Source organism: Solanum lycopersicum, chromosome 1, assembly GCF_036512215.1.
Source record: "Solanum lycopersicum chromosome 1, SLM_r2.1".
In the NCBI taxonomy this organism is placed as follows: Eukaryota; Viridiplantae; Streptophyta; class Magnoliopsida; order Solanales; family Solanaceae; genus Solanum; species Solanum lycopersicum.
The window spans coordinates 3,752,324-3,896,502 of NC_090800.1; the positions used below are offsets into that span (position 1 = coordinate 3,752,324).

At 35.6% G+C, this 144,179-nt stretch overlaps 3 protein-coding genes, 3 long non-coding RNA genes and 1 other non-coding gene across 12 annotated transcripts; 2 read left to right on the top strand and 5 right to left on the bottom strand.

Moving 5' to 3' along the window:
* Positions 1-2,189: 2,189 nt before the first annotated feature.
* Positions 2,190-68,595, bottom strand: LOC138347865 (uncharacterized). Of its 3 annotated transcripts, none has more exons than XR_011220415.1 (3): positions 65,265-68,595; positions 64,267-64,363; positions 2,190-2,477 (listed from the first exon to the last, which is right to left on the bottom strand). It is a non-coding gene; the product is annotated as an uncharacterized lncRNA (long non-coding RNA). The 3 variants fall into 3 exon arrangements; XR_011220417.1 differs by having other exon boundaries at positions 64,900-68,595; XR_011220414.1 differs by having other exon boundaries at positions 64,267-68,595.
* Positions 68,596-75,463: 6,868 nt separating this feature from the next.
* On the bottom strand, positions 75,464-86,851 carry LOC104644356 (uncharacterized). The gene is made up of 3 exons (XR_003244977.2): positions 85,928-86,851; positions 84,873-85,392; positions 75,464-76,938 (listed from the first exon to the last, which is right to left on the bottom strand). It is a non-coding gene; the product is annotated as an uncharacterized lncRNA (long non-coding RNA).
* Positions 86,852-89,568: 2,717 nt separating this feature from the next.
* LOC104644363 (uncharacterized) lies at positions 89,569-97,023 on the bottom strand. Of its 3 annotated transcripts, none has more exons than XR_003245725.2 (5): positions 96,797-97,023; positions 96,639-96,705; positions 96,439-96,563; positions 95,783-95,903; positions 89,569-90,003 (listed from the first exon to the last, which is right to left on the bottom strand). It is a non-coding gene; the product is annotated as an uncharacterized lncRNA (long non-coding RNA). The 3 variants fall into 3 exon arrangements; XR_011220418.1 differs by having other exon boundaries at positions 95,783-95,900; positions 96,650-96,705; positions 96,797-97,022; XR_738236.4 differs by having other exon boundaries at positions 96,650-96,705; positions 96,797-97,019.
* A 5,664-nt stretch (positions 97,024-102,687) lies between these two features.
* TRNAN-GUU (transfer RNA asparagine (anticodon GUU)) lies at positions 102,688-102,761 on the top strand. Its single transcript has one exon. It is a non-coding gene; the product is annotated as a tRNA-Asn (tRNA).
* A 3,181-nt stretch (positions 102,762-105,942) lies between these two features.
* On the top strand, positions 105,943-115,237 carry LOC101248602 (7-dehydrocholesterol reductase). 2 transcript variants are annotated; one of them, NM_001366115.1, is made up of 13 exons: positions 105,958-106,269; positions 107,310-107,532; positions 107,710-107,765; positions 108,598-108,700; positions 108,800-108,865; positions 109,045-109,158; positions 109,842-109,968; positions 110,109-110,209; positions 112,687-112,812; positions 112,900-112,964; positions 114,098-114,179; positions 114,339-114,421; positions 115,023-115,237. In NM_001366115.1, the coding sequence occupies exons 1-13, from the start codon at positions 106,178-106,180 to the stop codon at positions 115,087-115,089; spliced, it is 1,305 nt and encodes a 434-aa protein (NP_001353044.1). In that variant the 5' UTR covers positions 105,958-106,177; the 3' UTR covers positions 115,090-115,237. The 2 variants fall into 2 exon arrangements, with proteins under 2 accessions (XP_069151320.1, NP_001353044.1); XM_069295219.1 differs by lacking the exon at positions 107,710-107,765 and having other exon boundaries at positions 105,943-106,269; positions 107,310-107,558; positions 108,571-108,700.
* A 5,313-nt stretch (positions 115,238-120,550) lies between these two features.
* On the bottom strand, positions 120,551-122,430 carry LOC101249004 (E3 ubiquitin-protein ligase PUB23-like). The gene is made up of 2 exons (XM_004228823.5): positions 122,038-122,430; positions 120,551-121,783 (listed from the first exon to the last, which is right to left on the bottom strand). Exons 1-2 carry the CDS (start codon positions 122,362-122,364, stop codon positions 120,854-120,856), a joined length of 1,257 nt encoding a protein of 418 aa, XP_004228871.1. The 5' UTR covers positions 122,365-122,430; the 3' UTR covers positions 120,551-120,853.
* A 12,209-nt stretch (positions 122,431-134,639) lies between these two features.
* LOC101248322 (E3 ubiquitin-protein ligase PUB23-like) lies at positions 134,640-136,455 on the bottom strand. The gene has a single exon (XM_004228413.5). It carries the CDS (start codon positions 136,011-136,013, stop codon positions 134,733-134,735), a length of 1,281 nt encoding a protein of 426 aa, XP_004228461.2. The 5' UTR covers positions 136,014-136,455; the 3' UTR covers positions 134,640-134,732.
* Positions 136,456-144,179: the final 7,724 nt, after the last annotated feature.

The following is a 144,179-nucleotide window of genomic DNA, read 5'->3' on the forward strand; positions in this document are numbered from 1 at the left end:
GATACACAGGCACTTCATATGTTTATAATATTATATCTGGCTTGTAAAAGTCTGAAGAATGTTTTTTTGTTCAACACCCTCCAAACGCATGTGCGCACAATATTCCGTCAACTTGAAACCAGTTGCAATTGTAAGTCTTCTTTTCCAAGAATACAATATAGGTCTTCCCTTCATCACTTATTGAATAAATGTAATCACTTGACAGGAAAACCTAAAATCAACAAGTAATTTCATTTAGATATTCTATGCGAAAATATACATACATCAAATACTTAAATAAATGATTACATAATCAATTGAATACAAGAAATATTATTTTTCTCACAAAAAATAACCTTTCATTAATATATATACCGTCATAAATCAGAATACGAAGCGCATTCATTCAACACTATTCCATCAATACTATATTCTACATACCAATTCTCTTTACTCTATTTTTTGAAATAATAGATCAAAATTGTGATGGTAACCATTGAATTGTATTTTTCTTAGGCTTAGAAAGAGCAAACATAATTTTTATTTTTAAACAGATAATAATTCTAAAAGGTAGTGGTCAATTACATATTTAAAGTGCCAAATTAGTGGGTTTAAGGGCTACAAAAAAGCATTGTTAATTACATTAACTAATTAACCTTATATAGCAGGAAATTAATTAAATTGTATTTTTGTATTAAAAAAATGACATATGTATGGATATAGCCATTTTGTAACACAAAGTGTAGCTATTATTTGTAAATATGAAATTTATAACTATTTCAATTCGCAACTACTTTTCCATATAATTTGCTATCTATAGCAATTTCTCCGAGCGACATTTCTACTTAATCGAATTACATGTTCCTTTAAAGGACAAGAAAATGGCGGTCTGCTTCTTCGGCTGTTGTTACTGAGCTCTTGTTTCTTATTTGTATAAAGATACATACAAATCAAAGCATATATTTTCTATCCCCATTTACACTATTTTTTCTTAAAATCTCTCACCCGAATCAGTTTCCTTTCACCCACATTATTTTTGAATTTTTAATTTTTTTCTCTCCCCAATATACACAATTTTCTCCTAAATTGTCTCACCCAAATTAGTTTCCTCTCACCAACATTATTTTTGAATTTTGAATTGTCGCAATTACCCTCCCCAATGTGCTATTAAAATTTCAGGTAACCACCAAGAACATGTCGAGAACAATTTTATATGTTTTTTCTTTGAATTCTGTATAATTTTTTTTAAAAAGATCATGAGTTTTCATATATATATATATATATATATAGATTCAACTAACACGAATTTTATTTATATACATATTACACGTATTTACATATACAATTGAACAACACAACAAAAAAACGTATACTTATAGAAATTACAGCTAATACTATTCCTTATTTGCATATAGTTTTCACATATACACTTAAACAAAGAACACGTACATATACAAATTACAGCTATATGCACATATACAATGGACTAGCCTAACAAAAAACACATATGCATATAAAAATAACATTTAATATACAAACCTAGTCATCATAATTAAAGACGAACATGGTTGTCTACATATAAACATACAGAAAAAATTGAAACGTTTTATATACAATTTAGCCAATTGAATAAATAAATTTATACAAAACTGAACAATTTGTATTTAAATTGAATGTATGTAGCGAATTATACAAATCAAAAGCTCCATAGCAAACATAAAATTTGCCATGAGGCGCAATTAGGCAAACTATAACTATAACGATGCCTTTAGCAAGGCACACCATTAGTAAATTTTAGTTTTTAATTTTTGTATCAAGATTCATGATGAAAATAGTATTCAAATTGTTTCACGAGAAAATTGCATCGTGAACAAATTTTGTGAGATATTCAGAAAAGGAACAAGTATCATAATATTGTCATAAAATTTGTCATGGAAAAGACATATGATATAGAGTCTTGGATTTTTCTAATAAAGTTCTACCAAAGTTTGGTTTCTTAGAGTTTATATTGACATGATTTGGAGGCTTTAGCAAACGAAAATCGTCAAAATGAGAGTTATGCTCGCTTCGGGGTTTGTTTGACCTTCAAAATGGGTCAGAAGTGTCACGACCCAAACAGTGGCACCCACATTTATCCTCCTATGTGAGCGAACCAACCAATCCAAACCCCAACATTTTAACCATAGTAAACAGAATACAATGCGGAAGACTTAAAACTCATTAATAAAAATAGATTAATAACTTCTAAAACTCAAACACTTATTGTTATACCCAAAATCTAGAAGTCATCATCACAAGAACATCTATCCTCAAATTACTAAAGCTAAGAGTATCTAAGAAACTAAACATAAATAATAGCTAGTCTATGCCAGAACTTCAAGGCATCAAGACATGAAGAAGAAGATCCAGTCCAAGCTAGAAGCTTTAGCTCACCCTGAAATCTGGTGTGACGAAGACTGGCTAGAGTTGCGGTTGGGTTGAAGACGACGGTGCGTTTGCTGCACTCCACAATGAACAAGAAGAAAACATACAAGTTGGGGTCAGTACAAAACACAGGTACTGAGTAGATATCATCGGCCAACTCAAAATAGAGAACAGTATATATCAGATAATATCATAAAATCAACTACAATACTCAACAGGTAGCAACAACAAGTACTATAATCATTAATAAGTACACCAAGTACACCCATGAGGATGCAAGCCTCCATACCATACTCATTTGGGAAATAGGTTCATTAAATCTGAGTATATTACCGTAAATTAAGATTCACTCTCTTTATTCCTCTTGTATCGGAACGTGACACTCCGATCCCCTAATACTACGTGTCGGTTTGTGACACCCGATCCCCCTATTACTACGTGTCGATTCGTGACACCCGATCCCCTTAATACTACGTGTCGATTCATGACACCCGATCCCCTAACCTCATTCTTTTAGTTCATCAAGCCTTCTTTTATACCAAGGCATCATCATTAACAAGAGGTTTTCAAGATTTAGGATTCAATAGCTTCATCAAGCTTATTTCATCACAATTATATCATCACATCCATGCAAGCATACAATTAAGCATATAGAAGGGTTTACAACACTACCCAATACATATCATTCGCTATTAAGAGTTTACTACGAATAGCATAAAAAACCATAACCTACCTCCACCAAAGATTAGTGATCAAGCAAGCAGATTCCCCAAAGCTTTGTTTTCCTCTTCGTTTCTCCTCTCTCTCGATAGTTCTTTTCTCCCTTTCTCTCTCTGTTCTTTCTATTTTTCTTATTCAAACCCTTTTTATTTTACCCTAATTAGCATATAATTAAGTATAAAAGATGACAAAAGTAACCCACTAATTAATTTAAGGTTATCTCCTTTAACCCTCAAGAAATTGGATTATTAAGATTCAACCACTAACTTTATAATTATAAGCAGGAATAGTCCAAAACGCCCCTTAAAATATTAAACAGAAATCCGACCCAGTCAGGGTTACGCAGACTGTGACGGCTTGTCGTGCCTGCGACGGTCCGTCCTGCTGCTTCCGTCACAAGGTTCAGAGACTTGATTTATTAAAGAGTCTATGACGGCCTGTCATGCCTGTGACGGTCCGTCCTGCCACTTCGTCATGAAGTTCAGAGAGTCGATTTCAGTACCCAAATTTCAGAATTCTAAGTGTTTTGGAACGAGACCCCCTCGACATTCCGTCGTGCCCATGATGGTCCGTCGTGGGATCCGTCGTCTCAGCCAATTTTTCCATAAATAAAATCTGCTGCTCAAAACGACTAAACAGGTCGTTACAAGAAGGGCCGGGAGGGCCAACCGGATGCATAGACAAGGTCTTGACGGACGTCCACAAAATTTTTTGGCATTTTTGACGTCGGAATCCGGATCATCCAAAAAATGGTTTGCTATAGCACACGAAAATCGTCGAAATAAGAGGTATGCTCACTTCGGGGCTCGTTTCACCTTCAAAATGAGTCGGAAGGGCCGTGAGGGCCAACCAAATGCATAGAAAAGGTCTTGACGGACGTCCAAAAAAAATTTGGAATTTTTGACGTCGGAATCCGGATCACCCAAAGAATGGTTTCCCATAGCACACGAAAATCGTCGAAATGAGGGGTATGCTCGCTTCGGGACTCGTTTGACCTTCAAAATGGGTCGGAAGGGCCATGAGGGCCAACCGAATATATAGACAAGATCTTGACGGACGTCCACAAAAAAATATGGCATTTTTGACGTCAGAATCCGGATCACCCAAAAAATGGTTTGCTATAGCACACGAAAATCGTTGAAATTAGGGGTATGCTCGCTTCGGGGCTCGTTTGACCTTCAAAATGGATCGGAAGGGCCGTGAGGGCCAACCATATACATAGACAAGGTCCTGACCGGCGTCCACAAAAAATTTGGCATTTTTGACATCGGAATCCGGATCACCCAAAAAATGGTTTGCTATAGCACACGAAAATCGTCGAAATGAGCGGTATGCTCGCTTCGGGGCTTGTTTGACCTTCAAAATGGGTCGGAAGGGCCGTGAGGGCCAACTAGATGCATAGAAAAGGTCTTGAAGGACGTCCACAAAAAAATTTGGCATTTTTGACTTCGTAATCCGGATCACCAAAAAAATGGTTTGCTATAGCACACGAAAATCATCGAAATAAGGGGTATGCTCGCTTCGGGGCTCGTTTGACCTTCAAAATGGGTCGGAAGGGCCGTGAGAGACAACCGGATGCATAGACAAGGTCTTGACGGATGTCCACAAAAAAAATTTGCATTTTTAACGTCGAAATCTGGATCACCCAAAAAATAGTTTGCTATAGTACACGAAAATCGTCGAAATGAGGGGTAGGCTCGCTTCGGGGCTCGTTTGACCTTCAAAATGGGTCAGAAGGGCCGTGAGGGCCAACCGGATGCATAAAAAAGGTTTTAACGGACGTCCACAAAAAAATTTGACATTTTTGACGTCGGAATCTGGATAACCCAAAAAATGGTTTGTTATAGCACACGAAAATCGTCGAAATGAGGGGTATGCTCGGTTCAGTGCTCGTTTGACCTTTAAAATGGGTCGGAAGGGCTGTGAGGGCCAACCGGATGCATCGACAAGGTCATGACGGACATCCAAAAAAAAATTGGCATTTTTGACATCGGAATCAAGATCACCCAAAAAATGGTTTGCTATGGCACACGAAAATCGTCAAAATGAGGGGTATGCTCGCTTCGAGGCTCGTTTGACCTTCAAAATGGGTCGGAAGGGCCGTGAGGGCCAACTGGATGCATAGACAAGGTCTTGACGGACGTCCACAAAAAAATTTGGCATTTTTGACGTCGAAATCCGGATCACCCAAAAAATGGTTTGCTATAGCACACGAAAATCGTCGAAATGAGGGGTATGCTCGCTTCGGGGCTCGTTTGACTTTCAAAATGGATTGGAAGGTCCGTGAGGGCCAACTGGATGCATAGACAAGGTATTGACGGATGTCCACAAAAAAATTTGGCATTTTTGACGCTGGAATCCGATCACCCAAAAAATGGTTTGCTATAGCACACGAAAATTGTCGAAATGAGCGTATGCTCGCTTCGGGGCTCGTTTGACCTTCAAAATGGGTCGGAAGGTCCATAAAGGCAAACCGGATGCATCGACAAGGTCTTGAAGGACGTCCACAAAAACAATTGGCATTTTTGACGTCGGAATCCGGATCACCCGAAAATGGTTTGCTATAGCACACGAAAATCGTCGAAATAAGGGTTATGCTCGCTTCGGGGCTTGTTTGACCTTCAAAATGGATGGAAAGGGACGTGAGGAAAACCTAATGCATAGACAAGGTCTTGAGGGACGTCCACAAAAAATTTGGCATTTTTGACGTCAGAATCCGAATAACCCAAAAAATGGTTTGCTATAGCACACGAAAATTGTCGAAATGAGGGGTATGCTCGCTTCGGGGCTCATTTGACGTCAAAATGGGTAGGAAGGGCCGTGAGGGCTAACCTGATGCATAGACAAGGTCTTGACGGATGTCCACAAAATTTTTTAGCATTTTCGATGTAAGAATCCGAATCACTCAAAAAATGGTTTGCTATAGCACACGAAAATCGTCGAAATGAGGGGTATGCTCGATTCGGTGCTCATATGACCTTCAAAAAGGGTCGAAAGGGCCGTGAGGGCCAACCTGATGCATAGACAAGGTCTTGACGGACGTCCACAAAAAAATTTGACATTTTTGACGTCGGAATCCGAATCACCCAAAAAATGATTTGCTATAGCACACAAAAATTGTCAAAATTAGGGGTATGCTCGCTTTGGAGCTCGTTTGAACTTCAAAATGGGTCGGAAAGGACGTGAGGGCCAAGCGGATGCATAGACAAGGTCTTGACGGACGTCCACAAAAAAATTTGGCATTTTTGACGTCGGAATCTGGATCACACAAAAAATGGTTTGCGATAGCACACGAAAATCGTCGAAATGAGGGGTATGCTTGCTTCGGGGCTCGTTTGACCTTAAAAATGGATCGGAAGGTCCGTGAGGTCCAACTGGATTCATCGACAAGGTCTTGACGGACGTCCACAAAAAAATTTGGCATTTTGACGCTGGAATCCGGATCACCCAAAATGGGTTTGCTGTAGCACACGAAAATCGTCGAAATGAGGGGTATGCTCGCTTCAGGGCTCGTGTGACCTTCAAAATGGTTCAGAAGGTCCGTAAGGGAAAACCGGATGCATAAACAATGTCTTGACGGACGTCCACAAAAAAATTGGCATTTTTGACGTCGGAATCTGGATCACCCAAAAAATGGTTTGCTATAGTACACGAAAATCGTTGATATGAGGGATATACTCGCTTCGGGACTCGTTTGACCTTCAAAATCGGTCGGAATGTCCGTGAGGGCCAACCGAATGCATCGACAAGGTTTTGACGGACGTCCACAAAAAAATTTCTTGCCGCTGGAATCCGGATCACCCAAAAAACAGTTTGCTATAGCACATGAAAATCATCGAAATAAGGGGTGTGCTCGCTTCACGGCTCGTTTGACATTCAAAATGGGTCGGAAGGTCCGTATGGGCAAACTGGATGCATAGACAAGGTCTTGACGGACGTCCACAAAAAAATTGGCATTTTTGACGTCAGAATCGGGATCACCCAAAAAATGGTTTGCTATAGCACACGAAAATCGTCAAAATAAGGAGTATGCTCGCTTCGGGGCTCGTTTGACCTTCAAAATGGGTCGGAAGGGCCGTGATGGCCAACCATATCCATAGAAAAGGTCTTGAAGGACGTCCACAAAAAAATTTGGCATTTTTGACGTCGGAATCTGGATCACCCAAAAAATGGTTTGCTATAGCACACGAAAATCGTCAAAATGAGGGGTATGCTCGCTTCAGGGCTCGTTTGACCTTCAAAATGTATGGAAAGGGACGTGAGGCCAACCTGATGCATAGACAAGGACTTGACGGACGTCCACAAAAAAAATTGGCATTTTTGACGTCGGAATCTGGATCACCCAAAAAATGGTTTGCTATAGCACACGAATATCGTCAAAATGAGGGGTATGCTCGCTTCGGGGCTCGTTTGACCTTCAAAATGGGTCGGAAGGGCCGTGATGGCCAACCGTTTGCATAAAAAAGGTCTTGAAGGACGTCCACAAAAAAATTTTGGCATTTTTTATGTCGGAATCTGGATCACCCAAAAAATGCTTTGCTATAGCACACGAAAATCATCGAAAGGAGGGGTATGCTCGCTTCGGGGCTCATTTGACCTTTAAAATGGATGTAAAGGTACGTGAGGCCAACCTGATGCATAGACAAGGTCTTGACGGACGTCCACAAAAAATTTGGCATTTTTGACGTCGGAATCTGGATCACCCAAAAAATGGTTTGCTATAGTGCACGAAAATCGTTGAAATGAGGGATATGCTCGCTTAAGGACTCGTTTGACCTTTAAAATGGGTCGGAAGTTACGTGAGGGACAACCGGATGCATAGACAAGGTCTTGACAGACGTCCAAAAAAAATGGCATTTTTGACGTCGGAATCCGAATCACCCAAAAAATGGTTTTCTATAGCACACGAAAATCGTCGAAATGAGGGGTATGCTCGCTTCGGGGCTCGTTTAACCTTCAAAATAGGTTGGAAGGGATGTAAGGGCCAACCAGATGCATAGACAAGGTCTTGACAGACGTCCACACAAAATTTGACATTTTTGATTTCGGAATCTGGATCACCCAAAAAATGGTTTGCTATTGTACACGAAAATTGTTGAAATGAGGGATATGCTCGCTTCGGGACTTGTTTGACCTTCAAAATGGGTCAGAAGGGCCGTGAGGGCCAACCGGATACATAGATAAGGTCTTGACGGACGTCCACAAAAAAATTTGGCATTTTTGACGTCGGAATCTGGATCACCCAAAAAATGGTTTGCTATAGTACACGAAAATCTTTGAAATGAGGGATATGCTCGCTTCAGGACTCGTTTGACCTTCAAAATGGGTCGGAAGTGCCGTGAGGGACAACCGGATGCATAGACAAGGTCTTGACAGACGTCCAAAAAAATTGGCATTTTTGACGTCGGAATCTGAATCACCCAAAAAATGGTTTGATGTAGCACACGAAAATCGTCGAATTAAGGGGTATGCTCGCTTCGAGGCTCGTTTGACCTTCAAAATGGGTCGGAAGGTCCGTGAGGGCCAAGCGGATGCATAGACAAGGTCTTGACGGACGTCCACAAAAAAATTTGGCATTTTTGACGTCGGAAGCCGAATCACCCAAAAAATGGTTTGCTATAGCACACAAAAATCGTCGAAATGAGGGGTATGCTCGCTTTGGTGCTCGTTTGACCTTCAGAATGGGTCGGAAGGGCGTGAGGTCCAACCAGATGCATAAATAAAGTTGTTGACAGACGTCCACAAAAAAATTTGGCATTTTTGACGTCGAAATACGGATCACCCAAAAAATGGTTTGTAAAGCATACGAAAATCATCGAAATGAGAGCTAATGCTCCCTTCGGGGCTCATTTGACATCAAAATGGGTCGGAAGGGCCGTGAGGTCCAAAGGGATGCATAGACAAGGTCTTGACGGACGTCTACAGACATATTTTGCATTTTTTATGTCAGAATCAGGATCACCCAAAAAATGGTTTGCTATAGCACACGAAAATCGTCGAAATGAGGGGTATGCTCGCTTCGAGGCTCATTTGACCTTCAAAATTGATCGAAAGAGCCGTGAGGGCTAACCGGATGCATAAAAAAGGTTTTAACAGACGTCCACAAAAAAATTTGGCATTTTTGACGTCGGAATCCGGATAAAATGGTTTGTTATAGCACACAAAAATCGTTGAAATGAGGGCTATGCTCGCTTCAGGGCTCGTTTGACCTTCAAAATGGGTCGGAAGGGCCGTGAGGGCCAACCGAATGCATAGACAAGGTCTTGACGAACGTCCACAAAAAAAATTGGCATTTTTGACGTCGAAATTAAGATCAGCCAAAAAATGGTTTGCTATGGCACACGAAAATCGTCAAAATGAGGGGTTTTCTCGCTTCGGGGCTCGTTTGACCTTCAAAATGGGTCGGAAGGGCCCTGACGGCCAACTGGATGCATAGACAAGGTCTTGACGGACGTCCAAAAAAAATTTGGCGTTTTTGACGTCGGAATCCGGATCACCCAAAAAAATGGTTTGCTATAGCACACGAAAATCATCGAAATGAGGGGTATGCTCGCTTCGGGGCTCGTTTAACCTTCAAAATGGATCGGAAGGTCTGCGAGGGCCAACCGGATGCATAGACAAGGTCTTGACGAATGCCCACAAAAAAATTTTGCATTTTTGACGCTGGAATCCGGATCACCCAAAAAATGGTTTGCTATAGCACACGAAAATCGTCGAAATGAAGGGTATGCTCGCTTCGGGGCTCGTTTGACCTTCAAAATGGGTTGGAAGGGCCGTGATGGCCAACCCTATGCATAGAAAAGGTCTTGAAGGACGTCCACAAAAAAATTTGGCATTTTTGACATCGTAATCTGGATCACCTTAAAAATGGTTTGCTATAGCACACGAAAATCGTCGAAAGGAGGGGTATGCTCGCTTCGGGGCTCGTTTGACCTTCAAAATGGATGGAAAGAGACGTGAGGCCAACCTGATGCATACACAAGGTCTTGACGGATGTCCACAAAAAAGTTGGCATTTTTTACGTCGGAATCTGGATCACCCAAAAAATGGTTTGCTATAGTACACAAAAATCGTTGAAATGAGGGATATGCTCGCTTCAGGACTCGTTTGACATTCAAAATTGGTCGGAAGGGCCGTGAGGGCCAACCGGATGCATAGAAAAGGTCTTGACGTATGTCCACAAAAAAATTTGGCATTTTCTACGTCGGAATCCAAATCACCTAAAAAATGGTTTGCTATAGCACACGAAAATCGTCGAAATGAGGGGTATGCTCGCTTCCGGGCTCGTTTGACATTCAAAATGGGTCGGAAGGTCCGTAAGGGAAAACCGGATGCATAGACAAGGTCTTGACGGACGTCCACAAAAAAAATTGGCATTTTTGACGACGGAATCTGGATCACCCAAAAAATGATTTGCTATAGCACACGAAAATCATCGAAATGAGGGGTATGCTCGCTTCGGGGCTCGTTTGACCTTCAAAATGGGTCGGAAGGGCCGTGATGGCCAACCATATTCATAGGAAAGTTCTTAAAGGACGTCCACAAAAAAATTTGGCATTTTTTACGTCGAAATCTGGATCACCCAAAAAATGGTTTGCTATAGCGCACGAAAATCGTCGAAAAGAGGGGTATGCTCGCTTCGGGGCTCGTTTGACCTTCAAAATAGATGGAAAGGGACGTGAGGCCAACCTGATGCATAGACAAGGTCTTGACGGACGTCCACAAAAAAATTGGCATTTTTTACGTCAAAATCTGCATCACCCAAAAAATGATTTGCTATAGTACACGAAAATCGTTGAAATGAGGGATATGCTTGCATCATGACTCGTTTGACCTTCAAAATGGGTCGGAAGGGCCGTGAGGGCCAACCGGATGCATAGAAAAGTTCTTGACGTACGTCCACAAAACAATTTGGCATTTTTGACATCGGAATCCGAATCACCCAAAAAATGGTTTGCTATAGCACACGAAAATTGTTGAAATGAGGGGTATGCTCGCTTTGGGGCTCGCTTCACATTCAAAATGGGTGGGAAGGGCTGTGAGGGCCAACCAGATGCATAGACAAGGTCTTGACGTACGTCCGCACAAAATTTGGCATTTTTGACGTCAGAATCTGGATCACCCAAAAAATGGTTTGCTATTGTACACGAAAATTATTGAAATGAGGGATATGGTCGCTTCGGGACTTGTTTGACCTTCAAAATGGGTCGGAAGAGCCGTGAGGGCCAACCGGATACATAGATAAGGTCTTGACGGACGTCCACAAAAAAATTTGGCATTTTTGACCTCGGAATCTAGATCAACCAAAAAATGGTTTGCTAACGCACACGAAAATCGTCGAAAGGAGGGATATGCTCGCTTTGGGGCTCGTTTGACCTTCAAAATGAATGGAAAGGGACGTGAGGCCAACCTGATGCATCGACAAGGTGTTGACGGACGTCCACAAAAAAATTGGCATTTTTACGTCGGAATCTGGATCACCCAAAATATGGTTTGCTATAGTACACGAAAATCGTTGAAATGAGGGATATGCTCGCTTCGGGACTCGTTTGATCTTCAAAATAGGTCGGAAGGGCCGTGGGGCCAACCGGATGCATAGAAAAGGTCTTGAGGTACGTCCACAAAAAAATTTGGCATTTTTGACGTCGGAATCCGGATCACACAAAAAATGGTTTGTGATAGCATACGAAAATCGTCGAAATGAGGGGTATGCTCGCTTCGGGGTCGTTTGACCTTAATAATGGATCGGAAGGTCTGTGAAGGCCAACCGGATGCATCGACAAGGTCTTGACGGACGTCCACAAAAAAATTTGGCATTTTTGACGCTGGAATCTGGATCATCCAAAAAAGGGTTTGCTATAGCACACGAAAATCGTCGAAATGAGGGGTATGCTCGCTTCAGGGCTCGTTTGACCTTCAGAATGAGTCGGAAGGTCCATAAGGGCAAACCGGATGCATAGACAAGGTCTTGACGGACTCACAAAAAAAATTGGCATTTTTGACATCGGAATCTGGATCACCCAAAAATGCTTTGCTATAGCACACGAAAATCGTCGGAAGGAGGGGTATGCTCGTTTCGGGGCTCGTTTGACCTTCAAAATGGCTGGAAAGGGACGTGAGGCCAACCTGATGCATAGACAAGGTCTTGACGGACGTCCACAAAAAAATTGGCATTTTTTACATCAGAATGTGGATCACCCAAAATATGGTTTGCTATAGTACACGAAAATCGTTGAAATGAGGGATATGATCGCTTCGGGACTCGTTTGACCTTCAAAATAGGTCGGAAGGGCCGTGAGGGCCAACCGGATGCATAGAAAAGGTCTTGATGTACGTCCACACAAAATTTGGCATTTTTGACGTCGGAATCCGAATCACCCAAAAAATGATTTGCTATAGCACACGAAAATCGTCGAAATGAGGGGTATGCTCTCTTCAAGGCTTGTTTCATTTTCAAAATGGGTTGGAAGGGCTGTGAGGGCCAACCAGATGCATAGACAAGGTCTTGACGTACGTCCACACAAAATTTGACATTTTTGACGTCGGAATCTGGATCACCCAAAAAATGGTTTGCTATTGTACACGAAAATTGTTGAATTGAGGGATATGCTTGCTTCGGGACTTGTTTGACCTTCAAAATGGGTCGGAAGGGCCGTGAGGGCCAACCGGATACATAGATAATGTCTTGACGGACGTCCACAAAAAAATTTGACATTTTTGGCGTCGGAATCTAGATCACCTAAAAAATTGTATGCTAAAGCACACGAAAATCGTCGAAATGAGGGGTATGCTCGCTTCGAGGCTCGTTTGACCTTCAAAATGGGTTGGAAGGGCCGTGATGGCCAACAGTATGCATAGAAAAGGTCTTGAAGGACGTCCACAAAAAAATTTGGCATTTTTTACGTCGGAATCTGGATCACTAAAAAAATGATTTGCTATAGCACATGAAAATCGTCGAAAGGAGGGGTATGCTCGCTTCGGGGATCGTTTGACCTTCAAAATGGATGGAAAAGGACGTGAGGCCAACCAGATGCATAGACAAGGTCTTCACAGACGTCCACATAAAATATGGTATTTTTGACGTCGGAATCCGAATCACCCAAAAAATGGTTTGCTATAGCACACGAAAATCGTTGAAATGAGGGGTATGCTCACTTCGGGGCTTGTTTGACCTTTAAAATGGGTCGGAAGGGACGTGAGTGCCAAGCGGATACATAGACAAGGTCTTGACGGACGTCCACAAATTTTTTTTGGCATTTTTGACGTCTGAATTCGGATCACTCAAAAAATGGTGTGCTATAGAACACGAAAATCGTCGAAATGGGGGGTATGCTCGCTTCGGGGCTCGTTTGACCTTCAAAATGGGAAAGAAGGGCCGTGAGGTCCAACCGGATGCATAGACAAGGTCGTGATGGACGTCCACAAAAAAATTTGGCATTTTTGACGTCGGAATCTGGATCACCCAAAAAATGGTTTGCTATAGCACACGAAAATCGTTGAAATGAGGGGTATGCTCGATTCGGGGCTCGTTTGACCTTTAAAATGGGTCGTAAGGGCCGTAAGGGACGTGCGGATGCATAGACAAGGTCTTGACGGACATCCACAAAAAAATACAGTATTTTTGACGTCGGAATCCGGATCAACCAAAAAATGGTTTCCTATAGCACACGGAAATCGTTGAAATGAGGGGTATGCTCGCTTCGACGCTCGTTTGACCTTCAAAATGGGTCAGAAGGGCCGTGAGGGCCAACCGAATACATAGACAAGGTCCTGACAGACGTCTACAAAAATATTTGGCATTTTTGACGTCAGAATTTGGATCACCCAAAAAATGGTTTGCTATAGCACACGAAAATCGTCAAAATGAGGGGTATGCTCGCTTCAGGGCTTGTTTAACCTTCAAAATGGGTCGGAAGGGCTGTGAGGGCAACCCGGATGCATACACAAGGTCTTGATGGACGTCCACAAAAAAATATGGCATTTTTGACGTCGGAATCTGAATCACCCAAAAAATGGTTTGCTATTGCACACGAAAATCGGTGGGGTATGCTCGCTTCGGGGCTCGTTTGACCTTCAAAATGGATTGACACGGCCGTGAGGGCTAACCGCGTGCATAGATAAGGTCTTGACGGATGTCCACAGAAAAAATTGGCATTTTTGACATCGGGATCCAGATCACCACAAAAAATTGTTTGCTAGCACTCGAAAATTGTCAAAATCAGGGGTATGCTCGCTTCAGGACTCGTTTGACCTTCAAAATAGGTCGGAAAGGGCTGTGAGGGAAACCTGGATGCATACACAAAGTCTAGACGAACGTCTCGAAAAAAATTGGCATTTTTGACGTCGAAATCCGAATCACCCAAAACATGGTTTGCTATATCACACAAAAATCGTCGAAATGAGGGTTATGCTCGCTTTGGAGCTCGTTTGACCTTCAAAATGGGTCAGAAGGGTCGTGAGGGACAACCGAATATATACACAAGGTCTTGAAGGACGTCCACAAAAAAATTTGGCATTTTTTACATCGGAATCTAGATCACCCAAAAAATGGTTTGTATAGCACATGAAAGAAGTCGAAGTGAGGGGTATGCTTGCTTTGGGGCTCGTTTGACCTTCCATATGGATTGGAAGGGCCGTGAGGTCTAACCGGATGCATAGAATAGGTCTTGACGGACGTCCACTAAAAAGATTGACATTTTTTACGTCAGAATCCGGATCACCCAAAAAATTGTTTGCTATAGCACATGAAAATCGTCGAAATGAGGGGTATGCTCGTTTCAGGGATCATTTAACCTTCAAAATTGGTCGAAAGGGCTGTGAGGGCAACCCGGATGCACACAAAAGGTCTTGAATGACGTCCACAAAAAAATGGCATTTTTAACGTCGGAATCCGAATCACCCAAAAAATGGTTTGCTATAGCACACGAAAATCATCGAAATGAGGGGTATGCTCGATTCGGGGATCGTATGACATTCAAAATGGGTCGTAAGGGCCTTGAGGGACAACCGGATGAATAGACAAGGCCTTGAAGGACATCCACACAAAAAATTGGCATCTTTACATCAAAATCCGGATCACCGAAAAAATGGTTTGATATATTGCACAAAAATCGTCGAAATGAGGGGAATGCTTGCTTCGAGGCTCGTTTGACCTTTAAACTGGATCGAAAGGGCCGTGAGGGCCAACTGTATGCATAAACAAGGTCTTGACGGACGTCCACAAAAAAATTTGGAATTTTTGACGTCAGAATCCGGGTCACTCGAAAAATTGTATGCTATAGCACACGAAAATTGTCGAAATAAAGGGTATGCTCGCTTCGGGCTCGTTTGACCTTCAAAATGGATCGGAAGGTCCGTGATGGCTAAGCGGATGCATAGATAAGGTCTTGACAGACGTCCACAAAAAAATTTGGCATTTTTGACGTTAGAAGTTGGATCACCCAAAAAATGGTTTACTATAGCACACGAAAATCATCGAAATGAAGGGTATGCTCACTTCGGGGCTCGTTTGACCTTCAAAATAGGTCGTAAGGGCGTGAGGGTCAACCATATGCATAGACAAGGTCTTGACAGACGTCCTAAAAAAATTTGGTATTTTTGACGTTGGAATCCGGATCACCCAAAAAATGGTTTGCTATAGCACACGAAAATCGTCGAAATGAGGGGTATGCTCGTTTCAGGGCTCGTTTGACCTTAAAAATGGTTCGGAAGGGACGTGAGGGTCAAACGGATGCATAGAGAAGGTCTTGACGGACGTCCACAAAAAAATTTGGCATTTTTTACATCGGAATCCGGATCACCCAAAAAATGGTTTGCTATCGCACACTATAATCGTCGAAATGAGGGGTATGCTCGCTTCGGAGCTCGTTTGACCTTCAAAATGGATCAGAAGGGCCGTGAGGGACAACTGGATGCATAAACAAGGTCTTGACAGACGTCCACAAAAAAATTTCGCATTTTTGACGTCGGAATCTGGATCACCCAAAAAATGGTTTGCTATAGCACACGAAAATCGTCGAAATGAGGGGTATGCTCGGTTCGGGTCTCGTTTGGCCTTCAAAATGGGTCGGAAGGGCCGTGAGGGACAATCGAATGCATAGAAAAGGTCTTGACGGACGTTCACAAAAAAATTTGGCATTTTTGACGGCAGAATCCGGATCACCCAAAAAATGGTTTGCTATAGCGCACGAAAATCGCTGAAATGAGGGGTTTGCTCGCTTCGGGGCTCGTTTGACCTTTTAAATGGGTCGGAAGGGTCGTGAGGGCCCACCCGATGCATAGACAAGGTCTTGACGGACGTCCACAAAAAAATTTGGCATTTTAGACGTCGGAATCCGTATCATTTAAAAAATTGTTTACTATAGTATACGAAAATCGTTGAAATAAGGGGTATGCTCGCTTCGGGGCTCGTTTGACCTTCAAAATGGGTCGGAAGGGTCTCAGGGGTATACTCGTTTCGGGCTCGTTAGACCTTCAAAATAGGTCAATAGGGCAATGAGGGCCAACTGGATGCATAGACAAGGTCTTGACGGACATCCATAAAATTTTTTGTTATTTTTGACGTCAGAATCCAGATCACCCAAAAAATGGTTTGCTATAGCACACGAAAATCCTCGAAACTAGGGGTATGCTCGCTTTGGGGCTCGTTTGACCTTCAAATGGGTCAGAAGGGCCGTGAGGGCCAACAAAACGCATAGACAAGGTCTTGACGGACATCCACAAAAAAATTTGGCATTTTTGACGTCGGAATCTGGATTACCCAAAAAATGGTTTGCTAAAGCAAACGAATATTGTCAAAATGAGGGCTAATGCTCGCTTCGGGGCTCATTTGACATAAAAATGTGTCGAAAGGGCCTTGAGGGCCAACCGGATGCATAGACAAGGTCTTGACGGACGTCCACAAAAACATTTGGTATTTTTGACGTCGGAATCCAGATCACCCAAAAAATGGTTTGCAGCATACAAAAATCGTCGAAATGAGGGGTATGCTCGCTTCGAGGCTCGTTTGACCTTCAAAAAGGGTCTGAAGAACCGTGAGGACCAACCGGATGCATAGACAAGGTCTTGACGGATGTCCACAAAAACGTTTGGCATTTTTAACGTCAGAATCCGGATCACCCAAAAATTGGTTTTCTAAAGCACACGAAAATCGTCGAAATGAGGGCTAATGCTCGCTTCGGGGCTCATTTGACATCAAAATTGGTCGGAAGGGCCGTGAGGGCCAACCAAATGCATAGACAAGGTCTTCACGGATGTCCACAAAAAAATTTGGCATTTTTGACATCGAAATCCGGATCTCCTAAAAAATGGTTTGCTATTGCACACGAAAATCATCAAAATGAGGGGTATGCTCGCTTCGGGGCTCGTTTGGCCTTAAAAATGGGTCGAAAAAACTGTGAGGGCCAACAGGATGCATAGACAAGGTCTTGACGGATGTCCACAAAAAAATTTGGCATTTTTGACGTCGGAATCCGGATCACCCAAAAAATGGTTTGCTATAGCACACGAAAATCGTCGAAATGAGGGCTATGCTCACTTCGGGGCTCGTTTGACCTTCAAAATAGATCGGAAGGGCCATGAGCGACAATCGGATGCATAGAGAAGGTCTTGACGGACGTCCACAAAAAATTGGCATTTTTATCTTCGGAATCTGGATCACCCAAAAAAGGGTTTGCTATAGCACACGAAAATCGTCGAAATAAGGGATATGCTCGCTTCACGGCTCATTTGACCTTCAAAATGGATCGGAAGGGCTGTGAGGGTTATCTGGATGCATAGAAAAGGTCTTGTCGGATGTCCCAAATTTTTTTTGGCATTTGTGACGTCTGAATCCTTATCACCCAAAAAATAGTTTGCTATAGCACACGAAAATCGTTGAAATGAGGGGTATGTTCGCTTCAGGGCTCGTTTGACCTTCAAAATGGGTCAGAAGGGTCGTGAGTGCCAACAGGATGCATATAAAAGGTCATGAAGGACGTCCACAAAAAAATTTGGCATTTTTGACGTCAGAATCCAGATCACCCAAAACATGGTTTGCTATAGCAAACGAAAATCGTCGAAATAAGGGGTATGCTCGCTTCGGGGCTCATTGGACCTTCAAAATGGGTCAGAAGGACCATGAGGGACAACCGAATGCATAGACAAGGTCTTGACGGACGCCCACAAAAACATTTGGCATTTTTGACGCTGGAATCCGGATCACCCAAAAAATGGTTTGCTTTAGCACACAAAAATCGTCGAAATGAGGGGTATGCTGGCTTCGGGGCTCGTTTGACCTTCAAAATGGGTCGGAAGGGCCATGAGGGCCAACCGAATGTATACACAAGGTCTTGATAGACGTCTACAAAAACATTTGGCATTTTTGATGTTCGAATCTGGATCACCGAAAAAATTGTTTGCTATAGCACACGAAAATCGTCGAAATGAGGGGTATGCTCGCTTCAGAGCTCGTTTGACTTTTAAAATGGGTTTGAAGGGCCGTGAGGGCCAACTGGGTGCATAGACAAGGTCTTGACAGACGTCCACAAAAAAGTTTAGCATCTTTGACGTCAGAATCCGGATCACCCAAAACATGGTTTGCTATAGCAAACGAAAATCGTTGGAATGAGGGGTATGCTCGCTTCGAGCTCGTTGGACCTTCAAAATGGGTCAGAAGGGCCGTGAGGGACAACCAGATGCATAGACAAGGTCTTGAGGGATGTCCACAAAAAATTTGGCATTTTTGACGTCGGAATTCGAATCACCCAAAAAATGGTTTGCGATAACACACGAAAATCGTCGAAATGAGGGGTATGCTTGCTTCGGGGATACTTTGAACGTCAAAATGGGTCGAAAGGGCCGTGTGGTCCAATCGGATGCATAGACAATGTCTTGAAGAACGTCCACAAAAAAATTTAGCATTTTTGACGTCAGAATCCGGATCACCCAAAACATGTTTTTCTATAGCAAACGAAAATCGTCAAAATGAGGGGTATGCTTGCTTCGGGACTCGTTTGACCTTCAAAATGGGTCAGAAGGGCCGTGAGGGACAACCGGATGCATAGACAAGGTCTTGACGGACGTCCACAAAAAAATTTGGCATTTTTGACGTCGAAATCCGAATCACCCAAAAAATGGTTTGATATAGCACACGAAAATCGTCGAAATGAGGGGTAAGCTCGCTTCGGGGCTCTTTTGAACTTCAAAATGGGTGGAAAGGGCAATGAGGGCCAACTGAATGCATAGACAAGGTCTTGACGGACGTCCACAAAAAAAATTGGCATTTCTGACATCGGAATCCGGATCAACCAAAAAATGCTTAAGCACACGAAAATCACCGAAAAGAGGGGTATGCATGCTTCGGGGCTCAATTGACCTTCAAAATGGGTCGGAAGGGCCATGAGGGCTAACCCGATGCACATACAAGGTCTTGACGGACGTCCACAAAAACATTTGGCATTTTTGAGGTCGGAATCCGCATCACCCAAGAAATGGTTTGCTATAGCACACGAAAATTGTCGAAATGAGGGGTATGCTTGTTCGGGGCTCGTTTGACCTTCAAAATGGATCGGAAGGACCGTGAGGGCCAATCCGATGCATAGATAAGGCCTAGATGGATGTCCACAAAAACTTTTGGCATTTTTTTGTCAGAATCCGGATCATCCAAAAAATGATTTGCTATAGGACACGAAAAACGTCGAAATGAGGGGTATGCTCGCTTCAGGACTCGTTTGACCTTCAAAATGGGTCAGAAGTGCCGTGAGGAACAACCGGATGCATAGACAAGGTCTTGATAGACGTCCACAAAAACATTTGGCACTTTTGACGTCGGAATCCGGATCACCCAAAAAATGGTTTGCTATAGCAAACGAAAATCGTCGAAATGAGAGGTGTGCTCGCCTCCGGGCTCGTTCGACCTTCAAAAAGGATCGAAAAGGACGTGAGGGCCAACCGGATGCAAAGACAAGGTCTTGAAGGACGTCCAAATTTTTTTTTGTCATTTTTGACGTTGGAATCCGGATCACCCAAAAAATGGTTTGCTATAGCACATGAAAATCGTCGAAATGAGGGTTATGCTCGCTTTGGGCTTGTTTAAACTTCAAAATGGGTCGTAATGGCCGTGAGGGCCAACCGGATGCATAGAAAATGTCTTGACGGACGTCCACAAAAAAATTTGGCATTTTTGACGTCGGAATCCGGATCACCCAAAAAATGCTTTAGCACACGAAAATCGTCGAAATGAGAGGTATGCTCGCTTCGGGGATCGTTTGACCTTCAAAATGGGTCAGAAGGGCTGTGAGGGACAACCGGATGCATTGACAAGGTCTTGACTTGCGTCCACAAAATTTTTTTGCATTTTTGACGTCGGAATCCGGATCACCCAAAAAATTGTTTGCTATAGCAAACGAAAATCGCCGAAATGAGGGGTGTGCTCGCTTCGAGGGTCGTTTGACCTTCAAAAAGGATCGAAAAGGCCATGAGGGCCAACCAGATGCAAAGACAAGGTCTTGACGGACGTCCAAAATTTTTTTGTCATTTTTGACGTTGGAATCTGGATCACCCAAAAACTTGTTTGCTATAGCACACGAAAATCGTCGAAATGATGGGTATGCTCGCTTCGGGGCTCGTTTGAACTTCAAAATGGGTCAGAAGGGCCGTGAGGGCCAACTGGATGCATAGACAAGGTCTTGATAGACGTCCACAAAAAAATTGGCATTTCTGACGTCGGAATCCGGATCACCCAAAAAATGCTAAAGCACACGAAAATCGTCGAAATGAGGGGTATGCTGGCTTTAGGGCTCATTTGACCTTCAAAATGGGTCGGAAGGGCCGTGAGAGAAACTTGGGTGCAAAGAAAAGGTCTTGACAGACGTCCACAAAAAAATTTGGCATTTTTGACGTCGGAATCTGGATCACCCAAAAAATGGTTTGCTATAGCACACGAAAATCGGCAAAATGAGGGGTATGCTCGCTTCGGGGCTCGTTTGACCTTAAAAATGGATCGGAAAGGCCATGAGGGCTAACCCGATGCACAAACAAGGTCTTCAAGGACGTCCACAAAAACATTTTGCATTTTTGAGGTCGGAATCCGGATCACCCAAGAAATGGTTTACTATAGCACACGAAAATTGTCGAAATGAGGGGTATGCTCGTTTCGGGGCTCGTTTGACCTTCAAAATGGATTGGAAGGGTCGTGAGGGCCAATCGGATGCATAGATAAGGCCTTGATGCATGTCCATAAAAACATTTGGCATTTTTTTATCGGAATCCGGATCACCCAAAAAATGGTTTGCTATAGTACACGAAAAACGTCAAAATGAGGGGTATGCTCGCTTTAGGGCTCGTTTGACCTTCAAAATGGGTCGGAAGGGCCGTGAGGTTCAACCGGATGCATAGACAAGGTCTTGACAGACGTCCACAAAAAAATTTGGCATTTTTACGTCGGAATCCGGATCACCCCAAAAATGGTTTGTATAGCACACGAAAATCATCGAAATGAGGGCATGCTGGCTTCGGGGCTCATTTGACCCTCAAAATGGATCGGAAGGGCTGTGAGGGCCAACCTGATGCATATACAAGGTATTGACGGACGTCCACAAAAAAATTTGACATTTTTGACGTCGTAATCCGGATCACCCAAAAATGGTTTGCTTTAGCATACGAAAATCGTCAAATAAGGGGTATGCTGGCTTCGGGGCTCGTTTCACCTTAAAAATAAGTTGGAAGGGACGTGAGGGCCATCCGAATGCATAGATAAGGTCTAGACGGACGTCCACAAAAATATTTGGCATTTTTTACGTCATAATCCGGATCACCCAAAAACTGGTTTGCTATGGCACACGATAATCGTCGAAATGAGGGGCATGCTCGCTTCGGGGCTCGTTTGACCTTCAAAATTGATCGAAAGGTCCTTGAGGGACAACCGAATAAATAGACAAGGTATTGACGGACATCCACTAAAAAGTTTGGCATTTTTGACATCGGAATCTTGATCACCCAATAAATGGTTTGCTTTAGCACACAAAAATCGTCGAAATGAGGGTATGTTGGCTTCGGGGCTCCTTTAACCTTCAAAATGGGTCGGAAGGGCCGTGAGGGCCAACCGGATGCATAGACAAGGTATTGACGGACGTCCATAAAAAAAATTTGGCATTTTTGACGTCTGAATCGGGATCACCCAAAAAAATGGTTTGCTGTAGCACACGAAAATTGTGGAAATAAGGGTATGCTAGCTTCGGGGCTTGTTTGACCTTCAAAATGGGTTGGAAGGGTCGTGAGGGACAACCGGATGCATAGACAAGGTCTTGACGGACGTCCACAAAAAATTTGGCATTTTTGACGTCGGAATCGGGATCACCCAAAAATGATTTTCTATAGCACATGAAAATCGTCGAAATGAGGGGTATGCTCGCTTCGAGGCTTGTTTGACCTTCAAAATGGATCAGAAGGGCCGTGAGGGCCAACCGGATGCATAGATAAGGCCTTGACGGATGACCACAAAAACATTTGGCATTTTTTTGTCGGAATCCGGATCACCCAAAAAATGGTTTGCTATAGCACACGAAAAACGTCGAAATGAGGGGTATGTTCACTTCGGGGCTTGTTTGATCTTCAAAATGGGTCGGAAGTGCCGTGAGGTCCAACCGGATGCATAGACAAGGTCTTGACAAATGTCCACAAAAAAATTTGGCTTTTTTGACGTCGGAATCCGGAACACCCCAAAAATGGTTTCGTATAGCACACAAAAATCAGCGAAATGAGGGGTATGCTCGTTTCGGGGTCGTTTGACCTACAAAATGGATTGGAAGGTCCGTGAGGGCCAACCGGATGCATAGACAAGGTCTTGACGGACGTCCACAAAAAAATTTGGCCTTTTTGACGTCGGAATACGGATCACCCAAAAAATGGTTTGCTATAGCACACGAAAATCGTCAAAATAAGGGGTATGCTCGCTTCGGGGCTCGTTTAACATTCAAAATTGGTCGGAAGGGCTGTGAGGGCCGACCGGATGCATAGACAAGGTCTTGACGGACGTCCACAAAAAAATTTGGCATTCCTAATCTGGATCACCCAAAAAATGGTTTGCTTTAGAAAATGAAAATCGTCGAAATGAGGGGTATGCTAGCTTCGAGGCTCGTTTGAGCTTAAAAATGGGTTGGAAGGGCCGTGAGGGCAATCCGGATGCATAGATAAGGTCTAGACGGACGTCCACAAAAACAATTGGCATTTTTGACGTCAGAATCAGAATCACCCAAAAAATGGATTGCTATAAGACATGAAAAATCGTCGAAATGAGTGGTATGCTCGCTTCAGGGCTCGTTTGACCTTCAAAATGGATCAGAAGGGCCGTGAAAGCCAACCAGATGCATCGACAAGGTCTTGATGGACTCATTTGACCTTCAAAATTGGTCGGAAGGGACGTGCGGGCCAATTGGATGCATAGACAAGGTCTTGAAAGATGTCCACAAAAAAATTTGGCATTTTTGACGTCGGAATCCCGATCACCCAAAAAAAGGTTTGCTATAGCACACGAAAATCGTCGAAATGAGGGGTATGCTCGCTTCGGCGCTCGTTTGACCTTCAAAATGGGTCGCAAGGGCCGTGAGGGCCAATGGATGCATAGACAAGTTCTTGATGGACGGCCACAACAAAATTTGGCATTTTTGACGTCGAAATCCGAATCATTAAAAAAATGGTTTTCTATAGCACATGAAAATCGTCGAAATGAGGGGTATGCTCGCTTCGGGGCTCGTTTGACCTTCAAAATGGGTCGAAAGGGCCGCGAGGGCCAACCAAATACATAGAAAAGGTCTTGACGGACGTCCACAAAAAAATTTGGCATTTTTGACGTCGGAATCCCGATCACCCAAAAAGGGTTTGCTAGCTTCGGGGCTCGTTTGACCTTCAAAATGATTTGGAAGGGCCGTGAGGGCCAACCGAATGTATAAACAAGGTCTTGATGGACGTCGACAAAAACATTTGGCATTTTTTACGTCGGAATCCGGATCACCCAAAAAATGTTTTGCTATAGAACACGAATATCGTCGAAATGAGGGGTATGCTTGCTTCGGGGCTCGTTTGACCTTCGAAATGGGTCGGAAGGGCCGCGAGGGCCAACCAAATACATAGAAAAGGTCTTGACTGACATCCACAAAAAAATTAGGCATTTTTTACTTCCGAATCTGGATCACCCAAAAAATGGTTTGCTATAGCACACGAAAATCGTCGAAAGGAGGGGTATGCTTGCTTCGAGGCTCGTTTGACCTTAAAAATGGGTCGGAAGGGTCGTGAGGTCCAACCAGATGCATAGACAAGGTGTTGACGGACGTTCACAAAAAAATTTGGCATTTTTGATGTCGGAATCCAGATCAACCAAAAAATGGTTTGCTATAGCATACGAAAAATCATTGAAATGAGGGGTATGCTTGCTTCGGGGCTCGTTTGACCTTAAAAATGGGTCAGAAGGGCCGACCGGATGCATAGACAATGTCTTGACAGACGTCCACAAATTTTTTTTTGCATTTTTGACTTCGGAATCCAAATCACCCAAAAATGGTTTGCTATTGCACACGAAAATAAAGGGTATGCTCGCTACAGGGCTCGTTTGACCTTCAAAATAGGTCGGAAGGGCCGTGAGGGCGAACCAGATGCATAGATAAGTTCTTGACTGATGTCCACAAAAAAATTTGGCATTTTTGACTTCGGAATCCGGATCACCCAAAAAATGGTTTGCTATAGCACACGAAAATAATCGAAATGAGGGGTATGCTCGCTTCGGGGGATTGTTTGACCTTCAAAATGGATCGAAAGGGCCGTTAGGGCCAACCAGATGCATGGAAAAGGTCTTGACGGACGTCCACAAAAAATTTTGGCATTTTTTACTTGGGAATCCGGATCACCCAAAAAATGGTTTGCTATAGCACACGAAAATCGTTGAAATAAGGGGTATGCTCGCTTCGGGGCTCGTTTGACCTTCAAAATGGGTCAGAAGGGCCGTGACGGCCAACTGAATGCATAGACAAGGTCTTGATAGACGTCTACAAAAAAATTTGGCATTTTTAACGTAGGAATCTGGATCACCCAAAAAATTGTTTGCTATAGCACACGAAAATCGTCGAAATGAGGGGTATGCTCGTTTCGGGGCTCGTTTGACCTACAAAATGGATTGGAAGGGCCGTGAGGGCCAACCGGATGCATTGACAAGGTCTTGAAGGATGTCCACAAAAAATTTTGGCATTTTTGACATCGGAATACGGATCACCCAAAAAATGGTTTGCTATAGCACACGGAAATCGTCAAAATAAGGGGTATGCTCGCTTCGGGGATCGTGTGACATTGAAAATGGATCGGAATAGCCGTGAGGGACAACCGGATGCATAGACAAGGTCTTGACTAACTTCCACAAAAAAAATTTGGCATTTTTGACTTCAGAATCCGGATCACCTAAAAAATAGTTTTCTATAGCACACGAAAATAATCGAAATGAGGGGTATGCTCGCTTCGGGGATCGTTTGACCTTCAAAATGGATCGAAAGGGCCGTTAGGGCCAACCGGATGCATAGAAAAGGTCTTGACGGACGTCCACAAAAAAATTTGGCATTTTTGACGTTGGAATCCGGATCACCCTAAAAATTGTTTGCTATAGCACACGAAAATCATCGAAATGAGGGGTATGCTTGGTTCAAGGTTCGTTTGACTTTCAAAATGAGTTTGAAGGGCCGTGAGGGACAAATGGTTGCATAGATAAGTTCTTGAAGGAAGACACAAAAAAATTTGACATTTTTGACGTCAGAATCGGGATATGCCGAAAAATGGTTTGCTATAGCACACGAAAATCGTCGAATGAGGGGTATGCTAGTTTTGGGGCTCGTTTAACCTTCAAAATGGGTCAAAAGGGCCTTGACGGCCAATCGGATGCATAGAAAAGGTCTTGACGGACGTCCACAAAAAAATTTGGCATTTTTGACGTCGGAATTGGGATCACCCAAAAAATGGTTTACTATAGCACACAAAAATCATCGAACTAAGGGGTATGCTGGATTCGGGGCTCGTTTGACCTTCAAAATGAATCGGAAGGGCCGTGAGGGACAACCGGATGCATAGACAAGGTCTTGACTGACGTCCACAAAAAGATTTGGCATTTTTGACATCAGAATCCGGATCACCCAAAAAATGATTTGTTATAGCACACGCAAATTGTCTAAATGAGGGGTACGCTCGCTTCGGGGCTCGTTTAACCTTTCAAAATGGGTCGGAAGGGCCGTGAGGGACAACCGGATGCATATAAATTGTCTTGATGACGTCCACAAAAAAATTTGGCATATTTGACGTCAGAATCGGGATCACCCAAAAAATGGTTTGCTATAGCACACGAAAATCGTTTAAATGAGGGGTATGCTGGCTTCGGGGCTCGTTTGACCATCAAAATGGATCGGAAGGGCCCAAGGGCCAAGTGGATGCATAGACAAGATCTTGAGGGACGTCCAAAAATTTTTTAGCATTTTTGACGTCGGAATCCAGATAAGTAAAAAAAAGGTTTGCTATAGCACACGAAAATCATCGAAAAGAAGGGTACGCTCGCTTCGAGGCTCGTTTTACCTTCAAAATGGTTCGGAAGGTCCGTTAGGTCTAACTGGATGCGTAGACAAGGTCTTGGCAGACCTCCACAAAAAAATTTGGCATTTTTGACGTCGTAATCCGGATCACCCAAAAAATGGTTTGCTATAGCACACGAAAATCGTCGAAAAGAGGGGTATGCTCGCTTCGGTGCTCGTTTGACCTTCAAAATGGGTTAGAAGGGCCGTGAGGATCAACCAGATGCATAGACAAGCTCTTTCCAGACGTACACAAAATTTTTTGGCATTTTTGACTTCGGAATCTGGATTACCCAAAAAATGGTTTGCTATAGCACACAAAAATCATTGAAATGAGGGGTATGATCGCTTCGGGGCTCGTTTGACTTTCAAAATGGGTTGAAAGGGCCGTGAGGGCCAACCGGATATATAGACAAGGTCTTGAAGGACGTCCACAAAAAAATTTGGCATTTTCGACATCGGAATCTGGATCACGCAAAAAATGGTTTACTATTGCACACGAAAATCAGTGAAATAAGGGGTATGCTCGCTTCGGGGCTCGTTTGACCTTCCAAATGGGTCGGAAGGGCCGTGAGGTCCAACCGGATGCATAGACAAGGTCTTGACTGACGTCAACAAAAACATTTGGCATTTTTGACGTCGAAATCCGGATCACCAAAAAAATGGTTTGCATTAGGACACAAAAATCATCAAAATGAGGGGTATGGTTGCTTCGGGGCTCGTTTGACCTTCAAAATGGTTCGGAAGGCCGTGAGGGCCAACCGAATTCATAGACAAGGTCTTGACAGACGTCCACAAAAAAATTTGGCATTTTTGACGTCGGAATCCGGATCACCTAAAAAATGATTTGCTATAGTACACGAAAATCATCGAAATGAGGGGTATGCTCGCTTCGGGGCTTGTTTGACCTTCAAAATAGGTTGGAAGGGCCGTGATGGCCAACCATGTGCATAGACAAGGTCTTGACAGACGTCCACGAAAAAATTTGGCATTTTTTACGTCGGAATCCGGATCACCCAAAAAATTGTGTACTATAGAACACGAAAATCATCGAAATAAGGGGTATGCTCTCTTCGGGGCTCGTTTGAACTTCCAAATGGGTCGGACAAGTCGTGATGGCCAACCATATGCATAGACAAGGTCTTGACGGATGTCCACAAAAACATTTGGCATTTTTGATGTCGGAATCCGAATCACCCAAAAATTGTGTGCTACAGCACACGAAAATCATCGAAATGAGTGGTATGCTCGCTTTGGGGCTCGTTTGACCTTCAAAATGGTTCGGACAACCCGTGATGGCCAACCGTATGGATAAACAAGGTCTTGACGGACGTCCATAAAAAAATTGGCATTTTTGACGTCGGAATTCGGATCACCCAAAAAATAGCGTGCTACAGCACACGAAAATCATCGAAATGAGGGGTATGCTCGCTTCGGGGCTCGTTTGACCTTCCAAATGGGTCGGACAAGCCGTGATGGCCAACCATGTGCATAGACAAGGTCTTGACAGACGTCCATGAAAAAATTTGGCATTTTTAACGTCGGAATCCGGATCACCCAAAAAATTGTGTACTATAGAACACGAAAATCATCGAAATGAGGGGTATGCTCGCTTCGGGGTTCGTTTGACCTTCCAAATGGGTCGGAAAAGCCGTGATGGTCAACCGTATGCATAGACAAGGTCTTGATAGACGTCAACAAAAAAATTTGGTATTTTTGACGTCGGAATCTGGATCACCCAAAAAATGGTGTGCTATAGCACACGAAAATCGTCGAAATGAGGGGTATGCTCGCTTCGGGGCTCGTTTGACCTTCCAAATGGGTCGGACGAGCCATGATGGCCAACCGTATGCACAGAGAAGGTCTTGACGGACGTCCACAAAAATATTTGGCATTTTTGATGTCGGAATCCGGATCACCCAAAAAATGGTGTGCTATAGTAGATGAAAATCATCAAAATGAGGGGTATGCTCGCTTCGGGGCTTGTTTTACCTTCCAAATCGGTCGGACAAGCCGTGATGGCCAACCGTATGCATAGAGAAGGTCTTGAAAGACGTCCACAAAAAAATTTGCATTTTTGACGTCGATATCCGAATCACCCAAAAAATGGTGTGCTATCGCAAACGAAAATCATCGAAATGAAGGGTATGCTCGCTTCGGGGCTCGTTTGACCTTCCAAATGGGTCGGACAAGGAGTGATGGCCAATTGTATGCATAGACAAGGTCTTGACGGACGTCCACTAAAAAATTTGGCATTTTTGACATCGGAATCCGGATCACCAAAAAATGGTGTGCTATCGCAAACGAAAATCATCGAAATGAAGGGTATGCTCGCTTCGGGGCTCGTTTGACCTTCCAAATGGGTCGGACAAGGCGTGATGGCCAATTGTATGCATAGACAAGGTCTTGACGGACGTCCACTAAAAAATTTGGCATTTTTGACATCGGAATCCGGATCACCCAAAAATGGTGTGCTATAGCACACGAAAATCGTCGAAATGAGGGGTATGTCTCTTCGGGGCTCGTTTGACCTTCCAAATGGGTCGGACAAGACATGATGGCCAACCGTATGCATAGACAAGGTCTTGACGGACATCCACGAAAAAAATTTGCATTTTTGCCGTCGAAATTCGGATCACCCAAAAAATGGTGTGCTATAGCACACGAAAATTATCGAAATGAGGGGTATGCTCGCTTCGGGACTTGTTTGACCTTCCAAATGGGTCGGAAAAGCCGTGATGGACAACCGTATGCATAGACAAGGTCTTGACGGACGTCCACAAAAAAATTTGGTATTTTTAACGTCGGAATCCGGATCACCCAAAAATGGTGTGCTATCGCACACGAAAATCGTTGAAATGAGGGGTATGCTCGCTTCGGTGCTCGTTTGACCTTCCAAATGGGTCGGACAAGGCGTGATGGACAACTGTATGCACAGACAAGGTCTTGACGGACGTCCATGAAAAAATTTGGCATTTTTGACGTCGCAATCCGGACCACCCAAAAAATGGTGTGCTATGGCACACAAAAATCGTCGAAATGAGGGGAATGCTCGCTTCGGGCTAGTTTTACCTTCCAAATGGGTTGGACTAGCCGTGATGGCCAACCGTATGCATAGACAAGTTCTTGACGGACGTCTATGAAAAAATTTGGCATTTTTGACATCGGAATCCGGATCAACCAAAAAATGGTGTGCTATATCACACGAAAATCATCGAAATGAGGGGTATGCTCGCTTCGGAGCTCGTTTGACCTTCCAAATGGGTCGGACAAGCCGTGATGCCAAACCGTATGCAAAGACAAGGTCTTGGCGGACGACCACGAAAAATTTTTGCATTTTTGACGTCGGAATCCAGATCACCCAAAAAATGGTGTGCTATAGCATACAAAAATCGTCGAAATAAGGGGTATGCTCGCTTCAGGGCTCGTTTGACCTTCCAAATGGGTCGCACAAGCCGTGATGGCCAACCTTATTCATAGACAAGGTCTTGACGGATGTCCACGAAAAAAATGTGCATTTTTGACGTCGGAATCCGCATCACCCAAAAATTAGTGTGCTATAGCACACGAAAATTGTCGAAATGAGGGGTATGCTCGCTTCGGGGCTCGTTTGACCTTCCAAATAGGTCGGACAAGCCGTGATGGCCAACCATAAGCATAGACAAGGTCTTGATGGACGTCCACGAAATAAATTGGCATTTTTGACGTCGGAATCCGGATCACCCAAAAAATGGTGTGATATAGAACACGAAAATCATCGAAATATGGGGTATGCTCGTTTCGAGGCTCGTTTGACCTTCCAAATGGGTCAGAAAAGCCGTGATGGCCAAACGTATGCATAGACATGGTCTTGACGGACGTCAACGAAAACATTTGGCATTTTTTACGTTGAAATCCGGATCACCCAAAAAATGGTGTGCTATAGAAAACGAAAATCATCAAAATGAGGGGTATGCTCGCTTCGGGGCTCGTTTGACCTTCCAAATGGGTCGGACAAGTCGTGATGGCCAACCGTATGCATAGACAAGGTCTTTACAGACTTCCATAAAAAATTTGGCATTTTTGACGTCGGAATCTGGATCACCCAAAAAATGGTGTGCTATAGCACACGAAAATCGTCGAAATGAGGGGTATGCTTGCTTCGGTGCTCGTTTTACCTTCCAAATAGGTCGAAAAAGCCGTGATGGCCAACCGTAAGCATAGACAAGGTCTTCACTTACGTCTACGAAAAAAAATTGGAATTTTTGACGTCAGAATCTGAATCACCCAAAAAATGGTGTGCTATAGCACACGAAAATCGTCGAAATGAGAGGTATGCTCGCTTCAGGTCTTGTTTGACCTTCCAAATGGGTCGTACAAGCCGTGATGGCCAACCGTATGAATAGACAAGGTCTGAATGGACGTCTACGAAAAAAATTGGCATTTTTGACATCGGAATCCGGATCACCCAAAAAATGGTGTGCTATAGCACACGAAAATCATCGAAATGAGGGGTATGCTCGCTTTGGGGCTCGTTTGACCTTCCAAATAGGTCGAACAAGACGTGATGGCTTACCGTATGCATAGAAAAGATCTTGACGGACGTCCACGAAAAAATTTGGCATTTTTAACGTCGGAATTTGGATCACCCAAAAAATGGTGTGCTATGCACATGAAAATCATCGAAATGAAGGGTATGCTCGCTTCGGGGATCGTTTGACCTTCCAAATGGATCATACAAGCCGTGATGGCCAACCGTATGCATACACAAGGTCTTGACGGACGTGGACGAAAAAATTTGGCATTTTTGACGTCGGAATCGGATCACCCAAAAAATGGTATGCTATAGCGCACGAAAATCGTCGAAATAAGGGGTATGCTCACTTCGGGGATCGTTTGACCTTCCAAATGGGTCGGACAAGCCGTGATGGACAACCGTATGCATAGACAAGGTCTTGACGGACGTCCACGAAAAAATTTGGCATTTTTGACGTTGGAATCCGGATCACCCAAAAAAATGGTGTGCTATAGCGAACGAAAATCGTCGAAATGAGGGGTATGCTAGCTTCGGGGCTTGTTTGACCTTCCAAATGGGTCGGAAAAGCCGTGATGGACAACCGTATGCATAGACAAGGTCTTGACAGATGTCCACGAAAACATTTGGCATTTTTGACGTCGGAATCCGGATCACCCAAAAAATGGTGTGCTATCGCACACGAAAATTGTCGAAATGAGGGGTATGCTCGCTTCGGGGCTCGTTTGACCTTCCAAATGGGTCGGACAAGCCGTGATGGCCAATCGTATGCATAAAAAAGGTTTTGACGGACGTCCACGAAAAAATTTGGCATTTTTGACGTTGGAATCCGGATCACCTAAAAAATGGTTTGCTATAGCACAAGAAAATCTTCGAAATGAGGGGTATGCTCGCTTCGAAGCTTGTTTGACCTTCAAAATGGATCGGAAGGGCCGTGAGGTCCAACCAGATGCTTAGACAAGGTCTTGACGGACGTCCAGAAAAAAAAATTGCATTTCTAACGTCGGAATCCAGATCAGCCAAAAAATTGTTTGCAATAGCACACAAAAATCGTCGAAAGAAGGGGTATGCTCACTCGGGGCTCGTTTGACCTTCAAAATGGATCAGAAGGGCCGTGAGGGCAACCGGATGTAGAGACAAGGTCTTGAAGGACGTCCACAAAAACATTTGGCAATTTTGACATCGGAATCCGGATCACCCAAAAAATGGTTTGCTATAGCACACGAAAATCGTCGAAATGAGGGGTATGCTCGCTTCGGGGCTCATTTGACCTTCAAAATGGGTCAGAAGGACCGTGAGGGCCAACCGGATGCATAAAAAAGGTCTTGACGGACGTCCATAAAAAAATTTGGCATTTTTGACGTTGGAATCCGGATCACCAAAAAAATGGTTTGCTATAGCACACGAAAATCGTCGAAATGCGGGGTATGCTCGCTTTGGGGCTTGTTTGACCTTCAAAATGGATCGGAAGGGCCGTGAGGACCAATCACATTCATAGACAAGGTCTTGACGGACGTCCACAAAAACATTTGGCATTTTTGACGTCGTAATCCGGTTCACCCAAAAAATGGTTTGCTATAGCATACGAAAATCGTCAAAATGAGGGGTATGCTCGCTTCGGGGCTTGTTTGACCTTCAAAATGGGTCGAAAGGGCGGTGAGGGCCAACCGGAGACATAGAAAAGGTCTTGATGGACGTCCACAAAAAAATTTGGCATTTTTTACGTCGGAATCTGGATCACCCAAAAAATTGTTTGCTATAGCACACGAAAAGTGTCGAAATGAGGGGTATGCTCTCTTCGAAGCTTGTTTGACTTTCAAAATGGGTCGGAAGGGCCGTTAGGGCTAACCAGATGCATATACAAGGTCTTGATGGACGTCCACAAAAATATTTGGCATTAGTGGCGTCGGAATTTAGATCACCCAAAAAATAGTTTGCTATACGAAAATCGTCGAAATGAGGGGTATGCTCGCTTCGGGGCTCGTTTGACCTTCAAAATGGATCGGAAGTGCCGTGAGGGCCAACTGGATGCAAAGACAAGGTATTGACGGACGTCCAAAATGAAATTTGGCATTTTTGTCGTCAGTATCGGGATCACCCAAAATATGGTTCGATATAGCACATAAAAATCATCGAAATGACGGGTATGCTCGCTTTGGGTCTCATTTGACCTTCAAAATGGGTCGGAACGGCTGTGAGGGCCAACCAGATGCATAGACAAGGTCTTGCCGTCGTCAAAAAATAAAAATTGGCATTTTTGACGTCAGAATCCGGATCATCCAAAAATGGTTTGCTATAGCATACGAAAATCGTCGAAATGAGGGGTACGCTCGCTTCTGGCTCGTTTGACCTTCAAAATGGGTCGGAAGGGCCGTGAGGGCCAACCAGATGCATAGACAAGGTCTTGACAGACGTCCACAAAAAAATTTGGCATTTTTGACGTCGCAATTCGTATCACCCAAGAAATGGTTTGTATAGCACACGAAAATCTTCAAAATGAGAGGTATGCTCGCTTCGGGGCTTGTTTGACCTTCAAAATGGATTGGAAGGGCCGTGAGGTCCAACTAGATGCATAGACAAGGTCTTGACGGACGTCCACAAACAAATTTGCATTTCTAACGTCGGAATCCGGATCAGCCATAAAATGGTTTGTTATAGCACACAAAAATCGTCGAAATCAGGGGTATGCTCGCTCGGGGCTCGTTTGACCTTCAAAATGGATCAGAAGGGCCGTGAGGGCAAACTGGATGCATAGAAAAGGTCTTGACTGATGTCCACAAAAAAATTTGGCATTTTTTACGTTGTAATCCGTATAACCCAAAAAATGGTTTGCTATAGCCTATGAAAATCGTTGAAATGAGGGGTATGTTCGCATTGGGGCTCGTTTGACCTTCAAAATGGGTCGAAAGGGCTGTGAGGGCCAACCAGATGCATAGACAAGGTCTTGACGGACGTACACAAAAAAATTTGGCATTAGTGACGTCGGAATGTGGATCACCCAATAAATGGTTTGCTATAGCACACGAAAATCGTCGATATGAGGGGTATGCTCTCTTCAGGGCTCATTTGACCTTCAAAATGGATCAGAAGGGCCGTGAGGGACAACCGGATGCATAGTCAAGGTCTTGACGGATGTCCACAAAAAAATTTGGCATTTTTTACGTCGGAATCCGTATCACCCAAAAAATGGTTTGCTATAGCACATGAAAATCATTGAAATGAGAGGTATGCTCGCTTCGGGGCTCGTTTGACCTTCAAAATGGGTCCGAAGGGCTGTGAGGGACAACCGGATGCATATACAAGGTCTTGATGGACGTCCACAAAAAATTTGGCATTAGTGACGTCGAAATGTGGATCATTCAAAAAATGGTATGCTATAGCACACGAAATCGTCGAAATGAGGGGTATGCTCGCTTTGGGGCTCGTTTGACCTTCAAAATGGATCGAAAGGGCTGTGAGGGACAACCGGATGCATAGTCAAGGTCTTGACGGACGTCCACAAAAAAATTTGGCATTTTTGACGTCGGAATCTGGATCACCCAATAAATGGTTTGCTATAGCACACGAAAATCATCGAAATGATGGGTATACTCGCTTCGGGGCTCGTTTGACCTTCAAAATGGGTCGGAAGGGCCGTGAGGGCCAATCGGATATATAGACAAGGTCTTGACGGACGTCCACAAAAAAATATGGCATTTTTATGTCGGAATTCTGTTAACCTAAAAAATGGTTTGCTATAGCACACGAAAATCATCGAAAGGAAGGGTATGCTCGCTTCAGGGCTCATTTCACCTTCAAAATGGGTCGAAAGGGACGTGAGGGCCAACCGGAAGCGTATACAAGGTCTTGACAGACGTCCACAAAAAAATTTGGAATTTTTGACTTTGTAATCCGACCCAAAAAATAATTTGCTATAGCACACGAATATCGTCGAAATATGGGGTATGCTCGCATCAGGGCTCGTTTGACCTTCAAAATGGGTCGGAAGTTCTGTGAGGGCCAACCGGATGCATAGACAAGGTCTTGAAGGACGTCCACAAAAAAATTTGGCATTATTGACATCGGAATCCAGATCAATCAAAAAATGGTTTTTCTATTGCACACGAAAATTGTCGAAATGAGGGGTATGCTCGCTTTGGGGCTCGTTTGACCTTCAAAATGGGTCGTAAGGGCCGTGAGGGCCAACCAGATGCATAGACAAGGTCTTGACGGTCGTCCAAAATAAAAATTAGGTTTTTTGTCGTCAGAATCCGGATCACCCAAAAAATAGTTTGATATAGCACACGAAAATCATTGAAATAAGGGGTATGCTCGCTTCGGGTCTCGTTTGACCTTCAGAATGGGTTAGAAGGGTCGTGAGAGACAACCAGATGCATAGACAAGGTCTTGACGGACGTCCACAAAAAAATTTTGCATTTCTAACGTCGGAATCCGGATCACCCAAAAAAATGTTTGCTATAGCATATGAAAATCGTTGAAATGAGGCGTATGCTCACTTCGAAGCTCGTTTGACCTTTTAAATAGGTCAGAAGGGCCATGAGGGCCAACCGGATGTATAGAAAAGGTCTTGACGGACGTCCACAAAAAAATATGGCATTTTTTACGTCGGAATTCGGATCACCCAAAAAATGGTTTGCTATAGCACACAAAAATCATCGAAATGATGGGATGCTCGCTTCGGGGCTCGTTTGACCTTCAAAATGGATCGGAAGGTCCTTGAGGGCCAACTGGATGCATAGAAAAGATCACGGACGTCCACAAAAAAATTTGGTATTTTTGACATCGGAATCTGGATCACCCAAAAAATGGTTTTTCTATGGAAAACGAAAATCATCGAAATGAGGGGTATGCTCGCTTCAGGGCTTGTTTGACCTTCAAAATTGGTCGGAAGAGCCGTGAGGGCCAACAAGATGCATAGACAAGGTCTTGACGGACGTCCACAAAAAAAATTTGCATTTTTGACATCCGAATCTGGATCACCCAAAAAATGGTTTTTTAATAGCAAACGAAAATCATCGAAATGAGGGGTATACCCGCTTCGAGGCTCGTTTGACCTTCAAAATGGATCAGAAGGGCCGTGGGGGACAAACGGATGCATAGACAAGGTCTTGACGGACGTCCACAAAAACAATTGGCATTTTTGACGTCGAAATCCGGATCACCCAAAAAATGGTTTGTTATAGCACACAAAAATCGTCGAAATGAGGGTTATGCTCGCTTTGGGGCTCTTTTGACCTTCACAATGGGTCGGAAGGGCCGTGAGGGCGAACCAGATGCATTGACAAGGTCTTGACGGACGTCCACAAAAAAAATTGGCATTTTTGACGTCGGAATCCGGATCACCTAAAAAATGGTTTGTTATAGCACACAAAAATCGTCGAAATGAGGGTTATGCTCGCTTTGGGGCTCGTTTAACCTTCAAAATGGGTCGGAAGGGCCGTGAGGGCCAACTGGATGCATAGACAAGGTCTTGATGGACGTCCAAAAAAAAAATTTGGCATGTTTGACGTCAGAATCCGGTTCACCCAAAAAATAGTTTGCTATAGCACACGAAAATCGTCGAAATGAGGGGTGTGCTCGCTCGGGGCTCGTTTGACCTTCAAAATGGATCGGACGGGCCGTGAGGGCCAACCAGATGCATAGACAAGGTCTTGACGGACGTCCACAAAAATATTTGTGATTTTTGACGTCAGAATCCGGATCACCTAAAAAATGGTTTTCTATAGCACACAAAAATCGTCAAAATGAGGGGCATACTCGCTTCGGGGCTCGTTTAACCTTCAAAATGCGTCGGAAGGGCCGTAAGGGCCAACCAGATGCATTGACAAGGTCTTGACGGACGTCCACAAACAAATTTAGCATTTTTGACATCGGAATCTGGATCACCCAAAAAATGGTTTGTTATAGCACACGAAAATCATCGAAATGAGGGGTATGCTCGCTTCAAAGCTCGTTTGACCTTCAAAATGGGTCGGAAGGGCCGTGAGGGTCAATCAGATGCATAGAAAGGTCTTGACGGATGTCCACAAAATTTTTTTGCATTTTTGACGTCGGAATCCGGATCATCCAAAAAATGTTTTGCTATAGCACACGAAAGTCGTCGAAATAAGGGGTATGCTTGTTTCGGGCTCGTTTGACCTTCAAAATGGGTCGGAAGGGCCGTGAGGGCCAACCTGATGCATAGACAAGGTGTTGACGGACGTCCACAATAAAATTTGGAATTTTTGACGTCACAATTCGGATCACCCAAGTAATGGTTTGCTATAGCACACGAAAGTCGTCAAAATGAGGGGTATGCTTGCTTCGGGGCTCGTTTGACCTTCAAAATGGATCGGAAGGGCCGTGAGGTCCAACCAGATGCATTGAAAAGTTCTTAACGGATGTCCACAAAAAAATTTGGCATTTTTGATGTTGGAATCCTGATCACCCAAAAAATGGTTTCCTATACCACACGAAAATCGTCCAAATGAGGGGTATGCTCGTTTCGGGGCTCGTTTGACCTTCAAAATGGGTCGGAAGGGCCGTGAGGGACAAACGGATTCATAGACAAGGTCTTGAGGGACGTCCACAAAAAAATTTGGCATTTCTAACGTTGGAATACGGATCACCCAAAAAATGGTTTGCTACAGCATACGAAAATCGTCGAAATGAGGGGTATGCTCGCTTCGGGGCTCGTTTGACTTACAAAATGGGTCGGAAAGGCCGTGAGGTTAAACCGGATGCATAGACAAGGTCTTCACGTGCGTCCACAAAAAATTTTGGCATTTTTGATATCAGAATCCGGATCACCCAAAAAATGGTGTGCTATAGCACACGAAAATCGTCGAAATGAGGGGTATGCTCGCTTCGGGGCTCGTTTGACCTTCAAAATGGATCGAAAGGTCCGTGAGGGCCAATCGGATGCATAGACAAGGTCTTGACGGACGTCCACAAAAAAATGTGACATTTTTGATATCGAAATCTGGATCACCCAAAAAATGGTTTGCTATAGCACCCAAAAATCATCGAAATGAGGGGTATGCTCGCCTCGAGGCTCATTTGACCTTCAAAATGGGTCGTAAGGGCCGTGAGGCCTAACCAAATCCATAGAAAAGGTCTTAATGGACGCCCACAAAATTTTTTTGCATTTTTGACGTCAAAATCCGGATCACTCAAAAAATGGTTTGCTATAGCAAACGAAAATCATCGAAATAAGAGGTATGCTTGCTTCGGGGCTCGTTTAAACTTCATAATGGGTTGGAAGGTCCGTGAGGGCCAACCGGATTCATAGACAAGGTCTTGAAGGACGTCCACAAAAATATTTGGCATTTTTGGCGTCGGAATCTGGATCACCCAAAAAATGGTTTGCTATAGCACACGAAAATCATCGAAATGAGGGAAATGCTCGCTTCGGGGCTCGTTTGAACTTCAAAATGGGTGGGAAGGGCCGGGAGGGCCAACCCGATGTATAGAAAAGGTCTTGACGGACGTCCACAAAAAATTCTGCATTTTTGACGTTGGAATCTGGAACACCCAAAAAATGGCTTGCTATAGCACACGAATATCGTCGAAATGAGGGGTATGCTCGTTTCGGGCTTCGTTTGACCTTCAAAATAGGTCGGAAGGGCCGTAATGGCCAACCGGATGCATTGACAAGGTCTTGACGGACATCCACAAAAAAAATTTGGCATTTTTGACATCGGAATCTGCATCACCCAAAAATAGTTTGTTATAGCACACGAAAATCATCGAAATGAGGGGTATGCTCGCTTCAGGGCTCGTTTGACCTTCAAAATGGGTCGGAAGGGCCTTGAGGGCCAATCGGATTCATAGACAAGGTCTTGACAGACGTCCACAAAAATATTTGGCATTTTTGATGTCGGAATCCGGATCACCCAAAAAATGGTTTGCTATAGCACACGAAAATCGTCAAAATGAGGGTTATGCTCGCTTCGGGGCTCGTTTGACTTTCAAAATGGGTCGGAAGGGCCATGAGGGCCAACCGGATGCATAGAAAAGGTCTTGACGGACGTCCACAAAAAAATTTGACTTTTTTGACGTCAGAATCAGGATCACCCAAAAAATGGTTTGCTATAGCACACAAAAATCATCGAAATGAGGGGTGTGCTCGCTTTGGGGCTCGTTTGACATTCAAAAGGGTTGGAAGGGCCGTGAGGGACAATCGGATGCATATACAAGGTCTTGATCGACGCCCACAAAAACATTTGGCATTTTTACGTCAGAATCCGGATCACCCAAAAAATGGTGTGCTATAGCACACGAAAATCGTCGAAATGAGGGGTATGTCGCTTTGGGGCTTGTTTGACCTTCCAAATGGGTCGGACAAGATGTGATAGCCAACCGTATGCATAGACAAGGTCTTGACGGACGTCCATAAAAAAATTTTGCATTTTTGACGTCGGAATCCAGATCACCCAAAAAATGGTGTGTTATGCACACGAAAATCGTCGAAATGAGGGGTATGCTCGCTTCAGGGCTCGTTTGACCTTCAAAATGGGTCAGACAAGCCGTGATGGCCAACCGTATACATAGACAGGGTCTTGACGGACGTCTACGAAAAAATTGGCATTTTTAACTTCAGAATCCGGATCACCCAAAAAATGATGTGCTACAGCACACGAAAATCGTCGAAATGAGGGGTATGCTCGCTTCGGGGCTCGTTTGACCTTCCAAATGGGTCGGACAAGCCGTGATGTCCAACCTTATGCATAGACAAGGTCTTGAAGGACTTCCACGAAAAAATTTGGCATTTTTGACATCGGAATCTGGATCACCCAAAAAATGGTGTGCTATAGCACACAAAAATCGTCGAAATAAGGGGTATGCTCGCTTTGGGGATCGTTTGACCTTCCAAATGGATCGGACAAGCCATGATGGCCAATCGTATGCAAAGACAAGGTCTTGACGGACGTTCAAGAAAAAATTTGGCATTTTTCACGTCGAAATCCAGATCACCCAAAAAATGGTGTGCTATAGCACACGAAAATCGTCGAAATGAGGGGTATGTCGCTTTGGGGCTTGTTTGACCTTCCAAATGGGTCGGACAAGATGTGATAGCCAACCGTATGCATAGACAAGGTATTGACGGACATCCACAAAAAAAATTTTCTTTTTTGACGTCGAAATCCGGATCACCCAAAAAATGGTGTGCTATAGCACACGAAAATCGTCGAAATGAGGGCTATGCTCGCTTCAGGGCTCGTTTGACCTTCCAAATGGGTCGCACAAGCCGTGATGGCCAACCGTATGCATAGAAAAGGTCTTGACGGACGTCCACAAAAAAATTTGGCATTTTTTGCGTCGGAATCTGGATCACCCAAAAAATGGTGTGCTATAGCATACGAAAATCGTCAAAATTAGGCGTATGCTCGCTTCGGGGCTCGTTTGACCTTCCAAATGGGTCGGACAAGCCGTATAGGCCAACCGTATGCATAGACAAGGTCTTGACGGACGTCTATGAAAAAATTTGGCATTTTTGACGTCGGAATTCGGATAACCCAAAAAATGGTGTGCTATAGCACAAAAAAATCGTCGAAATGAGGGTATGCTCGCTTTGGGGCTCGTTTGACCTTCCAAATGGGTCGTACAATCCGTGATGGCCAACCGTATGCATAGACAAGGTCTTGACGGACGTCCATAAAAACATTTGGCATTTTTGACATTGGAATCCGGATCACCCAAAAAAGGTGTGCTATAGCACACGAAAATCGTCGTAATGAGGGGTATGCTCGCTTCGGGGCTCGTTTGACCTTCCAAATGGGTCGGAGGAGTCGTGATGGCCAACCGTATGCATAGACAAGGTCTTGACGGACGTCCACGAAAAAATTTGGCATTTTTGACGTCGGAATCCGGATCACCCAAAAAATGATGTGCTATAGCACACGAAAATCATCTAAATAAGGGGTATGCTAGCTTCATGGCTTTTTTGACCTTTTAAATGGGTCGTACAAGCCGTGATGGACAACCGTATGCATAGACAAGGTCTTGACGGACGTCTATGAAAAAAATTGGCATTTTTGACATCGGAATCCGGATCACCCAAAAAATGGTGTGCTATAGCACACGAAAAACGTCGAAATGAGGGGTATGCTCGCTTCGGGGCTCGTTTGACCTTCCAAATAGGTCGCACAAGCCGTGATGGCCAATCATATGCATAGACAAGGTCTTGACGGACGTCCACGAAAAAATTTGGCATTTTTGACATCGTAATCTGGATCACCCAAAGAATGGTGTGCTATAGCACAAAAAATCATCGAAATGAGGGGTATGCTCGCTTCGGGGATCGTTTGACCTTCCAAAGGGATCGGACAAGCCGTGATGGCCAATCGTATGCATAGACAAGGTCTTGATGGACGTCCATGAAAAAATTTGGCATTTTTCACGTCGGAATCAAGATCACCCAAAAATGGTATGCTATAGCACACGAAAATCGTCGAAATGAGGGGTATGTCGCTTTAGAGCTCGTTTGACCTTCCAAATGGATCGGACAAGACGTGATGGCCAACCGTATGGATAGACAAGGTATTGACGGACATCCACAAAAAAATTTGTCTTTTTTGATGTCGGAATCCGGATCACCCAAAAAATGGTGTGCTATAGCGCACGAAAATCATCGAAATGAGGGTTATGCTCGCTTCGGGGCTTGTTTGACCTTCCAAATGGGTCGGACAAGCCATGATGGCCAACCGTATGCATGGAAAAGGTCTTGAAAGACGTCCACGATAAAATTTGGCATTTTTGACGTCGGAATCTGGATCACCCAAAAAATGGTGTGCTATAGCACACGAAAATCATCAAAATTAGGGGTATGCTTGCTTCGGGGCTCGTTTGACCTTTCGAATGGGTCGGACAAGCCGTGATGGCCAACCTTATGCATAGACAAGGTCTTCACGGATGTCCATGAAAAAATTTGGCATTTTTGACGTCGGAATTCGGATCACCCAAAAAATGGTGTCCTATAGAACACAAAAAACGTCGAAATGAGGGGTATGCTTGCTTCGGGGCTCGTTTGACCTTCCAAATGGGTCGTACAAGCCGTGATGGCCAACGGTATGCATAGACAAGGTCTTGACGGACGTTCACAAAAAAAATTGGCATTTTTGACGTCGAAATCTGGATCACCCAAAAAATGGTGTGCTATAGCACACGAAAATGGTCGAAATGAGGGGTATGCTCGCTTCGGGGCTTGTTTGACTTTCCAAATGGGTCGGACAAGCTGTGATGCCCAACCGTATGCATAGACAAGGTCTTGACTGATGTCTACGAAAAAAAATTGGCATTTTTGACGTCGAAATCTGGATCACCCAAAAAATGGTGTGCTAAAGCATACGAAAATCGTCGAAATGAGGGGTATGCAAGCTTCGGGGCTTGTTTGACCTTTCAAATAGGTCGTACAAGCCCTGATGGCCAACCGTATGCATAGACAAGGTCTTGACGGACGTCTACGGAAAAAATTTGCATTTTTGACATCGGAATCCAGATCACCCAAAATCGTCGAAATGAGGGGTATGCTCGCTTCGGGGCTTGTTTGACCTTACAAATAGGTCGTACAAGCCGTGATGGCCAATCATATGCATAGACAAGGTCTTGACGGACGTCCACAAAAAAATTTGGCATTTTTGACATCGGAATCTGGATCACACAAAAAATGGTGTGCTATAGCACAAAAAATCATCAAAATGAGGGGTATGCTCGCTTCGGGGATCGTTTGACCTTCCAAAGGGATCGGACAAGCCGTGATGGACAATCGTATGCATAGACAAGGTCTTGACGGATGTCCATGAAAAAATTTGGCATTTTTCACGTCGGAATCAAGATCACCCAAAAATGATATGCTATAGCACACGAAAATCGTCGAAATGAGGGGTATGTCGCTTTAGAGCTCGTTTGACCTTCCAAATGGATCGGACAAGACGTGATGGCCAACCGTATGCATAGACAAGGTATTGACGGACATCCACAAAAAAATTTGTCTTTTTTGACGTCGGAATCCGGATCACCCAAAAAATGGTGTGCTATAGCGCACGAAAATCATCGAAATGAGGGTTATGCTCGCTTCGGGGCTTGTTTGACCTTCCAAATGGGTCGGACAAGCCATGATGGCCAACCGTATGCTTGGAAAAGGTCTTGACAGACGTCCACGATAAAATTTGGCATTTTTGACGTCGGAATCTGGATCACCCAAAAAATGGTGTGTTATAGCACACGAAAATCATCAAAATTAGGGGTATGCTTGCTTCGGGGCTCGTTTGACCTTCCGAATGGGTCGGACAAGCCGTGATGGCCAACCTTATGCATAGACAAGGTCTTGACGGACGTCCATGAAAAAATTTGGAATTTTTGACGTCGGAATTCGGATCACCCAAAAAATGGTGTCCTATAGAACACAAAAAACGTCGAAATGAGGGGTATGCTTGCTTTGGGGCTCGTTTGACCTTCCAAATGGGTCGTACAAGCCGTGATGGCCAGCGGTATGCATAGACAAGGTGTTGACGGACGTCCACAAAAAAAATTGGCATTTTTGACGTCGAAATCTGGATCACCCAAAAAAGGTGTGCTATAGCACACGAAAATGGTCGAAATGAGGGGTATGCTCGCTTCGGGGCTTGTTTGACTTTCCAAATGGGTCGGACAAGCTGTGATGCCCAACCGTATGCATAGACAAGGTCTTGACTGATGTCTACAAAAAAAAATTGGCATTTTTGACGTCGGAATCTGGATCACCCAAAAAATGGTGTGCTAAAGCATACGAAAATCGTCGAAATGAGGGGTATGCAAGCTTCGGGGCTTGTTTGACCTTTCAAATGGGTCGTACAAGCCCTGATGGCAAACCGTATGCATAGACAAGGTCTTGACGGACGTCTACGGAAAAAATTGGCATTTTTGACATCGGAATCCAGATCACCCAAAATCGTCGAAATGAGGGGTATGCTCGCTTCGGGGCTCGTTTGACCTTACAAATAGGTCGTACAAGCCGTGATGGCCAATCATATGCATAGACAAGGTCTTGACGGACGTCCACAAAAAAATTTGGCATTTTTGACATCGGAATCTGGATCACCCAAAAAATGGTGTGCTATAGCACACAAAAATCGTCGAAATGAGGGGTATGCTCGCTTCGGAGATCGTTTGACCTTCCAAATGGATCGTACAGGCTGTGATGGCCAATCGTATGCATAGACAAAGTCTTGACGGACGTCCATGAAAAAATTTGGCATTTTCACGTCGGAATCAAGATCACACAAAAAATGGTGTGCTATAGCACACGAAAATCATCGAAATGAGGGGTATGTCGCTTTGGGGCTCGTTTGACCTTCCAAATGGGTCGGAAAAGATGTGATGGCCAACCGTATGCATAGACAAGGTATTGACGGACATCCATGAAAATATTTGTCTTTTTTGACGTCGGAATCCGGATCACCCAAAAAATGGTGTGCTATAGCACACGAAAATCGTCGAAATGAGGGTTATGCTCGTTTCGGGGCTCGTTTGACCTTCCAATTGGGTCGTACAAGCCGTGATGGCCAACCGTATGCATAGACAAGGTCTTGACGAACGTCCACAAAAAAATTTGGAATTTTTGACGTCGGAATCCGGATCACCCGAAAAAAGGTGTGCTATAGCACCCGAAAATTATCGTAATGAGGGGTATGCTCGCTTCAAGGCTCGTTTGATCTTCTAAATGGGTCGGACAAGTCGTGATGGCCAAACGTATGCATGGACAAGGTCTTGACGGACGTCCACGAAAAAATTTGGCATTTTTTACGTCGAAATCCGGATCACCCAAAAAATGGTGTGCTATAGCACACGAAAATCATTGAAATGAGGGGTATGTTCGCTTCGGGGATCGTTTGACCTTCCAATTGGATCGTACAAGCTGTGATGGCCAACCGTATTCATAGACAAGGTCTTGACGGACGTCCACAAAAAAACTTGGCATTTTTGACGTCGAAATACGGATCACCCAAAAAAAGGTGTGCTATAGCACATAAAAATCATCGTATTGAGGGGTATGCTCGCTTCGGGGCTCGTTTGACCTTCCAAATTGGTCGGACAAGCCGTGATGGCCAACAATATGCATAGACAAGGTCTTGATGGACGTCCACGAAAAAATTTGGCATTTTTGACGTCTGGATCTGGATCCCCCAAAAAATGGTCTGCTATAGCACACGAAAATCATCGAAATGAGGGGTATGCTCACTTCGGGGCTCGTTTTACCTTCCAAATGGGTCGGACAAGCCGTGATGGCAAACCGTATGCATAGACAAGGTCTTGACGACCGTCCACGAAAAAATTTAGCATTTTTGACGTCGAAATCTGGATCACCCAAAAAATGGTGTGTTATAGCACACGAAAATTATCGAAATAAGGGGTATGCTCGCTTCGGGGCTCGTTTGACCTTCAAAATGGGTCGGAAGGGCCGTGAGAGCCAACCGGATATATAGAGAAGGTCTTGACGGACGTCTACAAAAAAATTTGGCATTTTTGACGTCGGAATCCGGATCACCTAAAATGGTTTCTTCTAGCACACGAAAATCATCGAAATGAGGATTATGCTCGTTTCGGGGCTCGTTTGACCTTCAAAATGGGTTGAAAGGGCCGTGACAACCAACCGGATGCATAGACAAGGTCTTGATAGACGCCCACAAAAAAATTTGGAATTTTTGACGTTAAAATACGGATCACCAAAAAATAGTTTATTATAGCACACGAAAATCGTCGAATTGAGAGGTATGCTCACTTCGGGGCTCGTTTGAACTTCAAAATGGGTTTGAAGGGCCGTGAGGGCCAACCGGATGCAGAGACAAGGTCTTGACGGACGTCCACAAAAAAATTTGGCATTTTTGACGTCGATATCCAGGGCACCAAAAAAATTGTTTGCTATAGCACACAAAAATCATCGAAATGATGGGTATGCTCACTTTGGGGCTCGTTTGACCTTCAAAATGGGTTGGAAGGGCCGTGAGGGCCAACCGGATGCATAGACAAGGTCTGGAAAGACGTCCACTAAAAAACTTGGCATTTTTTACGTCGAAATTCGGATCAACCAAAAAATTGTTTTCTATAGATCACGAAAATCGTCGAAATGAGGGGTATGCTCTCTTCGAGGCTCGTTTGACCTTTAAAAATAATCGGAAGGGCCATGAGGGCCAACCGGATGCATAGACAAGGTCTTGAAGGACATCCGCAAAAAAAATTGGCATTTTTGACGTTGGAATCCAGATCAGCTACAAAATGATTTGCTATAACACACGAAAATCATCGAAATGAGGGGTATGCTCGCTTCGGGGCTCGTTTGACCTACAAAATGGATCGGAAGGTCCGTGAGGGCCAAACGGATGCATAGACAAAGTCTTGACAGACGTCCACAAAAACATTTGGCATTTTTGACATCGGAATCCGGATCATCCGAAAAATGGTTTGCTATAGCACACGAAAATCGTCGAAATGAGGGATATGCTTGCTTCGGGGCTCGTTTGACCTTCAAAATGGGTCATAAGGTCCGTGAGGGCCAACCGGATGCATAAAAAAGGTCTTGACAGACGTCCACAAAAATTTTTGGCATTTTTGACGTTGGAATCCGGATCACCCAAAGAATAATTTGCTATAGCATACAAATATCATCGAAATGAGGGCTACGCTCGCTTCAGGGATCGTTTGACATACAAAATGGGTCGGAAGGTCTGTGAGGGCCAACCGGATACATAGACAAGGTCTTGACGGACGTCCACAAAAAAAATTTGCATTATTGACATCGGAATCCGGATCAACCAAAAAATTGTTTTTCTATAGCACACGAAAAAATTTTGAAATGAGGGGTATGCTCGCTTCGGGGCTCGTTTGACCTTCAAAATGGGTCGTAAGGACCGTGAGGGCCAACCAGATGCATAGACAAGGTCTTGACGGTCGTCCAAAATAAAAATTGGATTTTTTGTCGTCAGAATCCGGATCACCCAAAAAATGGTTTGATATAGCACACGAAAATCATCGAAATGAGGGGTATGCTCGCTTCGGGTCTCGTTTGACCTTCAAAATGGGTTAGAAGGGCCGTGAGGGACAACCAGATGCATAGACAAGGTCTTGACAGACGTCCACAAAAAATTTTGCATTTCTAACGTCAGAATCTGGATCACCCAAAAAATGGTTTGCTATAGCATACGAAAATCGTTGAAATGAGGGATATGCTCGCTTCGGGGCTCGTTTGACCTTTAAAATGGGTCGGAAGGGCCGCGAGGGCCAACCGGATGCATAGACAAGGTCTTGACGGACGTCCACAAAAAAATTTGGCATTTTTGACGTCGGAATCCGGATCACCCAAAAAATGGTTTGCAATAGCACACGAAAATTGTCGAAATGAGGGGATGCTCGCTTAGGGGCTCGTTTGACCTTCAAAATGGATCGGAAGGGCCGTGAGGGCCAACCGGATGCATAGACAAGATCACGGACGTCCACAAAAAAATTTGGCATTTTTGACATCGGAATTTGGATCACCCAAAAAATGGTTTTCTATAGCAAACGAAAATTATCGAAATGAGAGGTATGCTCGCTTCAGGACTCGTTTCGCCTTCGAAATGGGTCGGAAGGGCCGTGAGGGCAAACCAGATACATAGACAAGGTCTTGACGGACGTCCACAAAAAAAATTGGCATTTTTGACATCGGAATCTTGATCACTCAAAAAATGGTTTTTTTATAGCAAACGAAAATCATCGAAATGAGGGGTATGCTCGCTTCGGGGCTCGTTTGACCTTAAAAATGGATCAGAGAGGCCGTGAGGGCCAACAGGATGCATAGACAAGGTCTTCACGGACGTCCATAAAAAAAGTTGGCATTTTTTACGTCGGAATTTGGATCATCCAAAAAATTGTTTGCTATAGTACACGAAAATCGTTGAAATGAGGGGTATGCTCGCTTCGGGCTCGTTTTACCTTCAAAATGGGTCTGAAGGGCCGTCAGGGCCAACCAGATGCATAGACAAGGTATTGACGGACGTCCACAAAAACATTTGGCATTTTTGACGTCGCAATTCGGATCACCCAAGAAATGGTTTGCTATAGCACACGAAAATCATCGAAATGAGGGTTATGCTCGCTTCGGGCCTCGTTTGACCTTCAAAATGGATCGGAAGGGCCCTAAGGTCCAACCGGATGCATAGACAAGGTCTTAACGGATGTCCAAAAAAAATTTGGCATTTTTGACCTCGGAATCCTGATCACCCAAAAAATGGTTTGCTATAGCACACGACAATCATCGAAATGAGGAAAATGCTCGCTTTGGGGCTCGTTTGACCTTCAAAATAGGTCAGAAGGGCCGTTAGGGCCAATCGGATGCGTAGAAAAAGTCTTGACGGACGTCCACAAAAAATTTTGCATTTTTTTACATCGGAATCTGGATCACCCAAAAATGTTTTGCTATAGCACACGAAAATCGTCGAAATGAGGGAAATGCTCGCTTCGGGTCTCGTTTGACCTTCAAAATAGGTCGGAAGGGCCATGAGGGCCAATCGGATGCATAGAAAAGGTCTTGACGGACGTCCACAAAAAAATTTTGCATTTTTTAACGTCAGAATATGGATCACCCAAAAATGGTTTGCTATAGCACACCAAAATTGTTGAAATGAGGTGTATGCGCGCTTCGGGGCTCGTTTGAACTTCAAAATGGATTGGAAGGGCCGTGAGGGACAACCGGATGCATAGACAAGGTCTTGAAGGACGTCCACAAAAAAATTTGGCATTTCTAACGTCGAAATCCGGATCACCCAAAAAATGGTTTGGTATACAAACACGAAAATCGTCGAAATAAGGGGTATGCTCTCTTCGGTGCTCGTTTAACCTTCAAAATTGGTCGTAAGGGCTGTGAGGGCCAACCGGATGCAGAGAAAAGGTCTTGACGGACGTCCACAAAAACATTTGACGTTTTTTACATCAGAATCCGGATCACCCAAAAAATTGTTTGCTATAGCACACGAAAAATCGTAAAAATGAAGGGTATGCTCGCCTCGGGGCTCATTTGACCTTCAAAATGGGTCTTAAGGGCCGTGAGGACCTACCAGATGCATAGACAAGGTCTTAACGGATGTCCACAAAAACATTTGGCATTTTTGACGTCGAAATCTGGATCACTCAAAAAATGGTTTGCTATAGCAAACGAAAAACATCGAAATAAGGGGTATGCTTGCTTCGGGGCTCGTTTAACCTTCATAATGGGTTTGAAGAGCCGTGAGGGCCAACCGGATTCATAGACAAGGTCTTGACGGACTTCCACAAAAATATTTTGCATTTTTGACGTCGGAATCCGGATCACCCAAAAAATGGTTTGCTATAGCACACGAAAATCATCGAAATGAGGGGTATGCTCGCTTCAGGGCTCCTTTGACCTTCAAAATGGGTCGAAAGGGCCGTCAGGGCCAACCAGATGCATAGACAAGGTATTGACGGATGTCTACAAAGAAATTCAGCATTTTTGACGTCTCAATTAGGATCACCCAAGAAATGGTTTGCTATAGCACACGAAAATCGTTGAAATGAGGGGTATGCTCGCTTCGGGGCTCGTTTGACCTTCAAAATGGATCGGAAAAGCCCTGAGGTCCAACCGGATGCATAGACAAGGTCTTGACGGATGTCCACAAAAAAATTTGGCATCTTTGACGTCGGAATCCTGATCACCCAAAAAATGGTTTGCAATAGCACACGAAAATCGTCGAAATGAGGAAAATGCTCAATTTGGGGCTCGTTTGACCTTCAAAATAGGTCGGAAGGGCCGTGAGGGCCAATCGGATGCATAGAAAAGGTCTTGACAGACGTCCACAAATTTTTTTTTGCATTTTTTGACGTCGGAATCTGGATCAACCAAAAATGGTTTGCTATAGCACACCAATATTGTTGAAATGAGGGGTATGCTCGCTTCGGGGCTCGTTTGACCTTCAAAATGGATTGGAAGGGCCGTGAGGGACAACCGGATGCATAGATAAGGTCTTGAAGGACGTCCACAAAAAAATTTGATATTTTTAACGTCGAAATTCGGATCACCCAAAAATGGTTTGTTATAGCACACGAAAATCGTCGAAATGAGGGTTATGCTCGCTTTGGGGCTCGTTTGACCTTCAAAATGGGTCGGAAGGGCCGTGAGGGCCAACCGAATGCATAGACAAGGTCTTGATGGACGTCCACAAAAAAATTTGGCACGTATGACGTCAGAATCCGGATCACCCAATAAATGGTTTGCTATAGCACACGAAAATCATCGAAATGAGGGGTACGCTCGCTCGGGTCTCGTTTGACCTTCAAAATGGATCGGAAGGGCCGTGAGGGCCAATCGGATGCATAGACAAGGTCTTGACGGACGTCGACAAAAACATTTGTGATTTTTGACGTCAGAATCCGGATCACCTAAAAAATGGTTTGCTATGCACACAAAAATCATCGAAATGAGGGGCATGCTCGCTTCGGGGCTCGTTTGACCTTCAAAATGGGTTAGAAGGGCCGTAAGGGCCAACCGGATGCATTGACAAGGTCATGACGGACGTCCACAAAAAAATTGGCATTTTTGACATCGGAATTTGGATCACCAAAAGAATGGTTTGTTATAGCACACGACAATCGTCGAAATGAGGGGTATGCTCGGTTCAGGGCTCGTTTTACCTTTAAAATGGGTCAGAAGGGCCATAAGGGCCAATCGTATGCATAGAAAAGGTCTTGACGGACGTTCACAAAAATTATTTGGCATTTTGACGTCAAAATCTGGATCACCCAAAAAATGGTTTGCTATAGCACACGAAAATCGTCAAAATGAGGGGTATGCTCGCTTCGGGGCTCATTTGACCTGCAAAATGGGTCGGAAGGGCCATGAGGGCAAATCGGATGCATAGACAAGGTCTTGACGGACGTCCACAAAAAAATTTGACTTTTTTGACGTCAAAATCTGGAATACCCAAAAAATGGTTTGCTATAGCACACGAAAATCGTCGAAATAAGGGGTATGCTCGCTTTGAGGCTCGTTTGACCTTCAAAAAGGGTCGGAAGGGCCGTGAGGGACAATCGGATGCATAGACAATGTCTTGATGGACGTACACAAAAACATTTGGCATTTTTTACATAAGAATCCGGATCACCCAGAAAATGGTTTGTTATAGCACACGAAAATCGTCAAAATGAGGGGTATGCTCGCTTCGGGGCTCGTTTGACCTGCAAAATGGGTCGGAAGGGCCATGAGGGCAAATCAGATGCATATACAAGGTCTTGACGGATGTCCACAAAAATATTTGACATTTTTTACATCGGAATCTGGATCACCCAAAAAATGGTTTGTTATAGCACACGAAAATCGTCGAAATGAGGGGTATGCTCGCTTCGGGGCTTATTTGACCTTCAAAATGGGTCGGAAGGGCCGTGAGGGCCAACCGAATGCATAGACAAGGTCTTGATGGACGTCCACAAAAAAATTTGGCACGTATGACGTCAGAATCCGGATCACCCAATAAATGGTTTGCTATAGCACACGAAAATCGTCGAAATGAGGGGTATGCTCGCTCGGGTCTCGTTTGACCTTCAAAATGGATCGGAAGGGCCGTGAGGGCCAACCAGATACATAGACAAGGTCTTGACGGACGTCCACAAAAATATTTGGCATTTTTGACGTCGAAATCCGGATCACCCAAAAAATGATTTGCTAAAGCATACGAAAATCGTCGCAATGAGGGGTATGCTCGCATCGGGGCTCGTTTGACCTTCAAAATGGATCGGAAGGGCCGTGAGGGCCAACTGGATACATAGACAAGGTCTTGACGGACGTCCACAAAAATATTTGGCATTTTTGACGTCGAAATCCGGATCACCCAAAAAATGATTTGCTAAAGCACACGAAAATCGTCGCAATGAGGGGTATGCTCGCTTCGGGGCTCGTTTGACCTTCAAAATGGGTCGGAAAGGCCGTGAGGGCCAACTGGATGCATAGACAAGGTCTTGACGGATGTCCAAAAAAACATTTGGCATTTTTGACGTCGGAGTCCGGATCACCTAAAAAATGGTTTGCTATAGCACACGAAAATCGTCGTAATGAAGGGTATGCTCGCTTTGGGGTTTGTTTGACCTTCAAAATGGGCCGGAAGGGCCATGAGGGACAACCGGATGCTTAGACAATGTCTTAACAGACATCCACAAAAAAATGGCTTTTTTGACGTCGGAATTCGGATCACCCAAAAAATGGTTTGCTATAGCACACGAAAATCGTCGAAATGAGTGGTATGCTCACTTCGGGGCTCATTTGACCTTCAAAATAGGCCGGAAGGGCCATGAGAGCCAACCGGATGCATAGACAAGGTCTATACAGACGTCCACAAATAAATTTGGCATTTTTGACGTCGGAATTCAGATCACCCAAAAAATGGTTTGCTATAGCACACAAAAATCGTCGAAATGAGGGGTATGCTCGCTTCGGGGCTCGTTTGACCTTCAAAATAGGTCGTAAGGGCCGTGAGGGCCAACCGGATGCATATTCAAGGTCTTGACAATCGTCCACAAAAAAAATTGGCTTTTTGACGTCGGAATCCGGATCACCCAAAAAATGGTTTGCTATAGCACACGAAAATCATCGAAATGAGGGGTATGCTTGCTTCAGGGCTCATTTGACCTTCAAAATTGATCGGAAGGGCCGTGAGGTCAAAACAGATGCATAGACAAGGTCTTGATGGACATCCACAAAAATATTTGAAATTTTTTAAGACGGAATCCGGATCACCCTAAAAATTGTTTGCTATAACACATGAAAATCGTCAAAATGAGGGGTATGCTCGCTTCGGGGCTCGTTTGCCTTCAAAATGGGTTGCAAGGGCCGTGAAGGCCAACCGGATGCATAGATAAGTTCTTGACGGACGTCCACAAAAAAATTTGGCATTTTTGACGTCGGAATCCGGATCACCAAAAAAATGGTTTGCTATAGCACACGAAAATCGTCGAAATGATATGCTCGCTTCATGGCTCGTTTGACCTTCAAAATGGATCGGAAGGGCCATGAGGACCAACCGGATGCATAAACAAGGTCTTGACGGACGTCCACAATAAAATTTGGCATTTTTTACGTCGGAATCTGGATCACCCAAAAAATGGTTTGCTATATCACACGAAAATCGTCGAAATAAGGGGTATACTCGCTTTGGGGCTCGTTTGACCTTCAAAATGGGTCGGATGGGCCGTGAGGAACAACCGGATGCATAGACAAGGTCTTGACGGACGACCACAAAAAAATTTGGCATTTTTGACGTCAGAATCCGGATCACCCAAAAAATGGTTTGCTATAGCACACGAAAATCGTCGAAATGAGGGGTATGCTTGCTTCGGGGCTCGTTTGACCTTCAAAATGGGTCGGAAGCGCCGTGAGGGCTAACCGAATGCATAGACAAGGTCTTGACGGACGTCCAAAAAGAATTGGCATTTTTGACGTCGGAGTCCGGATCACCCAAAAAATGATTTGCTATAGCACACGAAAATCATCGAAATAAGGGGTATGCTCTCTTTAGGGCTCGTTTGACCTTCAAAATAGAGGGCCAACCGGATGCATTGACAATGTATTGACGGACGTCCACAAAAAAATTTTGTATTTTTGACGTCAGAATGTAGATCACCCAAAAAATGGTTTGCTATAGCACACGAAAATTGTCGAAATGAAGGGTATGGTAACTTCGGGGCTCGTTTGAGCTTCAAAATTGGTCGGAAGGGCCGTGAGGGCCAACCGGATGCATAGACAAGGTATTGACGGACATCCACAAAAATATTTGGCATTTTTGACGTCTTTATCCGGATCACCCAAAAAATGGTTTGCTACAGCACACAAAAATCATCGAAATGAGGGGTATGCTCGCTTCGGGGCTCGTTTGACCTTCAAAATGGATCGTATGGGCCATGAGGGCCAACCGAATGCATAGACAAGCTCTTGAAGGAAGTCCACAAAAAAATTTGGTATGTTTGACGTCGGAATCCGGATCACCCAAAAAATGGTTTGCTATAGCACACGAAAATCATCAAAATGAGGAGTATGCTCGCTTCGGGGCTCGTTTGACCTGCAAAATGGGTCGGAAGGGCCATGAGGGCAAATCGGATGCATATACAAGGTCTTGACGGATGTCCACAAAAATATTTGACATTTTTTACATCGGAATCTGGATCACCCAAAAAATGGTTTGTTATAGCACACGAAAATCGTCGAAATGAGGGGTATGCTCGCTTCGGGGCTTATTTGACCTTCAAAATGGGTCGGAAGGGCCGTGAGGGCCAACCGAATGCATAGACAAGGTCTTGATGGAGGTCCACAAAAAAATTTGGCACGTATTACGTCAGAATCCGGATCACCCAATAAATGGTTTGCTATAGCACACGAAAATCGTCGAAATGAGGGGTATGCTCGCTCGGGTCTCGTTTGACCTTCAAAATGGATCGGAAGGGCCGTGAGGGCCAACCGGATACATAGACAAGGTCTTGACGGACGTCCACAAAAACATTTGGCATTTTTGACGTCGAAATCCGGATCACCCAAAAAATGATTTGCTAAAGCATACGAAAATCGTCGCAATGAGGGGTATGCTCGCATCGGGGCTCGTTTGACCTTCAAAATGGGTCGGAAAGGCCGTGCGGGCCAACTGGATGCATAGACAAGGTCTTGACGGATGTCCAAAAAAACATTTGGCATTTTTGACGTCGGAGTCCGGATCACCTAAAAAATGGTTTGCTATAGCACACGTAAATCATCGTAATGAGGGGTATGCTCGCTTTGGGGTTTGTTTGACCTTCAAAATGGGCCGGAAAGGCCATGAGGGAGAACCGGATGCTTAGACAATGTCTTGACGGACATCCACAAAAAAAATGGCTTTTTTGACGTCGGAATCCGGATCACCCAAAAAATGGTTTGCTATAGCACACGAAAATCGTCGAAATGAGTGGTATGCTCACTTCGGGGCTCATTTGACCTTCAAAATAGGCCGGAAGGGCCATGAGGGCCAACCGGATGCATAGACAAGGTCTTGACAGACGTCCACAAATAAATTTGGCATTTTTGACGTCGGAATTCAGATCACCCAAAAAATGGTTTGCTATAGCACACAAAAATCGTCGAAATGAGGGGTATGCTCGCTTCGGGGCTCGTTTGACCTTCAAAATAGGTCGTAAGGGCCGTGAGGTCCAACCGGATGCATATTCAAGGTCTTGACAATCGTCCACAAAAAAAATTGGCTTTTTGACGTCGGAATCCGGATCACCCAAAAAATGGTTTGCTATAGCACACGAAAATCATCGAAATGAGGGGTATGCTCGCTTCGGGGCTCATTTGACCTTCAAAATTGATCGGAAGGGTCGTGAGGTCAAAACAGATGCATAGACAAGGTCTTGATGGACGTCCACAAAAATATTTGAAATTTTTTAAGACGGAATCCGGATCACCCTAAAAATTGTTTGCTATAACACACGAAAATCGTCAAAATGAGGGGTATGCTCGCTTCGGGGCTCGTTTGCCTTCAAAATGGGTTGCAAGGGTCGTGAGGGCTAACCGGATGCATAGATAAGTTCTTGACGGACGTCCACAAAAAAATTTGGCATTTTTGACGTCGGAATCCAGATCACCAAAAAAATGGTTTGCTATAGCACACGAAAATCGTCGAAATGAGGGGTATGCTCGCTTCATGGCTCGTTTGACCTTCAAAATGGATCGGAAGAGCCATGAGGACCAACCAGATGCATAGACAAGGTCTTGAAGGACGTCCACAATAAAATTTGGCATTTTTTACGTCGGAATCTGGATCACCCAAAAAATGGTTTGCTATATCACACGAAAATCGTCGAAATAAGGGGTATGCTCGCTTTGGGGCTCGTTTGACCTTCAAAATGGGTCGGATGGGCCGTGAGGACCAACCGGATGCATAGACAAGGTCTTGACGGACGACCACAAAAAAATTTGGCATTTTTGACGTCAGAATCTGGATCACCCAAAAAATGGTTTGCTATAGCACACGAAAATCGTCGAAATGAGGGGTATGCTTGCTTCGGGGCTCGTTTGACCTTCAAAATGGGTCGGAAGCGCCGTGAGGGCCAACCGAATGCATAGACAAGGTCTTGACAGACGTCCAAAAAGAATTGGTATTTTTGACGTCGGAATCCGGATCACCCAAAAAATGATTTGCTATAGCACACGAAAATCATCGAAATGAGGGGTATGCTTGCTTCAGGGCTCGTTTGACCTTCAAAATAGAGGGCCAACCGGATGCATTGACAAGGTCTTGACGGACGTCCACAAAAAATTTTTGTATTTTTGACGTCAGAATCCAGATCACCCAAAAAATGGTTTGCTATAGCACACGAAAATTGTCGAAATGAAGGGTATGGTCACTTCGGGGCTCGTTTGAGCTTCAAAATGGGTCGGAAGGGCCGTGAGGGCCAACCGGATGCATAGACAAGGTATTGACGGACATCCACAAAAATATTTGGCATTTTTGACGTCTTTATCTGGATCACCCAAAAAATGGTTTGCTACAGCACACAAAAATCATCGAAATGAGGGGTATGCTCGCTTCGGGGCTCGTTTGACCTTCAAAATGGATCGTATGGGCCGTGAGGGCCAACCGAATGCATAGACAAGGTCTTGAAGGAAGTCCACAAAAAAATTTGGTATGTTTGACGTCGGAATCCGGATCACCCAAAAAATGGTTTGCTATAGCACACGAAAATCGTCAAAATGAGAGGTATGCTCGCTTCGGGGCTCGTTTGACCTTCAAAATAAATTGGAAGGGCCCTGAGGGCCAACTGGTTGCATAGACAAGGTCTTGACGGACGTCCACAAAAAAATTTGGCATTTTTGACGTCGGAATCCAGATCACCCAAAAAATGGTTTGCTATAGCACACGAAAATTGTCGAAATGAGAGGTATGCTCGCTTCGAGGCTCGTTTAACCTTCAAAATGGGTCGGAAGGGCCGTGAGGGCCAACCGCATGCATATAAAAGGTCTTGATGGACGTCCACAAAAAAATTTGGCATTATTGACGACATAATCCAGATCACCTGAAAAATGGTTTGCTATAGCACACGAAAATCGTTGAAATGAGGGGAATGCTCGCTTCGTGGCTCGTTTGACCTTCAAAATAGGTCGTTTGGGCCGTGAGGGCAAACCAGATGCATGGACAAGTCTTGACGGACGTCCACAAAAAAATTTGGCATATTTGACGTCGGAATACGGATCACCCAAAAAATTGTTTGCTATAGCACACGAAAATCATCGAAATGAGGGGTATGCTCGCTTTGGGGCTCGTTTGACCTTCAAAATGGGTCGGAAGGGCCGGGAGGGCCAACCAGATGCATAGACAAGGTCTTGACAGATGTCCACAAAAAATTTGGCATTTTTGACGTCGAAATCCGGATCACCCAAAAAGTGGTTTGCTATAGCACACGAAAATCGTCTAAATGAGGGGTATGCTCGCTTCGGAGCTCGTTTGACCTTCAAAATGGATTGGAAGGGCCGTGAGGACCAACCGGATGCATAGAGAAGGTCTGGACGGACATCCACAATAAAATTTGGCATTTTTTACGTCAGAATCCGGATCACCCAAAAAATGGTTTTCTATAGCACACGAAAATCGTAAAAATGAGGGGTATGCTCGCTTCGGAGCTCGTTTGACCTTTAAAATGGGTCGGAAGGGCCGTGAGGGCCAACCGGATGCGTAGAAAAGGTCTTGAAAAATGTCCAAAAAAAATTTGGCATTTTTGACGTCGGAATCTGGATCACCCAAAAAATGATTTGCTATAGCACATGAAAATCGTCGAAATGAGGGGTATGCTCGCTTCGGGGCTCGTTTGACCTTCAAAATGGGTCAGAAGGGCCGAGAGGGCCAACTGGTTGCATAGACAAGGTCTTGACGGACGTCCACAAAAAAATTTGCATTTTTGACGTCGGAATCCAGATCACCCAAAAAATGGTTTGCTATAGCACACGAAAAATCATCGAAATGAGGGGTATGCTCGCTTCGGGGCTCGTTTTACCTTCAAAATGGATTGGAAGGGCCGTGATATCCAACCGGATGCATAGACAAGGTCTTGACGGACGTACACAAAAAAATTTGGCATTTTTGACGTCGAAATCCGGATCACCCAAAAAATGGTTAGTTATAGCACACGAAAATCGTCGAAATGAGGGGTATGCTTGCTTCGGGGATCGTTTGACCTTCAAAATGGGTCGGAATGTCCGTGAAGTCCAACCGGATACATAGACAAGGTATGGCATTTTTGACGTCGGAATCCGGATCTCCCAAAAAATGGTTTGCTATAGCACACGAAAATCGTCAAAATAAGGGGTATGCTCACTTCGGGGCTCGTTTGACCTTCAAAATGGATCGGAAGGGCAGTGAGGGCCAACCGGATGCATAGACAAGGTCTTGACGGACGTTCACAAAAAAATTTGGCATTTTTACGTAGGAATCCGAATCACCCAGAAAATGGTTTGCTATAGTACACAAAAATCGTCGAAATGAGGGGTATACTCGCTTCGGGGCTCGTTTGACCTTCAAAATGGGTCGGAAGGGCCGTGAGGGCCAACCGGATGCATAGACAAGGTCTTGACGGATGTCCACAAAAAATGTTGACATTTTTTACGTCGGAATCCGGATCATCCAAAAAATGGTTTGCTATAGCAAACGAAAATCGTCGAAATGAGGGGTATGCTCGCTTCGGGGCTCGTTTGACCTTCAAAATGGGTCGGAAGGTCCATGAGGGCTAACCGGATGCATATGTATGTTTCATTTGTATATATTACAATAATGAATGAACAACCCTATTTATAGAGTGAGAAATCACTCCAAAGGTCACCATATTAAGTATCATAATAAATAGATACATTCTTATCCAAAAAGATTCATGTAAACTAGTGAATATGAATGGTTGTTCATGTACTAACTTTATGAACTATCCACTTATTTATTGGATTTATAATAGAATATACAATGTATAATTATAATTAAATATGTGTCTGGCTTTACATGATACTTATTATATAATTATATTTTATTTACTATTATACCCTTGAGATTCTTGTAATAACATTTATTTGGACCAAAACAACTAATTAATTATCCATGTAAAGCATTTCGAATTGTCTCATTTTAATTGTACATTTAATTTTTTCACATCTAATAAGAAAAATAATAAATACTCTTTTGATCTTTTTAAGTTGTCATATTGCATTTTTCGAAAGTTAATTTGATTAATTTTTAAAGTTAAATTAGATTATGTTAACTTGATATTTTTAAATAAAAAATTTTGGATATTAATAATCTATATGAAACGTACTATGAATTATAAATTTTTGCATTTAAATATGATAAAAATAAATATCTTAAAATATCAATCAAAATTCTTATTATTTGACTCTAAAAAAAGAAAATCATGACAACTAAAAGTAGATAAAGGAAATAGTTTACTAAATTATTTCAAATACTCCCTCCATCCACAATTTGTCATGATTTTCTTTTTTAGAGTCAAATTATAAGAACTTTGACCAATATTTTACGATAGATATTTTGATCATATTGATCAATATGCAAAAAGATGCAATTTATACTACTTTTCGTATAATTTTTGAATATCTATTTTTAAAAAAAAAATATCGAATTAACATAATCTAATTTAACTTTAAAATTAGTCAAATTGATTTTTGAAAAGCGCAACATGACAAACAACCGAAGGAGTAAATGTGTTTTAAGAATTGAGCACTATAAGAAATTATTACTTCTTTAATATTAAGAGTACTGAGGTATAATTGAAAACAATTACTCCCTCTGTCCGAATTGATATGACACTATTTTTTTAGAGTCAAGCAATTTAGGTTTGACTGGAAATTTATGTATAGGATCTTCAATTTTTAAAAAATGAAATTTATATATTACTAGTAAACAAAGTAAAAAGTACTATGTGTCACAATAATTGATTATTCAAAATGTTTAAAAGATCTATAAAAAATTTATGATAAAAAATAAACTTGTTTATGAAAAACAACATATAATTTAAAAAGTCTAATTTATATGTTCAAATAAAACTTTAACGTTATTTCATAAATTTATATTATAATTTCATATCGTATTGGACCAATGAGAACATGCCAACTGTTTTGTTGTCAAGCAGCCGAACTGCCAATCATTTATATACTAGGATACTGGTGAAGTTTGTTTTAATATGTGCATATGCCAATTTAACTATATTTAAATATTTATTTATCTGTTTCAAAATAAGTATTATTTTAGCAAAAAAATATGTTTGTTAAAATAAGTACAATCCTAATGAATGGAGTACTTATTAGTCATTTCATGTATGATTTATATATGTATACTTTTAAGTATCATAAATAAAAATAATCTTTTTATTAATTTACATTTTAAGAAATCTTTTATAAACTTCACAGACTTGTTTATATTCAAAAGAATTAGTTATAAGCGTAAAATGAAAATTTTATAAATTGTCAATTAATTAAAGTAATTATTTTTAATAATATGAACAATCGGTATGAGATCGGTGTTTATTTTCTAAAATATTTAGGTCATTGACCAAATCATGTTTGACATAATAATGTGAAGTTGCTTGTAATTTGTGCACATGGTGATTTCACTAAATGACACACATTATCTATCTGTGTTTTTGAGTTGGCTACTTCATTGTTACTACTATTTGGACCCAATTTTCTATATGTGCTAACGTGGTATGTTCATTTTTGAAAATATTGTATAATTTGACTAATTTAATTTTTTCAAAGATACACTAGTCTAGTACTAGTATAGTAGGAGTACTATTTGCTATCTTTTAATTGTGGACAAAAATGATCCAATAAGTTTGGAATAAGTTTAAAATAGTTTTTTTTCAAAATATGTATTTTATAATAATTTAATTTTATATGTTTGTTATAAGTGATATTTTTTTATCTTTGTTAAATATATTACTTGAACTATATCTATTTGTGAGAACTGTGTAAATATATTTAATCTGAAATATTAGACAATTTATCAAACTTAAAAAATCGAAATGAAGATGAGAGTTACAGAGGATATGGAATGTCAAGGTGGAATCTAGAAAATTGTTGATGATACAGTCTTGTTAAGTCTGGTACTAAAAGGGCAAAAATATTGAGCATAATTTTCAAAAGGGCAAAAATATTGAGCATAATTTCCAAAAGGGCAATTAAAATAAGATCGAAATCAAAAGGATAACAATTAGACGGAAGGGTGACTCGTCGAAGTTTTTATCGAGTAAAATACAGCTTGACATATGCCTTACAAGGTGTGAGTTGACATGATACCTATAGGTCCAGGTGCTTGCACCTTGTAAGATGCATGGGAGTCTGTGCCTTGCTCCTTACCAATTTTATGAGAGTCATACAAAGGGTTAACACAATCTAAAATCTTCATTTTTTCTTTTTCTTTACCAAATTCTTCTATTTCTTTTGTTTTATTCTTCATGGCAACACTTTAATTTCTTTTAAGAGAGTTTTTTCGTTATCACTTGTCATGTTCACTAATAATTTATTAAATTGTGTAACAAAAAGAAATGAACTTTGGTCATATATATATAGGCAAGCCATTGTTTGAATTTTAATTAAGAGTTATTATTTGTCTTAACTTGGAGATTACATACTTAAATTGGTCAAACACAATATTAAGGTATATTAATGGAATATCTGCTAACTTTTACTTCCTTCCAAAAAGTTGTCTTATACCATTTTTAAGACAGTCTTACTAACTTTATTTCAAAGTTAAATTAGATTACAGTAATTCAATATAATAATAAAAAATTTAATTAAAAAACTATATGACTATGTTTTTTTACATTTTAATAAGAAATAAAATGCAATTTATAGTACTCTCATATAGTTTTTTTATATTAAAATTTTTATTTTTAAAATATTGAATCAATATAATTTAATTTAACTTTGAAATTAAGTTATTTAAATTGACCCTTAAAAACAAAATAAAATAAGTATTTCGGAAGGGAATAAACTTAGCAGATATTTCATTAATATAATTTAATATTAGGAATTTAATATCCTACTTTATATGCACAATATGAAGCATGGTAGTTTGACCAATTTAAGTAGGCAATCTCCTAATTAAGACAGTAATAACTCAAAATTCAAATCCAAACAATGCACTACCTATATAAATATATGACAAAAGTTTATTCTTTTTGCACACAATCTAACAAATTATTAATGAATATGCAGGTGATGATAACGAAAAAGATCTCTCAGAAATAAAAATAAGTGTTGCCACCAAGAAAAAAGCAAAAGAAATAGAAGTATTAGGTGAATAAAAAGAAAAAAGTGAAGATTTGAGATTATGGTAGCCCATTATATGACTCACGAATTAGTAAGGAATAAAGTACATACACAACTCCCATGCGCCTTACAAGGTGCAAGTCGACCTGCGACTTCCAAGTATCATGTCACCTTGCGCCTTGTAAGACACATGTTAGGCTGCATATAAAATTTCAAGAGTCATCCTTCTATCTTAATGTTTTGCTTTTGGTTTCAAACTTTTTTTGGTTGCCTTTTCGAAATTTATTCTCAATCTTTTTTTCCTTCTGGATCTGGACTCTAATTTTATTTGCGTTTTTGAGATAAATATTTAGTAATAAAAATGATGTGGGTACTTAAGAGGTATGAAGAGGTGTCTGGCCAAATTATAAATAAGGACAAAATTTTCTTTTATCTGCATGAAGAAACACCTCCTTGGTGGGAATGAGATCGAAAAAACTCACGCGTATAAAAAAAAACTTTCCCTTTTAAATACCTAGAATGTACTATTTATTATGGAAAGAAGACCAAGGTACACTATAAAGATATACTAAGGGAAATGACAAAAATGATCACGGACTGGCAGAATGAGTGCTTATTCTATGGAGGATGACATGTGTTGATCGCACACGCTCTACAATATATGCCAGTGTATCTTCTATCAACCATGAACCCTACTAGAGGAATCATAAAACAAGTGCACCAAGTTTTTGCTAAGTTTTTTTGGTACAAAACAGGGGGAGAAAGGGGAAAACATTGGATTGCGTGGAAGGATTTATGTTTTCCTAAGATAGAACGAGGAGTGGGGTTTGAGATCACTCCATGAAGTAACTAAGCCCTATTTAAGAGGCTATGGTAGAGATTTAGGGTCTCGATAGGATCTTATGGAGTATATTTATGTGGAACAAATAATGTAAGTATCAACACTTGGTTGTTGCGAGAGCTAGATGAGCTTCACGTGCATGGAAAAAATAATAGAGGTAAGAGATGAGACTGAACATTAGATAAAATGAAAAATTAAATCATGAAACTTCAAGTTTTGATTTGATAACTAGACCAAGTAAGGAGCATTATACTTCATTGAAAATGTTATGGTGATGAAATATATTGAAGCGAAAAGTCACACCAGAAATGGAGAAAGGAATAAGAAAAATGGTTGGCATGATATCATAAGATCAAGATTAACATTAGCGTGGAACCTCGAGAAAGTGATACACCATGCTAGATGCCTAATAATAGTGACAATTTCTCAATAAAATCTGCATATGAACTAATGATAAAAAGAAGACTACAACAAGAATGGTTGGACAACCTAAGTTGTTTCCCATGGAGGGTAATGCAAGGGAGGATTGCCACCGAAGACAACCTAAGGAAGATGACGATTTCTTTGGTCTCAAGATGCTACTGTTGTGAATGCTACGTACAAAAGACTATGTTTCACCTATTTCTAACAACTTCACTAGCTCAAAAGTTATGTATATAGTTGATATAGAGGCAGTGGAATGAACCATCCCTAAAAAAATTAAGGTACATATACAAAGCCATTCTTTCTCTGTTAATTTGGGAGTTATGAAAAAAAGGACATGACAATGAAGTGGAATGCAAATATCTACTCCAGCAGACCATGATATACATGCATTGCTTGGTCAAAATTAAAATACTCATGAATTGGGGTACCAACAGAGTGGAGGAAATAATAGCCAAGCTACAGAAATACAAACCAAAGAATCATTGGTTGATAGTAAGAGGGGAATTACCAGAGCAAGGATGAATGAAATTACTAGAGCAAGGATGGATGAAGTGCAACATAGATGAATTTGGTAGAGGAAATCTGAGAGAAAGTTCATACGCCTCCTGCAACAGAAATAAATATGGAGATCTTATTAGTGCAAAGGTTCGATGCATGAGAATACTACAAGCATGAAGGCAGAGGCTACTACAATCCTAATGGAATTAAGGAGATGTCAAAATCTCAATTTACATGATATAATTCTTGAAAATGACTCACTCGATTTAAGAAAGATTAATACGGATAAATGGAAGATACCATGGCAATTAACAATTTAGATTGAAGAAATAAAACAGCTCATAAGACAACTACAAATTATGAATAAGTATCTATTTAGAGAAGCAAATCAACTTGTAGACAAGCTAGCAAATGTGGTATTGGATCAACCGATTACCTTAGTTGTTGATAATTTTTCACAACTTCCAATAAAATGTAGAAAATTACTAAATAGTGACACTGCACAAATCTCTAATCTAAGAATTAGAGCCAGGTGAATAAACAATATTCAATGATGTATAGATTACCTCAGCCAGTTTTATCAATCTACAAGGCTTAGAAAATGTGAGAAATTTAAGCTACCTAACAAATGTTATGTGCTTACCAAAAGGAGTCACCAAAAGAATTCGAGGGCCAGAGGGACAGATGTGAATTGGGAGAACTAATCTTGAGGAGGAGTTGTAAAAAAAGAAGCATCTGAGCATCGCGGATATCTCCAACACTATTTACCTCATCAGCAAAAGAACGATATAGTGGATGAAGTTTCAAGAGGAACAACACAATAGAATGAAAAAGTGAAGATGAAGGCTTACAAAGAGCTCACTCAACTAAGAGTCATGACTAGACACCTCAGTCGAATCCAAAAAATCCCACGATATCCACCGGATAACAACTCTACTACTTAAGAGAGAAAGAAACAGGAGAAGAAGAGCCCAACTAGAAAGAAGGGATGAGAGGAAAGGCACATACCTTTGTGAGTTGATTCTCTGCTCATTAATAGACCACTACCCAAAAGGGGAATTGATGATCCTCAGATGAAGAAGACAGACGGCTTAGTTGATAAACTCTCTCAGAGGATATATGGAGGCGAAAATGAGGAGAATGTCGAATTAGAAAACCCTACCTGAAGGGTCTTTTAAAAGAGGTTTCTAGAATTGGGCTGGGCTGAATTTCACTTTTATGTGAATTTTTTTGGACTCAGTTGAGTCCAATGTTGTACAAATTCATTCATCAATAAAATGTTCATGACCGAAAATTGACCAAAAAAGGAGCAATAGCCAATAGGAATTTAAGGTAGAACTTAAATAGAAATTAAACATATCTGTAATGAACTTTCAAAACACAATTAAAGTAGAAATAAATAGATACAATAATACAAACATTCATTATATATATTACTCCAAGCATGTTATCCATTATAAGATTTTTTTTGTGTGTGCGTGCGTGCGTGTGTGCGTGCGTGCGCGCGTGCGTGCGTGTGTGTGTGTGTGAACACCTAATTTTTTACCAAAATATAAAGAGTCAAACACCAATAAGATAAATTATAGTTTAATAATAAAAAAAGAATTGATAAATAGAAGTTGGGAATTTAAGTTATTTGTTAATTATCTAGTTTAAAAATAATAATAATATAGAAAATATTATGAAAATGTATAGAAAAAGAAAAGAAAAGAGGAGTCCTAAATATTATCTAAGTAGAATTCTCATTTAAAGGAGAAATAAATTTTATTTAGAAATTGTAAATTAATAAAACTAATAAAATAAAATAAACTAATAATAATAATAATAAAAAAAGAAAAAGAAGTAAAATTGAGAAATTATATAAAGATAACAAAAGAATAAAAGAAAAAACAAAACAAAAAAAAGAGCATAAAACAACGAAAGAAAAAAAAAGCAGAACTTTTTAAAACAAAAACAGAAACAGAAAATAAAAAAAACGTGAAAAATTGAAAAATCAAAAAAAAAAAAAGAAGAGAGAGAAGCACAAAGAAAAATAAATAAATAAAACAAAAGTGGAATAAGAAACTTATAAAAATATACAATTATTAAAGAAAGGATAAAATAAAAATAAAAAATAAAAACAAAACGTAAAAAGAAAGATTTATATAAACTTTCTAAAAGAAAGTAAAACAAATATTATAAAAAAACAAAAAAAAACAAAAGAAAAACAGAGCTAATTAAAAAATAGAAAAAAAAATTAAAAAATAGAAAAAAAAATAAAAAAGAAACAGTATGTTGTTGAAAAAAATAAAAAGAAAAAAGAAAAGAAGGGGTAACTAAAAACGTACAAAAAGGAAAAATGAAAAAAAAAATTAAAAGAAAAGAAAAAACCTTTTTTAAAGAGAAATTGTCTTTAATCTCTTTAGATTTTTTTTTGGCTAGAATTAATTATAAATTTCATAAATTTATCTCTTATTTTGAATCTAATTTTTTTAAAAAACAAAATATACAAGAAACAGAAAATAATAAAACAAAAAGAAAAAAAATGAAAAAAAAAAGAAAAAAAATAAGAAGAGAGAAGCAAAAAAAAATAAATATAGAGAACAAGAAATTAAAAAAAAAGAATGAAAAAAACGTAAAAAAAAAAAAGAGTAACAAAAATTATTAAAAAAATAAAAAAAGGAGAAGAAGACAAATTTTAGAAAATAATCATAAAATAAAAAAAATTAATAAAACAGAAAGTTAATTTTTAAAAAAAAAAAAAGAAAGAAAGGAAACTAGGAATAAAATAATAATAATTAAAAAAAACAAAAACCTAAGTTTTTTTATAAAAAATAAAATAAAAAAAGAAAGATAAAGAGTGAGTTTAGAAGAATGTCAACCAAAATTAAAAATTATTACTTTATTATAAAAAAAATTAAAAAAAAAATACCAAAGATAATCAAAAAAGAACGTGCAGCATTAAATAAATTAAAATTTTTCTTCGTAAAATTAATAGTAAATCTCTTAAAATTTTACCTCTTGTTTTAAAATGTAACTAAAAAAAAATAATCTTAAAATTACTCAAACACTAAAATCTCTTTCCTATATAAATTCTACTTTCAAAATATTAGATATTTAAAAATAAATGGACATACCCTGAAAAAAAAATAAGATCATTTTAAATAAATTAGTCAGTTCAAATAAATTAAACAATAAATTTGAGTAAAAAAAAATATAAATATTTTTATTATTATGCTAGAACCACGGGACTCGAGGGGTGCCTCACACCTTCCCCTCGGTCAACAGAATTCCTTACCCGGATTTTTGGTTCGCAGACCAATAAAAAATAGAGTCAAATTTACTTTTGATTAAGGATTTAAATAAGGTGACTTGGAACACTAAAATTCAATTCCAAGTGGCGACTCTGAATAATAATTATCCCTTTTCAAAATGTCACTTTAATTGGAAAAACTCTTCTTTCTTTTCGAAACAATAAAAATCAAAAAAATATGTTGAGGGAAAAAAAAGGGGTGTGACAGATGGCGAATCCGCTGGGGATTAACTAGAATTCGAGCTTTCAATATTGATTTATGTATGACTATGATTTATTTATTTACATTTTGGGATATTGTATTTATTTGTCTTAATGTGTAAATTGTCTACTTATTTAATGTATGATATTATTTGATCTGCATATAAATTGTGATCTCTCGCGAATTTTACTTAGTCTTCAATAATAATATGATGGGAATTGCAACTATGCACCCCATTTCTGTCAAGATAGTCAGTGGATCTTCGGTCCATGGTGAAGGATTTTTAATCACACATATTTAGGATAGGGAGCACCCATGCACAAAGCCGGAAAGCGCTGCTACCGGTACGTTGCTACTCCCTAACTCGAGTTGTCAGCTCGTTTTACAGCCAGTCTAGATACTTTTCTCCACGAGTTTAAACATGATAACTAAAACCAAATGTAATAGTTCCTAATAGATTTCATTATTTGAATCATTTACATATGATTTAATGAAAGACTCTACATATGATCGGATCTATCTAGATAAATAACTCAATTTACCATTTTAAATTAAAATCAGAATAATAGAAATTTTTTTTTTCTTTTACAATGTAAAGTTCACAAAAAGAAATTTTAAAAGTTTTCTTATATCACTTTAAACGATGAAAAAAGTTGCATTTGTCAATAAATTTCTAACAAAAAATATTTAAGTGTTCAATCTGAACGAAAATGAAATAATATGCGTATATATTAAAAAGGAAATTTTTCCTTAAGAAAACATATTTTTACTTATATTTTGGAACTACGTTAGACCTGATTCTTGTTTTAACAAGATACGTAGGCAACCTTATTGTGAGGTTTGGTCCAACCGAGAAAAAAAATCCTAAAAATTCTAGTCACATGAACTGGGGCAAAAAAAAAGATTTTTTTTCTTTGACTTGATTGGTAACAACATGCTTAGTATTATGCATAAGAAAAAAGTGTTAAACTATTTGGTAAGACATATCAACTTTGTTGTGAACTATAGACTTCTATTGACATCTCTTAATACATTTATGTCATACTTGAGAAATTATCTTGTTTAAAGTTATTGATAAAATAAATTTGACCTCATTGTTTCAAATGCATTGTGTGGTGAACTTTACGACGTAAAATTCAAAGTCATGATTTTGCTGATCTAGAACTTGGCCCGAATGTTGGTTGAGACGAAATTTTAAACAACATTTAACTTGAGAAAGGATTATAGGCTTTCTTTGAATCGATTGTGCCTTTCAAGCCTACCGAATGACATTTATCTACAGAACTCCCATTTCGACCCTGAAAGCTTTTTATTTGAATAACCATATCTTAGCATATACCTTTTGAGTGTAAAAATGCACTAATCCCTTTATCTCACATCCTTGAGCGCACTATGAAATATCTATATAACATCAAAGACCTAAGTTGGGTAACAAAGTGAAAAAACCCAAATATGTCCAAAAAAAAAAGATAGAATGAAAAATGAAAAAAAAATCTCCAACAAAAAGGAGAGAAGATCAAAAAAATGAAAAAGACCTTACAAGAAAACAAAGGTTAAATGCAAAAACGAAAAAAAATATCAAAAGCGTCGTGCGAATTATAAGGAGGAAGTAGTGACTTTATCTCAAATGAATATCCTACCTTTCCCTAAGACTACATTACAAGCCAATGACAAGTCCTATTTGATCTCATTTTTTATGTTCTCATATTAGTAGATGCTTACATGAGGGCCAAGCATATGGTATCTTAATCTCATTCATTGAATATCTTTCTGAGTGGGAGTGACTTTAAAAAATGTCCTATGATCTAAATTATTATATTGTGTGAAGTAGGACTTTCATATATTGAGAGTGCATTTGAAACATGAGGATACGAATAATTCTATCCCTTAATTTTGACAAGATAAATTGATCTTGTAACTACTTAAATATATTTGAGATACAATTTGAAACTATATAAATTACTCAAAGTTGACCTCAAATTTATTTGAAAGTCGTTGAATGTAGTTCATATGCATAATACTAATTGTTGGTACCAACTAAAGTCAAAGCATTATCAAACATGAACTAATTCTTTTTTCATTTTTCCATTATATTTCTAAAAATAAATCAAAAAAAATACTTTTATTGAACTACGTTCGACCTGATTCCTAAGAGGATACGTAGGCAGCCCTTCATTGAGGTTTGGTCTAATCACTCAATAAAATAATGATCATAATATTTTAAATCTCCAAGGGTTGAAACATGACACTGTAGCCCATGTATGTTATAAAAAAAATAAAAAATTAAAAAAATAAGAGAGCCTTATGAGTGAAAACTCTCGAGAGAAACATAAGACGACAGTAAAAAAATAAGAATGTCTACTTGGTAAAAAATCACGAGTGACACCATTTATCAAATGATGACATTCCGTCTTAGCATTAGCACAATAAAGATAGAAATAAAGTTAGAGGCTGAAAGAGCTATAAAGACAAATCATGCAAGTAATTCGCTAGAGACAAACGTCGCGATGGAAAGTTTTTGAATCCTTGTCTCTCATATAATATGCAAAAAAAAAGAATTTTTTTTTCTTGATAAAATCTGGGGCATTTTATTTTATTTTTAAATTGGTCAATGTACCAATAAAAATAAAATAAAATAAACTAATGTTAAATAATAATGATAATAAAAGTAAAAAAAATTAACCCCTATCCTATTTTCATGTCTTCACATGGCACAATAACCCATGGTTGCATATAGGGCACAATAACCCCTATCATCATTTTTATGTCTTCACAGGGCACAATAACCCCTGGATTGCATATAGGGCACAATAACCCCTATCATTTTTTTTTCTTCACAGGGCACAATAACCCCTGGTTGCATATAGGGCACAATAACCCCTATTTTATTTTTCATGTCTTCACAGGGCACAATAACCCCTGGTTGCATATAGGGCACAATAACCCCTATTTTTATTTTTCATGTCTTCATAGGGCACAATAACCCCTGGTTGCATATAGGGCACAATAACCCCTATTTTATTTTTCATGTCTTACAGGGCACAATAATCCCGGGTTGCATATAGGGCACAACAACCCCTATTTTATTTTTCATGTCTTCACAGGGCACAATAACCCCTGGTTGCATATAGGGCACAATAACCCCTATAATTTTTTTTCTTCACAGGGCACAATAACCCCTGGATTGCATATAGGGCACAATAACCCCTATCATTTTTTTTCTTCACATGGCACAATAACCCCTGGATTACGTATAGGGCATAATAACCCCTATCTTTTTTTTCTTCACAGGGCACAATAACCCCTAAATTGCATATAGGGCACAATAACCCCTATCATTTTTTTCTTCACAGGGCACAATAACCTCTGGATTGCATATAGGGCACAATAACCCCTATCATTTTTTTTTCACAGGGCACAATAACCCCCGGATTGCATATAGGGCACAATAACCCCTATCATTTTTTTTCTTCACAGGGCACAATAACCCCTGGATTGCGTATAGGGCACAATAACCCCTATCTTTTTTTTTCTTCACAGAGCACAATAACCCCTTGATTTCATATAGGGCACAATAACCCCTTGATTTCATATAGGGCACAATAACCCCTATCATTTTTTTTCTTCACGGGGCACAATAACCCCTGGTTGCATATAAGGAACAATAACCCCCTATCAATTTTTTCCACAGGGCACAATAACCCCTGGATTGCATATAACGCACAATAACCTCTGGATTTCATATAGGGCACAATAACCCCTATCATTTTTTTTCTTCACAGGGCACAATAACCCCTATCATTTTTTTTTTCTTCAGATGGCACAATAACCTCTGGATTGCACATAGGGCACAATAACCCCTGTCATTTTTTTTCTTCACAGGGCACAATAACCCCTGGATTGCATATAGGGCACAATAACCCCTATCATTTTTTATGTCTTCACATGGCACAATAACCCATGGTTGCATATAGGGCACAATAACCCCTATCATCATTTTTATGTCTTCACAGGGCACAATAACCCCTGGATTGCATATAGGGCACAATAACCCCTATCATTTTTTTTCTTCACAGGGCACAATAACCCCTGGTTGCATATAGGGCACAATAACCCCTATTTTATTTTTCATGTCTTCACAGGACACAATAAGCCCTGATTGCAATTTGGGTACAAAACTCCCTTTTGTCTTAATTTTTTTTATATTCTGTTATAGGTTGTAAAAACATTATTTTTTTATTACTAGTATAGACTTTCATAGCTTTCATCAATAACTCACAAAATTTCCTAGTGCAAACTAGGTAGAAATTTTATTTTGTGTGCAGATTTCTACATAGTACACAAATTTGCAGTTCAAAATAATAGAATTCATCTTTTCAAGAAAATAAGTTTTCAAGAATATCATGCGGAAGAACGTCAGTAGCTGAAGTCAAGTCATGAAGTTTCAAGTCTTAAACTCAGAAGTCCAGAGCAAAGTTCGGAATAGATGAACCTACCCAAAGAGGGTGAAGCGATATCTGAGAATTCAAAATGAAGACTTAGCACTATCGAAATAGATAGGATTTCATATCTTTCCTTCTGCATCTTGTTTTTTTATGTAATAGCTGGAGCTACGAACCGGAATCTCGACAAAACCTCACTCATTGGAACTACGCCTGACTCCTTATCATCTCAACATAGGATAGGTAGTTTTTAAAAGTTAGGACACAGTCAAACCTCTTCTCTACTATAAATTTTTCGCATAAATATTTTAGTGAAAAATTAGTCACATTGTTCACGTCTTTGCATGAAAACTCTTCATGTTTTCAAGCAAAGAGAGGCATACTGTGAACACCTAATTTTTTACCAAAATATAAAGAGTCAAACACCAATTTTTTTTTAAAAAAAGGTTATATTTAAAATAAAATAAAATAATAATAATAAATTGTAAATTAATAAAACTAATTAGATCAATTATAGTTTAATAATAAAAAAAGAATTTGATAAATAGAAGTTGGGAATTTAAGTTATTTGTTAATTATCTAGTTTAAAAATAATAATAATATAGAAAATATTATGAAAATGTATAGAAAAAGAAAAGAAAAGAGGAGTCCTAAAGATTTCAAATTTGTTTACCTTATCCTAATTATTCCCAACTTTCTAACTTATTTTACTAAAAAGTCTCATCCCATTAATTTTGATTTTTTTTTCTTCTTTTGGACGTTCCTTTTGATTTTTTTTAAACATTTTTTTTGTTAATTTTCTATTATTATTATTTATTTATTTTAAATCCTTATCTCAACCCCAATTCCCTCAACAATATTTCAAACTAAATCCTAATCCAACTCTATTACTATCCTTTTAATTAGCATCAAACTCTCAGCCAAATTATTATAAAACCGCGTTCAGTTGAGAAGAAAAAGACAGAGAGATGTAAACACACATAGACAAATACACAGATACACAAATACAAATACACAGATACACAAATACAGAGAAATAGAGAGAGATGTAAAAAAAAATATACAGAGAAAAATATAGAGAATGCACAGAAACTAAGATTGATAGAAACAACCAAACACAACGAAAAAAACAAGTTATTTCTTTTGAGAATTAGGTTAGAGTTAGAGATTTGATCGTGATTCCGAATTCGTGGATAACAGCTCGCTCGCTTTTGTGGTATCAATTTTTGCGGCGAGGTAACTATAACTTCTCGCATGATTTAAATAATATTACTTCTATGAAAAGTTGATTTCGATAGCATGAAATACTTCAAATCACATGTATTATATTGATTATTGTTACGTTGTTATTATTATTATGTTTTTTTAGATACATTTTTCAATTTATATCGCTTCATGATATTGAATTGTTGAATTTGAATACATTAATATATCTTTCCGTCTATTTTCACTTTAGAAGTTTTTTATTGAATTTATTGTAGACTTGTTAGATTAGGATATAAAAATAATAATTAATAAATAATTTTTTAAAATAAATAAATTATCTAAGTAGAATTCTCATTTAAAGGAGAAATAAATTTTATTTAGAAATTATTATTATAAACTAATAATAATAATAATAATAAAAGAAGAAGAACTAAAATTGAGAAATTATATAAAGATAACAAAAGAATAAAAGAAAAAACAAAAAAAAAAAAAGAGCATAAAACAACGAAAGAAAAAAAAAAGCAGAACTTTTTAAAACAGAAACAGAAACAGAAAATAAAAAAAAGCGTGAAAAATTGAAAAATCAAAAAAAAAAAAGAAGAGAGAGAAGCACAAAGAAAAATAAATAAATAAAACAAAAGTGGAATAAGAAACTTATAAAAATATACAATTATTAAAGAAAGGATAAAATAAAAATAAAAAATAAAAACAAAACGTAAAAAGAAAGATTTATATAAACTTTCTAAAAGAAAGTAAAACAAATATTATAAATAAACAAAAAACAAAAACAAAAACAGAGCTAATTAAAAAATAAAAACAAAAATTAAAAAATAGAAAAAAAAATAAAAAAGAAACAGTGTTGTTGAAAAAAAAAAGAAAAAAAGAAGAAGAAGGGGTAACTAAAAACGTACAAAAAGGAAAAATGAAAAAAAAAATTAAAAGAAAAGAAAAGACCTTTTTTAAAAAGAAATTGTCTTAATCTCTTTAGATTTTTTTTTTTGCTAGAATTAATTATAAATTTCATAAATTTATCTCTTATTTTGGATCTAATTTTTTTTTTAAAAAAAATACAAGAAACAGAAAATAATAAAACAAAAAGAAAAAAAATGAAAAAAAAAGAAGAAGAGAGAAGCAAAAAAAAATAAATATAGAGAACAAGAAATTAAAAAAAAAAAGAATGAAAAAAACGTAAAAAAAAAAGAGTAACAAAAATTTATTAAAAAAATAAAAAAAGGAGAAGAAGACAAATTTTAGAAAATAATCATAAAATAAAAAAAATTAATAAAACAGAAAGTTAATTTTTTAAAAAAAAAAAAAGAAAGAAAGGAAACTAGGAATAAAATAATAATAATAATAAAAAAACAAAAACCTAAGTTTTTTTATAAAAATAAAATAAAAAAAGAAAGATAAAGAGAGTTTAGAAGAATGTCAACCAAAATTAAAAATTATTACTTTATTATAAAAAAAAAATTAAAAAAAAATTAAAAAAGAACGTGCAGCATTAAAAAATTAAAATTTTTCTTTGTAAAATTAATAGTAAATCTCTTAAAATTTTACCTCTTGTTTGAAAATGTAACTAAAAAAAATAATCTTAAAATTACTCAAATACTAAAATCTCTTTCCTATATAAATTCTACTTTCAAAATATTAGATATTTAAAAATAAATGGACATACCCTGAAAAAAAAATAAGATCATTTCAAATAAATTAGTCAGTTCAAATAAGTTAAACAATAAATTTGAGTAAAAAAAAATATAAATATTTTTATTATTAAGTTAAATAATATAATATTCAAAATTAAGTCTAGTCATATCAAAGTCAATGAAGCAACCGTGCTAGAACCACGGGACTCGAGGGGTGCCTCACACCTTCCCCTCGGTCAACAGAATTCCTTACCCGGATTTTTGGTTCGCAGACCAATAAAAAATAGAGTCAAATTTACTTTTGATTAGGGATTTAAATAAGCTGACTTGGAACACCAAAACTCAATTCCAAGTGGTGACTCTGAATAATAATTATCCCTTTTCAAAATGTCACTTTAATTGGAAAAACTCTTCTTTCTTTTCGAAACAATAAAAATCAAAAATATATGTTGAGGGAAAAAAAAGGGGTGTGACAGTAACCATTGAATTGTATTTTTCTTAGGCTTAGAAAGAGCAAACATAATTTTTATTTTTAAACAGATAATAATTCTAAAAGGTAGTGGTCAATTACATATTTAAAGTGCCAAATTAGTGGGTTTAAGGGCTAAAAAAAAGCATTGTTAGTTACATTAACTAATTAACCTTATATAGTGAGAAATTAATTAAATTGTTATTTTGTATTAAAAAAACAAAAAATGTATGGATATAGCCATTTTGTAACACAGTGTAGCTATTATTTTTAAATATGATATTTATAACTATTTCAATCTAATAGCCCTAAAACTATAGTTATTTATGTAAGTTAACATTAAAAAAGAAAATTGTATATAATAGCAAACTATTAGTTTAAATTAAATATTATAACTATAGTTTACTTTATTTCCAATTCGCATCTACTTTTCCATATAATTTGCTATCTATATCAATTTCTCCGAGCGACATTTCTACTCAATCGAATTACATGTTCCTTTAAAGGACAAGAAAATGGTGGTCTGCTTCTTCGGCTGTTGTTACTGAGTTCTTGTTGCTTATTTGTATAAAGATACATACAAATCAAAGCATATATTTTCTATCCCCATTTACACTATTTTTTCTTAAAATCTATCACCCGAATTAGTTTCCTCTCACCCACATTATTTTTGAAATTTTAATTTTTTTCTTTCCCCATATACGCAATTTTCTCCTAAATTGTCTCACCCAGATTAGTTTCCTCTCACCAAAATAATTAGTTTCCTCTCACCAACTTTATTTTTGAATTTTGAATTTTGAATTTTGAATTTTCGCAATTACCCTCCTCAATGTGCTATTAAAATTTCAGGTAACCGCCAAGAACATGTCGAGAACAATTTTATATGTTTTTTCTTTGGATTCTGTATAAACAGCTAATTTGCATATAGTTTTCACATATACACTTAAACAAAGAACACGTACATATACAAATTACAGCTATATGCACATATACAATGGACTAGCCTAACAAAAACACATATGCATATAAAAATAACATCTAATATACAAACCTAGTCATCATAATTAAAGACGAATATGGTTGTTGTCACGACCCAAAACGAGCCACGAGTGGCACCCACACTTATCCTACTATGTGAGCGAACCAACCAATCTAACCCCAACATTTCAACCATAATAAACTAGAAAATAATGCGGAAGACTTAAAACTCATTAATATAACCAATAAATAACTTCTAAAATTTAATACTTATTATTCCCAAAACCTGGAAGTCATCACCACAAGAATATCTATCCTCAAATTACTAAATCTAAGAGTATCTAGGAAGCTAAAATAAGTAAAAGAGATGGTCCATGTCTGAACTTCAAGACATCAAGACGTGAAGGAAAGAATCCAGTTGCGGACGAGTTGAAGTCGATGGCACGTTTGCTGCACTCCACAATAACAAGGAAGAAAATTACAAGTAGGGGTCAGTACAAGGCACAAGTACTGAGTAGGTATCATCGGCCAACTCAAAATAGAAAGCAATATATATCAGATAATAACATAAAATCGACTACCATACTCAACTGGTGACAGCAACAAGTACCATAACCATTGGTCACAACCCAAGCACATCTATGATGACTCAAGCCTCCACGCCATACTCATTTGAGGAATAGGTTCTTTAAACTTGAGTATATTAACATAATTCAAGATTCATTCTCTCTATCATCCTGGTGTCGGAACGTGACACTCAGATCCCCTAAAGATTCATTCTCTTTATTATCCAGGTGTCGGAACGTGACACTCCTATCCCCTACTACTACGTGCCGGTTCGTGACACCCGATCCCTTAATTCCTGGTGTCGGTACATGACACTCCGATCCCCTAATTCTACGTGTCGGTTCGTGACACCCGATCCCCTAATCTCATTCTTTTAGTTCATCAAGCCTTCTTTTATACGAAGGCATCATCATTAACAAAGTGGATTTAAGGTTTAAGATTCACAGCCTCATCTTTCCAATCCATTACAATTACATAATCACATAATGCAAGCACACAATTAAGCATATAGAAGACTTTACAATACTACCCAATACATATCATTCGCTATTAAGAGTTTACTATGAAATAACATAAATCATAACCTACCTCCACCGAAGAATTGTGATCAACAAGCTACTTCCCAATGCCTTTGTTTTCCTCTTCATTCTCTCTTCTCTCGATCGTCCGTTCTCCCCTCTTCTCTCTGTTCTTTCTACTTTTTCTTATTCAAACTCTTTTTCTTTTACCCTAATTATCATATAATTAAGTATAAAAGGTGATAAAAGTAACCCACTATTTATTTCAAGGTTATCTACTTTAACCCCCAAGTAAATAAGTTATTAAACTTATCCCCTAATTTCATACAGTTTGTCATAAATAGTCCAACATGCCCCTTAAAAACTTTAGCAGAAATCCGATCCAGGTGAAATTATGCCACTCGTGACGGCCCGTCGTGCCTGCGACGGTCCGTCCTGCAGAGTTGTCACAGAGTTCAGAGACTCAATTTCATATAAGAGCTCTGTGACAGTCCGTCGTGCCTACGACGGTCCGTGCTGCCATGTCGTCGCGAAGTTCAGAGAGTTGATTCCCTGTACCCAAATTTCAGAGTTTAAGTGTTTTGGCACGAAGACACTCGATGATCTGTCGTGACCACGACGGTCCATCGTGTGGTCCGTCGACACAATCAGTTATTTTCAAAACTAACTCTACTGCTCGAATCGACTAAACAGGTCGTTACAATTGTCTACATATACACATACAGAAAAAATTGAAACGTTTTATATACAATTTATCCAATTGAATAAATAAATTTATACTAAACTGAACAATTTGTATTTAAATTGAATGTATGTAGCGAATTATTCAAATCAAAAGCTCCATAGCAAACATAAAATTTGCCATGAGGCGCAATTATGCAAACTATAACTATAACATGATAACTATAACGACTAACTACAAAAAATGCCTTTAGCAAGGCACAACATTAGTAAATTTTAGTTTTTAATTTTTGTATCAAGATTCATGAAGAAAATAGTATTCAGATTGTTTCACGAGAAAATTGCATAGTGAACAAATTTTGTAGAGATATTAGAAAAGGAACAAGTATCATAATATTGTCATAAAATTGGTCATGGAAAAGACATATGATATAGTGTCTTGGATTTTTCTAATAAAGTTCTACGAAAGTTTGATTTCTTAGAGTTTATATTGACATGATTTGGAGGCTTAGTTCAAACAATTGGTACTCGGTTCTAGTAAATAAAATCTCACAAAAAAATTCACTTCAAAGAGGGGACTGAAACAAGGTGATCCTGGGACCTATATCATTTACTTTGTTTATCTGTGCTTGTAAGAGGGTTAGAAACACTACATGAAGATGAGAGTTATAGAGGATATGGAATGCCAAGGTGGGATTTGGAGATTGCTGATGATACAATCTTGTTAAGTCCGGAGCTAAAAGGGCTTTAAATTTGAGGATTGATTTCAAAAGGGCAACGAAAATAAGATTTGAACCAAAAAGGAAACATTTAAATGAAAGGGTGACTCTGTGTACTTCTAGAGAGTAAGGTGCAGCCTGACAGGCGCCTTAGAAGGTGCAAGACGACATGATACTTGTAAGTCCAGGTCGGCTTGCTTCTTGTAAGGTGCATGATAGTCTATGCCTTGCTCCTTACCAATTTTATTTTGAGTAGAAAAGTACAAATTAATTAGTATAATAAGAGTAATGGTACACCACTAAACTAGTAGATTATTAGCTACTTAAAATAAAGTAAGCAAAAGTTGATTTTCCACTTTATTTGTTTCAAAAAATAATTTTAATATATTTTATGAGAGTTCAGAGTCTAAAGGGTATAAAATATTAATAAAAATTTCAAAACGGTATATAAAATTTTATATAATCAAAACGGTAAAATCACTGGAACATGTGATTTTTTTTTTAAAAAAAAATTCAAATAGCTACCAGGCAGTTGTTCCAGCGATTTTGCCGTTTTAGTTAATATGAAATTTTATATACCGTTTTAAAATTTTTATTAATATTTTATACCTTTTAGACTTCAGACTCTACTTTATGGTGGTGTTGCCTTTGTACTTTTTTTTTCTTCTAAAATTGAAATTATTAACTATGAATTTTATAGCTAATCCATTACTAAATTGCTAGTAAATCATAACAAATAGAATTTTATAATAGTTTATCATTAATTAGAATTAGCGACAAATTTTATTATTTAATTATAGAAGTTGTTCGTTATTTTAAAATATTTAACTATAATTAGATAATATATTTTTATATCACACGGAATTTGGTGACATAATTTATTGTATGTAACATTTGAAAACACATATTCTATTTTGCAACGTTTTATGAGCTTACAAATTTTTTAGTTAGATAATAAAATTTTATTATATGAAAAAATATGAATATACAATGTATAATTATAATTAAATGTGTCTGGTTTTACATGATACTTATTATATAATAATATTTTATTTACTATTATACCCTTTGAGATTCTTGTAATAACATTTATTTGGACCAAAACAATTCTAATTAATTTTCCGTGTAAAGCATTTCGAATTGTCTCATTTTAATCGTAAATTTAATTTTTTCATATCTAATAAGAAAAATAATAAATACTCTTTTGATCTTTTTAAGTTGTCATATAGCGTTTTTTGAAAGTTAATTTGATTAATTTTTAAAGTTAAATTAGATTATGTTAACTTGATATTTTTAAATAAAAAATTTAGATATTAATAAACTATATAAAACGTACTATAAATTGTAAATTTTTTGCATTTTTCAATATGATTTTAAAAAAAATATCATAAAATATCAATCAAAATTCTTATTATTTGACTCTAAAAAAGAAAATTATGACAACTAAAAGTAGATAAAGGGAATAGTTTACTAAATTATTTCAAATACTCCCTCCATCCACAATTTGTCATGGTTTCCTTTTTTAAAGTCAAATTATAAGAACTTTGACAAATATTTTACGATATATATTTTGATCATATTGATCAATATGCAAAAAGTTGCAATTTATAGTACTTTTCGTATAGTTTTTGAATATTTTTTTTTAAAAAAAAAAATCAAATTAACGCAATCTAATTTAACTTTAAAATTAGTCAAATTAATTTTCGAAAAGCGCAACATGACAAATAAAAGTGAACCGAGGGAATAGATGTGTTTTAAGAATTGAGCAGTATAAGAAATTATTACTTCTTTAATATTAAGAGTATTGAGGTATAATTGAAAACAATTATTCCCTCGGTCTCAATTTATATGATATTTTTTATTTTTTGAGAGCAAAACAATTTAAATTTGACTGAAAATTTATGTATAGGATCTTCAATTTTTTTTTAAAAAAATGAAGTTTATATATTACTAGTAAACAAAGTAAAATGTATTATGAGTCACAATAATTGATAATTTAAAATGCTTAAAAAATTTATGATAAAAAATAAACTTGTTTAAATATTGAAATCCGAAAAGTGACATATAAAATGAAACGTAGGGAGGACACTTAGAATTCTTGAGTTTCTAAAGTAACAATTAGTACTTCAACTCTATTATTATTGAAATGACTTTACACCAATATTAATTATGATGCAAAAAATTGTAATATCTTTTTGTCCCTTCAGTGGTTACTGATTAGATAATTATTTAAGCTTCATACATTTTCAAGGGTTGAATGAAGAAAGTGTTCATGGAAATCTCGAAAAATCAAACCAAGAAAATTGAATTAAATTAAACAACATTTTGACATTAACAATGTATATATTTTGGTTTGGGTTTGAATTTAAGTAAAAAAATTGAGAAGGTTAAGCAAAATTAATTATATAAATTTATTAGAAGTTATAATTTCACACACACATATATATATATATATTGTTACATATGTATTAAAAAATATATATTGAAAATAGAATTAACATTAGGATATATAAGTTTGGAGCTTAACATAAAATTGTCCCTTATAATTGCATATATGATATGGATTAATCTCTCCTACTTTAGAGCATAAATATTATTGGAACACTATTCTATAATACGATAATCAAAATTACAAAATTTCAATAAATTTTGTCAATCACATACTTTTAGAACGATACATAAAATAATGAAAGAAGCAGGTGATTTTTATTAATTTACATTTTAAGAAATCTTTTATAAACTTTACAGACTTGTTTATATTCAAAAGAATTAATTATAAGCGTAAAATGAAAATTTTATAAATTATCAATTAATTTAAATAATTATTTTCAAAAATATGAACAACTGATATGAAATCGGTGTTTATTTTCTAAAATATTTAGGTCATTGACCAAATCATGTTTGACATATTTATGTGAAGCTGGCTGGTAATTTGTGCACATGGTGATTTCACTAAATGACACACATTATCTATCTGTGTTTTTGAGTTGGCTACTTCATTGTTACTACAATTTGGACCCATTTTTCTATTTGTGCTAACATGGTATGTTAATTTTTGAAAATGTTATGCAACTTGACTAATTTAATTTATTCAAAGATACACTAGTATAGTACTAGTATAGTAGGAGTACTATGTGGACAAAAATGATCCAATAAGTTAAGTTTAAAATATTTTTTTTAAATATGTATTTTATAATAATTTTAATTTTATACGTTTATTATAAGTGAGATTTTTCGATCTTCATTAAATATATTACTTGAACTATATCTATTTGGTGAGAACTGTGTAAATATATTTAATCTGAAATATTAGACAATTTATCAAACTTAAAAAATCGAAATGAAGATGAGAGTTACAGAGGATATGGAATGTTAAGGTGGAATCTGGAGGATTGTAGATGATACAATCTTGTTAAGTCTGATACTAAAAGGGCAAAAATATTGAGCATAATTTCCCAAAGGACAATAAAAATATGATCGAAATCAAAAGGATAACATTTAGATGGAAGGGTGACTCGTTGAACTTTTATGGAGTAAAACATAGTCTGACATGCGCCTTACAAGGTGCGAGTTGACATGATACCTGTAGGTCCAGGTCGACTTGCACCTTGTAAGACGCATGGGAGTTCGTGCCTTGCTCCTTAGCAATTTTATGAGAGTCATACAAAGGGTTAGCACAATCTAAAATCTTCATTTTTTCTTTTTCTTAACCAAATTCTTCTATTTCTTTTGTTTTATTCTTCATGGCAACACTTGATTTTTTCTTAGAGAGTTTTTTCGTTATCACTTGTCATGTTCACTGATAATTTATTAGATTATGTAACAAAAAGAAATGAACTTTGGTCATATATTTATATAGGCAAGCCATTGTTTGAATTTTAATTAAGAGTTATTATTTGTCTTAACTTGGAGATTACATACTTAAATTGGTCAAACACAATATTAAGGTATATTAATGAAATATCTGCTAACTTTTACTTCCTTCCAAAATAGTTGTCTTATACCGTTTTTAAGACAGTCTTACTAATTTTATTTCAAAGTAAAATTAAATTACATTAATTCAATGATAATAATAAAAAAATTTAATTAAAAAAATTATATGACTATTTTTTTTTACATTTTGATAAGAAATAAAATGCAATTTATAGTACTCTCATATAGTACTTTTTATATTAAATTTTTTATTTTTAAAATATTGAATCAATATAATCTAATTTAACTTTGAAATTAAGTTAGTTAAATTGACCCTTAAAAACGGAATAAAATAAGTATTTTGGAAGGGAATAAACTTAGCAGATATTTCATTAATATAACTTAATATTAGGAATTTAATATCCTACTTTATATGCACAATATGAAGCATGGTAGTTAGACCAATTTAAGTAGGCAATCTCCTAATTAAGACAGTAATAACTCTTAATTCAAATCCAAACAATGCACTACCTATATAAATATATGACAAAAATTTATTCTTTTTGCACACAATCTAACAAATTATTAATGAATATGCAGGTGATGATTAACAAAAATAAGTGTTGCCACCAAGAAAAAAGCAAAAGAAATAGAAATATTAGGTGAAGAAGAAGAAAAAAGTGAAGATTTGAGATTATAGTAGCCCATTGTATGACTCACGAATTAGTAAGGAATAAGGTGCATGCTCAACTCCCATGCGCCTTACAAGGTGCAAGTCGACCTGCGACCTACAAGAATCATGTCACCTTGCGCCTTGTAAGACACATGTTAGGCTGCATATAAAATTTCAAGAGTCATCCTTCTATCTTAATGTTTTCCTTTTGGTTTCAACCTTTTTTTCGTTGCCTTTTCGAAATTTATTCTCAATCTTTTTGCCCTTCTGGATCTGGACTCTAATTTTATTTGTATTATGAGATAAATATTTAGTAATAAAAATGATGAGGGTACTTAAGAGGTATGAAGAGGTATCTGGCCAAATGATAAATAAGGACAAAAATTTATTTTATATGCATGAAGAAACACCTCCCGCGGTGGAAATGAGATTGAAAAAACTCACGGGTATAAAAATGAAAACTTTCCCTTTTACATACCTAGAATGTATTGTTTATTATGGAAAAAAGACCAAGGTAAACCATAAAGATATACTGAGGGAAATGACAAAAATGATCATGGGCTGACAGAATGAGTACTTATCCTATGGAGGATGACATGTGCTGATCGCACACGTTCTATAATATATGTCAGTGTATCTTCTATCAACCATGAACCCTACTAGAGGAATCATAAAATAAGTGCACCGTGCTTTTGCTAAGATTTTTTGGTACAAAATAGGGGGAGAAAGGGGAAAACATTGGGTTGCGTGGGAGGATATATGTTTTCCTAAGATAGAACGGGGAGTGGGTTTTGAGATCACTCCATAAAGTAACTAAGCCCTATTTAAGAGTCTATGGTAGAAATTTAGGGTCTCGATAGGATCTTATGGAGTACATTTATGTGTAAAAAATAGTGTAAACAACAATACTTGGTTATTGCGAGAGCTAGATGAGCTTCACGTGCATAGAAAAAAATAATAGAGGTAAGAGACGAGACTGAACATGAGATAAAATGAAAAATTAAATCATGAAACTTCAAGTTTTGATTTGATAACTGGATCAAGTAAGGAGCACTATACTTCATTGAAAATGATATGGAGATGAAATATATTGAAGTGAAAAGTCACACCAGAAATGGAGATTGGAATAAGAAAAATGGTTGGCATGATATCATAAGATCAAGATTAACATTAGCGTGGAACCTGGAGAAAGTGATACACCATGCTAGATGCCTAATAATAGTGACAATTTCTTAGTAAAATCTGCATATGAACTATTGATAAAAAGAAGACTACAACAAGAATGGTTGGACAATATTTGATTGAAAGACATACCTTTTTAAATAAGCTATTTCCCATTGAGGGTATGGCAAGGGAGGATTACCACCGAAGACAAACTAAGGAAGATGACGATTTCATTGGCCTCAAGATGCTACTGTTGTGAAAGCTACGTACAAGAGACTATGTTTCACCTATTTCTAACAACTTCACTAGCTCAAAAGCTATGTATATAGTTGATATAGAAGCAGTGAAATGAACCATCCCCAACAAAATTAAGGTACATATACAAAGCCATTCTTTCTCTGTTAATGTGGGAGTTATGAGAAAAAAGACATTTAGCAGACCATGATATACATGCATTGCTTGGTCAAATTGAAATACCCATGAATTGGGGTACCAACAGAGTGGGAGGAAATAATAGCCAAGCACAGAAATACAAACCAAAGAATCATTGGTTGACAGTAAGAGGGGAATTATCAGAGCAAGGATGAATGAAATTGCTAGAGCAAGGATGGATGAAGTTCAACATAGATGAAGTTGGTAGAGGAAATCTGAGAGAAAGTTCATACGCCTCCTGCATAAGAAATAAATATGGAGATCTTATTAGTGCAAAGGTTTGATGCATGGGATTACTACAAGCATGAATGCAGAGGCTACTACAATCCTAATGGAATTAAGGAGATGTCAAGATCTCAATTTACATAATATAATTCTTGAAAATGACTTAATCGATTTAAGAAAGATTAATACGGATAAATGGAAGATACCATGGCAATTAGCAATTCAAATTGAAGAAATAAAACAGCTCATAAGAAAACTACAAATTATGATTAAGCATCTATTTAGAGAAGCAAATCAACTTGTAGACAAGCTAGCAAATGTGGTATTCGATCAACAGATACCTTAGCTGCTAATAATTTTTCACAACTTCCAATAGAATGTAGAAAATTACTAAATAGTGACAGTGCACTAATCTCTAATCTAAGAATTAGAGCAAGGTGAATAAACAATATTCAATGATGTATAGATTACCTTAGCCAGTTTTATCAATTTACAAGGCTTCAAAAATGTGAGAAATTTAAGCTACCTAACAAATGTTATGTGCTTACCAAAAGGAGTCACCAAAAAAATTCGAGGGCAAGAGGGACGAATATGAATTGGGAGAACTGATCTGGAGGAGGAGGAGTAAAAAAGGAAGCGTCTGTGCATCGCGGATATTTCCATCACTATCTACCTCATCAGCAAAGAACGATTTAGTGGATGAAGTTTCATGAGGAACAACACAATAGAATGAAAAAGCGAAGATGAAGGCTTATACAGAGCACACTCAACTAAGGGTCATGACTAGATACCTCTGTCGAATCCAAAAAAATCCCACGATATCCGCCGGATAACAACTCTACTACTTAAGAGAGAAAGAAACAAGAGAAGAAGAGCCCAACTAGAAAGAAGGGATGAGAGGAAAGGCACATACCTTTGTGAGTTGATTCTCTGCTCATTAATAAACCACTACCCAAAAGGGGAATTGATGATCCCCAGATGAAGAATACATACGACTTAGTTGACAAACTCTCTCAGAGGATACATGGAGGCGAAAATGAGGAGAATGTCGAATTAGAAAACCCTACCTGAAGGGTCTTTTAAAAGAGGTTTGTAGGATTGGGTTGGGCTGAATTTTAAGTTTGTGTGAATTTTTTTTTGGACTCAGTTGAGTCCAATGTTGTACAAACTCATTCATCAATAAAACGTCCATGACCGAAAATTGACCAAAAAGGGAGCAATAGTAATTTAAGGTAGAACTTAAATGGGAATTAAACATATCTATACTGGATCTGATCGTAGCTTCGAGTTCAGGTGCCGTACTGCGGCCGGACCGGAAAGGAGGACATAAATAGATACAATAATACATACATTCATTATATGTATAACTCCAAGCATGTTATCCATTATCAGATTATGAGTTACGTATTCAATATATGTATTATTCAAAACATGTTCTCTACTAAAAGTTGAGTAAGTAGTGTACTAATAAAAAGGGGAACAAAAAAATAAATAGTGTTCTAAATAGATGGATATAAATTTATGTATTGATAATACACAAGCGAATTTTGAATTTCAAAAATACGGGTGCACCATTGTCAGGGGCGGCTCTGCCCCTTTTAAGTATAAGGCAATCATTTTAGGCTCCTAAATCTGAGGGCCTCCTTTATTTTAGCAATACTAGATTATAGGTTTTTAATAAGAAAATTATTAAATATGATTTGTAGGAAAAAAATGATATTAAAGGAAAGTTATTATAAATTTGATATATCTCGAGTAACATGCCACAAGAAAAATTAAATACATTAGTTATATGAATTATCAATTGAAAAAATATATTAAAAGAAACCATTTATAAAAAATTATATATGCTATTTTGCATCTCAAGAAATTTTAGAAGTACACTTTATAAAAACCAAATGAAAAATTTTCAACAAATAACAAACAATGATACTAGGGTAAAGCTAAAAAAAATGTCAAACTACATATTATATTAAAATAATATAGCTATACTATTCTTTATATATATTTTATGGGTATATTTAACTAATAAATAACAAGGGATAATGCACAAGTACCCCCTCAACCTATGTCCAAAATCTCACAGACACACTTATACTATACTAAGGTCCTATTACCCTCCTGAACTTATTTTATAAGTAATTTTCTACCCCTTTTTTGCTTACGTGGCACTAGTTTGAAAAAAAAGTCAACCATCGTTGGACCCACAAGATAGTGCCACGTAGGCCGAAAAGGGGTAAAAAATTATTAATAAAATAAGTTCAGGGGGGTAATAGGACCTTAGTATAGTATAAGTGTGTCTCTGGGATTTCGGGCATAGATTGAGGGGGTACTTGGGCATTATCCCAAATAACAAAATACAATTCACATTCATAAAATTTTACTATTCCCACTTTTCACGCTCTCTTTCCTATTTTTACTTTTTGAGCCTTCTTTCATTTTTCTTAATTCAAATTTTTTATCCTCAAATCAATTCTGTTACTCCTAAATCAATTTCATCTCCTAGTAAGTTTCACAAAATCACAGACTTTTTGCCCATCAAATCCTCACAATCAATGAGTTTGCTCAATTTTCGGTGGTTAATTATTATTGAGTTTCAACAAGTATATTCTAATCTCCCATTTTTTCTCTTTTTTTCTTTGAAGATTTTATATAGTTCTACGTATATGACATATTATTAAGGTTGAAGTTAGAGGTTGTATTCAATATTGTTGTGCCGGAATCAATACTTTCTACTGTATTCGAATACCTTTACACTTTCCAAATTAGTATGTGAAGGATATACCTTCCAAATTAGTATATTGTATCACACATATAACCATTGAATATTTATAGTGTGGCATACCATTACACTTTGAATATCTTATATTGTATTTGAATACCTTTACGTTTTTGAATTTCTTTAGTGTATTTAGAGTTATGTTGTCATTTTGTTTTATGAAGATGATTTTGCAGTAAGATGTAGTAATATGAATGTAGTGTAAGTTGAACAAGTAAATTTATGTGGAGGATATACCTTCCAAATTAGTATAATGTGGCATACGTATAACCATTGACTACTTACAGCGTGACATACCGTTGAACTTTGAATATCTTCTACTGTATTTGAATACCTTTATTATTTTGAATACTTTTTAGTGTATTTAGAGTTATGTTGTCATTCTATTTTCTGAAGATAATCGTTGCAAATGTTGTCATTCTCTTAATATACTTTTTTAAAAAACAATATCATACTTATTAAGTAATGTATTTTCCTCATTTATCAGGGATTGTGAGATATGTTAGCTAGCATTTGCAGAGTACCTAAAGTGAGCTAAGGTGAAGGTATTCCAGCTCAATACCTTGATTCTAAGTTACACCGCATCAGTACGACACACTATTATGAAAATGTGTAGTGAAGAAGATGAAAGAAGGGGTTGTTAGCGAGAATGAGGCAACACAATGATCAGGCCATCCACAAAATCGATAATAGGCAACTTGTTAGGATTGATTTCTTAACCTAGTTAATTTTGAACTTCTATCTTATGGTTAAAACTATTTTTTTTTTGTCAAACATTATCAACTATTTTATTTATATATGATCATGTTGCTTTACTATTTTGATAACTACTTTGTAAAATTTTTTGTTGGGGTTATTGCATTCAGTGTAATGTTAGGAAGGGATAGATGTATGTAGATAAATGTACAGTTCATCTGAAAGTGTATACACATGGATATCTGCTTTTGGTAATTATCTGTTCAGTTGTGTATGTTTTTTATCAACATATTCAATAGTATAAATGTATGCTAGAGATTTTTTCATATCAAAATATACGCAAGTATTACGATATTCATTTATTGTCAATTATTATTTAAAGAAATTTGGATACTTACATTCTTAAAAGTGATAAACATACGGTAAATGTTGGTAGTAATTACATTATTATATGTTTTTAAAGTGGTTTTTATCATACACCAAAGAAATATGTAGGCGTATATGTATTTTTATAATTTGTATGTTATATTATACCAACCAATTTTTTCACTAGTATACCTGTTTTATGTATGTATTCATCGACATATATTATCAAGTATAACTATATTCACGTATTATTAAAGTGTGTCGATACATATTAATAATATCAAATAGAGTATTGAGATAATATTCAAGTTAATTTATAATTTAAGCAAGCAAACAGAGAAACAAATATTTTAAAAGGCAAATAAGAATTATTTTATTCATCTATTCGACATAACGATAATTAAGTAAAAATACACTTCAATAATGACATATATCAGGTCCTATGTATTCCGTGTTGTAGTTCGACATGAACTGCCTATTATGACCACATTTTCCACATGTACTACAATAATTCGTACTCTTCCTTTAAGTTTACTCGCTAAATGACTTCTCCTGTTGCTTCTTTGGCCTTTCCAGAGGTCTTTTGTATTTTGGTGGCAAAACAACTTTAGTAGAAATGTGTTCAGGTATATTCCATTTACTTCATATGTTTATAATATTATTTATGCCTTGTAAAAGTCTGACCAATGTTCATCTGCAATTGCAAGTTTTCTTTTCCAAGAATACAATATAGGTCTTCCCTTCATCACTTACTGAATAAATGTAATCACTTGACAGAAAAACCTAAAAACAACACGTAATTTCATTTATACATTCTATACGAAAGTATACATACATCAAATACTTAAATAAATGATTACATAATCAACTGAATATAAATATATTTTTCTCACCAAAAATAAGCTTTCATTAATATACCGTATTCATTCAACACTATTCCGTCAATGCTATATTCTACATACCAATTCTCTTTACTCTATTTTTTGAAATAACATATCAAAACTGTGGTGGTAACCATTGAATTGTATTTTTCTTAGGCTTAGAAAGAGCAAACATAATTTTTATTTTTAAACAGATAATAATTCTAAAAGGTAGTGGTCAATTACATATTTAAAGTGCCAAATTAGTGGGTTTAAGGGCTAAAAAAGCATTGTTAGTTACATTAACTAATTAACCTTATATAGTGGGAAATTAAATTAAAACGTATTTTTGTATTAAAAAGCAACATATGTATGGATATAACCATTTTGTAACACAAAGTGTAGCTATTATTTTTAAATATGAAATTTATAACTATTTCAATCTAATAACCCTAAAACTATAGCTATTTATGTAAGTTACACTAAAAAAGAAAATTGTATATAACAGCAAACTATTAGTTTAAATTAAATGTTATAACTATACTTTACTTTATTTCAAATTTGCAGCTACTTTTCCATATAACTTGCTATCTATAGCAATTTCTCTGAGCGACATTTCAACTTAATCGAATTACATGTTCCTTAAAGGACAAGAAAATGGTGGTCTGCTTCTTCGGCTGTTGTAACTGAGCTCTTATTGCTTATTTGTATAAAGATACATACAAATCAAAGCAAATATTTTCTATCCCCATTTACACTATTTTTTCTTAAAATCTCTCACCCGAATTAGTTTCCTCTCACCCACATTATTTTCTCTCCCCATATACACAATTTTCTCCTAAATTGTCTCACCCAGATTAGTTTCCTCTCACCAACATTATTTTTGAATTTTGAATTGTCGCAATTACCCTCCCCAATATGCTATTAAAATTTCAGGTAACCACCAAGAACATGTTGAGAACAATTTTATATGTTTTTTCTTTGGATTCTGTATAAAAAAGTTTTTTAAAAATCATGAATTTTCATATACGATTCAACTAATACAAATTTTTATTTAGATACATATTACAGTACAATTGAACAACACAACAAAGAAACGTACACTTATACAAATTACAACTAATACTATTTCTTATTTGCATATAGATTTCACATATACACTTGAACAAAGAGCACGTACATATACAAATTACAGCTATATGCACATATACAATGGACTAGCCTAACAAAAAACACATATGCATATACAAATAAAATCTAATATACAAACCTAGTCATCATAATTGAAGACAAACATGGTTGTCTACATATACACATACAAAAAAAAATTGAAATGTTTTATATACAATTTATATTTAAAATTGAATGTATATAGCGAATTATACAAATCAAAAATTTCATAGCAAACATAAAATTTGTCATAAGACACAATTATGCAAACTATAACTATAACATTATAACTATAACTACTAAGTACAACAAAATGCCTTTAGCAAGGCACAACTTTAGTAAATTTTAATTTTTAATTTTTATTAGAAAATTGAATAGTGGCTCCAAATGATTATCTCCAAGAACCAATTGACATTTGTTAAGGGGAGAAACATCACATCAAATACCTTGTTGACCGAACAAATTTTGTCATAAAATTGGTGATGGAAAAGACATATGATACGAAAGAAAATGTTTTTCATGGAAAATGTTTTTCTAGAAAATGTTTTTCCCGAAAAATAAGTAGATTTTGGACTTATTTTTTCATGTTTGGTTGGTAAGTAGAAAATATTTTCTAGAAATGATTTTTAGTGTTTGATTTATGAATGAAAATGTTTTTTGAGAAACTTCTTTTATTTTTACTAGAGTAAAAAATAATTTATGAAATTGAAAATATTTTTTAGAAACAATTTTTTTTGGGGGTGTGTGGTGGGGTGGGGGGGCTGGCGGGGGTGGGCGGAGGTTAGGTAAAAAAATAAAATTTTGAAATTAAAAATATTTTTTAAAAATAAAATTAATTTTTTTGGGGAGGGAGAGGGCTGGTAGGGGGTGGGTAGGGAGGGCTGGCGCTGGCGGGGGGAGGGAGTTTTTAAATAAAAATATTTTAAAAAACGAACTCAAATTTTTTTGGGAGGGGAGGGGTTGGGGTAGGGGTGGGGGGCTGGTCAGTAGTGGGTGGGTGGGATGGGGGTCAGGGATCCGGTGAAAAATATATACTTTGAAATTGAAAATATTTTTAAAATTGATTTTTTTGCAAAAAAAAATGTCATTTGAAGTTGGAGAAGAGTTTTGGAAAATGTTTTCCTTAATTTTTGAAGGGAAATCATTTTCCTTAATTTTGAGGAAAATGAGTTGATTTGGAAAACATTTTCCAAGACTTTTGTCCCAACTAAATATGAGAAAATTGGAAAACATTTTGCAGAAATGTTTTCCTTCATACCAAACACACTCATCGTGTCTTGGATTTTTTAAATAAAGTTCTACAAAAGTTTGGTTTCTTAGAGTTTACATTGACAAGATTTGGAGGCCTATTTCAAACAATTGGTACTCGGTTCTAGTAAATAATATTTCACAAAAAAAATTCACTTCAAAGAGGGAACTGAAACAAGGTGATCCTGGGACCTATATCATCCACTTTGTTTATCATTGTAGTTGAGGTACTTGTAAAGGGTTAGCAACACCACATGAAGATGAGAGTTATAGAGGATATGGAATATCAAGGTGGAATTTGGAGATTGCTGATGATACAATCTTATTACGTCTGGAGCTAAAAGGGCTTTAAAATTGAGGATAAATTTCAAAAGGCCAACAAAAATAAGATTGGAACCAAAAGGGCAACATTTAAATGGAAGGGTGACTCCGTGTACTTCTAGAGAGTAAGGTGCAGCTTGACATGCGCCTTATAAGTTACAAGACGACATGATACTTGTAAGTCCAGGTCGGCTTGCTCCTTGTAAGGTGCATGACAGTCCGTGCCTTGCTCCTTACCAATTTTATGAGAGTCATACAAAGGGTTAGCACAATCTAAAATCTTCATTTTTTCTTTTTCTTAACCGAATTCTTCTATTTCTTTTGCTTTATTCTTCATGGCAACACTTGATTTTTTAAATTTTTTAGAGAGTTTTTTCGTTATCAATTGCCATGTTCACTAATAATTTATTAGATTGTGTGACAAAAAATATGAACTTCTGTCAATATTTATATAGGTAGGCCATTGTTTGAATTTTTATTAAGAGTTATTATTTGTCTTAACTTGGAGATTACGTACTTAAATTGGTCAAACACAATATTAAGGTATATAAATGAAATATCTACTAATTTTTACTTCCTTCTAAAATAGTTGTTTTTGTTTCATTTTTATGAGTCAATTTGATTAACTTACTTTCAAAACTATATTAGATTACATTAATTCAATATTATGATAAAAAAATTTAATATAAAAAACTATATGAGTGTTTTTTTAATTATATTGATAAGAAATAAAATGGAATTTACAGTATTCTCATATAGTTTTTTTATATTAAAATTTTTATTTTTTAAAATATTGAATTAATATAATCTAATTTAACTTTGAAATAGTTAAATTGACCCTTAAAAACGGAATAAAATAAGTATTTTGGAAGGGAATAAAATTAGCAGACCTTTCATTAATAACTTAATATTAGGAATTAAATATCCTACTTTATATGCACAATATGAAGCATGGTAGTTTGATCAATTTAAGTAGACAATCTCCTAGTTAAGACAATAATAAGTCTTAATTCAAATCCAAACAATGCACCACCTAAAAATATGATAAAAAAAATTAATTTTTTTGTCACACAATCTAACAAATTATTAATGAACATGACATGTAATGATTATGAAAAAGATCTCTCAAACAAAAATAAGTGTTGTCACAAAGAAGAAAGCAAAAGAAATAGAAATATTAGGTGAAGAAAAAGAAAAAAGTGAAGATTTGAGATTATGGTAGCCCTTTGTATGACTCACGAATTGGTTAGGAGTAAGGTGCATGCGTAACTCCCATGCGCCTTACAAGGTGCAAGTCGACCTGCGTCTTACAAGTATCATGTCACCTTGCGCCTTGTAAGGCGCATGTTAGGCTGCACTTTACTCTATAAAATTTCACAGAGTCATCTTTCAGTCTTAATGTTTTCATTTTTGTTTCAACTTTTTTTCGTTGCCCTTTTGAAATTTATTCTCAATTTTTTTTCCTTCTGACTTTGGACTCTAATTTTATTTGTATTTGGAGATAAATGTTCATTTATAAAAATAATGTCGATACTTAAGAGGTATGAAGAATTGTCTGGCCAAATAATAAATAAGAACAAAAAATTCTTATATCTGCATGAAGAAACACCTCCTGCGGTGGGAATCAGATTGAAAAACTCAAGGGTATAAAAATGAAAACTTTCCCTTTCAGGTACCTAGAATGTCCTGTTTATCATGGAAAGAAGACCAAGGTACACTATAAACATATACTGAGGAAAATGGCAAAAAGAATTATAGGCTGGCAGAATGAATTCTTATCCTATGAAAGATGATATTGTTGATCGCACACATTCTGCAATATATGTCAGTGTATCTTCTATCAACCATGAACCCTACTAGACGAATCATAAAACAAATGCTCCAAGTTTTTACTATTTTTTAATTTAAAAACAGGGGAGAAAGAGGAAAACATTGGGTTGTGTGGGAGGATATACATTTTCCTATGATGGGATGGGGAGTGGGTTTTGAGATCAGTCCATGAAGAAATAAAGCCCTACTTAAGAGGCTACGGTAGAGATTTAGGATCTCAATAAGATCCTATGGAGCACATTCGTGTGGAACAAATAGTGTATACAACAACACTCAGTTATTGCGAGAGCTAGATGAGCTTCACGTGCATAAAAAAATAATAGAGGTAAGGGATGAAATGAGCATGAGATAAGATGAAAAATCATATCAGGAAACTCCAAATTTTGATTTGATAACTGGACCAAGTAAGAAGCATTATACTTCACAAAAAATGTTACGGGGATGAAAGATATTGAAATGGAAAGCCACACCAAAAATGGAGGATGGAATAAAGAAAAATGATTGGCACGATATCAGAAAATCAAGATTAACATTAGAGTGGAAGCTAGAGAAAGTGATACACTATGTTGAATGCCTAATAACAGTGACAATTTCTCAGTAAAATGTGCATATGAACTGATGAGAAAAACAAGATTACAACATGAATGGTTGGACAATATTTGATTAAAATATATATTTTTTTTTAAATAAGTTATTTTTAATGGAGGGTATGACAATTGAGGATTTTCACCGAAGACAACCTAAGGAATATGAGAATTTCATTGGCCTAAAGATTCTATTGTTGTGAAAGCTACGTACAAGAGTTTATGTTCCACCTATTTCTAACAACTTCATTAGCTCAAAAGCAATAGATTTAGTTTGACATAGAGGTGGTGAAATGAACCATTCCCAACAAAATTAAGGTACATATACAGTTTGACATTCTTTTTTGTTAATGTGGGAGTTTGGAAAAAAAAAGACATGGCAAAAAAGTGGGATACAAATATCTACTCCAGCAGCCCATGATATACATGCATTGCTTGGTCAAATTAAAATACCTATGAATTAGGGTTCAACAGAGAGGGAGGGAATAATAGCCAAGATACATAAGTACAAACCAAAGATTCATTGGTTGATAGTAAAAGAGGAATTACCAGAGCGACAATGGATGATATTACCAGAGCGATGATGAATGATATTACCAGAGCAAGGATGGATGAAGTGCAATACACATGAAGCTAGTAGAGGAAATCCGAGAGAAAGTTCATACGTCTTCTACATTAGAAATGGATATGGAGATCTTATTAGTGCAGAGATTCGATTCATGGGAGTACTACAAACATGGAGGCAGAGGCTACTACAATTTTAATGGCATTAAGGAGATGTCAAGGTCTTAATTTACATGATATATTCTTGAAATTGACTCACTCATTCTCGGGAAGATTAGTAGGAATAAATGAAAGATACCATGACAATTAGCTATTCAGATTGACGAAATAAGGCAGCTCATAAGACTATCACAAGTTATGATTAAGCATCTTTTTAGAGAAGCAAAACAACTCGTAAACAATCTAGAAAATGTGGTTTTGGATTAACAAATTACTTTAGATGCTAAGAATTTTTTACAACTTCCAATATAATGTAGAAAATTACTAAATAGTGACAATGCACAAATCTTTAATCTAAGAATTAGAGCCAGGAGAATAAACAACATGCAATAATGTATAGATTACCATAGCCAGTTTTATCCATCTACAAGGCTTCATAAATGTGAGAAATTTAAGCTACCTAACAAATGTTATGTGCTTACCAAAAGGAGCTAGTCACCAGCAAAATTCGAGGACCAGAGGGACAAATATGGATTGGGAGATCTGATCTTGAGGAGGAGTTGTAAAGAAGGAAACGTCTGAGCATCGTGGATATTTTCATCACTATCTACCTCAACAGCAAAAGAACGATTTAGTGGATGAAGGAACGCAATAGAAAGAAAAAGCGAAGATGAAGGCTTACAAAGAGCTTACTCAACTAAGAGTCATGACTAGACACCCCTGTCGAATTCGAAAAAAACCCAAGATATCTACAGGATAAAAACTTTACTATTGAAGAGAGAAAGAAAGAGGAGAAGAAGAGTCCAACTAGAAAGAAGGGAGGAGTGAAAAGGCATATACCTTTGTGAGTTGATTCTCTGCTCATTAATAAACCATTACCCAAAGGGGAATTGATGATCCACAGATGAAGAAGATAGGCGGCTTAGTTGACAAACTCTCTCAGAGGAGACATGGAGGAGGAAATGAGGAGAGTGTCGAATTAGAAAACCCTACCTGAAGGGTCTTTTAATAAAGGTTTCTAGAATTGGGCTGGGCTGAATTTTACTTTAATGTGGATTTTTATTGGACCCACTTGAGTCCAATGTTGTACAAATTTTTTTATGAATAAAACGTCCATGACCGAGAAATGACCCAAAAAAGTAGCACTAGGAATATAAGGTGGAACTTAAACGGAAATTAAACACATCTATAATGAATTTTTAAAACACAGTTAAAGTAGAAATAAATAGATACAATAATACATTCACTATATGTATTTCTCCAAACATGTTATCCATTGTAAGATTATGAGTTACATATTCAATATATGTAGTATTCAAAACATGTTCTCTATCACTAGTGGAATAAGAGCATGTTTGGCTCACCTTAAAAGCTGGTCAAACTGACTTAAAAGCTGGTTTTTGACTTATTTAACTGTTTGGCAATACTCAAAATAGCTTATTTTAAGTTTAAAAAAAATTATTTTAAGCCAAAAGTTAAAAGCTGGGGTAGGGATGCTTTTTTTTTAGCTTATAAGCTGTTTTAAGTTGATCACATTTTTATGTTTTTTCCCTTAATATTTTTATACAATCTCCAAATTACCCATATAACCCTAACATCTCTTTCTTCTATTTTTTCCTTTTCACGTTTGGCATAACATCTTCAACACTTTTATCCAAACACATAACTGCTTATTTTAAAAATAAGTTTCAGCACTTTCAAAAGTACTTTTTTAAAGCTGCTTTTATTAAGCCCATCCAAACGGCCCTAAGTTATATATCTATGAGGAATAACTTAAAAATTATTTTAGATAGAGATAAATAGATACACATGATACATCTTATATATGTATTGTTCGAAACATATTTTTTTTTAACCAAACACATGAGATAATAGTACTTATTTTAAATACAATAAAATAAATACAACACGTAATACATAGTTACATAGAAACAAGCGATGTTATATTATGAATAACTCATAAACATGTATTTTGATTATCTGCGAAATAACGTGCTTCAAGAGCATAATTTTTAATGAAAAATAATTTTTCATAAAGATATACTTTTAATTGAAATTAATATGATGAGTAGTGCACGAATAAAAAGGGGAATAAAAAAAGTAATAAATAGATGGACACAAATTTATGTTTGGTATACCAAAGCAAATTTAGAATTTCAAAAAGACGAGTGTGCATCATTGTTAGTGACGATTTTGCCCCTATTTAAAAAAAAAGACAATCATTTTAAGCTCCCAAATTTGAGGGCCTCTTTTTTTTAGCAATACTAGATTATAGTTTTTTAATAAGAAAATTATTAAAATGATTTGCCAAAAAAAATAATATTAAAGGAAAAAGTTATTAGAAATTTGATATATCTCGAGTGCTGTGTCACAAGAAAAATTAAATGTATTGATTTTATGAATCATCAATTGAAAAAGATTTATTAAAAGAAACCTATAAAAAAAATGTATATGCTATATTTTGTATCTCGACAAATTTAAAACGTACACTTTATTAAAAAAATGAAAAAAATTCAATAAATAACAAACAATAATACTTTTTAATTAATTATATTAAAAAGAGGTCTGGGAATCGAACACTCCACCTCAAAATTTAAAACCAACCCTTCAACCAATAAACCAATCATTTGTTATCATGATTTCTTTCATCTAATAATAAATATATTTTAAAAATTATACATATAATATAAAAGATTTTTATTAAAGACAGTTTAGAATATAATTGTTAAAAATACTCATTGGCACACACAACATGCATACTCATCATAACTAGTGAAGCTACGATAAAGTTCAAAATTTCGTCTTTTCGCTTGATGCTAGTTGATCGATTTATTTTTTTCCTTTTGTTTTTCGTATTTTAAGTCTGATTTCAAAAGTAAGCCCTTACATATTGTTGTTTGATATTGTATGACTTTCACCTTATCAGTTAAGTTTTTGAAATTGAATAGCTTTATCAAATGTTCATTTTCTTCTCATAAACCTCAGATGTGGATAAGTCTTTTAATTTACTACTGTTTTTCATATCTCTAGAAATATAAAGAAAAAAAACATGTGCTGAAATTGGAGATTCTTTGACAGCAATGACAGAATCATAATTTTCGCTAAACGAATTTAATCAAAAAGTCAAAAAGTAGACACACACATATAATGTAATTTTTTAATGAAGATGTTTCATATGAATTCCTTTATGATATCCTAATTTCATCTCTATTCTATAATGATTCAATATTGACCTAATCCTCCATCGTTTTACGATATCCTAGCTCTGCCTCTGCTTTAGAATAATCAATATTTGCTCCTTCCATACTTTATAATGGTCAATATTTTCCTAATTTTCTATATAAAAGGCATGTTATATCATATGAGATACCTTGATATGGTCTTGAGGAAACATGGTGGTCCTAATTTATAATTCAAACTATTGTAATCTTTTGAAAAAACACATGCATTTATAACGAATCACAAGTGTACCACGTGACAATCATTAATTTTAATTAGATTAATTAATTAGCTTCACTCTTGCTTCTTCTTCCCATTTTTTTAAAAAAAATCAAGAGTATGTACCTCCACTTGATTAAGCTTGTTTCTTAATTTATTTCATCTTAATTGAAGTATAAGTAAATATATATAAATAGTGAAAAAATATTGATGCAGTGTGAAATCTAGAACAAAGTATTATTCATACGATCTCAAATTAGATAGAGCGTTATTGATAAAATTTGTGATCGTCTCAAAATGACAAATAGGGACAAACCTAGTTACTTATTCACGTTTAAATGGACACACCTATTAAGAAAATAATAATTGATATAGTGTGTTTTTCATTTTATTCCTATTAATTATTAAATAAATGAATTAAAAACTTAAGATTTTTAAGAAGTTTGTACCTTTTTCAAAGTAATTAATCAAGGGTACAATAGGTAAAAGAATTTTATCCTTTCTTAATTTGTAAAAATAAGCGTGAACAAGTAATTAGGGACAGAGATAATGTTTATCACGAATTTGCAATTGAAGTTAATTTACCTCTTTTCTTTAAGTCATTTGATCTTAATTGAAGCACAAGTAATTCTTTTATTTTATTTTATTATATATAGAAAGAGAGAGAAAAAATTAAATTGCTTATGCATATTAATGTTGGTCCAATAATTGCTCTTGTCATCCAAACAAAATTATTTAATTCTAGTCCCCACATGATGTTAGAACTTTATCAAGCTGGATAGAAACAAACCAAACATATAAATTAAATGAAGCTATGATAGTGATATTAATTTTATGTGTTTTAATTTATTTTGTAAAAAGATTTTGATTAGATATGTACTTGAAAAGGAAATCAAGCCAATTTTTTTAAATTGGAAATGTTACAATTTATTAGTACATTCATATACTTTTCTTTAATTACTAGTTTTATACATTTATTTGCATGTTTATTTTCTTGAATTGATATTTTAGACGATCACTCGATTAATAGGAATATTCTGAATTAACTCAATTTATGAAAATATTTTATCAAGTCTTTTTTTTAATAATTAAATTACATAATTATTTTCTTTTGACATAGAAAAATATAAGACACATATTTAATATACACATATCAAAATTATTTTTAACCAAAAGGGCAAAATCGCTCTGTCAGGAGCGATTTCAAAAAAAATTCAATTAAAATCGCAGCTCCAACAGTGATTTTATCGAATTTATTTTTCTAAACTAAAATCGCTGCTCCAGCAACGTTTTTATCAAAAATAAAATTAAAAAAATCAAATATTGAAATCGCTGCTATAGCAGCGATTTTATCAATTCTTTCTTTTAAAAATATTGATTTGTTAAAAAAAAATATTTGGTGTGGTTAGTTACATTAGAAAGTAAATCAATTTTTACTTGAACATCAAAAAGAATTTTCATATTGGAAGCATACCAATGTAATCAGGAAATCGCTGCTAGAGCAGCGATTCCAGTTTTTTTATAAATATAAACAATTCAATAAAAACGTTGTTGGAGCAACGATTTCAATTTTTTTTAATGTTGTACCGATCTTAATTTTGTTAGAAGGAAATCGCTTCTGACGGAGCAATTTTGCCATTTTGATTAAAAATAATTTTGATATATTATTTTGTTTTTTTTAAAAAAAAATTACCCTTTTGACTCCAAACTCTAATTATATTTTACTACCTTGCATGAACCTTAAAATCTTTTTTTAAGCCTTCATTTACTCTTAATTATAATCATCCTATGTATTTGAATGTCATATTCTCTGTCTGATAAGGGACCTTTATAATTTGAAAAGAAATAAAAATATAATGTAATTAGCCTTTAATTAACACAATGAAATTTATGTAAAAAAAAAATAAAAAAATTGATCAATCATGATATGAGAAAATTGCAGCCCATTACCCTTGGGCTATCTGATTTATAAAATTTAGCCCAACTCTTTTATCATTACTTGAACTAGCCCATTTTTTTTATTTATAAAAGAAAAAAAATCTTTAGGGCAAATTATAAGAAATGACCATTCGATTATATTTCAATTACCAAAATTTTAGTCAAGTTTATAAAATTATTAAAGTTAAGCCAAAATTTCTTCTTCTTTCCTTCCCATTTCACCACTAATGGCTTCTAATCTTCTTCTTTTTTTTTTTAAAGATTTGTGTACCGCAAACCATTTCGAGCGTATTACAGATCGAAAGACTCGAAATATTGACAGAATTTTATATCTAAAATTTAAGATTATTTAGAGGTGATTTTGAATTGATCGAAATTGAATAGTCAATGTATAATTCATGTATAGTCAATATATACTTCATATAAGTGTATCATAAGGTATAGTTAGTATATGACTCATGTATCGATACACTATATTATGTAATTAATGTATACTTTTTATGACTTTCCATGATTTAGAGCTCTCAGTCCCATTTAACTTATATTTATTTAATATTTTTTATTTAATTCGTGTTTAGTGCACTAGATAACTTTAGATAACAGACTATTTTCTTTTCTTAGTTAAGATTTGACATTACCATATACATATTATATGGATTGATTCCAAATTTGAATTGTTTTTTTTTCGCTTTACGTAAAATAGTAAGTTAATTATAATTATTTTGTGATGTAAATACTTGAGGATAAAGTCCTTCAGGTTGCCGGTTCGAGCCCTAGCAGGGCCACTGAAGGCATTACAAATCGGTCGCGTCTCCAGGGCTCCGTGGAACTAACCGTGGTGCACCCGCCTTGAAACAACGGGACCCGATGGGTACAGCAAGTCGGGTTCGCAAAGCGACACCTGGAAACCAAAGCAAAAAAAAAGACTAATCTTTTCTTAATTAGAGGTTTTAGATTTAAATCCAGTTATGAAGAAAATTTTTGTTGGGCCTATTCCCGGATGATATGTCCCTGCAAAGCACAATTTTAATTTAATCGAGACTATAATGTGAAACTCGAACACCAATTTGAAAATAAGATAAAATTATTTGCAAAATATGTTTGTAAGATTTATTGTTATTTTAGAAAATTGATGATTAAGGTTTATTTAGCTGCCATGTCACAACTCAAAACTTCATACATTCTAATCTGAAATTGGCATTAGCAACTCCTTCATAATTAAAAAAGAGGCACAACTTATCCACAATTTATTTCATTAAGAAGAAATTACAAGTGAGATAGAAATATAAATAAATATGCAAATATAAAAAGTTGTAATTTTGTATTTATATAATCAAATGCTTACTGGGGCATGTGCTGGAATAGCTCAGTTGGTTAGAGCGTGTGGCTGTTAACCACAAGGTCGGAGGTTCAAGCCCTCCTTCTAGCGTTATCTCTTTTTTTTTAAAAAAAAAAAAAAGTATTTAGTCGACGGGATCACACTAGGCAAGTTGTTGGTAGTTTTTCATTGAGTGACTATCGAAAACAATATAGATATGTTTGTTACGTTGTTGGTTAGTATTTGTGGCCAGTCAAACATTATGAATGTGATCGATATCAAGTATTATCACTCTTAGTAGTGCGTTACATTTTATTTAAAAAAAGTATTTAGTCATCCAGTATCTCTCGAGAACAACCTCTTCATGCCACGGGATCACACTAGGCAAGTTGTTGTTAGTTCTGTCATCGAGTGACTGTCGAAAATTGTTGGTTAGTATTTGTGGTCAATGAATCATAATGAATGAGATACCAAGTATTATCACTCTTAGTAGTGCATTACTTTTTTATTTTATTTTAAAAAAAGTATTTGGTCGTCCAGTATCTCTCGAGAACAACCTCTTCATGCCACGAGATCACACTAGGCAAGTTGTTGTTAGTTATGTCATCGAGTAACTGTCGAAAACTGTTGGTTAGTATTTATGGTCAATCAATCATAATGAATGAGATATCAAGTATTATCACTCTTAGTAGTGCATTACTTCTTTTTTTTACAAAAAAATTGCTTAGTCATCCAATATAACCTCTTCATGTCACAGAATCACACTAGGCAAGTTGTTGTTAGTTCTGTCATCGAGTGACTATTGAAAATAATCTGAATATGTTACGTTGTTGTTTAGTATTTATGGTCAGTCAATCAAAATGAATGAGATACTAAATATTGTCATTCTTAGTAGTATAGCATGTGTATAATCCATAAAAATCAAACTTTGTGAATCGACAAAAATCTAATAATAGTATACCATAATTTTTTTTCTCTATCTTTACGAAGTAAAGGATAATATCTTTTTACACACAATCTTAATTTTACTTGTAAAATTACATCAAATATATTATTATACCGTAGAATAATACTATTTTAGTTCATTAAACTTTGTATCTTATGCTTCAAAACTTTATCAATTAAACAGACAAACTTTACACACACCTCATGGAAGTTCTTCCACCTCCCATATGCAAGATCAAAATTGTTCTATGCATTGCTTTTTCATTTCTAGCATATAAAATAGATTCTTTAAAAGATGATTTATCGACTTCACTTACAATATATAATAAGGTGTAAATTCGGTACGAAAATAATATTTTAGAAAAATAAGTAATCTTTTACTTATCTTTTTATGTTTTGTAGGTAAGTAAAAGATATTATTTCAAAAATATTTGTATATAATTTTGACAAATATTATAGAAAGTGGGGATGAAAAGGTGAGGGTGTTGATCGATGAAGCATAAATGTTATAATACTATGTTTTATTTCGATGATTTGACAAACTTGTTGAGAAACCAAATATAAATCTAAAAATCCTAATTTATTTTTTGAAGTCAATTGTAGGGTAATATAATTCTCAAGTGGAGCTTGTTTTATGTATTTGTCATTATTTATCAAAAAAGAAGTAAATTAAATCAATGATGTATAGTTATCTCAAAATTCCTTTTCTTCCATTTTATCATTTTAATTTTATATTTTTAACACCACCTACCACCACCTACCCCACCATGATTATGAGTGACTTAAACTCTTATTTATGAGTTTATGGATAATACATGAGCATTGATGATTGAATTTATTTATTTTATATTATATGTTGGTATTTACTTTACATTCATATAATTAGCTGTCTAAAGTTTATTTTCGCATATATAATTGAACGTGAATATAAATAGGGGTGTTCGTTGGACGGTTTGGATCAATTATCGATTAAATCAAAATTCAATCAATATAATCAGTTTTAAAATTATCAAAATCAAGCAGATCAAATTAATATATATATATATATATATATATATATATATATTTGTCGGTTTAATTGTTATCGGTTACGGTGACTCACATCATATAACTTTCGATTATTGAATTTACTAGGAATAAAGCTTTAAAACATTATTTTTGCCTAGAAGGAAGAGACAATGATATTTTCAATATCGCAAAAGAATTGTCATACACTCATATACATGAAGTCAATAAAATAAAGGAAAAATGGTCTGAAAAATATTTTAATTTTGCCTAAATTGCTGTTACGATACCAAACTTAATGGGGAACCTTTTACCCCTGCACTATTTAATAGTGTATTTTAAAGATATATATTTGCCAAGTGGACAAGTTACTATTTATAAAGATGAAATATTTATGATGTCCACGTGATCATATATATACCTTTAAAATACACTATTAAATAGTGCACGAGGGTAAAAGGTCAGTTTCAAAGTTCGATATTGTTACAATAATTTCAATTAAAGATCGGATACATTTCAAACCTTTTCCCTAAAATAAATGTTCTAACTTTGGATTTTTTTTTGCTATCACTAGTAAATATAAATAAATTTTGATGAAAACGTATATAAGATATTTAAAAAATATTGTTAAAACAATATATTATATACATAAATAAAATATATGTATATAATTTATCGATTTGATTCAGCTATTTCTTTGGTTTTTTCGAACAAAATCATAACCAATTCAAATACTATGGTTTTTTAAAAGGAAAATTTTCACATATAGCCACTTAAAAATGCTTGATTACTCTCTATAGATATAGTTTAATAATTACAATTCGTAACTACATGTTATATGGAGGTTAGAGGCGAGCGAGACTGGGAGAGAGGAGAAATGCGAGAGAGAGGGGGAAAAGATTGGGAGAAAGGTGAATTGTATATGTATATTGGTTAGATAATTGTATATTATACACATGTATTTGTGTATATGGAAAACGAGATTGGGAGAGGGAGGAGAGAGGCGAGTGAAATTGGGAGAGGGAGGAGAGAAGCGAGTGAGAGAGGCAGAGAGGTGAATTGTATATGTATATAATTGTATATTATACATATACATTTATATATAAGGCAAACGAGATCGGGATAGGAAGGAGAGAGTCGAACGAGATTGGGAGAGACGAGAGAGAGAGGTGAATTGAATATGTATATATGTTAAATAATTGTATATTATAAATATATATTTGTATATTCTGATAAATTATATATATATAAACGTGACTAATTATACAAACTCGAAGTCAGCCCAAATTCAAATAAAATTAATTTTTTAATTTAAATCAATTTTTATTCAAATCGTGAACACCAAACATTTTAGTCAGTACAACAGATTTTTATAATTGAGAGAATCTGAGAAGAGGACCTATACCACTGTGGAGAGAGTGGAGTAAACACAGAGCACTAAAAATCAGTGAATTAAAGTCTACATATAAGTCAAGATTCCATATTGGGCGGAGACTTCTGTAGTTCCAGTTTTTTTCTTCAAAACCCCAAAATCAGCAAAAGCTGAATTGATTGAGGAAGAAGAAGAAGAAGAAAAAATGGTGGAGAACAAGTTGGTACACTCTCCATTAATCACTTATGGATCAATGCTCAGTCTTCTATCTTTCACACCACCTTTTGTAATCCTCATGTAAGTCCAACACCCACTTTTCATATTGATCTATTTTTGTTGATTTTATTGTCTTTTCTTGTTTTGGGGTTTTTGTTTTCTTGTGTAAAAGTTCAGATCTTTGAATGGGTTGTTGTATCATGAGTTAAAGATTGGATCTTTTTTTTTTTTTTTTGTTTAGTTTTGGTTTGATTTGCTTGCTATAGTTTAACTGTCTTCTAGTTATAAAAATGTTTTTTTTTTGGTGTAATTGAGATTCATTATTATTTAGCTCTAAAGAAGCAAGTGTTTTCTAGTTATAAAAATGTTTGTTTTTTGGGTGTAATTGAGATTCATTATTATTTAGCTCTAAAGAAGCAAGTGTTTGGTTAGAGTTATGCTTGTATTTGTTTGCTAACTAAACATGGTAATACTTGTGCATGATTTAATACCTGTGCCCCCTTTTTGATTTGGGAGGTCTAAAAGAGAGACACTAGAGTGGATGAAGTTTTTCTTTTGAAGGGGATGAAAAGTAGAAATAGGAATAACAGGTTGCTCCAATAAGTGTAGATTCTAATTTTAGCTAATATCAATTGATGATGGACTACGTTTCAATCCCGAATGAGTTTGATTCGGTTAAATAAAGCACATGCATCTGTTATGCTCCACCTTTTAAGTTTTCAAAGGATTCACAATCAATAGACTATTTTTTACTAGTAGTCTACCTACTGCAGCCCCATCTTTTATGGGGTTATGGTACACATTTGCTGAGTCATAATTTTAGTTAGTATGATCTTGAAATGTGGTTCTGTGGTTCTTTCCGTAGACATTCGTTAATTGGCCTATACAGAAAATGATTTGCATTTAGTCATGTGAAAGGAGTAAAAATGCTATGTAAATAAAAAATTACAAATTGATCCTGCTGTAAATTTTTTGAATGTTTCACCAGTAACAGATGATTTCTGCTGCCTTAGCCACAGATCTTTCCACTGTGTTATGTACAGTAGCTCAAAAGTGTCTTGATGAGGAAATGTAATTGTATAACTGCACTAATTTTTGGACCTTAATGGGCCTACTTGCAGGTGGTATACAAATGTGCACGCTGATGGGTCTATCTTGAAAACGTTCAATCATCTAAGGGAAAATGGTTTGCAAGGATTAATTGATATTTGGCCAAAACCTACTGCAATTGCTGGGAAGCTAATCATTTGTTATGCTCTATTTGAGGCGGCACTACAGCTTCTATTGCCTGGTAAAACAGTCGAAGGCCCAATATCTCCAACTGGACATAGGCCTGTCTATAAGGTATATGGCAGTTATGCTATACACAAGTACAGTGTGCATCTTGCATTTATAGTTTGTGTAATTTGTCTTAGTTGAGTTTATTTCAAGTGATGCAATGGTTGATGTGCTATGATCTGTCTTTCCTCTGTTCATTGTACAACTGTATAACTTGCCTCTTATATCCTCTACTTATTGCAGGCTAATGGCATGGCAGCATATGCAGTGACACTGATCACATATATCAGTCTCTGGTGGTAGGGATTTCATCAATTTTTGCTTTTTGACTAGCTTGCTGAATCTTGAGACCTCGATTCTTTATGTATTGGTTCGTTAATCTCACTTGCCAGCTTCAGCTTGACAATGCTTGGGACAGCATTGGGGTCTTGGGGACATGAATTTCATCAAGGGAATCTAAAAAAAATATGCTCTTTTGTGTTTAGGGCTTCAACAATTTGTATTAAACTGATAAAAAGTTTTTTCACCTAAACAAACACCAATCAATTCGTCCAAATATTAATGGACACTAAAGAATACAACAAAAATAATGAATTGGTGCACTTTTAAGGTCAACGTACACTCTATCCTCCCCAGACCCTTGTGTTATTGCTATTGTTGTTGTTGTTTTGTATAGTGTATTTATTGATATTGTGTGACTGTCTCTTTCAAAAGTTTGTAGAGATGGCATACTTGTATTTACTTAATATGTCTTCAACTCGCTTCCTAGCAGGTCTAGTTTTTTCCATGGGCCAAACACATGAATTTGTTTTATGATGGGTGGTTGTAAGACTTGAATCCAAAACCTTTGCTTGCTCTAATACCGTATCCAAAAAAAATAAAATAAACCTTAGGCCTAAATAAACCGAAAGTTAGCATATTTAAGGAATATCCAAGATAATATAAGGAGATAACATCACATTGTCTCAACGTATATGAGACACTCTAACAACTCCTGACGTCCAGAACCTTTACTTGTTTGATTGTTCATTTTATCTATGAGCTATTGTTTGTGAGAAAGGTGCATATTATGGTCCATTAAACTCATCAGTTCACTCTCTCTAGTTATGTTTTTTTTTCCGTGTCTTTCAGGTTTGGAATATTTAATCCTGCAATTGTTTATGACCATCTGGGCGAGATTTTCTCTACACTTATTTTTGGGAGTTTAGTCTTCTGTGTTTTATTGTACATTAAAGTAAGTATTTTAAGTACCCTCAGTACACCTCTTATCTCTGATTCTTTGCTTAGTATTATACCTGTCTGACACCTTGTGCTGACATTTATAATTTATAAGGGTCATGTTGCACCATCTTCCACTGATTCCGGCTCATCAGGGAACATAATAGTTGACTTCTATTGGGTAAGCATCTTTTGAAAATTTAACTGTGAACTTCACTACTTCATTTTGTGTCTTTATAGGAAAAATAAGCATGATGATGTTATACCACAAATTAAGTCAAGGAAGTCAATATCTAGTACTTGCATCATCTCTGGAGTTGAAAGTGATGTCATAATTTATGACCTGATGAACTCTTTCAGGGTATGGAGCTTTATCCTCGTATCGGGAAACACTTCGATATTAAAGTCTTCACAAACTGCAGATTTGGTATGATGTCTTGGGCAGTTCTTGCTGTCACGTATTGCATAAAACAGGTAAATGATGTAATGAAGTCCTTGATAGTGAGAATTAAAACTTTCCCAATATTTCTCGGTCCTATTGTTCCTGAGTTGGTGAATTTTACAAGCCCTTTTATTGGGGATCCCTTGCCAGTTGTTCAGTTTTTAGGTCATGCAAGTAAGAAAATGATATAATATTCATTTGCTTCCGTCAATAGATGTTTAACAGGATAAGAAAAAGACATTTTCTTATACCATTTAATGGAAAAAAACAGTGGACTGTTATCTAAAGTACTCCCTCCGTTCCAATTTATTTGACCAATTTTGACTTGGCATGGAGTTTAAGAAAGTAAAGAAGACTTGAATTTTGTGGTCTTAAACTAAAGGTATGTCAAATGTACCAAAAATGCCTCGGGGTCTTAAACATGCCATGTGGAAAGTTGAAATTAAGAGTTGCTAAAAAAAGAAAGAATCATTCTTTTTGAAATGGACTAAAAAGGAAAGCAGGCCAAACAAATTGAGAAGGAGGGAGTAATTATGTTTACTTGACATGACCCTATCACAGCTTAGGTGTCTTTACTTTGTGCTCGTTCTTTCACCTTGACCCCTAACATTCTTTACCTGGATTTCAGTTGATTGTCAATAGAAAAACCTAGTATATGAACTTCATTTTGATGTTTGACAGTCGATAGTTTGTATAACATATTCTTACTTTTCAGCATGAAGAATATGGGCGTGTATCTGATTCCATGCTTGTAAATACGATATTGATGTTGGTGTATGTCACAAAATTCTTTTGGTGGGAAGCTGGGTACTGGAACACAATGGATATTGCACATGACAGAGGTTTGTGCATACTGTGTTTTCTATATTGATATAGCAAGTACCTTCCCAGTGCTCTGATTGCAAATGCTGACATTTCTTGTTTCTCTATTTCGGTGGACGCCTATATATAATCTTCTCTGGATCTCAAATTCGTTTGGCAGCTGGCTTTTATATATGTTGGGGATGCTTGGTGTGGGTTCCAAGCATATATACGTCTCCTGGAATGTATCTTGTTAAACAACCTGTGAATCTTGGGCTTCAGGTATTTTTGCATCCAAGAAGAATTTGCTAAATGCATATAAAATATAAAGTTATTGCCAATAAGCATTACTTACTGTTTATTTTTATACTCAACTACTATTTTGGGATTTGTACTTAGTTTTTACTTAGTCTTCGTCTTCTATTTGATAACCAAGAAATCCCCGAGGGCTGGTGGGGTACAGTTCGAAGCTCAATGGATAATAAGCTCATTCCTCTTCCCTTCTCCACTTAATTACCAGGCTATTGTCTGTGGCAAGTTTCTAATATATGGCAAATACATATCTGCAGCCTGCATATCATGTGCTTGGTCTTCATCTTTATCAACTTATTTGAAGAAATGTTCTTAGTGAACCATATTCACCTCTAGTTCATGCACTGAAATACTCAATCACGAGTCACGGCCCACAATGTGGTTATAATCAGTGCTATTTATCCAGCTTGTGAGATCAGATCGACTACTCTACTACCATCATTCCATTGCCTAGCACGAAAGGTTGCTTAGGACAAATTATGGAAAATGTTCTTTGCAGTAATACCAAGAAAGTAGTAGCTCACTGTGAAAGTTTCACTCAAATAATGTTGCTGAAGGTGAAAGGTTCAAAAAAGGCATCATATTTCTGCTGAACTGAAATCTCCTCACAGTCTGGCTTTGTAACTTTTGTAGACATATAATTGTAATTCAAAAACACTTTTAAATCGAATGAACTTAAGGCAATAATGAAGAGTGAAAATGAGGGTGACTGTTGAGCATATGGTAGAGAGTACAAACCATGATAGATAACAGAAGATAGATATCTTCCAAACTCCCTGATAGAGTCAGAAGTTGTGGATTATTAGTTTCAAGCTTGAGAAAACCCCTGGAGATGTGAAATAATGTACTTAGAATATCTTCCAATCGACATTTATCCCTTTAAAGTATGACGGAAGTCCCATTGCTGGCAGAATCATCTGTAGCATAACAGATAATATGAGCAAATGAGACCATTCAGCCATTCATCAATGGCTAACGTGTTCATTTTTCGCCAAGCTAGCATTTCTTTTGTTGCATGGATGTGTAATTTTTCTCCTTTGTTTCATTTTCTTTGACATTTTCACTTTTCAGGGTGTCCATTACTCTCTTCAACATTGGCTTTATTGCTTCCTCTGTTCTAATTGATATGACACTCTTTTCACTATGAAGTTGTCAGATATTTTCCACCAGTCTAACAGTATTTCTCAATGACTATTGCTTAACCTCTTAAAAATAACTGTGGTTTTTCTCGACTATACTATTTTTTCGATTGGTTTGACAATACTATTTACTCTTTTGATCATTCCTTTGATATTTTATTCGATTAGCACTATAGGTATGGAAAAATTAAAATACTACATTCAAATGTCATATAAAATTAGAGGAAAGGAGTATATAAGTTTTTAGTCAAAGAGTTGGTAATTTGTATAATTTTATTTAAAATGATAATGTTCGATATTAGAACATTGAGTCAACCTTCTTAAGAGGAAGTACAATCTGGGTTCGTTAGAGTACTTCAGATGAGTTGCATCCTATATTTTCGATGATATCTTCCATTTCTGGTATTTTAAACGATCATGTAAAGAAAAAACAGAACACATTCTTGAATTGTCAAATGACCAAGAAAGGTTCTGTATTGAGTGTTCACTTTTACCAATAGGGTCTACCCTTGGGATGATGGTGTTTCACTTTTAAATTCCCTGAGAATTGCGACCTTTTGCCCCCACCCAACACACCTTAGGACATTTTAGATCAGTGTATGTAGAATTTACCTGTCCCTATTGGTAGCAACATACGTTTTACGGTTAGAAATTTGACTATCCAATGTTATAGTTTCTTATTTGCCATCAGGGCATGTGATATTTTGAAACTTCCGTTACTTCAATCCACTATAAAAAAACTACATGTATTAACATGGCTTGTAGAGCGCACACATTCATTTGCTAATAGCGACATAAGTATCTGAAAAGGAGAGAATTATGAGTACAATTACTTCCCTAATGTTTCATCCAACTTATTGACCTTCACTAGATTTTACAACTTGGATGGTGGATGTACTTCATAGTACATACGGATTGTTTCGTTAGTTTTCACATGTTTCATTTGATGTATTATAAATGTTCTGCATAACAGAAAAACAAGACTTATTCTAGAATTGTCTGATGAAGCAGAGAAAGGTTGCTGATTTTTTTTGTCAACTAGGGGTCTTCCCTTGGGGACAATGGTCTTTCACGTGATCTCTCTGAGAATTGCAATGATTTGCGACGATGCACCAGTTTGCCATTTTGTCATTGCAAGGCAAATTTTTGGCTAGAAAACATTGAGTGATAATGTGTTATCTGAAATTGATCATTGGTGCATTGCATCAACCTGCTTAAGGAAACCACATGTAGTAAAATGACTTGGAGAGCATATGCAATTTTATTGCTTTCGGTTTCTAACGAGGAAAGTTCTTTCTGTTATTTCAGCTTTCCCTTTACATACTAGTGGCTGGTCTTCTCTGCATATATATCAACTATGATTGTGACAGGCAGAGGCAAGAGTTCCGGAGAACAAATGGAAAATGCACTGTCTGGGGAAAGACTCCATCTAAGGTCAAATGATACCATCTGTGAATTTATTTTTCGAACTCTCTTACCCTTATTTGATGATTTTTGACTTGGTTCCTTCACTCAATGCAGATAGTCGCCGCATACACTACTACCTCTGGTGAGAAAAAGACCAGCCTTCTGCTTACATCAGGATGGTCAGTTCCTTTCTTTGTTCTCCTGCTGACGTTTTACTTCTGCAATTTAGACACTACAACAGTTTTTTTGGGGGGAGGTAATAATTGTATCAAATTCAGCACTAAGAAAGTGCTGCAGAAGTATATCCATCAGTAGTCAAATCCAGCAGTTAAGAATGTATTCTAATCCTAGTCTTGTAGGGATTCTATAAGATCTAAAACTGTTCATCATCTTTCATTATTCTTTGCACCAAAAAACAAAATAACAAACTACAGATCATTTTGATCTTTTTGGATGGAACTTGGTTTGCCTTCAAAACATCTTTTCCTTCCTCTCCCAATTGTCCACCAAACGCAAGCAAGGATGGCATTTCACCATTTTGTTTGGCTTTATTCGTGCCTGATTTATTCCAGCTACTTAGTAGATCATTGTGATTGCTAGGCATCATCCATTGAAGTCCCACTATGTTTAGGAATAAATGCCATAGCTGATTAGTCATTTGACAGTGCAAAAATAGATAGTAATAGTTTCTGACCTTTCTCCACACAAAAAACATTTTGTACAAAAGTATAATGCCCCTCTTCTGTTAAGTTCTCTTGAGTTTGACTTGCTTCCATAGTCATCAAGTCAGTCACCATGTGAAACATGCAACTTTGTATGGAGTTTTTTTCTCCATATCTTCTTCCACGGCCAGCACCTGTTCCGTTGAGCATTAATCATCAGTCTTGTAGCATGAGTAGACCGTAAAGGAAGCAATGCTTGTGGCATCCATATTGCTCTTTCTTCATAACTGGACAGTTCTGGAGCATGCTCTAATGCATCAATCAATCAACTATTCTAGTTAGTTCTCAGTCATTTAGCTTACTCCTAAATTGTGTACTGGATTGTAAAACTACGAAATTGTATTGTTATTCTCCTATATTACCAGTCTCATTCTTATAGAGGCTGTACTTGATTGCATTAACAAGGAATTCTGAATAAATACCTTCTATATTTCTAAGAAAAGCATCTAGAATTTATTCTACTTTTCTTATATCCCGTTTTCTAACGCCAAACAAATTCATATATTGATGTATAATACATGTCAATTATTTTGCTTATAGCGGCTTGAGACATCATACAATTTACATAATATGTTTAAACCATTTTGCAGGTGGGGCTTAGCTCGCCATTTCCACTATGTTCCAGAAATATTAGCGGCATTTTTCTGGAGTGTACCAGCTCTTTTCAACCACGTAAGCGTTCATTTACATCATTACTCTGTATTTTTCTTCTTTCCGTATTAGAGAGAATTCCATAATCAATTTTATCTTTCTTGAATTTTGCATTTTGTTCTTGACATTGCTGAAATCTAACATCCTGTCCCCCTTCTTTACTTTTTCTTGTACTTGCAGTTCATTCCCTACTTCTACGTCATCTTTCTAATAATCCTCCTTCTCGATCGAGCTAAAAGGGACGATGACCGATGCAAGGCAAAGTAAGAAAGCACACACCCTCATTTTTACCTGGATTTTTCATATGGTTCTCCACTCCTCACTAATAAACTCGATCAAATTGATTAGTAATAGTCATACATGTCTTGCTGGTTGTGTTGTTAACAAGACTTGAGAACTTATCGATTTCTTTGCTCATGGACAGAATAAACTTATGATATCCTCAAAATAATTATCCTGGCATTCCGCCACCCCCATGGCATAATAGATCCCTAGAGGTGGCACCTGAGGGTGTGACCTAGACGTCAATGAAATGATTGACAATCATGGGATTAGGGGTTCAAATCCCAATCGAAGACAAAAACTTAGGTGATTTTTACCCCATTTGCCTAGACCTTAACAGGCAGAGTAGTCAGTATATGTGTTGGTAGGAGTTAACACGTAGCAGGTAGAGTGTAGCTGAAATGGACGAAAGCTGGCCTAGACACCACTGTTTTTTAGAAAAAACTAGTTGAGTAGCCGAAGGTCGTCTTGATCTGTCCCTAAAGATCGTTACGAAGATATTATATATACATTTTATCAGTAATTTTTGGTACATTAAACTCTTCCAAGGGTGAAATTTAACCAAATTTTGTGGCTTTGCAGGTATGGCAAGTACTGGAAATTGTATTGTGAAAAGGTTCCTTACAGAGTTATCCCAGGAATTTACTAGTGATTTTTGGACTTCTAAGAATGTTTTACTATAAAGTTTGATGTATTTTGTAGCCTCTTCATGTTGTTGTTTGTATGTACACTTATTAGTTCCAACAGTTTTGAGAAACTTGTTTTTATATAAAAATAGTGAAGACGCGAGTTGAGCACCATGAGGTCTCAGATTCAATTCTCAGCACACTAAAACACTCGGTAACTTCTCTTCGTCCAATCTGCTCTTAACCTTACTGGACAGAGTTACTTGATACTTGTCACTGGTGGGAGGTGATAAGTATTTTGTGGAATTAATTGAGGTGTGTCTAAGTTGGCTCGGACACTATGGTTATCGATAAATAAATAAATAAAGAGTTTATACTTTTCCACGCAACTTTGAAAATCCTTTTCTTAAAAGTTCTATAAAATCTATGACTAAACGCAAGCTTGGATACCTTTTTCGTTGATGGTAAGTGAAAATTAGCCATAATTTAATAAAAATAAGATAAAGCTAATTTCTATAGCAAGTAATTTTCAAAAAAATTCAAATTTAATTAAAGTAAGTATTTTTAAGGACGGAAATTCAGTAGCAAATGTTCTAGCTATATATATATATATATATATATATTATTTTTATTTTAGAAAAATTGAACTCCAACCACTTTAAGGTGGCTTTTATGGTAATTAAAAAAAGAAAATAATTAAAAAAAAAAAACAAAAAGGAATTAACTTAATTTTGTTTCATATACTTTTGTCTAATAAATGATCTGAACAACTTTTTTTAATTTTTCGTTACACAATTCTTTGAATTTTCCTATGAGTAAATTAAGTAATTTAGTTAAATAACCCTCTTAATTAATGTACGTTATTAAATGGTTTTCTAAATTCAAAATCTAAAATATCACATTATGTATGGGAGGGCGTAGTGATAAATTAACTAAAGATTTTTTTTATTCGAAGGGAAACTTTTTTAGTGTTTGGAGGAACCGTAGAAGGAGAATGTTTTCCATGAAAAATGATTTCTTAGAAATTCTTTTTTTCGAAAGTAAAAATGTTTCACACTTGTGTTCTAATGTCTGATAAGTAGAAAGTTATCTGAAAAATGCTATGACGCGGGCGGTAATAGAAGTGGAAATTCACGAGTGGGGGTTGAAGGTATTGGGAGGACGGAATGAGACAATAAACTTGGAGTACCATTCATCAAACCTAACTTCCCTTAGCTAATTCTGTTAGGACGTTATTTTTCTCATTTTAAGGAACTTGTTTTCCTAGAGATAAAATGTTTCCCAAACATATTAACCAAACAAACATAGGAAAATTGAAAAATATTGTTTGATAAATATTTTTCAATTTTCTCATGTTTGATTGATTACATATTGTGGAAAATATTTTTTCTAGGAAAACAAACTCCTTAAATATGAGGAAAATAAATTCCGTAACGAAAAAAGAAAACACAAGTTTTATAAACGGCATTTCAAAATCATTCTCCTCCCAACCCACCCTATATTCTCACTCCCACCCTTTATCATCCACCCACCCCCACCCCTAAGCCCAACTCCCTACCACATTTCGCCTACATAATGTATTGCCAGATTACATATAAGTATTCACTTTCTTTTCGTGAAGTATTTACTATATTTTGAAAGAATTTAATGTTTAGCCCTGATAAGAGATTTGAACTTCTTTCACATTTTTCAAGAAACCCATGACTTAATTATTTTTCAATCCAACACTTTATCATCATCCAACTGCTAATCCCACAAATTCATTTGATTATACTATTATATTCTTCAATATCAACTTCTAGCAATAAATTATATAAATAGACATAATAAATAAATAAAATTAAGAGAGACAAATACAAATTAACCCACAATTTTCTATGTATTAATATTCTCCATATATAACTCGAAAATAAAGGGGATACAATGTTGGCATATTATTTATACATATTGTATCATCAAAAGAAAGAAAACAATAAAACATTATTATGAAAGCATTTAAGACTTTATTGTTACGAAGATCTATAAAAAACAATCTTTTATAACGATAGAAATAAGGTCTTACCTCTTATCTCTCGAATCCTTAGATTTTACTGATATGTTATTGAATATCTAATCAAGAGATAAAAGATTATCACATGCGTAGATAATAAAAGAAAATAGAGAATGCGATTGAGAGGTGAAAAATAAGGAACAAAAGAAGGATTTTTATAGTTAGTTTGAGGTGTTTTTACAGGACAATATTGGAAAATCTTTTAAATAACATTCCATATATACTGATTTATAATAATTTTAATGAATTCAAAATTAATAAGAACCTACCAATTTTCTTAGAACCTACCAAAACATAATCTTAGGTAAGTAGATTATTATTAATAATTAATCTTTTCTCCACTTAATGTTTAAATACCTTAAAACAATATTTTCACCTCCATATACATTAATATGTTAACGACTCAATTTCATACCTTGTGGTCTATAATATTAATTTTGGTAGTTTAAATTATTTCCGTTCCCCATTTTAATTATAACCTAATTATTTTATTAGTTTCATTCGATTGAATTATATAATATCTTATGTTTTACAAAAAATGTTGTATGAGATTGTGCCAATAGAAATATTACCTATTTTCACACACATACGCACGTATAAAACCCTTAGGGGTCGTTTGGTAGAAAAATAAATAATGCAAAAGATTAATAATGCAAAAGATTAGTAGTGTTGAGATTAGTAATGTAGGGTATATTTATTTTTCCAAGTGTTTGCTTCATTGTTTCCCACCCCATCTTGTGTTTGAATTAAAACTCTACAAATAAATTTTTTACGGTTATACCAATTCTCTATTTTATGTAATCGGATCAAGGTAGATAATTGCCGGACAATATTATTTTTCTATATATGACCTTTTAACTAGCTAGTAGAAGAACAATTTTGTTGTCATGTTTGCTATTTTCTCACTTGAATTGTGTGAGGGTACATAATTGTCATCTTGATAAACTAATCACTTAAAAAAAATGTTAAATTTCAATTTAAAATAGATAGACCATCTACTGTAAAACCGAAAAGACGGTAAACAATAGTAAATCAAATAAATTATTATCTACATTTACACATAAAAATTATAAGTTGTTGTTTTAATATGTATACAATTTATAAATTGTTCAAAATACAAATAGTTAGAAACCATATATAAATCAACAAATAATATATTCAATTATGATCACAAACATCATGAAGTAATATGTTTGTCTTTTTCAATTAGTAAATATTAAATAACTCACATTTTAAATGTTGTATTGATATGCATGGCATTTACTTATCTCATAACAAATAACTCTCTCTAAATAATACATGAGTCCTACTGTAATGTCCCATTTCTTGTGAATTTGCTTTAATTGTGAATTGATCATTTTGTCCTTCTCCTTAGTGTTTCTATGCTTGGTTTAATTTGTGTTTTGAAAATGGTTGGTGTGGTTCATCATGCGATTGAGTGTATTTTTGGTGATTTGACCTTTCTTGAGTTGAGAATTCATGATAGGGTTGACTTTGATCAACATTTTGTCCGAGCGTCGAATGGGGGTTCTGTTAGTTCCATCATGTCTGGAACATCGAGTTTGAACTAGTGAGGTGATTGGTAAGACTTTTGAGGCCTTAGGTTGGTATTTGGATGTTTGGGTAAGAAGTTGAGTGTTTAGGCTTAAGAATTGTCTGGGAGGGTAATTTCGTCAACTGAATCTTTTTGGAAATTCGACGATTTCATTAAGTCCGGATTGTCGAACTTAGTGGGTAGCATGTCCAATTTATTTTTATTGGATTTTTTGAACTAATCTCGAGGGTCCATTCGATGATTTGAAGGTTGTTTTTCTAGTATTTACTGATCTCGCAACCACGAAGGGATCTTCCTTTTCGCGAGGGTTGCGTTTGCGAAGGCTGGTTAGCTTTCGCGAAAGGTTAAGTGGGCAAACCTTCGTGAAAGCGAAGGCTTGTTTGCGTTTGGGAAACTTGTTTTTTCATAAAAATATTTAAGACTTGAGTTGAGCACCATGAGCTCTCAGGTTCAATTTCCATCACATAGAAAAACTCGGTGACTTTTTCTCATATGCTTTAACCTTAGTTGAACAAAGTTACCTTATACTTTTTGTTGGTGGGAGATACATGTATCTCGTGAATCTAATCGAGGTGTGTCCTGGCCCGGCCACCACAATTATCAAAACATAAATAAATTTGAGAGTTTATACAATTTTCTTTATATTGTATTCTCGAGGCAATTTTTTTTTTAATCTTTTTTAAAAAAATTCTTCAACTATAAAAAATAAAAAGGTCGTTCAAACTTAAATTATGCTTCTTCATTTATTCAAACAAATAAGTTTTCTAAATATTTTTTATAGTAATACTGAACTGACTCATACATCTTCTAATACATATATAAATGTTCTACTCTTGAAGCTCATGGTACCACCTTTCATAGCACAGTATTATCTTTTTGTTACGTAGGTATACTTTTTTTTTTCAAATAAACTTTTAATTGAGATCACAAATTCTCTTTTAATAATTACAACAATAATAACCTTTCTTATAGATTTGCAAGAAAAATAATCGATGGATATTATGTTGATTCTATTTTAAAGTTTATTAATTTTTTATTAGAAAAAAAATTATCAAAACATCTATGCAATTTATTCCTGTGATTTTTTACACTTTTTTTAGTAGTGTACATAGATAGAAAAAGAAAATTTATTTAACTTCCGTTTATTATAGATTTTGATTATTTTTTTTTAGTTTTAAAAAATGAAAATGTCATTTGTACATGAAATTTGATAAGTTTTTTGAAAAATAATAATTCAAGTTTCAAAAATTGGTTTGAATAACTTTTGGGGTGAAAATTTTCTTCTACTCATGAAACATCAACTTCTTTTTTAAAAAATAAAATACATGTTTAAATATAATTTTAATTTTTCAAAAACTATTTTTAATACAACTTTATACTTTTTTTTAATTTTTTTTTAATAAAATTTATAGTCAAACAGTAGCTTAATTACCTTTTCCTTCTTGTCTTTTAGGAGACTAAAGTATGATGACAATGCATTGCATGCTTATCTTAGGAAATATTTTAGATAAATAAAATCAGAAGTCAATTTTATATACTTCAGCAGTTGAATGGGATTATTCATATGTATATGATGCAACATAAAATAAATTGTTTGAATAAATAAATAAAATATTATATAAGCAAGTAGTTCTTCACAAGTTTTGGTATATACAATTTGTTAAATAATACTACCTCACTTGCTTATAGTATTTTAAGTATTACACTTGTGTATATATAAGTTATATAAAGGAATTAACTTATTTTTGTTTTCAAATATACTTTTGTTTAATAAATGATCTGAACAATTTTTTTATAATTTTTGTTGAATACTTATTTGAATTTTCCAATGTTGGTATATCATTTATACATACCATTAAAAGAAGAAAAGAATAAAACATTATAATTAAAGCATTTTGGTCTCTATTGAACCGAAAACCTATCAGAAACAATATCCTATAAAAAATATCCTATAAAGTAGGGAAAAAGGCATGTAGGAGGGCTCTATTGAACCGAAAGCCTATCAGAAACAATCTCCTGTAAAAATGTCCTATAAAGTAGAAAAAAAACATGTAGGGCTCTACTGACCCGAAGATCTATCAGAAACAACCTCCTATAAAGATAGGAAAAAAATGTTTGTATACGTTTTACCTTCTCCGATCCCCATTTATAAAATTATACTGGTATATGTCGTTGGACAGTACTATTGCCCGGGATATCTAGTCAAGAGATAAACTTGTATACATGGAGAATCACTCCAAACATTTGAATGTGTCTTCAAGATCTCCATAGCTTTTTTCTTCAAATACTCACCACAACTTGCTTGAATCACCATACAAAGCTTTGACACAACTCCAACTCTCAACATTTCCATCAACACTTCTTTTGTGGCTGAACACCTTGAAATTGATCCAAAAATTTGAATTGCACAATCATCTGTGGATGAAGAAACCCTAAGTGTCCTTTTAGCCACAACACTAAGTCCACCAGCATGTTTCAAGAATTCAGCCCTACCATCAGCCAAAGTACACAAATGTGCTAGTACACAAAGTACCAACTCTGAAACCCTCTTTTCAGTGTTGCCTAATTCGAGCTCTATGAGCTCGAATATAGCTCCTGATTCGATGATCTTATGCTTGTTTCTTCCCCATGGACAAGCATTTATTAGCACTTGTAACGCGCCTTTTGTTGCTTGTTGAGAGATATGATGTTCACTTTCTTTTCGTAAAGTATTCACTATATCTTGAAAGAATTCAGGGTTTAACCCTGATAGAAGATTTGAACTCGAGACTTCTATTACATTTTTCAAGACCATCATTGCTTGAGTCTTGATAACAACTTGAGTTTTGGTCATGTCACTCTTCAAGATCCATGAAATAGCTTCAATTAGATCGCGATTTTCCTTGACAAGTTGAATGTTTTCAATTGTTGAGCTCCAAACGAGGTGGAAAATTCTTAAAGCTTCTTCAAGACCATTGATTAGTTTTCTTTCTTTATAACTTTTTACTATAAAGGAAACCATAGCCTTAATTGCACCAACTTCCTCCAAACTCTTCTTGTTCTTCTCATTGTTCTCAATCACCAAAACATCAATTTTCCTCAATGCTTCAACACAAAGCTTATCATTATTCACCTGAAGTTTAAGTTATATACACTGTCAGTATAAAGAATTTCTACATGACCATTTTAATTATATTTCACATGTTATACTAGATTGTTTAATCTATATTTAGGTTATCACATCATATGTAATTATATACTTGTTGTATATAGCTTAGCTATAACTATCTTTTAGATGACTTGATTGGGAAAAAAAATATTTCAAAAATAAATAAATTAAAAAAATACTATATATCATATCAGTGCATAAAATTTAAACTCATTTACCTGACGAACAAGTCGGAGAATGTGAGATTTGTTCAAAGGATATTTAGGGGTTGGAATTGTATCGATTCCCTTACTTGCATTAGCAATACACCAAGCTTGAATAATTCGTCTTAACATATGATTTGGTGTCAACAACTCGATGTCTCTAGGCAAATTTTGTTTTGTTACCGGACATGTTGTTGTCATGGCCTCTTCCTCCTTTGTTAACAACCACATCTCGATGCTTTCTCGATCATATGTTATTCCGGTCATCGTTGTCACCGGATCTTTCATAATCATAAGTGATATAGGACATAAAAAATATTGAGGTATCTCTACTTCATCCATACTTTTTTTTTTTTTGCAAATAAAAAAACAAGAACCTAAGTTTGTTATGAGGAAGAATATGAGTATTTATATAAATGAAAGTGGTAAAATATAGCGGCTAATATATATGTGAAATTTGAATGGAGAATACAGAATAGGAAGAATAATAAAGACTCATTATAAAGTCAAAGCAAACCATATTGTTATTTTATTATGATTAGAAATGTTCCTTATTTGGTTGGTTTATTGGTCAAAGTTTGAATTAGGTGGGTCCACTTATGAGTAAGCAATTGAGAAATATAAAATATTTTTTTATTTTTTGGTATGTTGACTTTTTTAATATTTGCCTTATGGAAGGGTAAAATAATTATATAATGATATAAAGGGTAAAATAATTATTATATTAATTTAGACTCTATGTATTATGTGTTTATACTGTCTATAAATAATGTGGTAAAATTATGATGATGAATTAAATGAAATAGTAAAAGTATTTGGTCGAACAAAAAAATGTTTATAAATGGAAAAATTATAATCTTGACCTTGACCAAACATTCTCTATGTGTTGTAACTTTTATTTATTTATTTATAATTCTAGTTTTTATTTTAAACATTACCTATAATTGATTAACTTTTAAATGTAATATACTATATAAATATGTTTTTAAATTTTGATTTTATTGACGTTTATATCCTTTAAATTTTTATTTTATTAATTCTAGTTTTTATTTTAAACATTAACTATAATAGGTTAACTTTTAAATATAATACATTATATAAATATGTTTTTTAATTTTGATTTAATTGACGTTTATATCCTTTAAATTTTTATTTTTATTTTATTTTATTTTATTTTAGGTCACATTCAAGATGGAGGTTAAACATGACCTCTACATGGTATATATAGTATTAAAATAAACCAATAACAAAACACATGTACAAACGATATTAAATGCTTTCTTTTTCGAAAGTTTCAAGATTAGACAAGATCAATATTTTATAAAAATATAATTAACTTCTAATTAAGTCATAATTTTCTCAAAATATAAATGTTAAAAGATTATAAATGAAGTTTTCCCTCTTTTCAATAAACAATAACCAAATTAAATTTATATTAGTAGACACTTAAATTTGTATAATTTTCTTTCTAAAAAATAGAAATAGTCAATGAATAATCCATTAATTAATAAGAGGATAGTTTTGGAGAAAAACTAATTAATACATCTTTGAATTTTGAAAAATTCATTCATTTTAAACCATATGAAAAATTTAGAAATTCATTAATATTAAAATTTGAAAACATCAAACAAGTGATTTTTGATTGATGTTAATGTTATAATTGTTCAAATATAAATATGATTAACTTATTTTTGTTCTTAAACATATAGCATATTTATTGATTAAAAAATAAGGACAAATTAGTAATGGATTTTTTTAGTATTTTTCTTTTCTTAATTGATTGTCTAATATAGATACTTCTATCTTTTTAGTACCTTACTATTTGTTACAACATCGTAATAAAGGAGTTCAAAATCTGAAAACCTAAACACACGAACTTATTGAAGGGAATTTAATATTTACTATATAGATATAAATAATTTAATCATATATAAATAATAATATTTTTCGCCGGAAAGGATTCGGATGAACCCTTAACAAAAGACTGGCTCCGACCCTGATAAATAGTGTTATTGTTTTCTTTGAATCAATGGTCTATTGGCCGAAACAATCACTTTTTCTGACAGATAAAAAACAAGATTTTTGTACATCCTACTCTATACTATCATATTTAAATTTCACGTATAAAATTATACTTGATATATTATTATCGATCGACAAAAAAAGAGAGCATGATAATCAATATGAAACTACAACTAATTTGTGTTTTTTTTCTACTCCCTTCTGGATGTTTTAAGTGTTTTATTCAAATGGTTAATTATAACTTGTGATACACGAAAAGATACCCACTGAGTTTATACATGCAATGGGCAATATTAGTGTTCTCTTTTTTTCCATTAAAACATGAAAAAGTTTTTGTCAAAAAAAGGGAAAAAGAAAAATGAGGGGTTTTACTTTATGGTTTTAATTCATTTTGGCCACATTATATGAATTACTTTCTTTATAAGTTTCATTTGATGAATTATAAAACATTGGTTGGCTGTTTGAATTACACACTTTATCGTGATAAATATTAAAGTATATTTGTACGAAAAAAATATTTTTAAAAATAAAATAAAAGTGTTTTTTTTTTCTATCGACATATCCCTAATATAGTAATAGAAAGGGTTGTAATTTATAAGATACCTAATTTAGAATAGAAGAAATAATATTATTAATTTTCATATAGCTTTTAGATATGTCCTATATGTTATTTATAGATATTTAAAAAAAATAGATACTTGAAATTTATAATCAAATAATTTGAAATATTTTATACTTCGAATTCTTCCGTATAAATTAGAACAGAGAGAGTAATACTTGTACACAAACAAAATTTTCTAATGGATGTTTTCTTGATTTGCCATCTTTTCATGATTCTCTTAAAATTCTATATAAATTTATTTCCAATAAACAATATCCTATACAATTTTGTAAGTGAAATTTGCTTTAACTTTTATATTTATGAGTTGTCGAGATGGTTTTTAATAGATTTCTGACTCAAAAGATACGTTTATTTGCAAGAATAATATCACAATACAATAGAAAAATACAACGCGAATGAAGTAATAACAAGTAGTAATGCACACCGAAGAATAAGATACTATATACGCCTGCTAAGTGTCACATACCTCTGACACACACACGCAAATCTAAAATTTGAAAACTCCGAGTACATCAATATCAAGCTAAACAAAAGGTTTAGTTGTACAAAATACACTTTTAAGCTTTTTGTGGGGGCATTATTAATTATATTTATTTTTTGTCAGTTTCTTTAAATAAATATACATATATATACACATGATTATTTTCGAGGTTAACAAAGTGCACGTACACCCCCACAAATACATGTGGATTCACCTTTGCTCGCACATTTTAATGTGATAATACTCAATTAATTACTAGTCTTATATCTTAATTTTTGATCTCTTAAATTTTTCAATATCAAATTATAACTTTAATAATAGAACGGAAAAAAAAATTATAAATTACACTATTGAATTTAATAGATAAAAGACATGAAAGTGAACTAATAATGCAAGTATTGTAAATTTTATCAAAATTCTATCCTAAAAAAAATTACATTATTGAAAAGTCTTTACACGTTTTTGCACAAAACTAAATTAAGTTAGACTATAATATTGAATATATACATTTGAAAATTGTGACATCAATAATAAAGTTTTTAAGTCAAGCAATAAATGTATAGCTATTATTTATTTTTTGACTTGACACATTCTAGATCATTTGAACATCATTAGAGAGGCACATCCCACTTTAATTAGTTATGCACCATAGACTAATTAAAGATTAATTGATTATAAAATATTTTATTATAAAATTATTGTAAATTTTCTGTCACTTTACCTAAAAGAAGTAGATCTAAAATCTTAGTTACTTTGAATAATCTGAAAGGCATTTTTTTTTTCACAAAACAAAGATACCTAGTATGTTTGTATTAGTAGAATCTGAGGAGCATAAAGCGTACGTTAAAATTATTTTTATACTTATAATTAAAAATATTGTCTTGATGTATTTTCGACTTAAAAATAAATTTTCAACAAAAAAAGTTTCCGAAAAAAAGTAAGCAAGAGTAAAATGAAAAAAATTATGATTTAAAAAAATATCAAGAACAGAAGATACTAACGTAAAAATAATAAAGATAATTAATGAAAGTAAAAATAAAATAAAAAAGATAATTAATTTATTTGGTAAGTTAAATATATGACATATCTTGTCTCATCAGTATTTTCATATTCTTTCTTGATCTATTTCTACTTCTCCTTAAACCTATCACTGTGATTAATCTCTCGTACCTACTCACGAGAGAATTTATGCTCCTTCTTTTTTCATGCCTCAATTATTTCAATCTCGTTTTATACCTCTTGTTCACGCGAAAATACTACTTTCACCTTATCTGGTATATCTTTAGTTCAAATATTGTCTCTCCGAGTCTACCTACACATACATCAATTTAAACATCCTCATTTTTACTACCTTCATATTCTGAATATGTAAGAGTTGTTATTAATTAACGCTCAATTTCATATATGGCATACTCAGTCCAATAATCACCTTGTAGGACTCACTTTTTAAGTTTTGGTGACATGTTTGAGAGCTTCTATTTCATTCCAATACGATATGTGACATTCACGTCATGAAACTTTTCTCTTGAGGATGACTTTTACATTAATTCTTACTTCCGTATTCACTTCTTATGATGTGTCACTAAATTTGTACTCTAAGTACGTACTTTGTTTTCAACCTGTCCAACTTGAAAGCTAGCTAGCGTTTTAGACTTTAAGGTCTTTCTCCGGACCTTCAATTTATTGTTAACTTTGCCAAATGCGTCTTGTCGATTAATATTAAGTCATTTACAAATAGAATACACCATGTCAGCCTTGAATATATCACATTGATTCATACATTATTATATTAGGGCAAATAAAAATGAGATAATAGTTGATCAAGCTTGATGCTACCCCATTACAAGTGAAAAGTGTTTTCATGATGTGCCTTAGTGACTCGATGTCTCTATAATTATTGTAATTTTAAATATTCCCAATTTATTTTTGTACAACAGAATCATAATACTCCACCTCAATTATTTCGATATTTAAAAAGATATGAGCTAAATATTTGGAAAGAAAATGTGTCTATTATTTTTTAAAAATTATTATTAAACTTCACATTCTAATCTCTTTTCTTTTTTTTATAGTTTCAATATAAATTATTTACAAACTAAACCAACTTTTAATATATATATATTTGCACATGCCAAAAAGTTAAAACTATTTTTTAAATAACTATACGAGTTCCACAATCAAGAAATGTCTTAGTAGACCACATAGAACGGCATTGTGTTGTCATCTATAAGAAGTAATGGTTGGCATGAGAAAGTTTTATTTATTTATTTATTTAACGTTTGATATCTGTATAAGAGTTCGACTAAATTTGAATTTTATCAAAAATTAACTATAAGAAAATATTTACAATTAGAATTTTATTTTACTTTATTCCCATTCATTTTTATTTTTTTTTACCTTCTCTTTTTAATTTTTGTTTGAGAAAAATGAGAAAGTGTCAACTTTGTGAAACATATGTGCTAACAACTAACATTTTAAGAAATAAAATATTTTCAAAAAGGACTTACATTTCTTAGATCTTTACCATGGAGTTTTACGTAATTGTACTATGTGATAATATACTTTCAACAAAATAAGTATATGTATATGCAATATATCGATATTGTATAAATGTATATGATGTATAATTATTTATTAAAGATGTATATATACATCAATATATATTGTTTATGCCAATATTTACGTATACATTAATTTTTAAACGTTTAGACATTTATATAATTAACATAATTTAAAATTAGAGTATATGCATTTTTTGTATTAACAGAACAACTATAATATGTAGTTCATCATGAAGTAGTTTGAAGCACAAAGCATTTCATGTTAATATGATTCGAGGGAGAACTCCATTCCAAGAGATGTGATATAGAGAATTTATTTTAGTTTAAGCATTAGTGATTGCGTTTACGACTCGTAATCTATAATATCACAAAAATATTTTTAGGGAAAATTGTATATAATAGCAAACTAATAACCTAAAATAAATGGAGTAGCTAGAGTTTGATTTAATTGTGCTCCATAGCAAACGTTTGCAAAAAATTGTCAGGCGCCTCTCTCCTAAATATCTCGCTCGCCACTCTCCTCGAATCTCTCGCTCGCTTCCTCACTTTTTATACAAATAAAAGTGTAAAAAAATGTTTCTAATTGTATAAAGCAGAGAAAATTGTATAAATACCTATATTTTTGTTTCCCTCTCTCCCCTCTTCCAGATCTCGCTCTCCACTCTCCCAAATTTCGCTCGCTATCCTCGCCTTTCTTAGTTATATAAACAGAAGCGAAATGTATAAATTGTGTTTCTGTTTGTATAAAGCGTGAGGAAATTGTATATACACATGCAAGTACATATATTTTCGTCGTATACACTTATAATTATACAATAAAAATACTTCCCTATCCAGTTTCTTTTGTTTTTCTCTCTTTTCGTTTTATACAATTTTCAAATTGTATCTAATTTCTCTCTTTCTCGTTTTATACAATTCGATTCAATTGTATATTCCTTGTCAAGTCTCTTTTGTCTTTCTCTCTTTCTCATTTTATACAAATTCAAATTGTATATAATCGTTCTATACACTTACAATAATATAATACGTTTTATACACTTCGTTTTTATACAATTCTCTGCCCAAGTGTCTTTCTCTTTCTTATTTTGTATACTTCGTTTTATACAATTTGCTTCAACTGTATATGCATCGCGAATTATATAGTTCCTATGTTTGCTATGGAGCACAATTATGCAAACTTTGCTATAACATACAAATATGATTTTTTTATTTGCTATGTGAAAGTTTCCCAAATTTTTTTTACCATATTCCAATTATACAATGTCCCGTTATTATCTAGAATTTATGCGAACGGAATTGCAGGGTTTCATAGTTTGGGTTTTTCTCTTTTATTTTGTATTGGGCCAAGCCCACTAATACTTGTTAAAAAATTATAGAAATTATAAGCAACTTTCACACTTAACAAACATAAAAATCATATTTTTATGTCAATTGCGCTCCATAAAATTTTTTATATTTGCTATGAACTTTTTGTTTGTATAATTCGCTAGAAACATCCAATTTTATATAAATTGTTTAGTCTTGTATAAGTTTATTTATACATTGTAATTTGTATAATAAGATTTGCATTTGTATAATTATAAGTGTATAGGACGAAAATATATGTATTTGTATTTGCATATACTCTTTTCTCTCGCTTTATATAAGCACAAACACATTTTATTCATTTTATATCGAAATGTATAAAGTAGCTAACTGTATACCGAATCAGATGGCAAAAAAATGGATATTTGCTGCGAATTACAATTAAAATAAAATTGTGGCTATTAACATTTAATTTGAATTAATAATTTATTTTTTGATACTTTCCCAAAAATTATCCAATTACACAAATATTCTTACCATATTTGTTAGTACTCTTTATAGTTTTAAATGATTTTTATTTCACTAATTAGTAATTTTTGTAACGACCTGTTTAGTCGTTTTGAGCAGCAGATTTTATTTTTGGAAAAACTGGCTGAGACGATGGATCCCATGACGGACCGTCATGGGCACGACGGACCGTCGAGGGGGTCTCGTTCCAAAACACTTAGAATTCTGAAATTTGGGTACTGAAATCGACTCTCTGAACTTCGCGACGAAATGGCAGGACGACCGTCAAAGGCATGACGGACCGTCACAGGCCCTTCAGTAAATTTCAGTCTCTGAACTCTGTGACGACTCAGCAGGACGGACCGTCGCAGGCACGACGGCCCGTCACAGACTGCGTAATCCCAGGCTGGGTCGGATTTCTGTTAAATGTTTTAAGGGGCGTTTTAGACTATTCCTGCTTATAATTATATAGTTAGTGGTTGAATATTAATAATCCAATTTCTTGAGGGTTAAAGGAGATAACCCTGAATTAATTAATGGGTTGATTCATCATCTTTTATACTTAATTATATGCTAATTAGGGTAAAAGAAAGAGGGTTGAATAAGAAAAATAGAAAGAACAGAGAGAGGGAGAAGAACGATCGAGAGAGAGGAGAAACGAAGAGGAAAACAAAGCTTTGGGGAATTTGCTTGCTCGATCACTAATCTTCGGTGGAGGTAGGTTATGGTTTTTATGCTATTCGTAGTAAACTCTTAATAGCGAATGATATGTATTGGGTAGTGTTGTAAAACCCTTCTATATGCTTAATTGTGTGTTTGCATGATGTGATGATATAATTGTGATGAAATAAGCATGATGAAGCTATTGAATCCTAAATCTTGAAAACCTCTTGTTAATGATGATGCCTTGGTATAAAAGAAGGCTCGATGAACTAAAAGAATGAGGTTAGGGGATCGGGTGTCACGAACCGACACGTAGTATTAAGGGATCGGGTGTCACGAACCGACACGTAGTATTAGGGGATCAGGTGTCATGAACCGACACGTAATATTAGGGGATCGGGTGTCACGAACCGACACGTAGTATTAGGGGATCGGGTGTCACGAACCGACACGTAGTATTAGGGGATCGGGTGTCACAAACCGACACGTAGTATTAGGGGATCGGGTGTCACGAACCGACACGTAGTATTAGGGGGATCGGGTGTCATGAACCGACACATAGTATTAGGGGATCGGAGTGTCACGTTTCGACACAAGAGGAATAAAGAGAGTGAATCATGAATTATGGTAATATACTCAAATTTAATGAATCTTTTTCCCAAATGAGTATGGTATGGAGGCTTGCGTCCTCATGGGTGTACTTGGCGTACTTATTAATGATTATAGTACTTGTTGTTGCTACCTGTTGAGTATTGTAGTTGATTTTATGATATTATCTGATATATATTGTTTTCTATTTTGAGTTGGCCGATGATACCTACTCAGTACCTGTGTTTTGTACTGACCCCTACTTGTATGTTTTCTTTTTATTATTTGTGGAGTGCAGCAAAACGTGCCGTCGTCTTCAACTCAATAGTAACTCTAGCCAGTCTTCACCGCGTCAGTTCTCAGGGTGAGCTATTGTTCCAAGCTCGGACTGGATTCTCTCTCATTCATGTCTTGATGTCCTTGAAGTTCGGACATGGACTATCTCTTGTATTTGTTTTAGTTTCCTAGACATTCTTAGATCTAGTAAATTGAGGATAGATGTTCTTGTGATGATGACTTCCAGATTTTGGGGATAATGTTGAGTTTTAAGTCTTCCGCATTATTTTTATGTTTGAAATGTTGGGGTTTAGATTGGTTGGTTCGCTTACATAGTAGGATAAGTGTGGGTGCCACTCGCGGCTCGTTTTGAGTCGTGACAATTTTACACCAGATTTCAAGTTTAATATACATAATTAGATTTTTTTGTTACTAGATACACTGAAATAGGGAGAGAGTTGAGTAGTATTAACAAGCTGCTCTTTTTGCTCTCAAATTTTAAGGGTGTTTGACTATTTTAATTTTTTGGTAATGCACGCGTTGTTAGGTGAAATCTCTATCTGATGAGTTAGCCAAATAAATGATGTGCCAACGACTACGAATTATTTTGGCACAAAGTTTAAACGTATTATAGATTTTTGAATTTTGTGATTTTAGACTAAAAATATAAGAATATACCAAAATGACATTTTGATAATATGAAAAGTTAAAATTAAAAAGTCACTAAAAAGTTAAGATACATTCTTTTATAAACGAACTAAAAGAAAGTAATACAAATAATTGAAATTGAGGGAGTAAAGTGTGTTCTATTACTCTGTAGGGATTTTCTTTCTCTTTTTTTTTTAGACAATTGTAGGGATGTTATATTAAGGTGAATTCAGTTTGTTTGTGTCATTAACATGTGAATTTGGTTGTCTTCTGCTCAATTAGCCATACAAATTTGTTACTTGATAGTAAAAAAAATTGTTGTGAATTGTCTATGTAATACTTAAAACAATAATAAATTAAAATGATGTCAATGTGACATGCTTATCTCTTTTATTTGATAATAATAGACTATATAAATTGAAGCTTTCAGTTTATATAGTATATTATTGGACATTTTTTCTGATGTTTTAGTAAAAACTATGTAGTATTAGATATTTTAGTTGAAGAAAGTGTTGACTACTGGTGATTTATGTCAGAATAGGGAGAAAATGTAACAACACATTTGATGATATGTAGTATATACGTTTGATTTATGGTTGGTCTTTCTTTACTTTGTTGTAATATATAAAAGTCTCAGATCAGGCACATATTGTACATAACTATCGGTTATTATTACGTCACTATGAATCACTATCTTGATGCAAGACTAAAACGTGATTAATATTGTTTCAAGGCATATATTATGAGGTTATGTTTTTGTCACATGTACATGAATGTTGGGCTCATGCTCAGCACGGGCATGACGAATCTAGTATATATATAAGAGCGATATAGTATATATCCAAGATACATGTGAATCCAATTGAATACAGTTTATCTAGAACAAATTACACCTAATCTTAATCCATGTATCCTGAGATCCATATATTTAGACAACCAAAACTTAGTAAAATTCGTAATATTAAAAATAAACATGTTTCTGACTAATTAACTCCTAAACTATTTCTATAAATTACCCATTATTTATCAGCTTGGTTTGTAGGTTGGGCTAATTTTAGTTTTGGATCCGGATTTGTATATATAAAAAGGGTCCAAATATTTAATATATGAAATGGTCATATTTATTTTTAAATTTTTGTATTTATCCTATGTTATAATTTTGGATCATATATACGCTAACTGTTATTCTCTAAGAAAATAATGTCCTTAAAAATGAAAAAAAACCGTCTTTCTAATAAAAAAAGAAATAAACAAATTTCGTAATTTTCAAATTCATTATCTCCTTCGCATCATCCAACTATCTCCAACATCCATCTCTTGACCATTCATCCTATCATAATGCTTCACTAATTATGTATAAAAGCTTATAAAATCTATATTTTTTTCTTAAACTATACATAAATAAATAAATTATTTATTTTATAAAAATATTTTCTATCATACCAAATACGCTTAATATTAACTTTCATGCGTCCCAGAGAGGAAGAGAGGAACATGGTTTTAGTCTAATTATGATATAGCTAGGAAGGTGCATTGCAAGATCTATAATTAATTAGCACTAATAATATCTTCTGGTTATTTTATAAATTAAATATTTTTAAAAATTTATTAGGTGTAAAATAAACGTATCCTTTATAAACTACAAGTCAAAATTTCTCGTAAATTATGTGAGAAAATTGTTTTTTTTAAACAAACAAATAATTTTTTTTAAAAAAATCTATTTTCATGTTTTAGATACATGTGTTTGCTTTGCTAATCATTTTATTATTATAATTTTTTTTTCTTAATTATTTTAAGTTTTTTTTTTATATTGTTATTCATTGGACAGATCAAACCGTCAATTCATGTCTAGACAAATAATTTTGAAAAAATTAAGAAGATGAATAAACAATAAACTAAAAAACAAGGATGAGACACTATCTAAATCACAATTGTACGACTTTGACCTTTTGAGCTTTGGACTAAACTTAAATCCATGTTACTTCAATTATAGTGGCTTCATATCATATAAGCGGGTTTTTCGTGATATGATTGAAATTTCTTTATTTTAAAATAAAATTTTTGGAATTTAAGCTTTTAAAATAAATAAATTTTAAGAAAAGCAAATGAATTATATAATATGTGATTTAATTTTAATTAACAAATTTTAATATAAATATCAGACATTGAATGAAAAACTAATAAATAAAAAAACTATATATATGAAATTTTAGAATCTCTAGGTGGGCATAAGAATTGCTTTGTTAAAAGAGCTCATTTTATTCAAATGTTTATTTCTTTTAGATGCTAATTAATTAAGCCTAAATCCTCAATGCTCAAACTTCAAACACTACACTTAGGATTAATATTAGTTTAATTTATTTAAATCGAAACATATAATAATTCTGTTGAAACATAACATAATTAAATAATAAAAGGTATCTATGTTCAACTTAATTAACAACTTAAACTTTTAAGCAAAAATAGTCACATAATTTGACATTTGTATATGTTTTTTTAGATGCTATGTTCACTCGTGAGTATGCATGTAGTTAACTAATTACAAGTGTTAATTCATAACTTTTAACTTTTAGATTAGATAGTCATACATCATTATTTAATGTACTTCAAACCATAATAAGTAAATTTAATAACCTAAAAATATACTCTCTCCATCCGGTATTTTTTGTCATGATTTTTATTTTTAGAGTCAAACTATAAAAACTTTGACTAACATTTTAAGATGTATTTTTTCATCATTTAATATGCAAAAAATTGTAATTTATAGTACTTTTCATATAGTTTTAGAATATCTAATTTTTTTTATTTAAAATATCGAATTAATGTGATCTAATTTACCATTGAAAATTAGTCAAATTGACTTTCGATAAGCGCAACATAATAAACATCTCCGGACGAAGAAAGTATATATGAGAGACATATAATTTATTATAACAAGTTAAACTACATTAAAAGTGTAAAACTTTCTTATATTGATCAGTATATATAAGTTAAATCTATAAGTTGAGAAAGGACAAAAACAACAACAAAATATTCTTTATGAAGGATAAGAAGAGAGTAAATGAGGAGGAAGACAAGAAGAATCTCTCCAAACCCTAGAATGTAACCTTAGAATTTCTTTTGCTTTCTCCTTGGTCTTTGAACAACTATCCACTTGTATCACCAAACACAACTTTGACACCACTCCCACTTGCAACATCTCTTGAAGAACCTTACAAGTTGCTGAAAATTTTGAAATGGAACAAAGTATCCTCACTCCTCTATCACTTGCTACTTGAGAAACCCTAAGTATTTTCTTGGAAACAATGGCTATTCCTGCCCCATGGTTCAATAACTCAGCCCGGCCCTCGGCGCAACTACAAAGTTGGTGTAAAATTGTAAGGATTAATTCACAAGATCTTCTTTCTATTGTATCAAGAAGAAGCTCAATTAGGGTTGATATAGCTCCAACTTCAATTGCTTTGATTCTATTTCTACCCCATGGACAAAGTTCCACTAGTAACTTAAGTGAAGCCTTTGTAGCTTGTTGTGAGATTAACTTGTTTTTCAAAAATAAAAATATTTCTTTAAAATATTCTTTTTTTACACCAATTAATTGGCATGGATCAGCCACATTGAATGCTGATTTTAATAGCATTATTGCATAGTCTCGAGATTGACAATTCCCACATTTCAAGAAATACAATAAAGAATCTAAGAAAAGTTCGTCTCCATTGTCTTTGGAGACTAACCTTTTTAGGGTTTCATCTGAGGGATTAAGATGAAAAAGAATATCCAAAGCTTCATCACTTGCCTTAGTAGTGATGTACTCGAGTACAAGTGGTGTTTGGCTATTATCACAACTCAACTCTGAATCTTGAATAAAAGCCACTTCTTTCTTCATTATAATTGAAGCTAAGAAATCTACAACCTCACATGATTCTAAACATTTCTTGTTGCTCTCACTTGCATGAGCAATAGATTTAAGTGACCTCAAGCAAGAAAGTTGCATTTCTTGGGATTGCATGGCTTGTTTAAGGAGTTTCAAAACATATGATTTTGTTACTTGAGGCTTTGGAGAAGGAATCCTCTCAACACCATGTGAAGAATTCATGATGCACCAAGATTGGATCACACGACGAAGCGTGTGGTTTGGGGTGAGATCCATGGTCAACAACTCTTGTTTGGTTATGGGACAAGTTGTGTTCTTGCACTTGAATAACCATTTCTCTATGTTCTCCCTATCATAGGTTATTCCGGTTGATGTTGTAACCGGATCCCTCATTAGTTGCATTGATATTGGACAAAGGAAATAATTAGGAACTTCAACATCTTCCATATTAGTTGGTCGCGATCCCTCCACCCTTTATCAAATATTTCAGATTCGAGTCTGAGAAAAAAGAGTTTTTATACGTTTCTTGGTGGATTTATTCAAGACGAATATGAATTGGTTCCGATGCGATAAATAGATCTGAAGGAGGAATGGACCAAGTTTATGAAGGGGAGGGGGAAATGAAGTAGTGTATTGTGATTGATGTTTTGTTTGGAGAAAATAGGAAAACATATACTTTGTGAATAGGACCACAACTTTTTGGTAAATCTATCTGACACGAATCTTATTAGTTAGGTCAACAAACTTCTGATCATGTCGAAGGGTTAACCTAAAGAAGGATATACCCTAAGGGGAAGGGAAAAGAAAGTAATGTTTTGATGAAAATAAAGTGAAACTTTTCAAGAGATTGAAGATATTGAAATGTTGGATTTGTATGGAAAAAAAAAGAGGAAAATTAGTTCATATATATATATACCACTTGTGAAGAGAAGTAATTAGGGGTGCATGCAAATTTAATAAAAGAAAGTCAACACAAGGAAAATTTAAAAGAGAGAGAAAGTGAATCATGACAAGAAGTAAGGGGCTCTTAATGTGCCTTCTTCAAGATTTTTGGAAAAATTAAATGAATATAATAATTTGTATTATTTTAATGAAAATTACGAATTACTAAAAGGGAACAAAAAAGTGTTCATATTCTAATTAAACGTACATATAGACTTATATACAAATAGTTATTAAAATAAATAAACACCTTTGAGTAAATTTATAAATTAATTAGAGAAAATTCAAAAAAAAAAAATCTTTAAATTCACTAATAGAATATAAAAACAAAACATACATAAATTGCATGAACAAAACATTAGAAATTTAGAATTAATTTAACTTTATCATACTTGAAATCAGGAATGACAAAAGAGGTGAAACGAGATAATTACGGAGTGAATCATTATAAATTTATAAAGATTTTAATCTGTCTAATTTTATTTTGTATCAAATTTTGAAAATATTATTTAAACTTGTCCAACCCATTCCACTCCATTGCCAAACCTACCTAAAAATTCATTAAAATCTTCAAACCATGATATTGAAAATATTGTTTCCTATTTTGTAATTTCTCTTAAATATAAGATGAGATAAAAAAAGAAAATTGTTGAAAAAATACAAAGAGATGACTTATTGGATGGGATGAATTAAATGAGTATGTGTGAGACACATTGGAGAAAGACTTTTGTTGTTGGATTGTGTGTTGGCTGAGGGGTGCTTCTTTATTACCTTTTTAATAAATATAAATGTGTTTGATCGAACATAAAATTTTAAGTAAATAAAAATATAAATTTTAAAAATTTTTGATATAAAATATAATATGTATTTTATTTCGATTTAAGCGTTTTTTAAAAACATATCAGAGTGTTGTCTTGGATTAGTAAAAGAATGAATATTTTTTACTTATGAGACGAATATAGAATCAACGGACGTTGCTTGATCAAAATTTCAAATCCAACAAATCTTTCATAAATTTAAATATAAAATTGAAAAGTTAAAAGTTAAATTATATTCTTTACAAAACAACAAATACATAAAATAATAATTTTTCTATATTACTTTTGATTACTATAAGTCATCTTACTCATCGAGAAATGAGTTGAAATCAATCAATACTTAATAATAAGAGTAAAACAAATATAAACTAAGAAATTATCTTGATTTCTCAAATTGATCAAATTAATTGAATATTTATTTTTATATATAGTAAAAATAAAATTTAATTGAATAAAATATTATTTTTTAATAATAAACTTAAAAGAGATGTCACATAGAGACAACAAATATTAATTTTTATTAGTTGTACGTATTTTCCAATGCATTTATATATCAAGTTAACAACTAATTTCATAGGTATATCCTCAATAAACCAACGTGAAACAACACAAGGTATGGTCCCTCACATTTCCTGGTAGCTGCTAGGGATAAAAAAAAGGTACGGCGGGTTGAGCTTAATTCGTAAAATTTTGATTTGCTTTATCCTGTTTTGCATAATAATATTTTGATTTTTAACTCGCTTCATTTCGTTTCGCATAGACTTGTCCTGCATGATTTTTTATTCTTTTTATCCTAATTTATCTGATATTCTTTCAATTTTGAGAATCAAATAGTTTAAGTTTGATCGAAATTTGCACATGAAATCTTTAATTTTTTTGAAATGAAATTTATATATTTGTAAACTATGTAAAAAGTACTATAAGTTAAAATAATTGATAATTCTAATGTTTAAAAGATATATAAAAAACCTATCAAAGATATACTTGTTTGAATCTCGAAATTTAAAAAATGACGCATAAAATGGGACAGAGGGAGTAATATTTTTCTTTTCAAGTTAAGTTTGATACTAAAAATAAAATTCATGAAAATAAATTAATTTTGTCCTTAACTTTTATTAGTTCAATAGATGACGATTTAAAATTTTATTTTTTAGAGGTCAACTGGGAAACATATAAGAAATTGTCTTATTTTTAATTGAACTATTTCATTTATTATTTTAAGTATTTTAGTAACTATAAACAAATTATCTTAATAAGTAATGCTTTATCACTCTTATAACATGTAAAAAGATAAAATTAAGTTTGAACCCATATAAGATCATGTATACCCTCAACGCACCTCCGCCCCGTCCTACATTAATTTTTAAAATATACACTTTAACCCGTCCCGCACAACCCTAAACCCACCCAACTCTACATAACCTTAAACCCACCTCGCTCCGCATCCGCCTCGTCCCATTATTATCCCTAATAGCTGCTAATTTTTATTGACATGATACATAAACAAAATCAAACCCTTAATTGATAATTTTTCATTTTGAAGTTTAAATGATTTAATAAACTGTGATTTGTTAGGGGACCTGATCTCATAAAAGACTTGAGAGTTTCAAATAAGGTGAAAAGAAAAATTGTAAAGTTACCATTACCCAATGTTGTTGCATTAGATTGTTTGTCCATCTTATTAGGAAATATTTTTATACTTGGCAAGGGATCTGATCGAGTAATCACTTCGATAAGTAATTTTTTTATTTTAAATATACATATATTTAGATGATTTAATTCGTTTTCATTTGTCAGTCGAATACTTCAATTTATAAAATTATCTTTTAAATATTTCAACAATTATATGTTGCATCAACATCAGATATATATTCATGTCTATTTATGAATTATGCCTTCTTTTAGTTCTTTTTTCTTCTTCCTTTTTTGAGCATTTAAGTTATCCATTATAAACACATTTTTTAAACATACAATTTTATCTTGTATGTTTTTCTCTGACTTGCAATTGTCAATTTTCTTTTCATAATACAGACACTATGTACATGTGGTTGGTTATATATTAATGACCTAATTATGTACTACATATATCTTTTAACATGGTGAAGAAATTTAATAGAAAGTATGCTACGTTATAAAAGGGAAAAGACTTAAATATATCATCTTATTTATATTTTATATCATCTATTAAAAGTTTAATTTATTTATGTTATTTTATTTGAGATATTAGGTTCATTCATATCATTATTTATTGACTGAAATGATATAAAAATCTAAATGCAAAAGAAAAATATTTAGTAGCTTCGATCAACTACTATAAACACTACAAGAAAGTATATAATTGACTACAATTTTTAGCAATAATAATAAAATTGTTAGCTAAAATTGATGAATGACAATAACTTAATAAAAGATTCGCTATATCATAATATTTTAACCACAACTATTTTTTTTGTTAGAAAATAGTTAAATGTTGTTGCCATATCATATAATTAAAATGATAGATTTTTAAATTCTAAAAATTTGCGACAACCTTTTAGTTAGCAAATTTGAATAAATAGCAACAATTTAATTTAATTATTGCTATATTATAAAAGAATTAGTCACAATTTTTTTTGTTATTACTAAAGGTTTAATTACGTGTTGCCATATTTGTGGGGCAATATAATAAATTTAAAATACAATTAGAGTTAGCAACAACAAATTGGTATTAATCTTGGCTATATATGTTATGATTTTCCTCTGTTGGGTTCTTTTGCTATTGAGTAGAGAATAAATTGTAAGCAGTATTTAAAGGGTGTTTGGATTGACTAAAAATTGATCAAACTTATTCTTAAGTTAGTATTTTATCTCTTGAAGTATTTGGTAAATATAAAAGCAATTTAAAATAAGTAAAAGATGACTTAAAATAAGTTGGACAGTGTTTAAGTACGTAAAAAATAACTTTAAATAAGTTAAAATAAAAAAATAGGTCTCCCGTACTTTTTATTTTTTAACTTAAAAATCATTTTAATTTGACTTTTTATTTTTGACTTACAAATTTAATTCTTCAATTTCTCTTTGTTATATTTGATGCTTTCTCTAATTATTCAAAGATTTTTTTATGTAGTCTTTTATCAATAGAGATCTTAATTGGGTCTTGAAATCTTTGGGGATGAGCACAATGAGATCTCAAGCAAACTCCCTCCTTTGTCTAGTGGTCAACAAAAGTGAATTGAAAATAATAAGATCTTGGGTTTAAACGCGGATATTTCTTTTTTTGTCTAAATTTTGGGGATATCTACATTGATAAGACGTAAGTCTTAATATGTATTCAACGAATAGTCGATTCTTGACATTAATATCATTAAAATAAATAGATAACTCTTATTTAAATATTATTTGGTAGTATTTCCATTTTTAGATGCTTTGAATTGTTTTTCTTAAATCGAAATAATTAAGTCTATGTACACCCTAGAAAAAATGAAATGAGGCAAGAAATAGCCTGGAAATATACATCTACAACTTTGGGGGGGGGGGGGGGTGAAACAATTGTCTTTAGGCCCCAAAACTTGAAGGACCTCATTTTTGGAAAAAAAAATAGGTTTTAAGTATTTTTATTTAAATAAATATTGAATATTATTTGTTGAAAATAGTTTTTCTTTTATAAAAGTGTAAAGAAGTAATAAAAGTTCGATAAATTATTTAAATAAATATCGAATATTATTTGTTGAAAATAGTTTTTCTTTTATAAAAGTGTAAAGAAGTAATAAAAGTTCGATAAATTATGAATATTATGTCTCAAGAAAAATTAAATAATTAATTATAATAAACTTTATAAAAAATATATACTCCTTCATTCGAATTTGAATAAGGCTACCAATTTATTAAAGTCACCTCCGAAGATAAATATTTGCAATAACAAAACATATTTAAGGAGTAAAGATAAACATGGATGCATTTGCACATGAATTCTTATATATATACATCTTTTGGCTTACGTGGTATTCCATCTTCGCCCCTCGATTTTGTTTTTGATATTATATATATCTTTTGACTTAAATAACATACTATGTAACTCTATTTAGTTGAGACACGTGAAAGATGTTTGGATGTTATGTAAGCCAAAAAGAATAGGTTCGGAGATTAATAAGATCTTAATTCAATTAAGAATTCTGTGTGAGATTTCGATCATAGTATAAGGAATATTTTTATGACTTATCCCAACTTTAGATCCTTCAAATGTAAAATGCTTTTTCAAAATTCTTTTTTTTTAAAAAAATGATAAATCTATTTAAGTTGATTGCATTTGGAAAACGATTTAACACTTAATTATCATTAAATTTGAAATAAAAAGCCCAAAATTTCCTTATGCAAAAGGAAACCATAAAGAAAGCAAACAAATCTTGAAAACTCAGTAGTTATTGTTTATGGCAAAATTCTAGTAAGGAAGTTTTTTTTTATTTCACTACAAAACTTCTAAGCTTCTCATTGTCCATAACAAAAGCTTTATGGAGGTGAATCTTTAGGATTTAAACATTATGAATTTAATTTTCATATTACAATTTATCATTATTTGTCCATAATTTTTCTAAGGAGAAACATGTAAATCGCACACCTAGTAATTTATTGGTGAATTTTCATATATAGGCACTTAAAAATAGCCTAATTACTCTCATAATTATAGTTTGATAATTGCAATTTGTAACTACATGTTATAGGAAGGAGAGAGGCGAGCGAGACTGTCACGACTCAAAACGAGCCGCGAGTGGCACCCACACTTATCTTACTATGTGAGCGAACCAACCAATCTAAACCCCAACATTTCAAACATAAAAATAATGCGGAAGACTTAAAACTCAAACTTATCATTATCCCCAAAATCTGGAAGTCATCATCACAAGAACATCTATTCTCAAATTACTAATTCTAAGAGTATCTAGAAAGCTAGAATAAATAAAAAGTTAGTCCATGCCGGAACTTCAAGGCATCAAGACATGAAGAAGAAGATCCAGTCAAAGCTAGAAGCTTTAGCTCACCCTGAAATCCGGTGTAATGAAGACTGGCTAGAGTTGCGGTTGAGTTGAAGACGACGGTACGTTTGCTGCACTCCACAAATAATAAAAAGAAAACATACAAGTAGGGGTCAGTACAAAACACAGGTATTGAGTAGATATCATCGACCAACTCAAAATAGAAAACAGTATATATTAGATAATATCATAAAATCAACTACAATACTCAACAAGTAGCAACAACAAGTACTATAATCATTAATAAGTACGCCAAGTACACCCATGAGGACACAAGCCTCCATACCATACTCATTTAGGGAAAAGATTCATTAAATCTGAGTATATTACCATAATTCAAGATTCACTCTCTTTATTCCTCTTGTGTCGGAACGTGACACTCCGATCCCCTAATACTACGTGTCGGTTCGTGACACCCGATCCCCCTAATACTACGTGTCGGTTCGTGACACCTGATCCTCTTATTACTACGTGTCGGTTCGTGACACCCGATCCCCCTAATACTACGTATCGGTTCGTGACACCCGATCCCCCTATTACTACGTGTCGGTTCGTGACACCCGATCCCCTAACCTCATTCTTTTAGTTCATCAAGCCTTCTTTTATACCAAGACATCATCATTAACAAGAGGTTTTCAAGATTTAGGATTCAATAGCTTCATTTTGCTTATTTCATCACAATTATATCATCACATCCATGCAAGCATACAATTAAGCATATAGAAGAGTTTACAACACTACCCAATACATATCATTCGCTATTAAGAGTTTACTACGAATAGCATAAAAACCATATCTACCTCCGCCGAAGATTAATGATCAAGCAAGCAAATTCCCCAAAGCTTTGTTTTCCTCTTCGTTTCTCCTCTCTCTCGATCGTTCTTCTCCCTCTCTCTGTTCTTTCTATTTTCTTATTCAAACCCTTTTTCTTTTACCCTAATTAGCATATAATTAAGTATAAAAGATGACAAAAGTAACCCACTAATTAATTTAAGATTATATCCTTTAACCCTCAAGAAATTGGATTATTAATATTCAACCACTAACTTTATAATTATAAGCAGGAATAGTCCAAAACGCCCCTTAAAACATTTAACAGAAATCCGACCCAGCTTGGAATTATGCAGTCTGTGACGGGCCGTCGTGCCTGCGACGGTCCGTCCTGCTGAGTCGTCACAGAGTTCAGAGACTGAAATTTACTGAAGGGACTGTGACGGTCCGTCATGCCTGTGACGGTCCGTCCTGCCATTTTGTCGCGAGTTCAGAGAGTAGATTTCAGTACCCAAATTTCAGAATTCTAAGTGTTTTGGAACGAGACCCCCTCGACGGTCCGTCGTGCCCATGACGGTCCGTCGTGGGATCGGTCGTCTCAGCCAGTTTTTCCAGAAATAAAATCTGTTGCTCAAAACGACTAAACAGGTCGTTACAATAGATACCAATTTACCCATCGTTCGTCTTCGAACGATCACAAGAAAAGAAACAAAGGCGAAAAGGAGTACCTGAATCTGTATACAAGTGTGGGTATCTTTCTTGCATATCAGCCTCCTTCTCCCAAGTGGATTCTTCAACTGGTCGATTCTTCCATTAAACCTTGATGGATGCAATCTCCCTTGACCTCAACTTGCGGACTTCTCTATCTAGAATAGCAACAGGCTCCTCCTCATAAGACAAATTCTCATCAAGCAGAACTGAATCCCAACGAACGATGTAGTTTCCATCCCCATGGTATCTTTTCAACATAGACACATGATCTGCATCACCCCTTTCATGGGCGAAACCTTCAGCAAGACTTGCTCACCCTCCATAAACTCCAAGTCCCTAACCTTTCGATCTGCATATTCTTT

Excerpts from the sequence above, each read along its gene's own strand:
- LOC101248602 (NM_001366115.1), top strand. The coding sequence starts at position 106,178 with ATGGTGGAGAACAAGTTGGTACACTCTCCATTAATCACTTATGGATCA. Across the intron at positions 106,270-107,309 it reads CCACCTTTTGTAATCCTCAT|GTGGTATACAAATGTGCACG; the intron begins GTAAGTCCAACA and ends GCCTACTTGCAG. Across the intron at positions 112,965-114,097 it reads CTTCTGCTTACATCAGGATG|GTGGGGCTTAGCTCGCCATT; the intron begins GTCAGTTCCTTT and ends ACCATTTTGCAG.
- LOC101249004 (XM_004228823.5), bottom strand. The coding sequence starts at position 122,364 with ATGGATGAAGTAGAGATACCTCAATATTTTTTATGTCCTATATCACTT. Across the intron at positions 121,784-122,037 it reads TTCTCCGACTTGTTCGTCAG|GTGAATAATGATAAGCTTTG; the intron begins GTAAATGAGTTT and ends CTTAAACTTCAG.
- LOC101248322 (XM_004228413.5), bottom strand. The coding sequence starts at position 136,013 with ATGGAAGATGTTGAAGTTCCTAATTATTTCCTTTGTCCAATATCAATG.